General features: G+C 41.1%; 11 protein-coding genes and 1 pseudogene across 17 annotated transcripts; 3 read left to right on the top strand and 9 right to left on the bottom strand.

Annotated features, from left to right (window-relative positions):
• Positions 1–4,670: 4,670 nt before the first annotated feature.
• Positions 4,671–8,919, bottom strand: LOC115015024 (uncharacterized). The gene is made up of 8 exons (XM_029442189.1): positions 8,889–8,919; positions 8,579–8,739; positions 7,470–8,214; positions 6,593–6,723; positions 6,456–6,509; positions 6,194–6,354; positions 6,041–6,106; positions 4,671–5,834 (listed from the first exon to the last, which is right to left on the bottom strand). Exons 1-6 carry the CDS (start codon positions 8,917–8,919, stop codon positions 6,229–6,231), a joined length of 1,248 nt encoding a protein of 415 aa, XP_029298049.1. The 3' UTR covers positions 4,671–5,834; positions 6,041–6,106; positions 6,194–6,228.
• Positions 8,648–12,799, bottom strand: LOC115014403 (cingulin-like). 2 transcript variants are annotated; one of them, XM_029441219.1, is made up of 9 exons: positions 12,209–12,799; positions 11,980–12,066; positions 11,428–11,574; positions 11,074–11,190; positions 10,727–10,849; positions 10,533–10,589; positions 9,622–9,958; positions 9,394–9,521; positions 8,648–8,755 (listed from the first exon to the last, which is right to left on the bottom strand). In XM_029441219.1, coding segments are annotated over exons 1-8 (1,428 nt in total). In that variant the 5' UTR covers positions 12,767–12,799; the 3' UTR covers positions 8,648–8,755; positions 9,394–9,519. The 2 variants fall into 2 exon arrangements, with proteins under 2 accessions (XP_029297079.1, XP_029297078.1); XM_029441218.1 differs by having other exon boundaries at positions 9,394–9,958.
• A 293-nt stretch (positions 12,800–13,092) lies between these two features.
• LOC115014402 (centromere-associated protein E-like) lies at positions 13,093–18,589 on the bottom strand. The gene is made up of 6 exons (XM_029441216.1): positions 18,284–18,589; positions 17,038–17,257; positions 16,569–16,704; positions 14,868–15,689; positions 13,717–14,190; positions 13,093–13,622 (listed from the first exon to the last, which is right to left on the bottom strand). The coding sequence occupies exons 2-6, from the start codon at positions 17,172–17,174 to the stop codon at positions 13,131–13,133; spliced, it is 2,061 nt and encodes a 686-aa protein (XP_029297076.1). The 5' UTR covers positions 17,175–17,257; positions 18,284–18,589; the 3' UTR covers positions 13,093–13,130.
• A 222-nt stretch (positions 18,590–18,811) lies between these two features.
• jakmip1 (janus kinase and microtubule interacting protein 1) lies at positions 18,812–45,595 on the bottom strand. Its single transcript, XM_029441220.1, has 23 exons — positions 45,096–45,595; positions 37,410–37,728; positions 35,418–35,750; positions 34,583–34,744; positions 32,278–32,490; positions 31,357–31,470; positions 30,985–31,131; positions 29,792–29,962; positions 28,899–28,958; positions 27,470–27,598; positions 26,722–26,850; positions 26,430–26,513; positions 25,135–25,197; positions 24,719–24,817; positions 23,762–23,863; positions 23,086–23,139; positions 22,929–22,994; positions 22,649–22,717; positions 22,432–22,509; positions 21,196–21,405; positions 19,281–19,346; positions 18,960–19,036; positions 18,812–18,858 (listed from the first exon to the last, which is right to left on the bottom strand). The coding sequence occupies exons 2-22, from the start codon at positions 37,563–37,565 to the stop codon at positions 18,986–18,988; spliced, it is 2,556 nt and encodes an 851-aa protein (XP_029297080.1). The 5' UTR covers positions 37,566–37,728; positions 45,096–45,595; the 3' UTR covers positions 18,812–18,858; positions 18,960–18,985.
• Positions 45,596–51,881: 6,286 nt separating this feature from the next.
• Positions 51,882–60,901, top strand: wfs1b (Wolfram syndrome 1b (wolframin)). Of its 2 annotated transcripts, XM_029442036.1 has the most exons (10): positions 51,882–52,048; positions 53,032–53,418; positions 55,019–55,095; positions 55,330–55,474; positions 55,599–55,772; positions 55,948–56,028; positions 56,215–56,369; positions 57,081–57,317; positions 57,505–57,623; positions 58,440–60,901. In XM_029442036.1, the coding sequence occupies exons 2-10, from the start codon at positions 53,034–53,036 to the stop codon at positions 59,989–59,991; spliced, it is 2,925 nt and encodes a 974-aa protein (XP_029297896.1). In that variant the 5' UTR covers positions 51,882–52,048; positions 53,032–53,033; the 3' UTR covers positions 59,992–60,901. The 2 variants fall into 2 exon arrangements, with proteins under 2 accessions (XP_029297896.1, XP_029297897.1); XM_029442037.1 differs by lacking the exon at positions 51,882–52,048 and having other exon boundaries at positions 53,282–53,418; positions 55,002–55,095.
• A 1,741-nt stretch (positions 60,902–62,642) lies between these two features.
• On the bottom strand, positions 62,643–87,500 carry LOC115014510 (serine/threonine-protein phosphatase 2A 55 kDa regulatory subunit B gamma isoform). 3 transcript variants are annotated; one of them, XM_029441431.1, is made up of 12 exons: positions 87,442–87,499; positions 84,245–84,632; positions 83,534–83,847; positions 80,244–80,400; positions 73,928–74,025; positions 72,960–73,125; positions 72,096–72,208; positions 70,995–71,172; positions 70,037–70,201; positions 68,189–68,358; positions 65,578–65,669; positions 62,643–64,657 (listed from the first exon to the last, which is right to left on the bottom strand). In XM_029441431.1, exons 4-12 carry the CDS (start codon positions 80,323–80,325, stop codon positions 64,363–64,365), a joined length of 1,359 nt encoding a protein of 452 aa, XP_029297291.1. In that variant the 5' UTR covers positions 80,326–80,400; positions 83,534–83,847; positions 84,245–84,632; positions 87,442–87,499; the 3' UTR covers positions 62,643–64,362. The 3 variants fall into 3 exon arrangements, with proteins under 3 accessions (XP_029297291.1, XP_029297293.1, XP_029297292.1); XM_029441433.1 differs by lacking the exon at positions 80,244–80,400 and having other exon boundaries at positions 87,442–87,500; XM_029441432.1 differs by lacking the exons at positions 83,534–83,847; positions 84,245–84,632; positions 87,442–87,499 and adding an exon at positions 81,124–81,258.
• Positions 87,501–92,670: 5,170 nt separating this feature from the next.
• Positions 92,671–96,465, bottom strand: LOC115014203 (zinc finger protein 648-like). Its single transcript, XM_029440885.1, has 4 exons — positions 95,493–96,465; positions 94,987–95,105; positions 94,706–94,823; positions 92,671–94,399 (listed from the first exon to the last, which is right to left on the bottom strand). The coding sequence occupies exons 1-4, from the start codon at positions 95,911–95,913 to the stop codon at positions 93,405–93,407; spliced, it is 1,653 nt and encodes a 550-aa protein (XP_029296745.1). The 5' UTR covers positions 95,914–96,465; the 3' UTR covers positions 92,671–93,404.
• Positions 96,466–96,799: 334 nt separating this feature from the next.
• LOC115014982 (zinc finger protein 62 homolog) lies at positions 96,800–102,348 on the bottom strand. 3 transcript variants are annotated; one of them, XM_029442147.1, is made up of 5 exons: positions 102,160–102,348; positions 100,999–101,385; positions 100,632–100,756; positions 99,760–99,820; positions 96,800–98,805 (listed from the first exon to the last, which is right to left on the bottom strand). In XM_029442147.1, the coding sequence occupies exons 2-5, from the start codon at positions 101,300–101,302 to the stop codon at positions 97,523–97,525; spliced, it is 1,773 nt and encodes a 590-aa protein (XP_029298007.1). In that variant the 5' UTR covers positions 101,303–101,385; positions 102,160–102,348; the 3' UTR covers positions 96,800–97,522. The 3 variants fall into 3 exon arrangements, with proteins under 3 accessions (XP_029298007.1, XP_029298008.1, XP_029298010.1); XM_029442148.1 differs by having other exon boundaries at positions 102,207–102,346; XM_029442150.1 differs by having other exon boundaries at positions 102,233–102,306.
• A 2,421-nt stretch (positions 102,349–104,769) lies between these two features.
• On the bottom strand, positions 104,770–106,672 carry mif (macrophage migration inhibitory factor). Its single transcript, XM_029442153.1, has 3 exons — positions 106,343–106,672; positions 105,674–105,846; positions 104,770–105,053 (listed from the first exon to the last, which is right to left on the bottom strand). Exons 1-3 carry the CDS (start codon positions 106,448–106,450, stop codon positions 104,987–104,989), a joined length of 348 nt encoding a protein of 115 aa, XP_029298013.1. The 5' UTR covers positions 106,451–106,672; the 3' UTR covers positions 104,770–104,986.
• Positions 106,673–106,756: 84 nt separating this feature from the next.
• LOC115014983 (zinc finger protein 483-like) lies at positions 106,757–112,113 on the top strand (annotated as a pseudogene).
• A 111-nt stretch (positions 112,114–112,224) lies between these two features.
• Positions 112,225–116,449, bottom strand: LOC115014985 (endonuclease domain-containing 1 protein-like). Its single transcript, XM_029442152.1, has 2 exons — positions 115,879–116,449; positions 112,225–114,843 (listed from the first exon to the last, which is right to left on the bottom strand). The coding sequence occupies exons 1-2, from the start codon at positions 116,182–116,184 to the stop codon at positions 114,232–114,234; spliced, it is 918 nt and encodes a 305-aa protein (XP_029298012.1). The 5' UTR covers positions 116,185–116,449; the 3' UTR covers positions 112,225–114,231.
• Positions 116,450–118,827: 2,378 nt separating this feature from the next.
• LOC115014984 (zinc-binding protein A33-like) lies at positions 118,828–126,256 on the top strand. The gene is made up of 6 exons (XM_029442151.1): positions 118,828–119,499; positions 120,193–120,288; positions 121,807–122,040; positions 122,266–122,288; positions 122,859–122,974; positions 123,689–126,256. Exons 1-6 carry the CDS (start codon positions 119,224–119,226, stop codon positions 124,252–124,254), a joined length of 1,311 nt encoding a protein of 436 aa, XP_029298011.1. The 5' UTR covers positions 118,828–119,223; the 3' UTR covers positions 124,255–126,256.
• The last annotated feature ends 93 nt before the right edge of the window (positions 126,257–126,349 follow it).

The following is a 126,349-nucleotide window of genomic DNA, read 5'->3' as shown; positions in this document are numbered from 1 at the left end:
AATAACCAGGAATAGTAAGGAATAAGTACTCATGTGTTTAATACCTCAATGTACAATTGTGTTACAAGTAAAAGTCTTCAATTCAAACTTTTACATTTAAAGTAAAAGTTTGTAAAAGCAGGCATACATATACATTCAATGAAATAGCTACAAACATAAAAAAAAACCTTTACATGTGCATAGACTGTATTAGTCTTTTGTGTGCATGAATAGGATTAACAACCTAGAACAGTTCTATAATAATATTGTGTGTAATTAAGACTAAGGATTTTTACATTTCTAATAGGAGCATGTATTTTTATACTTTGGACTTATCATTTTGGCATTGTAATAGACTTATAGCTGAGTTTGTGGGGAAAAAAAGGAGTCCATGCATGTGTGGTAAGGCGATAACAATTCATCTTATTTTATAGCTCAACACATATTTTGTGGTCGTAAAAGTACAGGTACCCCAGTACTTGAGTAAATGTACTTAGTTCTTCTCTGTCACTGAAGTACTGCTAAAACAAAACCACACTAAATGTTATTAATGAGACTAAAAGAGGCTGAAAGATGTAAAGAAAGAGGAGCACAGGAGAGAGAAGGAAGGAGAAAGAGGATGCAGAGACATAATCGTATAATGTCCTTCTGGGCTATATTTAGTCCTGCATCACATACTGGACTGAGGGCTCACTCGTAAAATACGGGAGGAAAAAGGAGAGCAATAACGGCAAAGTTAAGAGGAGAAATGAAGAAATAGACGTAAACAGACACTATGGGGGAAGAGAGAGGCAAGCAATGAAACAATAAAAATGCAAATGAAAGGCAAAACAACTGAAGAAATGGATAGCTGTGGGGTCTGCAGAGAAGAGGGGGGTGTAAAAGTCCCACAGCCTACAATATCGGGGTTATTTGCTATCAAGCTGTTGGGCAGGAACTGGGATCAATACTTTTCCACAGTCTCTGAATGTTCACGCTTCCTGAAAGCAAATGATTGTGGGGTAAAGAAAACAACATGAAAGAACAGTGGAAGAAAAACATAAAAGAAAGAAAGAGGAGAGGTGGGGGAAAAACAGAAATAAGTCAAACGGTTGAGAGGAGGGAAATAAGGGGGAGGATTGTTTTCTAAGGCATCACCGCTGTTTTGGCTATTAAGCACGAGGAAGATTACTGTGTGGGGGAATTTGCATAAACATGCTTCTCTATTACCGCCCCCATTGTTTATGATTAATGAGATTAGGGTTGCCTTTGTGCACAGATTCAAGGATGTAATAGCAACTAATTCCTTGTCTCTTCCCAATTTAGAAGTTGCGCTGTTTGATGTTTGTTTCAACATGAATTTGCTCAAAGTGATGAAGCTCTCGGTTTCTCTGCCTGGTAGGAGGTGGAGCGTACCTGATGAGCACTGTGGATGATAAAGATATGGAGAAAATTGAAAGGAAACTTAAGTGGAGGAGAGGAGAAACAAGATGAGCTGGAAGAGAGATATAGTTTCATGACACGCAACAGCAATAAAGCACTTCAAATTGAACAGAAAAGGGGGGCAAAGCATAGAGAAAAAAGGCAGTAACATAAACGAGTTGAGAGAGAGAACTGAGACTGGCTTTAAGTATGAAGGTGAAAGTAATATACAAAGGAGGATTAAAAAAAGAAACGGAGGGGAGAGAAAGATAGTGAGAGAAAAAGGGGAGAGGGGGTGGAGTAAAATGAGCGAGACAAAAAGAGAGGAGATTGCTTTCAACACAGTAGATCTGTCAGAAGTGAATCACAGACGGCCAGCTGTAAGCTCTGATAGTGCTTTGCCTCTAAATATAACAGGCACTGAGATGGACTGATACGGGCACAACAACAGACATGGTGAGAATAAAGGAGGCATCTCAACAAGGAGAGAAAGACGGGATACAAAATCTGTACACGTACAAAAAACATAAGCGCTCAGCAGTTGGTAATTTTCTTGTGATGACATTTTTAGAGTCACAATGTGTTTGCATAATATGACAATATCCATACAAGCTCCAGCACTTACTACACACAAGTAGTATCACAACCACAACATTGATGTATGACAACTCAATAAGACCCATCTGCCCAGACACAGCAGTGACAGAAACCCACTTTTAGAGCTAATCTCTGGGCGTGAGAAGCAAACGTTGCCCTGGAGATCTGGAAGTCGACTCCAGACCACCACGATACTCAGGACGCTCAGGGTGTCAGTGGCAGAGATAGAGTGACAACATCCCCTCTGGGTGAAAATAAAACCTCAACACACCATCGCTCCCTTTTCTCTCTTCTTCTTCTGCAGCTGCACCCCCTCCTCCCCACAAGACCTCCTGCTGATGACAACTGTCTGTCTCACACACACACACACACACACACACACACACACACACACACACACACACACACACACACACACACACACACACACACTCCTGCAAGAAGGATATATTCCCTGCAGTGCGGATACAGTCTCGGCAACATATGCAGAGCACACATACACAGAGAGCTCCCGAAGTGTCTTAAACGTCACAGCAGAAGATTCTCGCAGGAAGCTTGAGCCCAGCTGTCATTGACTCCCCCTTGATAAGTCATGCATGCACCACACTTCCTTTGAACTCCTGTTTTCCTCCTCAATCACTCTCTGCTGTAACTCTTATGTTGCCCTATTTGGGAAGAGTCAGAGCTGAGCTTGGCATCATTAACATTCTGCACAAAAAATCAATTACCAGAGGTCATTAACTCATGTAAACAAGACCTTAAGCACACACTACTGTACTGAGGCATCGTACATGTTGGAGTATGTGTAGAAAAAATAAAGGTGACGCAAATGAGAGTCCTGTGGGTCCAGCTGAGCTTTTTTTTCAGGCTGATTCTGGAGCCAGTTGCAGCAAGAAACTGCACTGCAGTTTTTATTGCAGCTTGTTAAGTTGGTGCAGTGCAGGACTTCATCTAAAACTTGAGTCCAACCCAACAGGTGTTAAAGATCCAACATTTTGTAGGGTTTGGACTATTGTTAGTTGAGGAGAAAATATATACAAAACTACATATTAGATAACATTTTATATACTGTATTATAAGCAATATAATCAATAGGATAAAATCCTGGAGTAGATACACTATCAAGGTTATTCAAGGTTCAAGGTTATCTTTACTGTTCCACTATGGACAGTTGTTTTGCAGCCAGGGTTCACATGAAAACAGAAAATAAAAAGACATCGTACACAAGAAATCCCAGAGCTGTAACATGGAAACGGAAATTCATACCAAGTACACATTTATAATAGTGCAAATAAAGTGCAAGGAGTGCAGCCAGAGTGCAATATGCTATTAAGCATATTGATTGAACTTGGTTGGATTCAAGGTGCGTTTATATCTCTAACCTTTCCTTCTGAGATTGTTTTTGTTGTGTTTCTGTGTTATTCATACATACATTCAAGAAATGGAACAAGTTACGTACTTATTTAAGTTAAAGTAGCAATACTGCCATATAAAAATACTCCATTAAAAGTATAACTCCTGCAATGAAAATGTCACTTAAGTTAAAGTAGTTAATAATACTTAAAAGTATTATTAGCAAAATGTACTTTTACCTGAGCCTGAGTATACCTATGAGTACTCATAATAAAGAAACATGGCCCTGTGTGTATTATATACTATATTATTATTAATGAGGCGTCCGAAGCATTTTAGTGTTGTAGTTGGTCAAGGTGAAGATCATTTTAATATTTAATTAATTAATTAATACACTGCTGGGCAGTTACATCTATAACGATGCCTCATATTTTCTAAGATCATAACATCTTGTATGTAAAATTCTTATCTGTAAAGTGGTGAAGATACTACATGAGCTTGGATGTCTAACTTTTATTTTAGTATTTTTGGTTCATTTGTGGTATGAGAAGTGTTTGGTGTGTGTGTGTGTGTGTGTGTGGTGTGTGTGTGTTTTTCATACAAAGTGAGTCAAAGAAAACGTGAAAATGAGCAGAAAAAAAGAGGAATGTTTTCTCACACTACTTACTGCTGAACTCCTGCACCTAAAGGCTCCACACACAAACACACTCCCTCCTCCACCTTCAGTAGTAGCTACTCTTTCTGCTGAGCATGAGCGATGACATTCTCAGAGGAGTTCCCAAATCTGCTGAGAACAGCAGGTGATTATTAAACTTCTGCTTAAGCTGCCGATTCTTTATCATCTTCGCTCACTTCAGTGTTAGGGTCGTGTCTGTTTTGTATTGAATAGGAGAGCAGACACTAAGATGTTTTAGGCTGTGCACTAAGTCTCTGGTGTCTCTCACACACACACACGCACATGCACACACACGCACACACCATCTAGTGTTCATGGGAAGTGTTCAGGTTAAATACACGGGAGTAAAAGCTAAGAGGAGTTTCATAATTCATCATCTACACAGCAGGTTTAATTTGACACATTTAATGTCATTGTCATAAGCAAACCATGTATCTCTAAAACATCAACTTTTGCTGAGCTAAGAAACATTTTTAGCTTTGTGACAATGCATTATATGGAGCTTAAGAAGCTTACAAGAAAATTCTAAATCCAATTTGGTTTTTTTCTGGGCCGCAACATATTCTCTGAATCAATTTTAACAAGAAATGAACAGAAAAGTGTTTTATGTTTTCGCCTCTTACATCAGTTCACATACACACACAGACGCTGGAATAACATCATATATCATATAAACATTTATTCTCTGTACAGTCTCAAGGAATCAATATGTTCTATTACTGATAGAAAAATATCTTTGCTGCACCATGATCAATCCGCACCCGTACATACAGTAAGTAGCAAAAGAACATCATATGTGTGTGTGTTGTGAACACTGTAGAAAACAATATGAGCGTGCACACATGACATCTGTTATATATGAAGAACAAAGTGTCACTCATACAAAAAGACCTAGTTTGTGGTACATTGGCATATTTGTTCATAGTTTCTCTACAAAAAAATATGTGATAATCTCTTTTTTATTTCATCTTCTAGATATTAACAATGACTGTGTGCAAATGTCAGAACTGAAATAACTTCTGTGTTTGTAGTAATCCTGTAGACCTGTGAGGAGAATGAAACAGATAAGTCTTTGGAGTGAATCATTTTTTTTCCCATATTTGGCTTCATGTGGGTACAATGTTTCGTCTGTACACTTTACAGTATACGTTGATTTAAACTTTTGATACAGTACGTGTCCCTTTAGCCGGCGCTTCATGTCACAGAGTCCAGAGAGGCAGCAGCGGGGATCTCCGATGAAGCAATGACGACACATGATCTCTCGGTGTTAGCACAGTGTTACAATGTGCAGCAGATGCAGACGTCCCTCCAACATCGTCTGTCTAACAATGTTGGTAAATGTTGGTGTCAGAGGCAGCTTTTGACAAACTGATTGATCTTGGCTTCATATAGTTTGCAGTAAAGTATCATTGTTTTATTTTTAAATAGTTTGTCAGGATTTATTTGATTGCCTGCTCTGGCCTTTCACCTGGCAGTCACTGCGTCCATTCAAGAGGTGAAGCTGGCGCGTGGGAGTCTGAAACAGGAAGTTCTTCCAACAAGGATGAAGCCATTATTCACCTGCTTTTACATGCAGGCGAACTCTCCGTGCAGAGGCAGGAGTCCTATTATATATGACATCTTCAGTTAACTGTTTTAAGGGTTCAGCGGACGGCCACAGGTCACTATTTTGATCAAAGGCTGATAAAGTGGGAAAACGTGAGATTCTTCTGATTGGCTGACCTGAGCCTGAGCGTGTCCCAGCAGCGTGACGGAGTCTCCCCGTCTGTCTGCTGAGGTGGAGGTTGGGACTGTCCCACAGAGGACTGCAGCTATAGATGGATGTGCACTGAAGGGTGGACACACAGGACGAAGGGACAAATAGATTGTCACACAGAGGAGAAAGAAAAGTATCTTATGGACTTTTTAAATATCAGTTGATGCTCTAATGTCATATGTATCTGTTATTAGTTTTACACACATAACAAGACAATACAAACATTACAAAATAAAAAGAGCAATACAAATAAACAAGGATACAAAGACATAAATTACCATTCAAACTTTGGCCACTGGCAGTGAAGGTCTCCACTGAGAAGTTGCAGTTGTCCTAGAGAGACACTGACCAATTAATGAAACACTGATAAATGTGACCCGGTAACAATGAACCATGTTGGAAACAGGGGTGTCTTATATTTCTATACTTACTTGTTGACCTTTGCCACCATTTAGTTTGCTGTGAGTCAGTGTTGGTCTGTTCTGACTGTCCTGTACATTGTGTGGACAAATTGTGAACTGAGCGCATTAGAGCCCAGCGTTTGGACACTGATGTGGACTGGGACACTCAGGTCGACATTCTCCAGAATACTCTAGAAAAATAAACAAAGTTTGCAGCACAATGCTGTTATGAAGTTTCATTTTTAGAGTGATAACAGGATACAATGCTGCACAGCTTTTAAGAGACTGATACCTTGGTGCATGCTGAGCTCATGACAGATTTGTGAAAGTCCCCATCTATAAACACCTGAGAGGGGACAAGAAATAATAAGTACAAGAACAAACTAATATCAAAGCCCATGTGTAGTCCATGTAGTTTGTTCTGCCTACCCTGTACCCGTACACAAATGTGCCGTTGCTGCAGCCCAGCTCGTCAAGTGGCGGCCTCTCCCAGCCAATCATGAGGCTGCTCTGTCCGACTGTTTTGATGACCTCAACAGAGCGAACCTCGGCTGGAGCTTCTGCAGGAGATCGGACAAAGAATAATCAAGTTCAGTGCCTTGTCTTCCTTGCACAATGCTTGTACTGTTGTAAACACAAGGTACTTCTCCATTTCTCCCTTTTGTTACTTTTACAGCTCATCTTTTAACTTTAAATTTCATATAACATTGATATAACAAGACTTACTGCATACTGAAGTTAGTGATCAATCCAAGCGATTTAGTAAAGGTTTATGGTTATGTTTTGCAATGTGTTACTGCATATGAGCAATAAACGCACATAGGAGAAGTTAACAATCAGGGCTTTTTGCAAGAAATCTCCTTCGGCTTAGGCAACAAAAGTACTTGGTTACGTCATGGTCAAGATTATGGTTTGGGTTAAAATAAACCCTTTCTGGTAGAAAGCCCTGTAGGTTAAATTCTCCCATGTGTGCAATAAACAGGACAACATCAAACTGCAATTTCATTCAACATTATTTCCAATACAAGAGACAGAAACAGAGAAAGGTCCATATTTAGGCTCGGTATAATCACATTGCAGCAATAAACAAGCAACAAGTAATATTCTACAATTGTAAACAGCAATATTACGCACAGAAGCTACAACACGTGTTTGTGCAAAGTTTCAGCAAATGCTGTTTTATTGTCAAATCATTAAAGGCATTAAAAAGAAAAAATTTAAACAAGAATTTCTTCTAGCAGGAAATTAAGAAGTGGTGTGTTCTGCCTTTGTGGAAATAATCTCAAATATTAAATGTGTGCAATACCTGGTTTGGGTCTTGCTTGCTTCTCTAGAGCAGCGGTGGACTTTCTGGCAGACTTGTTGCTTCTCTCAGGAAGGCGATGAGCAGGTGGTGAGCAGGATGCAGCAAATATAAGTCCATGATATGCAGGAGTAGCACCATCCGTTTTACAAGGCATGTTAGAACGATAAGCCTCGAGGGCAGTTGATATGCTCGGGACAGTTGTGTCTGAGGCAGTGGTTTTAGGATTAGTGTCAGAACGTATTAAGACATCAGAGTCAAAGGTAGAGGTCCTCAGAGTTAGAGGAGTAGAAGCTGAATGTTTAGCATCCGATTTGTCAGGGATAGCAGACATTTTCTTTGCCAGTTTTGGGGGTGTTGTTATATTAGTGGCACTGCTTGAGGTGGATATGGCTTTGCAAGGTGCCAGAGTGGCAAGTGGAGAGCAAGAAGAGCTAGAAAGAGCAGACGTTGTAGTTTTAGATGTGTCTGCATTAAAGTGATGGTTAGTAATAATGTTAGGTCTGAATGTAACGTGGGCAGATCTGGAGGCGACGGCATTAAAAAGTGTTGTTGACCGATTTGTGGTCGTCACTGGTGGAGGGTGCTTAGCTTGGCTCACAGCAGCAGTGACTGGGAGAGAGTTGGTATTTGGTGTATCGGAACTGAAGCTCTGCTTCTTTGTCTGAGAGGCTGGTCTCAGGTCTGCAGGAGCTGAAAATGAGAGACATTTCCTGGGCTGATGTCCTCTTCCTCTGCTCACTGGAGCCTTGAAATGAAGAGAAAAGCATTTATTATACATATATACAACATATCAGAATCAGTTTTTTGCCTAGTAGGTTTTCACATTCAAGGAATTTGCTTTGGTGTATTGGTGTATTAAACATTAATTAACATAGTAAGAGAAATGAAGTGTTAGAAGTATGAGAAGTGTTGCAACAATCAAGAACATACATATAGAATAGAAGACACATTACAATAAAATGTGGGGGAAATACTATTAAAAAAGATGTACAATATACAAGATGTATTCTTTTGTTGAGTTTTGTATAATGTCCGAACGTGCACAATAACACGAGAAGAGCACGACCTGCATCTTTGTAATGCTGAATGTTTTAAAAGCTACAATAAACCTGATAGCTGCTCATGAGAGTCTTCTGCAGTTGCTCATGTAGGTTGATGATCTTCTCAGGACTGCTCAGTCTCCGGCTCGGACTCAGTGAGGATCCAGGCGAACTGGTCAGATCTGGAGAGGATTTCCCTTTCGTGACTGGGGGATGAAATCCACATTTCTCTGGTGAGGGAGAGAGCTGTGGTGGGATTGAGAAAAATCTCAATTAAATTTATAATTTAAAGTACAAACTGTTGTTATCTACAGTTTTAAACACTGATATGTTTAAAGTTACAATTCCAAGATCTCTTTTTCATTATCTTTGACGCCACCTATGGTGACAAGTTGTAATTGCAGGTTCATTTTTGCTTATGAACAAGGGTAATGATTACAAGCATCACCCGTCTTTCAATGTTTCTATGGGCATCTGATCACTGTCTTAAGACACACTTTTTAACACCTCGTTGCAAACAGGATCTTTGTTACTGTCAAAAGTTTTGCTCCATTGAAAAATAATTAAGATGTTGGAAGGTTTTTCCCAATCTGCCATTGTGAAAACATAAAAGAACAAACCATAAAATAATATGTTGTTTGCTATATAATAGTTGTAATTAATTCAGGCAGGGTATCACAAAAAGAAAACATTCTATAAAAGCCAGGAACTGCTGCCTTTTCTGTTTCTGTTACTGAGAACGATTTAAAGAAATGAATGCAGTAACAGTTAATTGCTGTTAAAGTGCTACATCTACACAACCTTTAAGTCTGAGCCATATAAGAAAAAAGACTTTTAAAATGTAAACATATTTGAACAGAAATGTATCATTTGTATTATCCCACCTGTGCTGTATTGGAGATGAAGCTCTCTTTCAGAGCTGGAACAACAGGTGATGGCGTCGCTTGGACACGGGCATGCTCTTGCACTGGTGAGGTTGGCACAGGTGAGTTGGCATTTGTCCTCAGTGTTCCTGTTGGTGCAGGTGTGACTTCACTATTGCAGTCTTGCACAATTTGTTGTGGCTTCAGCTGGGACTAAAAATGTGTGTTTTTCACTTTTTAGTTCTCTACATTTTACTCCACATTCAGGTGCGAGTCCATTTTGGTAGTGCAGATTTACAAGTGGGGATGCAGTAGAGCAGGTCTGATCACGTGTGAATCCACTGGTGGCGTCTTGGAATTTGGAAATAAATCCTGGTATATACCCAGTGCTGTAATTTCGGGTGTTAACGTTGCCCCCCGGTGTGAATGCTGCAGTGTAGTCCTGCAGAGCAGCGTCACTGAGCAGCTGCTCCACCTGCTGTGTGAGGGTGGAGTCCACACAGCCTCGTCTATGCATGGCCTTCATCATCTGAACCAACAAGCTGTTTCTCTCCTGACACTTCACCGCCAGGCAAGACAGCTTGGCCTGTTATTGGACGAAACACCGGTCAGTCAAAATCAACTGCTACGAAATATCATCATAACTACATCTCCAGAGATAATTTATAGAAACAAAGTAGTCTTCTGAGGGTCAACTGTTATTGTGTTATGTAGATTGTGTTTATCCAGTCAGTAAGTGAAGTAGCCAATATGTTACGATTGTGGTTTTTTTGTATTGTTTTTCCTCAAAAGATGTGATATTGATGTACAGAGCTATTAACATTTATGTATTTGTAATTAAATGGGGTGAGATGCTTATGAATCACTTTAGATCTCTAAGAGGTGATACAATTATGTGAAATTATTTAGAGCTATCTGTTTTACTAGACTTGATTGTTCTTGTGTGTATTGTTGAGTCTTGTATGGATGTTGTGCGTCAAGTGTTTTTGTTTGTTTTCTTTCATTAAAGTAGTGCAAATACATTATGTGGACCCCAGGAAGAGTAGCTACTGTTGTTACAGCAGCTAATGGGGATCTAAATAAAATGAAACAAACTGCTCAGAGCAGTCCAACAGAGGTATCGTAATATGACAATAGGAATGAAAAGCTATATTCCTCACCTTTAAAGGAGCTATTTTCAGATCATTCTGGCTCCTCTTTTTCAGGAGTGCATCATACTACAGTACAGACAAAATAAATTTAAAAAACACACGTGAATTTGAAACTGTTTATAAGACCCAGATAGAAACTTATCAGTACATAACATACAACTAACTGTCCACTTCCATGGACTACAAAGCCAAAGCTGACCCACCTTCGCTCTGATGTCGTTGTAACGTGTCCTGAGTGAGACGAGAACAGTGCTCGGATCATCTTTGCTGCCCTGCTTTCGTTTCAGAGCGATATACTCCGAGTTTAGCTCCTCTAGAGCCACCGTCTGCAAGGTTTAACACACACATCAACACGCGTACACACACACACCAAAACTCTGAAGAACAGTGATATGTTATAAAATAATTCTTGGGGCAGAAGTTGGTATTATCTGGTTAAAACATGCGAGGAGTCAGAAGAAATACTGTTAGCAAGTGTGAGCCTGCTCTTGTTGTGAGTTCCCTGAAAGCAATGTGCCACAGAAATGAAAACGAAAGATATTCTGTTTACCTTAGCTTTGAGCTGAGCTGTAAGGATGTTGTTTTGCTCTTCTATCTGTGCCTTCAGTGACAGAGCATCAGTCTTCTCCCTGAGCAGGCCTCTCAGTTTGCTCTGCAGCTCCTTCACCTGCGGCAAACACAAACACTAGTTAGGTCTAACAAATAAATAAGAGACGGACACAGAAAACAAATAAACAATGTATTTATTTTGGTGTGCACGAGGAGGGAACGTTAGGGAAAAGCAAAAACAACAGGGAGTCCAAACAACAGGACATATTTATGTCTTTATGTGCGTTTGTGATGTGTGCATGTTGAGTTTTTCTAAAGGTTTTTTGCTAATAGCATTTTTGTAATGTCTATATACCTGCGTCATGAGGCTGTCATTTTCCTTTATGGTTTCTTCCATCTGATTGGTAGCAACTGTCTGCCTCACCACCTCGTCAGCTGCCTTTCTCTCGGCCTCCTCCTTCCTGGATTCTGAGTTACACATTTCACTGTGCAGCCTCTTGGTCTGAACATGCCACAAACATAAACATTAAGTTAGTGAAATCTCCAATGATGCACCACTGCCCTGTACATTTAAAACAGACAGCCAAAGATGTAAAATAAATTATGTTCCTAAGTGACTCTGTACCTTCATTTTTAAATAGGTCAAAAAGGCCAACTTTTCCCAAAAATTAAAATTCCAAGTCAGTAGGATGCTGTCAACTGCTCTTTCAGAATAAAATTAAGATATTATATACAGTAAAATTATAATTAAAAACCCAACTCAGGTTCTACTGAGTTCTCTATCTCCTAAAACTAGTATGTGTATCTGTTTAGTTTAATCAACAGAATGTCTAAAGTGAAAATGAGCTTTTATCACACAGATGTGTACAAAGGGTTAATGAAGGTTAATGTTCATTTATAAACTCACATCTTTACGGCTCTTGTCCAGTTCGTCCCGTGACCTTTTTAATTCTGCTCCCAAAGCTTCAATTTCCCTCCTCAGATCACTTTGCTCCTGTTCTCCATCAAAAACATTTTTACATAAGTGCACAGTAATCTAACATAATGATACACAATGAGACATAAAGTCTAAGGATATTAAATTGACACTAACTTAATGCACAAAAGGTAATAATCACACCACTAAACACACATACCTGTACAGAGTTTCCTCTGAGGTCGTGAGTCGGACATCTTGGTGTAGCTGCTGTTCCAACAAGAGTCTCAGGCGTCTTTGTTGTAACGACGCTGTTTGTATTCAGCAGATGCTGCTTCTGATTCCTCTCCTCTGTTGGCGTTTGGCTGGGCAGAGCAACTTGAAGGTGGTTTCTTTCCTCTCTTAGGCCCTGAAGTAAAAGCGGTATCTGCTTTTCTTCCTGTTTAAAACAATTGATTGAATGTTCAATTCTCTCTTTATCTTCTCTCAAACTGCTGACGGATTTGATTAACTTATCGCGCTCTTCTTGTGAACCGTAAGATGATTGTTCCTCATCGCTCTGTTGCTTCAGACACTTAAGGGAATCAGCTAGTTTGTCTCGCTCTTGTTTCAAACAAAGCACCGCCTGGCTTAACTGGTCACTCTCTGTCTGTAAACTTTGTAGTGACTGGATGATTTGATCTCTCTCATCTTTTCCACTTGAGAGAGATTTCAACAGTTTCTCTTTTTCTCCTTCGAGGCCAGATAAAGACTCTTTCTCCTCTTTCAGTCCACTCATAGACTTTATAAGCTGGTCTCTCTCATCCCTCAGCCCACAGACTGTCCTCGTAAACTGCTCTCTCTCTTGTTTGAGACCAGCCAGGGATTTAGAGATGCTGTCTTTTTCCTCCTTCAGTCCCCAAACTGTCCGAGTTAACTGCTGTTTCACTTCCGTCTGTGATTGGACTGACAGAGCTACTTCTCTCTGCTGCTCCCCGAGAGCATTTATGCAGCCCGACAGTTCCTCTTTTTCTGTTTTGAGACTCTGTACTGATTTGGTCAGCTGGCCCACTTGATCAGTCAGTGGACTAACAGGCAGAATGCTTTGCAACGGATTATCGGGATTATTATGTCGCAAACCAGGTGCTGAAACTGCAGTCAAATCATCTGGTTGTTGACTGGACACAAACTGTGGTTCTTCCCCTTTTAGCACGCTTTCCTACCAAAGTGTCCACACATTCTTCTAGGTTGTTCTGTTGAAGATTTGATATTGCCGCTGTAAATTCACTTTGCAGGTCCTTGCCAACCTGTGATCCCTCCATACGCTGTTCGCTCTCCACTAACCGTTGCTGCAGGTCCATGATGGTGTTGAGATCATCCTCAGTCTTCTTGGTGAGTTCTGTAATCAAACACTCATGTTCCTGGTTCTCCTGCTTCAGACTGACTAAGTCCATGTTTAGCTTGGACATATGCTTCTTTAGCAGCGTTTGCTCGCTCTTGATCTCATCTTCTCTTAGCTCGATGTGAGCCAGAAGCTCTTGGATCCGGTCCGCTAAGGCCCGGTTCTCCCGATTCAGGGCGTGTACAAGATCATCCTGGGCGAGAGCGAGAATGGTGTTATCTTCACCTCCATCACTGGTGGGTAGTGCGCTAACCTGAGAATACAAAGAGGTAGAATTTGTGATACACTGGAAAAGCTAGTAATTAAAAGTTAGTACATTTAGGAAAGCTTTAACCCCTGTGACATACCTTTTGTCTTGAAGACCCCTGCCCGGCCTCTGCTTCTTGTTCCTCTGCATCTTTCCTGAGTTGTACTTTCAGTCGATTATTCTCTTGAGGCATTATCTGCAGTTGCTCCTGTGTGTGCTCCTCCTCCAGGTGGTCACGTTGTTTTTGAAATGCTTGGAGATCCTCCCCTAACTCCAAGCTCCTGTAGGCTTCCAGCAGGGCATCAGATTCCTCGCTGGGGCTTTCCTCCAGGTTTGCGATCCTTCTGGAGCACCAGGTCCCCCGTTTAAACTCATCCATTGTCTCTTTAGCCAAGGAGAGGGACTGGAGGCTGTGGTTGGTTTTTTGAAAAATTTTAGGTGGAGTTTCAGATTTGGCAGACGAGGAGTGATCCTCAGTGTTGTTCTGCATGCTCTCTGCTGCCACCAGGTGCTGAACAGGTGGAACTGCAGATGATTGAGCCTGGCCTGTTCCCTCCTCCGACATTAGACGTACCTACACAGGGATCACAGGTGGTGGACAAAAGGTTGAGAGTCATTTATGTAAAAATTAAAATGACAAAACACTAAATATTCTAACATTTAGTCAAATGCATGTAACATATTGATATTTAGATACATCTATGAGCATTTACAATAGGGGATGTGGTTATGTAACACCCTAAATCCTTGCAACAGAGCTTTCACTCTTGAGGAGCGTTCATCCTCTTTATGCTGTAATACCTTCTCATGAAATATCAAGAGGGAATTAACAACATTAAGCCAATAATACCGGATTTAATATTTATGGACCCTTTAAATATGTTTACCAACCGTATTCGGTCTGTCTACTGAGAAACACTGGGTTAAAATTATTCACAGAAAAAACTACATTCAAAATAATAAGAGATCAGTTGATCGTAACATTTATTTGATCAAATAATAATTTTGAGTCGTACAGGCCCTCAACAAATGCTTCTTGATTAAAGCATTTAATTCTCAAGAAGACATATTTCTGTCATCCATACACATAATGGCACCGAAAATTAAGTTGTTCAGTATTTTAAATATCTGAGAATTTGGTTAGATACGGTAGCAGATTAGCTGTGTTTTGTTGTTTGTCTATTCCGCCAGTCTTGATCTCAATGAACCATAATAATGATATAAGGTTAAAATAATAATATAATTTCGTACCTCTCCAAAACTCCCTATAGAGGAATTTCCCATGGCAGTGGTACATGAGAGGGTGTTGGACCCAGGACTCGGGCATGTGGACTGAGGGCCTGTGGATGACTGACTGGCTGCTTGGTTAGCTGGATCTGAAAGACTCTGCCGGTTCTCCTCTTTCAGCTCTTCAACTTCCTCCATCAAGGAGTTTTCAGACAGCTTCAGCTGGTGCACCTCTGCCTTCATCTCCTCCACCTTGCATCCCAGAAAGTGGCTGTTCTCCTGGGCCGTCTGGAGCTGCTCCATCAGTCTCCTCCTCTCTGTCATCCCATGTTCCTCTCTCTCCAGCAGCACCCTGAGATCCTCCTGCAGGCTCAGGATGAAACCTTGCAGTCTGGCTTCATTTGAGTTCTGTTTGGTGTCTTTGACTCTTCCCCCTTGTATCTCTTTCTCACCTTCTCTCTCATTTCCCACACTTGGCTGCCATTGCCTCCTCCTCTCCTCCTTTATCGCCTCCTCTCCTTCACCCTCTCCTCTCATGGGAGGCAGCCTCTCTTTTTCGTCCCAGTGTGTTACCGTCCCAACGGTAATTCTGGCTGCGCAGATCGTTGTCATGCCGGTGGCGGCACTCACCGTCATGTCCAGTAGCTGCTTCTCTAAAGTGTAGATCCGGTTCTGTAGGCTCTGCTCTCTGTCCCGGGCCAGGCTGAGCTTGTGATGGAGTTGGGTTTTAAAGTTTTGGAAGTACTGGGACTGGAGACTCATCTCCTCCTCTTTGGCCTTCAGCTGCCTCTGACAGCGCTGCAGTCGGTCCCTCCAAACCCGCTCCCCACGTTCCTTGTCCCGACTCTGGGCAGGGGCGAGAGAGAAGGACGGAGACAGAGAGAACATATTAAAGAGTCTACACGGGAGTATTCCCAACACAGTTATTCAACATTCAACACATATTTACCAAATGATTTAACTTAGGTGGTCTGAACACTATTGTCCTCATAGAATATGGATTAGTTTGCGCATTAAAGTTAGTAATGCTTTTATCCATAGTGAAATTCTGTCTCTTCTTTTTTACTGTGCTTGAGTAAACAAACCCCCCTGAAATAAAAAAAGTTATCCATCTATAGAACCATCAGTGTAATTAATTATAAGCAGATAAACAATGAAAAGGTTTCCCCCAAATTAACTTATATCTCAAAGATTGATATTGAAAAAAACAAATATGACTTGGGAACGGAAAATGTTATTTCCATGTTTACTTAAAAACTGTCAGTTTTTGCACATTTTAAAGGCAAACAGTAAAAAACTTAAAATACTTTATGAATAAAATTATATTAAAAAACTGCATATTATACAGTATATCTTATTTCTCTGTCACTGACATATTATACTGTATATACATTTTACCATATGATGAAGATAGCCTCACACTGTTTGCTTTAAGCTTGCATATAAAAGTGCTGATTGGCAGGTGAGTCCGAGTGCTGCCAGTTTAATATAACTCGACCTTCTTAGCCTCGCTTGTCATTTTAAATAAGTAACTCCTTGACTCCTCCTTATCCATTATTGTTTTCTATCCCTTGTACATTGAACAGGCACTTTAGTCCAGACCTATGGTAGGTACAAGCTGTGTGACTGAAGTCATCCTGCAACTCACACATCCGTTGCAGTCTTTATGTTTTACAGATTGTACATATATGCCCATTGACGCCTTCAGAGATCCTGAGCACTTACCATCGTCCTGACCTCTTCCCTGAGCATGTGGAGTCTCTGGTCCAGTCTCTGGGAGTGTTGCATGCTGGGGAGCTGGGAGGCAGAAGCTAGCTGATAGAGTTGTAGCAGCAGACTCCTCTCTGACCTCTCTAACTCCCTGATTGCCACAAAACAGACGAGCTCACATTACATCTCTTTAACTTCACACAAATGTGCACATTGACATAAAGCTGGAGAGTTGAAAAAGAAGATCTCAGTTTTACCTCCCAATGAGAGAAAAGATGAAAACATGCAAATACAATCTCCTACAGCGATTTATTCCAGGGGAGACGTTAGCAGCAGCATGCTCGCATGCAAGTGTGCAGTGCAGTCAGGTGTGTGAGAAATGTGATATCACCTTGGCCAAAAGTGAGTATAGTAGCAGGTGTGTGTGAGTGTGCGTGCGCGTGTGTGGGTGTGTCACTGGATCCCCTCTCATCCAGTCCCTCACCTGTTCCTCAGGTAACCGTCACATTGGAGGGTTGAACTTGCACTCTGCTCCAGCTCAGTTCCTATCGAGTCTGCTACCATGGTTACAACACTACTTCCGGTACCCGTCGTGTCCGATGAGGTCATGTGATCCTCCATTGGTTAGCATGCGCCCACTAAGCAGGAGCTGATGGTGTCAGTCTCAAGGAAAACTTCTCTGATGCTCGTTTGTTTCTTCTTATCTAAACATCCGTCATAAACACAGAGCCGTTGGCAAAGACAAATACAGACAGAAAAAGATACACAAGCAGAAAATATAATCATCTATTATTCACCATGTTAACAGCTTGGTAGCAAGTTGTTGAGCAGAGGTATCTCTCAGGTTACCCCGCCTCCTAATCCTCCTGTCTCTCACAAATCCTGACTTAAACTTAAAGGACAGTTTCACATTTTTACTCACATGTCCGTACGCACATTGAAACCGCTTTTGGTCGCTGTGATCGTCACACTTTTTTCTATCTTGTTATAAAGTATCTTAAATGTAAATGGCCTTCTTTAGCCTCTTGCAGTTTTTGAGTTTTCCCGTCACTTTTCTATTGGATTATTGTGATTGATTTGAGTTGTGATATTAAGAACGGCTCACCTGTTGAGCCTACTGTTATCTTTACATGTTTAATGAAATACTGTTAATATAATATGCTTCGTCAGTTTTTTGCCTTTTAAAATCAGTTTTAAACAAACACAAAATTAGGAAAAGTGGGATATTGTTGTCGTCAGGACCACAGCCAACATTTTAAATGCACTATACCCAAAGAGTTTGTCAATGTCCTACTACTTTTCTATGGCACATGTAAATGCACATTTACATTTGTATTCTGTATACTTGGGATATGTTGTGATTTTTTTTTAGTAATGTCAAAAGGATTTTGAATGTGTATCAACCTATGGATGTTGTATGATCTCATAGTTGAGTGGAAACGTCTTTTTAAATAAATCAAAGCACAAAGTGTGTGAGGGAATTCACTTTTTTTCTTAGCTATTGTTACCTAATAAGTAAGCTAGCAGGCAAGTTTGGCTAATACATAACTACAGGCAAGAATACATGAGTCAATGGATAACCATTTCACATTTTAAAATGAGAAAATCATGAATTTCCAGATTTTGTAATCTAAAAACAGTAAAACTCACAATATGACCTAAAATATTAGCTGTTGTAGTAATAAATGTACAAATGAGTAAAGTCTCAAAAGGTAAACTTAAATATTAACCTGTTTTTGCACTGATTGTAGTTTCTTCTTCTCAAAGCAGCAGCGAGCTTCCAGTAACGTCAGCCTCTGCACTGTGAACTTAGTTGCGCTGTTGTTTCCTTAGAAACACCTCAGACGTTGGACTTTGCCAGAATCCTCCATATCCAGTTGGCACTCAGCTTGTTCACCCCCTCACTGGGCTCCGTGCTTTCACTCTTCGTGTCCTCCCTCCATCTCTACTTTTCTTTTGTCCGACTGGGCATTCTTTCACCAGACGCTGTTTTTCTTCTCCGTTTAATAAATCCTCTGATTCAGAGTTTTCTCTCAGTAAATCCATGTGTTTGCTTCTCACAGAGGAGTTTCTATGTTCCAGGTCCAAGAACCCTTATAGTAAATATTATTTATAAATAAATCTCACTTTAATCTCATGTATATCTGGTTACCTATTACACTTTCAAATATGTTTGCATTCCAGGTACGGGTCAAAAGTGCACATTTATCAAAAAGGCCATGGGGTTTTTGTGAGCGGTCTACAAATGCATAAAAAACAGTTAGGTTTTGTTTCGTCCTCGCTTGCCTCCACAGCCCCTTAACACCTAAGAGAAAGAAAACATTTTTTAATTATTTCCTCATCATTATTGCCGTTACTATCAACACTATAACTGTATTGTTATGACACAGCAAATGAAGGGGCTACCTGATGTGGGTCCACGGTCACTTTCATTAAGGCCAAAGAATAAATGCTAAAGAGAAAAACAAAAAGAGGAACAAAAACTAAAAAAGGAAAAACAAAAAGGGTTTAATCACAAGTGAAAAGAGGGAGAGAAGAAGAAAAAAAAAGTGTTGAGAAGTTAATGAAATAAAACAAATCCTCAGTTCAGTACATCAACTCTGTCACGTTCTCTCACTCTCTCTCTCTCGCTAATCTTTGTCCAGTCACAGTACAGCTCACACGTACTCTACAAGCCTCAACAGAAATCTTAGTCTTAGAAAGAAACAATAGAATGTGAATTTATACCTTTTCCTCTATTTCCTTTATTTGTCTCTTTTGCAAGTCAAGCCTGTTCTCCAGGTCTCTAATTCTCTGCAAAGCAAAGACAGACACGGTTAGATCTCATGCAAATCACATTTGTGCAAAAAGAAACAGTTGTTTAATAGTTAATGAGACCAGGATCCAACTTTTCCTCTTTCCCAGCATGCCTTCTGTCTCCATGGTAGCTGTGTTGGGTAAGAATCTGCTGCCATGGCAACTGAAGTGCAGATTTAACAGTGGGAGTGACGCCATCTTTGAGACTTAAAACCCGAGCAGCGTATTTCACTGACTGCAGAATAACATATTAGTGTTAAATCTTTTATCTAGCTACAGCATCTTTACGGGAGTTTAGGGTTTTAAAAAGAAAGATACACATTTATGAGGAGAAACATGGAATAATAAAAGTGAAACACCAGCTTTTTAATTTAATCTGTTCCAAATTAATCTTTGGTGGAGCTGATGCCAAATTCAAGCAAGCACAGCATACTCATTCATTAAGGTAATAAAAACAAGCTCTTAAAGTCTTCCAGTCAGCCAGGAGACTCATGAGTAGTGTAATTGAAATGTGTTTAAAGTGTTTAGTGGTTAGATATTAGGTAAACAATGTTAGTAAGTACAGTACAACTGATTCAAATGAAGTTTAAAGGTTCAATGTGTAATTCCGAGCCACCTGCTACAAACAAATAGGGGGGCAGTATTTCACCTCTAAACTGCTTCCATATTGTAGTTGTAGTAGTTTGGTATATTTATTGTATATTAATTTAATTAACTAATGTAATTTAATTGATTTATATTGTGTATTGCATTTACTCCTGTGTAATGTTTGTGAGTCAGTCAGTGGGCAAGAATACCAAACTGCTAAAACTGTGAGAGCCGGACACAAAACACTTCTGTGTGATAATCTTCACGTGGAGCTGATCCATCGGTGTTTACTGGGCACTAATGTTAACCTGGGCTGTAGTCCGTGTAACGTGACGCTAGTTTATTTATCGGACTAAATCCAAAGGGGAAGAAACTAGAAAACGACCCGCATGTTAGTCTCATCTTCCCAGTGGCGGCGTAGCCAGGAGAGCAGCCTGCCGGGGGAGGAGAGATTCGGCAGAGCCGGCACTCTGCAGCCGCCTCCGTCAGACAGAGTCTCAGTCAACGGCCGGAGAGACTTGAACTCAGCCAGAACAAGCCCCAGTGCCGGCAGTCACAGCGGGCTGCTGGACCTGTGTAACGGCAGCAACAGGGAGTCTGAACCGTGCTGTGTCTGAACTTGAGCTAACTGCTAACTGAAGCTACGCCGTGTCCCGGGGCTGCAGACTGCTGCTCAGCGAAACAGCCTCTTGGCAGCTGTGAGGACGAAGCGAGGTGGTGCGGGTGGTGTTCTTGTTTCTGCCACGGCGCGGAAATGGTCAGTTAGACTGCTACTTTCAGCAGATATTTCTGCAACACAACACAGACGTCTTTGACTTAACGTTCACATTCTGCTGATAATGTTAGGTCATTGTTTTAATGTTTTAAGTTTAAATTCTGGCATATCTTACACATTGAACCTTTAAGTGGTTGTTGATGTACTCAATGAATCACATATACTTTACGAGCCATGAGTGTAAAACTAATGTGAGGGCTGCGGAGTGGAAGGATACTGAAGAAGTGGGGTGGGGGTGGGAATATTCAGATCACAATGATACACAAACACTCTCACACACAAAGTCCTTCTGTCTCATCTTTTCACTCTTGCACTTCTACATATGCACTTTCAGATAGGGTTACAGGCTGCAAACACAGGGATACTGCATCTTTCTTATCGCACCAGAGGTCTGGTGGGGTCAGACGTTTCAGACAGGTACCAGGGGTCAGATTGAGGGAGGGCAGGACTTAGTAACCTGACTCGATTTGTTTTAAGCCTTACCTGCTGGGCCTGCTGTAGGAGCTCCATGCGCTCCTTTAAGATCTGACTGTCAAACTGCCGGCTCTGCCGGAGAATCTGACGCCGCAGCTTGTCCACGGCTAGCCTCAGCTCCTCCCTCTGCCTGTCTGTCAGCGACTCGGACACCGCCTGGCATGCCGGCTGCTCCTGCTGCAGAGCGCTATACAGCGTGGCCTCCAACTCCTCGATCCTCTGCACAGCCAGCCACACACACATACAGGTACACAAACACACACACACACACACACACACGTGGACGGGCACATGCACATGCAGAAACACACACACACACACACACACAGGCATGCACAAGCACACACATGGAAGCACGCACACAAACGGATACACATATGCACACAAACACACACACACACGCACACCACTGTGACCATGGCAGATATGAGGAACACTGTTCCACTTTATAGTGGGGGTTATTTAGGCTCGACCTTCACATGGTAACTTTAACAACACAAATCATCTTTTCATTCTCAGTCTCCTACAGATGACTGTTCCTGCAAAGTTACCATGTAAAAAGCAAGCTTCACCAACACAATATAAAGTGGGACCATAAACACAAACTAACATCAAAACTGACCAAATCAAATGGTTAGAATTATGGAGAGTGACCTGAGAGTTAACCTAAGTGTTCTGGGTACGACCTAATTAAGTTAGTGGGAGGGGAGAATATTTTAAGATCTTTGATGTAAATAAAATCTAACATTGAAATCTTATTCAACCCATTCTGTCTAGATGTTTTCTTCAACTTCACAACTTTAACACAGGATATTCCTAAAAGGCATTATATCTTCACATTTTCTACAATTTAAGAGATCAGTGCTTGCAGAGAAGGATCTCATAAGACAAAAGAGCATAAGGCCAATAAACAAGAAGCCAAATGATAATTCAGTGGATTATATTGTTGATAGAATTTAGACTTCAGTGGTAAAAGATGCAGTATCCCGACACAACGCAACAAATGTTACCTTTATAGAGGATGTTTGCCCTCATGATGTTTAATGGGCTTCCAAATGTTTATGTGTCATGCTGGAATGGAAATGTTGCACCCTGTATTCCTCAATCACTTTATCACCATGACAGCTTGTACACAACCTTGGTTAACGGTGTAATTAATAGAAATAAGTGCACTTTGTCTATTTGAGAGGCTTTGGCCAACATTAGTATAAAAGGGACAAGGTCATACTGCTCCAGGCTCCGTACCATGTAGGCCTGATCCAAGGCCTGCTTCCTGTAGTCCAACTCTTCCTCGAGGAAACCCTTCTGCTTACTGAACAACTCCTGTGACAAGATGTGATAATATATAATACAGGACAGGGTATATAATAGTGACAAGTCCTGTATATTTGCAACCTTAAACGTAACCAGAGAGTCAAAACATTAGAAGATTGTGTACTTTAATGGTAAATTGATTTTTCACCTTCTCATTTTCTAGGTCGATCATCTTCTGTGTAAGGGCCACCTCTGTGTTATCTATCTGCTTCAACCACTGCACAGGGAGGATGGGGACGTAAGAGGAAAGACGAGGGATTAATGCTTCCACAGAAGCTAAGATATCTGTATTATTATCATCCATATTTAACTTAAAGATGACTCAAATTTAGTGGCCGTTTTCAGAATGAATTGTAAAAGTGTTACGACGATGTGTGTCCACTGTGTGTCAGTAAAAACACAACATGTCTGTGAGGCCTTTCACTCACCTTTTCACACAATGAGATCACCGTCCCTGCTTGGATCACCGCCACCTGCTCCTCATTTCTGAGATTCTACAGAAAACACAATCGGAGTTAACAGAAATGATAAGAATACCAGAGATTTAAAATAAGATCCAACATCCAACAGTGTGTCTGAACTCACCCCATTATCCCCCAGGATATCCAGTTTCTTCATCAGCTCCGGAATGATTACGTCCTGCACACAGGTCAAAAAAGACATCATATTGACGCCATGCAGTCTTAAAGGAATACTTCACCCCCAAAATGAATATCAATTACTCACCCCATGTTACCTTGAACTCCACAGTGAACGAAGAATCCAAAAGCTGAGAAAATGCTTGATGAATTGAAGTAGTCGTAGCGCATGTGAGAGTTTATGCAGACCCTATGATTTATACTGCACGAGTTCTGTAAGAGATTGTTATGGGATGCTTTGATATAGTTGTGTAGTTGTTAAACACGGCCCCCCCATTTACTTTAATTCATCAAGAATTTTCTCCATTTTTGGATTCATCATGCAGTTTGCACACAAATTGGGACATACTACTTCGTCATAATATTGCACCTTGAACTTTGACCCTCTTGATCATATATCCCCCCGCGCAAAGGATTGTGAGCCAAACAAGTGTGTGTCTCCGGGTGTGTGTTTACCTTTCGGAGGAACACCGCCGTCAACAAACATTGGTTCCTACTTATAGCAGGAGTGCTAATTGGCTCCTACAGTATGTATTGTGCCACACTAAATCTTTTTCTGGCTACTCAATAGTATGGTAGTATGGGTATTGGAAAGCAGTGTGCTTGTGTACGCGTGTTATCACCTTGACTCCCTCCTGGTGGCAGTAGATCTGCAGGGCACTGCTGCTGTTCTCAGGGAACGCAGACATGTGGAAATTGAGGGCAGGTGATCTGCGCTCCCTCTCCTGAAGAAAGTACACACCATGTTAATAATCATATACACACACGCGCATAAAAACATCATGACATAGGCTAAACTAACGTTTCTACAAGTCCTGCAGTCATGTAATAGTGCATTATAACATTGGTGGTGGTGGATTGTGAATGACTGAATGTAAATGAGGGAGAAAAGGGAGTGAATGAGGGATTTACTTACATGACACTGAAAACATGGTCAGGATCTGCCAAAATGAGGAAGGTGGAAACCCATAGATTCAAATGGGAAACCAAACCAATAGGGAGTTTGAAAACACATGCTGAAACTCAAACAGATGCTACTCGGCCTACATTCAGAAACACCTACTACATAAACAGATGCAATATCAATAGATATGAGATTTGCTACACGTTTTTCAACCTCCAGGTCAGTAATCTAACATTTTTCGGTACATCTCCAATTCTAACTTTAATATTAATTTAGAAGAATAAAAAAATAAAAAGTTAATCTGTCCATGGACATAAGCTTTTATCTTATGGAAAATGTAAACTAAGTGTAGGACACACATGCAAAAATGAGAGACAAAATGAACGATGGGATTGAATATTGAACTTAAATATGTTTTTATTCAATTAAAAATGATATTCATCTTAACACAACATTCTTTCATTAAAAAAATATTCCAGTTTAGTGGAGGGGTGTGCACACAGCTGCCATGCAAAACAATGCGAAACACAGATGCATACAGAGGAGGACTCAAGTGTGTATAAGTGAACAGTGCGTCTGTCTGTCTGGTTAGTCACTGTATGTAGGTCTTGCGTCTGGAACTGAGATTGTTGTTGTCGCCTTCTGATGACAGTTTGACGTTGGTACAGTCTCTTACTTCAAGTTCAAGCACTCTGAATTCCAGCAGCTCATTCTGATCCCGAGCGTCCTGAACCTCGGCATGCAGCCGCGACTCCCCCTGCTGCAGCGCACACATCTGCAGGCACACACAAAGTATTAAGAATACTCTGAATAATGAATGTCCTGTAGTTACAGTATCATAGTTTAAAAATAAAATGTTTTTCAGATAGCTAAGATGCAGGCCAAATGAACAATCTGCTTCGTTTGTTTTTTTAAGGAAAACCATGGTCTGATACTAATTATACTAATGATACTATGGTATCATACCAGAAATAGCCCTGAACATTTTTAAACAACACCAAGCTCTAGTAGAAATTAAGTCTGTAAGGATGCGGTAATGCACACAGTATACATGTTGCCATAATAAAGTGAGAACAGGCTAATGCAATCTACCTTCTCGTGAAGTTCCTGGTTGGTCCTGAGCAAGTACTGCTTCTCCTCCACCCACTTTGAGTCCTGCCATGACAACCAAACACAACTTCAGCAAGAAATGACACTGGCAAGAACAGGAAAGGAAGAACAGCATCCCCAATGACAGTGCGTGGTGAACAAAGCTGCCGTAAAACACAATCAGCCAACTCAAAACCCACAAGGTGACCATGTATTGCATTTCCAAATGACGCATGCAAATGTACCATAGACACAAACGGACAGGAACAGGGTGGCAGTGGCACAAGTTTATTGATCCAGTGAAATAAAAGACTTGTCCTGGGATAACAGGCAAAAGAGCTGCGTTCACAGTCATCCCGAGAAACAGTGACAGGAGGACCAGAAGGTGAAAAACAGCATAGCAGCAAATCAAATTAACAGCTGGATCGAGTCCCAGTGGAACAGGCAACATGCAGGAAATGTGCAGAGACAAAGGAGGAGGAGGAAAATGGTGATATGAATTCATAATATTTTCACTGTTCCTCATGATATTCAGTATAGGTTATAATTAAGGTGCCTAATGTCAGAAGTCATTTTAATCTACAAGGCTTTTCTCCTTTTGGCCTAGTTCTCAAACCAAGATGTTTTTTTTTAAAAATCAATAAATGAAATCAATGTAAACTATGGATTCACCGATCCAACTCTTTCAGTCCGGATACAGATAACATTTATTTCCTAACTTTGTAAAACAAAAAATATAAACGTAGTGATTTAATATTTATTGTTAAAATAATGATTCCAAAGCTGGTAAATAATCTTCAAAACAGGAATTACAATTCAAGTGTTAACCTTTATAATGCAGCAACAAATTAGTTCAAACCTAAACAGGAAATAAAAGTATATAAACATAGGCTTGAATAGATTCGGCCCCATTATCACCCGATTCAGCTATTTGAGTAAGTTTCGGCCCCTTTATCTAATATCGGCATCAGTGCATCCCTAATGTAAACTGTATTTTCATATTCAGAAAAGGTGAGACAATACTGGATTAAAATATCAATCTATTCATAATTGAAAAGAATCAAAGTAGTTCAAGTCTCCTCTCCAGGCTTGACTTCACAGAAAGGCTCAATAAGAAACAAACCCAACAAGGAGGGATAGAGGATGCGGGAGAGCATGCGGAAGTGACATCACAGGATTCTGCGGCAGACCTGGTCAGCAAAGTGCCAGCCCAGGAGCAGAGCAGCCAGAAAGACATGCAGGAGGGCCAGTGAGAGCAGAACCTGTGAGCTCCTGTCACCATCCCTCGTCTTTGTTACCTGCCCCCTCTCGACTAGGGCCTTCTCCAGGTCCCCCATCTTGGACTGGCAGCTGCTGAGCTCAATCTGCAGCTGCTCACGTGTCTGCAGGAGGGAAGATCAGTCATCAGGGACCATATGAACAGACACAGAAAACGTTATAAGGTATTACTGAAAAACATAAATTCAATCATTTACTAGACTTGGAAGTTACGGTAGACTGACTTCTTCATATGTATATTTCTTTGCAAAGACGTAAAGAAAAATATTTGTTGGATTGTTAAACGGGACAGAGAGGTTAAATAGTACAAACCCTGGCCTCCCTCTCAGCATCCAGAGAGCCCCCCGTCTGCTCCTGGAGAAGGGCGTAGGCCCGCTGGAGAGCCTGGTACTCTCTGGTCAACTGACGGAAGCGAAGCTCTGACTCTTCACGGCAAAAACTCTTCATTTAGGAAAAATTTACATTAAAAGATAAATGAGTAAAGTTTCTAAAAACAATGTAAAGACTCATACATAAATAATCCCTCTCGGTCATCACGTGTGTGGAGGTGTCTGGATCTGCAAACACCCTGCAGGCCTCTGTTTGCATTTTCTCTTTTCTTTTAATTTGTCTGCGTTCGGGACGTTTCTGGGCGTTAACCTCTATAAAGACGTAGTGACCAGATGCCAGATAGTAAGCACGGATCCAAGAGGAAACTACGAAAATGACCGGCAGTGCTGCAAATCCCAAAACGAGTGTGAATCTGAGGTTGTATTTCACGCTCTGGCAAGCAAAATAATGCTTGTTGACCCAGGGAGGAGGGGCCAACTTTGAATGATGTGTTTACAGATTGCAACCGACAAATCTTGTTAAAAAGAGACAGGGTCAAACGCACAAATAAACCTTTACCGAAACATATTTGTAAACCCGTCTCTTATTCTGAATATATATATATTTAATGTTCTGTCTTGTTTCTGTCCTGTCAGTTTTCTCAATATTTCTGAAACACATATTTCAGCTGTTATAACTATAGAATATAGTTTACAATATTTCCTTCAACGTACACAGAGGATTTTCTTACCTCTTCAAAATCCTCCTCTGGAGTTGCAGGTGTGCGGTCAGTGAGGTCTGTGTTGTAGGAGGTCAGAGAGGAGGTTTCAGAGTCTATCGACTCCTCATCAAATCCAAAATATGTCTCCACAACATGCCTCTGCAGAGAGGAAGAGAACAGAGGATATGCACATTGTTAAGAAACCTTAACCATCTATAGAAAGCAGTTATCCTACCTCATATGGATTATATCAGAACTGATTTTAGAATAAATCATTTCTATTAGAAATTCAATAAAGCTCTTAAATCCACCAAACATGTCTGCTACATTTTTGTTATGCTTTACTTTATACAGTAACAGTGTATTCTCCGACTTCTTGTCTAAAACTTGTCAAAACTAGGTACTGTCATTCTGCTGTTGATCTCAGGAAAAGTAAATCCAAACATATCAGATCACATCTCTGCGTGTTTCTTTACTTCTTTCTTGCTATTAACTTTTCCAAACCCCACAGCGTCCTTACCATCATGTTTATAAGTCATCTCCTGGCAACCAGAGAAGTAGAGGCAGACTAGGGCACAGAGGCAAATGAAGGACGAGAAGTAGAGAATGAGGAGGATGTACTCCGTCATGTTGCTACTACACCAAAAACACCAACACACAACTATAAAGAATCTCCGCAAAATATGTCTATCCTATTTTGACTACACAGAGCTGTGCAGGCCTTTAGGAACGTCCAAAAAGCACAATTGCTTTCCGTTGCACTCCCACACAAAATGAAAAAGCATCCGGTTACGTCAAATCACTCCTACTCCAAGCTCATGTATTCAGCTTCTGCTGAATTACTAAAAAAAAAAGGAGAGACAAATTTCCAGGTGCAAGTCCAAGAGCCAAGCCGCTGTGCCCAACCCTGTATCCACCTCGCCAAGGTGACAAACTGGTTACAGCCGGAGAGGTGGGAGAAAGTATCTGACATACAAACTCTTCCACCTAGCAACATCATCTCTGGTGTATTAGCCCAAACACACGTATCACAGCAATTATTTACCTCACCCACTTAGATATCGTTATCCCTTTCCCCTCACCCCTCACTCATTCACACACGAGGAAGCACAGATAAAAAAAAAAAAACACAAACTGATTTGCAAAAAGGAAGGATTTGCAATTTTTTGCAATAAATTAAAACATGATCGTACAATATTACTAAATACTCAAAATATAATAAAGCAACAATGGAAATAAATAAGTTTCCACTAGCTGTGGGTTCATGCAGCAGCTGCGTGAGCACCCAGCTGTGAGGGATCCTGTCATTATTGTCTCCTGAGCCCAATTTAAACGCAAACGTGCACAGCGAGACGCACACACACTCAATTAAAAGCAGCACTTAAGGTTCAGTCATCCACAGATCAGGTAGTCGCTTAGTTACGCACCTCTGGATTGCAAAACACTCATGGACACTTACTTTAGACAGTTTGAGAGGTTTCCTCCTGTTCTTTTTACCCATCACCAATCGATCACGTTCCTAAAAACAAAGAAAAAGTAGATCAAGACCAGCCTCAGATCTGATGTTTAAACGAGACTCGTGAGCTGCAAAGGCTTCACACAGTTCAATCAAAGCTGTGCTGATAATTGAGTTGAAGCGGTAATGGTGGACAAAAGAATATATCAGGGTTCAAGGTTAATGTTCTTTTAATTGGCCGGTCGGGCGGGTCAAAAGTTTACTTGAAGTAAATTATTACTACAATTGTTATTTTTAATCTAAAGTTAATTGTCTTGATACATTTTTATCTAAGGAAATGTCATTTTCTCGCCAGTGCCTGATTAGAACTGCACATGTGCAACTCTCAACAGAGATGAGAAGAAAGTGAGATGCCTCGTTAGCTACTTCCATCATCAGCTCCATGTTGCTAGATTTACTAGCCCAGCGTGGCATTTTACTTGCACCATGCAATCGGGCATTCCTTGTTGTTGAGCCTTGAATATAATCACAGGAATAAAGCAAGAGGGACTTTGTGATGAGTCATGCTGTGGTGGGAAGGTAAAGAAAACAGTACGGCAGAGGAAAGATGGGTAAATATGAATAAATGAGACATTCTCTTCTGAATTAGAGATTGTGTAGCATTCCACCAAACACAACCACAGAAAATGTATAAATTATTCCCTTAATCCAAAAGGGATTCACAAGGCAGAGAGGGCGGGCCAATGTTTCACATTGTGATGGCAAAATGCCCGAGAAGGGGAGAAGAAATCGTATTATCTGACAGCAGATGTCATAACACCGCCCCGCCTTATCCCACTTTAGAGCTTGAATGAATTGTTTCTTCACAAAATATATGGTTTGAGTGAAATCCTGACCTGCGTGAGCTCGTCAATGATGCCACGTTGCTCAGAAATCTGCAGCTTGAGGAACTCAACTTCCTGTTCCTCGTGGGCATGGCTCAGGTCCGTCAGGGAGCTTGGACGCTTCAGCTGGGACTGAATGGATTGTGGCTGTGAGGGGGGCCGAGAGGAGGCGGCTTTTTCCTTCTGATGAAGGGAGACAGATAGGGGCCAAGTTATAGTTGTACAGAGAGTTCTTCATGCTTATTACGAGGCTTAGTTGAATACTCGATTCTGATTGGTCAATTTTTGCTAAGGACGCTCTGATCATAGGGCCGTGTCCAATCATATCAATTCTCAGATAGTAGTCAGGTCAATTTAACAATGTCAGCTGTGGCCAAAAAAGTTTACCGTTAATTCATCAGAAAAGGGAAGGAAATGCTATTTATATAAATTCATTTTTAACATAGTGGAGAGCAGGAAACTTTGGATTCATGATGGCTGAACTGTCCCGGTAAAGAAAAGAGAACAAGAAAACAGCGCAGAGAGGTTAAAAGACACAAAGAGCTGGACGACAGACATGAAGTAAACACTAAAGAACACGGTATGAGCTATGGCAGTGATTAAAGACTAATGAAAACAGGCCGACAGTTACGGGGCTGTGCTCATTGTATGCATCTGTTCAAATTCCCTACTTAGGGAAGAACTTTATTTCCTAGTCATCTCGACTGCTCACAGCGACAGAGGCAGGGATATGTCCACTGCTCAAAGTTTGACATGTGAATTGCTAATCTTAAGAGGGCGACAGAGTTACGTTGCTTTCGCCGCACTTCCAACCGTTGCTACGCAGTAGAAATACAATAATTATTCAAATCAATTTTTAAAAAGTATTAATGTTTTGTGTCACATTATTGATTAATTCAGTAAGTAGCTGTGTAATAAGCAGGATAATGTGCCGCGAGCCTGTCATTATGAGAAATGAACCCCGACAGGGTGAGCAGGACCCCGACGTGAAGCTGCACATTATCTCTTACTTATCCTCAAATAGGTCCCGCTTCCTGTTTGAATATATTCTCAGGGACACTCAAAGTGCAGTAACACAATCCCTCTTTATCTACAGATTTAAACTAAAATATCTGCTTTTTTTCTAGGAGTATTTGAACTTTGGATTTATAGAGAGAAGAAGAAAACAACAGAGAAGTTGTAGTAAAATACAGGATGCATCTCACCATCTCAGCGCTCTCTCGGCTCAGGTTCTTCAGTTTCTCCTCCATGCGTTGCAGCGTTTGCAGGAGGTCGTCATTCTTCTTGGACAGCCGCTTGTTCTTCTCAAACATGGGCTTCATCTGGCTCTCGGCCTCTCGCACCCGCTTCAACTGGACAAAGGAAGGAAACAGGGAGAGGAAACCATTTAATCTTAAGTCTTCTGGAGACACCAAAATTCCAGTTTGAGCAGGAGAGGCCAGATCAAGGCTGCAGAGCTTAGAAAATCAAATGTTTCATAGGCATGTATGAATATCTGTACTTGTTACTTTAACAATATGTATTGGTGTATTTGCATGCCTATAATCACTGCATGTATGTGCGTGTGTGTTTCTCACTAGTTCATTCCTCTCGTCGGCCAGTAGTGCATTTCTGTCCTCCAGTTTCCTGATGACCGAGTGCAGCTCCGCAATCTTCAGCTGGAACCTCCTCATGTCACGCTCCTCCACCTCCTGGGAAGCAGAGGGGAGAGGGGAGGAGGAGGAGGAAGATAAAAACTAAAAAAGGGAGTACATGCAGGCAGCGGACAGGTAATTGAGGTGGATGGAAGGAGGAGGTGACGGGATGAAGGATGAGATACCATTTCACTGTGAAACTGTGAGCCTCTATGTGCAGTATAAACACCATATTGACATACTTCTCATGAATGTATGAGCTGTATGAGTAGGTGTGACTAAATTTACAGATATACAATATTACGATAATAAATGAATGATGCCTGAAGGTAACCCTGAGTTTTGCTTAAAATTTAAATGTTGGGGGTTCGTCAACCTGCCATAGAGACCTGCTAAAACAACAAACAACACATGCAGTACATTTTCATTATTTATTTCATTTTCAATGTTTTTTGAGTCCAATAAAACGTTTAAAATCAGGGATTGATCAATTACACTTTTTCTCTATGATACCTAAAGCCAGGGTAACGGCAGCTAATGCCATAAACTGATCTAAAGCTGTTGTTCTTTCTTTGTCTTCAATGCTACTTTAGAGGCTTTGTCACCCTTCAAACATCAGTTTTGGCACCTACAATGCAATGTTTTGCATTTTTTGTATACAAATCAACAATTTAAAAAAATGCTACAGTCTCTACATCACCAGTGAAAGTATAAAACAATCAGCCATCAAAAATTGATGTTCGTCAAATCCTGTGACGTAACTTTAATGTCTGTATTTAGGTCTAATGCATGTAGAGCATTTGCAGCTTTGCAGTGCCCGTAATATTAATGCTTTCACGCACATGTACAGATGAATGTGTTTACCTGGTTGTTGATCAGGTCTGGGTTGTCCCCCAGCCCAGGCATCAGCTCTCTCTTGGGGCTGCCATGGTTGTATCTCTCAGCCTCTCGTACGTGACCCAGCTGCTCATCCAGAGCTTCCTTCTGTAGCTGAAGCTTCTGGGCGTAGCCGGCCTGCACCCCCAACTCCCTCTCCAGAGCGCACATCACCCGGTCCTTCGACTTCAACTCATCCATCTAAAAGAGAGATGGATAGGAACATGGTGATGTTTTCAATTAAACCCCCATTACAGCCCACATTAATACTAAAAATGTCCACAAAACATGAATGAAATATAGTGCATTGTTTTTCTGTTTTATTTTTGTGCAAACAATTACATTTAGTGTGAAGTAACTTTTAACCATACTGTAAGTCCCACATTGTCTACACTGTTCAGTGTTCAGTCTAACAAGCCGTATGCTCTAATGCAGTGGTTCCCAAATGGTGAGCCGTGAGACAAATCCCGGTGTGCCGTGGGATTTTGAAACAATTAGACCTATTGTATTTAATTGTACACAAGGTTATGAACTATTCTTAATTTACTTCAGTGTTTCCTCTAGGTTTACTGCTCCTGTGGGGTGCTGCCTGGGCGGGATCAGGTCTGTGTGTGGCGCAGATTTTTGAAGTTCTCTCCTTACCTTTCCTCCGCTCTGTCTCTGACTAAGTGTGTGGGCTTTTGTGTGTGTGTGTGTGTGTGTGTGCGCGCGTTTGGAAGCGGAGCTCCGCCCTTCATGAAGCAGAGGAGAGAATGTAAATACGCAAAGCAACTGCAACGTGCACATAAATGAGATAAATGACATAAGCGTTTAGTTTATTTAATAAAAGAGCACCTGTTCAATGTGAAAAGTCAGTTGTGAATATATATATTTATTTATTTTTAAACGTCTTGAATTTCAGGGGGGGAGGGGCGCAGCGCAGGGAAACACTGTACTCTATCGGTACTTTGTCCTACACACTTATTTCACAATATAGAAACAATAGGTCTTATATGTTTTGGCCTAAATATATATAAAACAGTCATTAAAAAAAAAAAGAAATCTGTCAAAGCGAACCCGTTTTAGCCATTTGCGCATGGTGGGAAATATTAGAGTGTGACACATCAAAGGCTCTTTGCTAGTGTGAAGGAGAATAGCTTCTTACAAGGACTGAATAAATGTTCACAGAGTGATAACAGTGATACTCTGTGTTATAGAGGGGATTTTGTCCAGATATGAACACAGGTGTGCCTTGAGATTTTGGCTTGGTCTTTGGTGTGCCTTGGCCACAGAAAGTTTGGGAACCGCTGCTCTAATGGCACGAGAACAGAATAAGGGAGAGACCGTGTTTTAAGTTTTAAAATATAGTGCTTACGCTGTGATTAATTCATGAAGCTTTGTTCTAGCTCTGCGTTCACACAACTTCTTCTTCTTCAATTCTACTTCCCTCCATATTTAGTTCTTTAACGCTGGTATTTCCTGCACTGCCTGCTCTCCATCAATGAGCAGTTTTACTCTTTTACTGCTCTCATTCCAAATATTATGAAGTGTCCTTGCTCAAACATTCCTGTACTAACAATAATGCCTCACTGTGAATAAAAGGGTTAATGAGTAACAGCGGCAGGTACACAGACTTTCATTTTTACAGATAAGCACCACATGGAACGATAGGCTAAGACAATACAACAATTAGCCTTTAACCTTCATGCAATTACAGATAAACTTCAGAAGCAGGGAAACAGATGCGGTGTGTGATGAACTGTTGGTCATATTCAAATGTGGTTGAGACAGACGAGGGCTATAACACTTTTAATGCTAACCTATCACAGGAATAATAACAGATGGTTTATAGGGCAGTGTAAGATCTGTCTTTTTGTTATTCATTGCTCCACATTTAGTAATTGAATTAAGGTTGTTGTGATGGACATAACAGGACACTCGCCAACAAAAGGCATGATGGGTAGGTCATCATGTGGTATCGAAATTTCTTAAATCAGCTTCTTGCTTACTGAGCATTAGTTAGAACAGTGTTGGTTTCAGAGACTTCTGTCACAATGATTTAACTACATACATTACATCATTTATTTAAAGACAGTTGGGGGAATGTTTGTTGGGTTTGCTTATTTATAATAATTGAGAAATGATATATTGTGTAAAATAAAAGTCAGCTGCACATATACCATCAACAGTGTCTTTAGGCAATATTTGAATTCATTAGCCTTTATATAAAGACTAAAGACTGACATGGCCACTGGCTAAAGTGGCCATATGTAGTGTTTCTAGTGTGAGTCTTCCTAGCAGCGAGGGGTCTCACCAGTCTGCGGATGTCTCTCTCACAGTCCCGTTTGATGCGGTGCACCTCATCCTGGTGATGTTGGTAGGCCGTGCGGAGATCTGCTGCTTTGGCTTTATCGGCCTGCAGAGCATTTGCATGTGCCTCCTCAGACTGCTTCCTGGCTGTCTTCTGCTCCTGGATCTAAAAAAAAACATACACATACACACTAAAATATAAATACACACAACACCAAAACAACAAAGAGAGTGACACTCGCACGTTTATAAACACACGTCCTATCCCATTAGACAGTTGTAATGATAGATGCCCTGTTTGTATGGAAAGGCTACAACGAAACAATAGCTTGGCAACAGGCTTTTCCACCCTGCTTCCTGTTTTTCAGCAGCACATTCTCACACACGCACACGCACACACAGATGTGTAAGTGCATTGAATATGGTGCGGTGCATCAAATTACATTTCTGCATTGACAAGATGTAGAAGTTTTAGGCACATCCAGCTGAGCTCTACTTTTTGAGACGCAGAGTATATTAGACTTGGTTTGAAAGCAACATTAGGATTAATTAGGGCTGAGTATCATTTAAAAAAGAATCATGATACCAGTACCACTACTGTACCCTTAAAGTGATACTGATACTATTAGAGTACTTCATTTAATATCTGCTTCAATCTATACCCATCATGTGACATCATACACCACACAATTATTTCTGCCAAATAACTTTCTGAAAGTGTCAAATTATTAAAATATTTTATACCAAGTACATTTTGGTGGCATCTTGGCACGCTGCACTGCTAATGAAAACATACTTAATTTGGCTTTACTGTCACCTAAATACATGCTACAACCTACCTCCTGCTGTAGCTTTATCCTCTCGCCATCAAAAGCTCTCCTGGCCTCCTCCCGAGCCTCTGCAAGAAGGGCATTTTTTAGCTTGTCAGCGGCTCCATCTCTCAGAGCGTTCACGAGCCCCTGGAGTCTCTGCACCTCTGCCTCCCGGATCTTGATGGCCCGAGCCAGCTCAAATTCATGCTGCCGCACCAGGGTCTCACGGGCAGCCGTGTTCTCACGTAGCTTTTCTTCATGGAGTTTGGCGCGCAGGTCAGTGAGCGCCACAGCATGTTTGTGCTGCTCAAGCTCCCGAGCCTGCCGCTGCTCCTGGAGTCGCTCACGGAGCTTACAGACCTGTGAGTGTGACACATTTTACCATTAGCATCCAATCAACAAGTAATTACCATTAAAAAAAAATTGTAGGGCGCCGCTGTGTTTATCCATTTGTCCCCAGAATGTGTGCAGCACTGTGATAACTTCATTTGCACGTTTGTGCTTTAAGTCCTGGCAGTCGAAAAGAAAAAAGGGATGAGCAGCATCGATGATGATTTATTCCCCAACAGGAAGCAATAAACATTCAAATTAGGAACAGTTATGGTTTGTGTGCTATATAAAGAAGTGTTGCTTGCATGCACCTCCTTAGTCAGATTCATTTTATCATGATACATTATTCCATTTGATGAATCTGTATACTTGTCCCATCGTAACTGTCAATGGTATACTTTATGCACTGCGGTTGACATTCTTACATCTATCGCTCCACATGCCATCCTTGCATCTATATAAATATATATATATATATATATATAATATATATATACTATAATAATATATAATAATAAATATATATAATAATATATATATATATTATTATATAAATAAATATATATATATTATATATATATTATATTATATATATATTTTTATATATATTATTTATTTATATATATATATATATATATCTATATATCTATATAATCTATATTCTATCTAATATCTCCTATATCTTTATCTCTCCTTTTCTTATCACTTCTTTTTCTCTCTCTCTCTCTCTCTATCTCTTTCTTTCTCCCTACTTCTTTTTTTCTTCTTCTTTTCTCGCGTCGCTCGCTCGCTCGCTATGCTCGGAGGGAGGGGGGAGATAGAGATGAGAATAGAGGATAAGTGAGAGATGAGAGAGAGAAGGGAATAAAGCTAGATTTAGAAAAGAGGGAGGAGTAGGATGGTTTTTATTTCTCTATATCTCTGAGAATATTCTTTTTTCTTTATATAATATCTTCTTTCTTCTCTTTCTAGAAGGATATATATATCTAATAGATATATATATAGATATAGATAATATATATATATATATCTATATATCTCGATATACATATTCATCATTATCACCTACAATACATACATTACATACATACTACATACATACATACATACTACACATATATATATAAATAAAGCACTTTAGGCTTACATGTAATGAAGTGTGGCTATATAAATAAAATTGCATTTCCCATTCTCCGAGTACAACCATTACGGATGCAGAGAAAGGGCGGCGAGAGAGTACTGGGAGGTAGTTTATGTGAAGATAAAAGGAGAGGCAAACCACTCTAAGTGCTTTTCCAAGCATGGATAAACTGGTTGGCCATGTTGTGTAAACTGATGACAATGTCTGCAGCATTAACACCGTGTAAATGAGACACTGGAAAAAACTAGTAAAATCTAGTAAAATCTAGTAAACTTGTGGAACTAGCTCTCTGTATAAGTTCATACTGAGTGTCACTATTATTACAACTCTTCTTATACATATTCATTCTTAATAAGTGTGCTTTTATTGAATATTAGCTGCTGTGAAAAAGCATTTTCAACTTTGTGACTGAGCTCGCATAAATAAGTAAGTAATTTACCCTCTCCTTCTTTTGTGATTATTTAAAGGGGACTACCTCACTGTCACTGGTGTCCTGTTTCTACACAAGGCCTGCACTTCTTCATCTCCTTCTTCTTTCTCCGCCTCACCTTGCCCCGCTCCTGCTGCAGCTCAATCTGGCTGTCCATGAGTTTGCTCTTTAGTTCCTCGTTGGTGGTCGGCACCGAGTCAGTCATCACCTCCGATTTCTCCAGCTTCCTTCCCTTCTTAAGGGGTGGGGCCGCAGAGGGTGTGGTTGAGGACATAGCACTCTGGCTGCCCAATCAGGACGGACATAGAGTGCCAGGCGTGGCGAAAAGGAGGAGAGTCAGTCACTGCTCTGCCTCCGTGCGAGGCCCTGCATCAGGATCATCATCAACATCATATCGTTGTCAAGTCTACATCATTGCTGGAGGTTGCTGAGAGCTTCTATTTGAGACAGACAGACAAACAGAAAGAAAAAGTCAGACTTACACCAAACTACTCTGCACGATGCACTGGACCCAAGCCACATGATGCACTACAGCCTGGGGAAAACAGACTATTTTTGGGACTAACATTTACACTCTCCTCTGTCACCCTCTTCTCTCCAACATATACACGTGGGCCATTTATCATCATCCTATTCCAATCCCTGGACTGTAGTTAGAAGCCCCATAGTGCATGAAAATGTGTCTGACCACCAGAGTTATGGTCCCCGGGCCTCTTACATTTCTCTGACACTTCTCTCTTTCAGTAGACTGAGAAATGAATCCTTTATTAATGTAATCATCAACTGTGCAGAATAAAGAGCTGTCCAAGTATTACTATGGTCAACTTAACCCCCTGCAGATCAGACTAATCATCACACATCACATCAGCACTCTGAACACTGACAGTCTTTACTAAATGGAATTCAAGAGAGGTTTTCTTGGAAACTTTGATCTAGAAACCTTCGCTTCATTTATCTTATTTTTGTCTTCACACCTTCTAAACAAATTACTGTTTCAAATAGATATCTGATTGATTTTGTCTGGACTCTTTGGACCAGGTGCATGGAGATGGCAGCTAACTCGATGACTGCTATTCACTCCTTACACTTTATCCAATAAAGCAATATAATTGCGAAACCAATGAGGATATCTTCCACACAAACCAACACTTTCCCACTGAAGGCAGACGACAGTTGTGTTAGCAGGTGTGTGTTTGGCAAATGGATTTGTTGCTACAATGACACACATTCACTGAGCTGAAGTGGACTCCTTTAATCTCTTCCAGGAATGAATTGTAACCCAGTAAACTTACAGTTCTTTATACTGACTATTGAATAAATAATGCAACAATGAGGGACCTAAAGCATTAAGACCAAAGGCAGGCGACTCCATCTTTTTCTACACACACATTACCAAACATTCATTCAGCATACACAGATGGCAGCAATAGTAACCAAGGCAACTCTTGCTCTCAAAAACTCTCTTCCTCTCGTAGCAAAGGAGGATGGGAAGGAGGAGTCTCGCAGTGGATTTGAAACACACAAACACACACACACAACATCATCGTATATAGGCTGCACATTTGAAAAAACACACGTACACACACATGATTTTGTTATCTGGTTCAATCTTGGAACCGAGGTTGACTGAGAGTCAGAAATGCATTTATGCTCGAGGGCAAGGAAGCTTTCTTCCACATGGATTCTTACACAGCACACACAGTCAAACGTTGGGAACCAGTGGGGATGTGAGAGAAAAAGAATGAGAGACAGGATGGAAGAAGATTAGGCCTATAAGAGAGAGACAGAGTAGAGCAAAGAGCAATCACCCTCCCCCCCCACCTCTTACATCCCTCCTCCCCCACTTGCTGGCATGGTGATGTTACCGAGCTGAGGCAATCAGTGATCTCCCTCTTATTCACAGAGACAGAAAGAAAGAGACGGAGAGAGACAGAGAGAGACAGAGAGAGACAGACACAGAGACAGAGAGAGAGAACACTTTCCCGAGTCTCTTACACGGAGCAACTCGGGACAGATCCAGCTGACATCTGTTCACACAAACTCACTAGACTTTTTCACAATACTAACAAAAACGAGCTCAATAGACTTGACTCACAACTATGTGTACTGGAATGAGCACACTTTATTTACAAGAACAAAGAAATATTCTCTGTACAGTTTCCACCCTGACACTGCTTCAAGCATGTGTATGCATGCCTGTGCCGTTATCAGAGACCAGTTGTACCCAAGCTTAAATGGCTGAGAGGCATGGCGCACAGTTTTACTGATTTTTCTTGATAGGGGAAGGATGGATGCAACGCTCTTCCCCAGCAGAAATAGGAAATCATACCTTAAGTGGTCTGATGGATGTGAATAATTTTAATGCATATTTGTCTTTACATATTTTGGTTCAGAGCTACTAATAACCTGTATATATATATATATATATATATATATATATATATATATATATATATATATATATATATATATATATATATATATATATATATATACATATACACACACAGTATATCTCAAAAGTGAGTACACCCTTTGGATTTTTGCAAATATTCTGTTATATCCTTTCAGGGGATAACATTATCCTACTGAAACTTTGATATAACTTAAAGTAGTCAGTGTGCTGCTTGAATAACAGTATAGATTTATTGTCCTTTGAAAATTACTCAGTACACAGCTGTTAATGTCTAAACAGCTGGCAACAAAAGTGAGTACACCCCATAGTGAACATGTCTAAATTGTGCCCAAAGTGTCAATATTTTGTGTGACCACCATTGTTATCTAGCACTGCTTTAACCCTCCTGGGCATGGAATTCACCAGAGCTGCACAGGTTGCTTCTGGAATCTTCTTCCACTCCTCCACGACGACATCACGGAGCGCACGGATGTTGGACACCTTGCACTCCTCCACCTTCCTCTTGAGGATGCCCCACATGTGCTCAATTGGGTTTAGGTCTGGAGACATACTTGGCCAGTCCATCACCTTAACCTTCAGCTTCTTCAGCAAGGCCGTTGTCATCTTGGAGGTGTGTTTAGGGTCATTATCATGTTGGAAAACTGCCCTACGGCCCAGTTTCCGAAGAGAGGGGATCATGCTCTGCTGCAGGATGTCACAGTATATATTGGAATTCATGTGTCCCTCAATGAAATGCAGCTCCCCAGTGCCGGCAGCACTCATGCAGCCCCAGACCATGATGCTGCCACCACCATGCTTGACTGTAGGCAAAACACATTTGTCTTGGTACTCCTCACCAGGGTGCCGCCACACACGCTGGACACCATCTGACCCAAACAGGTTTATTTTGGTCTCATCAGACCACAGGACATGGTTCCAGTAACTCATGTTCTTGGATTCATTGTCTTCAGCAAACTGTTTGCGGGCTTTCTTATGCATCGGTTTCAGAAGGGGCTTCTGTCTGGGGCGACGGCCATACAAACCGATTTGATGCAGTGTGCGGCGTATGGTCTGGGCACTGACAGGCTGACATCCCACTTCTGCAACCTCTGCAGCAATGCTGGAAGCACTCGCACGTCTATTTTTGGAAACCAACCTCTGGATATGACGCTGAGCACGTGGACTCAACTTCTTTGGTCGACCCTGGCGAGGCCTGTTCCGAGTGGAACCTGTCCTGGAAAACCGCTGTATGATCTTAGCCACTGTGCTGCAACTCATTTTCATGGTGTTGGCAATCTTCTTATAGCCAAGGCCATCTTTGTGAAGCGCAATAATCCTTTTTTTCAGCCGCTCAGAGAGTTCCTTGCCATGAGGTGCCATGTTGTCCAGCATTCAGAGAGAATTGTGCCCAAAACACCAAATTTAACAGCCCTGCTTATCATTTACACCTGAATCCTTGTAACACTAACGAGTCACATGACACCAGGGCGGGAAAACAACATCATTGGGCACAATTAGGACATGTTCACTATGGGGTGTACTCACTTTTGTTGCCAGCTGTTTAGACATTAACAGCTGTGTACTGAGTAATTTTCAAAGGACAATAAATCTATACTGTTATTCAAGCAGCACACTGACTACTTTAAGTTAGACCTTAAATAACCTTATCCACATCGACAAATAAACATTTACCCAGCTTACATTGTACTAGAAAGCCCAAAAGTTTAAAAAATAAAATCATTTCATTCATTTTCAAAATCATCGACCATTGCTGATATATTCCAATGTTCAAAACTGAAGAAAAGTACTATGAGTCATCAATTCAATCCAACGTCATATTTTGCAAAGAGTAAAAGCAACAGAAAAGGCTCCTTCAAGGCATATTTAAATGCAGGGAACGTAGCACTGAGACAATCAGCTTAAACAAACAATGGCGCTACATCACTCGAAGTTGACTACAAGAAAGAAGTGGTGAAGAAATCCTCACTCAAAGACAATTAATCTAATGTCCTGCTTGAGAATGAGACTGTAAAAAAAGGTCAGCAACAAAATGTGTCTCTCCACATCAGCTTAAGAATAAGTTTAATTATCTGGTACCTGGCTACGACTGGCTGATGTTGAAATCTTGATCCTTTCCAAACGGGCTGAACAAAGTGTGACTAACACACAGGTAGTTTCATAACGGGCTCAGGAAATCCCTGCTCTCTCTGTCAAATACATGGCCTGCATTTACAACAAGTGCTCTGGTTGGTGTGTTTTCCTGGGCTTTGCCTTTTAGTTGGAAGATTTACATGAAGGATGTTTCTTTTTTTTCTTTGTAATAAGATTTTTTATAATAAACATCAGTAGTGGACAGTGGTCAGGCAGTACATTCCTACAACAGGAGCCTAGAGTAACTTACTTTAACAGCTGGAGACTGTTTTGATCGTTTGAGACAGGTACATGTAGTGGCACCGTTACTGAAATCTACATTATTTATTTATTTGATGATCAGTGTCTTGATTAATTGATTATTTGTTTGCTCTATAAATTATCATATCTTCTCAAAATTCCTATTAAGTATATAACAAATAAAGTAATCTATTTAAAACAAGTCAGGTATTGTGAAATATGTATTGGCATTTGTGCAATAAATGTGTACTTGATAGACATCAGAAGAATTAAGCCTGCAGAGAGATGTGAATTTGTATAAAATTACTGATTGCTAAGGGATGTGACTATCATCTGCAACATACACATTGTGATTTAGACTTCACAAAACAGTCATGTATGAGACAATTGTCCTTAACTGGCTAAAAAAATGTATTGTAGCATTTTAGCGTGTAGATATCTAGCATTACATTTAACTTTTAGAATTTGATTACATGTCTGTGATATAAACTATGTAATAATTTGCATATTATAGGTTTTATTACATAGTACAGAAGAAAGACAGGTGAGCTACCAGGGCCCTGAGGGTTTTTTAAATGTTGTGTAGACAAACGTCTTTGTAATAGTCACAAGCTTATTGCACACAGATGGACCTCCTCGAAGCTAGACAGACCACACATACACTCGCATAGTGTCAAACATTAACTAGACTTCAGTGAGACATGGAGGCCCAATAAAGACATAAAAGAGCTGCAAATGGGAGCTGAAACAAAGACTCATTGCTTCTCCGTGAAGGTTAGAAATCTACAGAGAGGGTGTGTACTGACAGAGATATGCTCCTGTTTTTATCCTGCACATTCTTTACAATGCCTCATAGGTTTACATACGGACACAACACACATACATTGTTATTGTAGTCATATCAGCATCAGCAGTATCAGAGTGTAGACTGTCAGAACAGGTCTGGCCACACTCCACACACACACACACACACACACACACACACACACACACACACACACACACACACACACACACACACACACACACACACACACACACACACACACACCTAGTACACACACACACACACACACACACACACACACACACACACCTAGTGATACTCTAAAGACACTGTAAAGATCCTACTAGGAAGCAGAGTAACTCAGCCAAGTGCAACACTAGTGGAGCATATGACCTATAAACGACTATCCCAGCAGAATGACTACAAGTTACTGACCCCAATGACTAGTCAACCCAAACAGATAGACAAGAGGTCTCTTTCTGTCTCGCTCGGTGTCTCTGTCACATACATGCATGCCACCGACTCAGTTATGCTATTTTTAGTTTTATTGCTCAGGGTTTAGATCATGCTCATCCTGGTCATTCATTGCTGGAGGTGTGTGTTTGGCCTGTGCATGTACATCTATGTGCATTGTATGCTTTTGTATGCATGGGTGCATCAGTGTGTATGTTAGAAGTGGTGATAGCCTCTCCCCGCTCAGAAAGACATGATCAGTGCAGTCAGTAATGTGATTAACCCTGCCTCTCCCTCTCTCTGACTACAGAGCACATTAATCAGTACGGGCTGGTTACTATTTACCTCGTAAACAGGAATACACAGTACAGACATCTGTCCCACTCTTTGCATTACGAATATAGGATGAACTACCCAATGTATTCAAGGAAGGGCGAGCAATGAGAGAGGTATGCACATGTGGGTATATTCCATAAGGATTATCCTTGTAGAAGCCAGTTACTCAAAGTGTTATACTCAGGAAAGCAGGGGTATGGAGGGAGAGATAGGATTACAAATGAAGAATGAGTGGGATGAATTAAATTAGAGAGAAGTGTGGATAAAGGCATGGGATGAGGATAAATATAGGGGATGTAAACACGAGTCCGGGTGAATGTCAGCATTTATTAAGGTTATACCTAACCTAGAGTAGACTGACAGGTTGAGGTCAGGGTGAAAACATAACCTTAAATATTCATGAATAAGAGTAGACAGTGATCCTATCTTGCTGTCACAATAATAATTAGAGTTGTCACAGAGCCTGCATGAAGATCAGTTAAAACAACACATACATACACATATGAGCACAGCATGCATCATAGTTTTTACAGCATGGCCTGAGCAGGCTGATCAAACAGAAGTGAGTGTGCAACACATGTCGGCTGTCCACTGGGGCAGATTTACGAGCCTCTGGAGCAGCCTGCAACAGCAGCAGAGCTGTTATGACAGTCTGACCCCGCCGGTAAACATAGCCTGATGGGCAGAGTACATGCATGGCAGTGGACTGGTGTGGTAAAAGGGATATGGTGGATATGTTGGGGATGGGTAATTGCGATGTGGCCAGCTATCTAATGAGCTGTCAAATTGGAGATTATAGGGTAGAGTGCTGCTGGAGGGAGCGCTTTTACACTGCTGCCGACTGTCCGGCGTGCCAACCACACCCCACGGCGACATGCATGCATGCATGGGGGAGCTGCTGCAGCATCCTCCAGCCACAGAGGTCGGACGTCCTTGCACTCTCAGGCTGTTAATTTATCGATGTTTCTGTGTGAAGCACTGCCATGTAACATTTCCACCGTGCTGCTCTAATATGGTCCATATTCCACCAGGGGCCTCCCTTATACCGGGCAGAACACGGTGAGAAACGTCAGTAGTGTAACGGCTGAGATAACGTATCAGGAGGACAGTAAAATAAGTTGTACATTAATCACTCGTGTCGGGAAACGTTATCATCACGCTTCATACTTCCTCTTTGGCTAGCTGGCAGAGTCGGCCAGAGACCAGGGACGTCACACAATGCAGACACAATTCACATCCCTGTCTGGGTCGATATGAGGCTTGGCAGTTACTGTTGGTAGCCCAAAACTCACGTCGAGACCCAGATATGATGAAGCCAGTCCGGTGGTCGTTTCTGCTCCGTTAGCAGATGAAACACGGATGTTGGACATATGTCTCAGCAGCTAACCGCCAGTCAGAGTCTACAATGAGTTGTTTTAACATAACAGACCGAGCAAACTTACCTGAAATGGAGGTCCGGTGGTCACAAGATGTTGAAACGTTACTGCCTAATTTGCTTCACATCCAGGAAGGGAGGCTGAGCTTCGGCGTGTGTGTGGGGAGCTGAACTAAAACACCTCCAGCTCTTAAAAGATGCCGAGACCAGATAACTGCACCCGGCGACGGTTTACAACTTTATTCCTCAGATATATCACACACATTTCCCAGCGCTGAAGTTGTATTTCCACCACTGACACTATCCTCTAGCTACAGACTGGATTCAGCTCAAAGCTTCTCCTCCTCTCGCGCCGCACGTTGACATTTTCCTCCACGCCCACATACACACACACAAACACTTGAGTGCACGCGCGACGTCATCCGTTCACATTTCATACACATGAGTAAAATAAATATATATATATATATATAAAACTGTTTCGTTGCCTGTGTGGGGAGGGAAGAAACGCCGGGGCGGGCGTCGCCGGTAGCGTGATAGAAGCGCGACACCTGACTGCGTGTTCAATAATGACACCGCGCGCGGTTAATGCGTGGACACGCCGCCGGTGCGGGAGAAACGTACGTCGTCAGGGCGTACGGTGGTACAGACAAACCAACACAAAAAGAGGAAAATATATATTAAAGACATACTGCTGTTATTGTCTGTAAGAGCAAGATAATTAAGAAGTAGATTCAACTCAATTAACAAAGGATGGAAAGAAGACTGGGGAACAAAACATTTCTTATGGTGAATAAAGATCTTAAGAACTTAACAATATAGGCTATTCTAGAGATTGGTTAGAAACATATTGTCTTTATAAGGCTAAAAGTGTGACATGCATAATCTTTATTTGTATTTCCTTTTTAGCTGCAAGTTTTATGTATTTATTCCCTTGTTAATATTTAACTGCCTATCATTTCGCTGTCATTACTTTATCTTATAAATGTTATGTTATTTTATAAATAGCTATTATGTTGAATATCTTAGCACTCTTGTATCTTGTATTGTGTTGTTTTGTACCGAATGCGTTTTTTACACTTTGATGATGATGAAGATTATCAATATATTTTATGATAGCCACTGTGCCTCTTGCCAGGCATGATTATATAAAGATTCAGTTCTTTATAAGGAAAGGTTATTAAAGGTTAATCATCATCTTTATACTGTCCGTGTCTTCTTCTATAACAAAGATGCATTGTAACTCAAAAGATTTAATTACAGGTATATTTATCTAGGACAATATGACTCGTCAAATCATAAAACTGGGTGAAAAAATCCGACAGTATGAAAGTGGAGAGAGGGTGACCCAGATTCTGCAGGATGCATTACTTACGCACAGCTGCTTGTGTCTGCCTCTCCACACTGCGCCTGCCTGTCTACCATTCACAAGCAGCACCACCACACACAACATCCCAGCTTTCTGTGGCTGCAGCATATGCAGCTCATTGCTGCAGGGCAACGAAGGCAAACAGTCAGGGTTGAGTTTCAATTTCCTACATCATGTCCTCTCCTGCAGTGGTCACTCACTCATCCAGAATTAGTGGCCATTTTTACAGGTTGTATAGGCTTGTGCTTTTAATATGTATGGAACATTTTTGAGTGTGGTAAAGAAGACACACCAAGGGGGCGAGTTTGGAGCATTAAACTGCACTCCATTCAGGTTTCTGCTGAGGCCAGCAAACAGACACCCAGATGGAGAGATAAAGTGAAAAAAAACATTGTGGTTGCAGACCCAGAGCGTGGAGGAGAGGGAGGGATGTGTGTCCTGTTTTGTTTGGTGAAGGATTGATTCAGAGAGCAAATGTGTGTCAGAGAGCGGTAATGAGTGTTTCTGTTAATGGTTTTGCCTGAGGGATTTTTACTGTTTTCCGCAGCATGGAATTTTGTGGGTTTGTTTTTGTTCGTACCGTTTTCTCCTTGAACAGGATATTTCAGAGGAAAAAGCACAAGGGAAACTTTATCGTATTTGACGTCACAATAACCTTGTGATTAGTGCTTGTGATATTTTATCCGCTGATAAAAGAACAACCCGAGGTGTTATTAGATTCAGGTGATAATATTGGTAATAGTTAAAGTGTAAAAGTAATGGTAGGTGTAAGTGAAAAGCATACTGAGCCTGTGATATGCTTATAAAAGAAAGGTTGTACTGACTAGGCTGAATGGTCCAGTTATACAAGCATCTTATTCACAGATTTCTCTTCAAGGAAAGAAAGAAACAGTCAGACTATTTCCATCTCGTCAGCCCAGTTATGAGTAACACAGTAATGTGAGGAGTCACTGTTTTTATTAACTTAACATAATCATCTTAGGTTTTCTGCATATCCATGAGAGCTGTCCATAATAAGCTTAACATATTCATGACTGCTCGCAGATAAAATGTATTAAAGCTTTGAGAGATGGCCTTTGGTATTCAGAGGGGACCAGAGGATCAAATGAGGAATATATCTAGCTAACCTTCCGTCTATACAGTATTATTTTAAGCACAAGCAAAAAATTAGACACGTTTGCATCCATTTCTGAAGCCAAGGACAAAACTGACCTATTTTCTACAATGTAACCCCAAGCCCCCAGTCTGCAGTGCTCTTGGTGACGTAAAACATACATATGAAGGTAATTAGGCTTCCTGTGTATGAGTCACAGCCGTTAGTCACACAAATATCTGAGCCTGATGTTCCATGGAGCATCCCCGACTTAATTCATGACACGAACCTAACAAAATGACAACCTTGTGTGTAAAGTGAAGTTTCTTTCATTTGTGAAAGTGTTTTAAACTTTTTCTCTGTTTCTGACCTTCTGTAGGTGTTTAATGGAAAAGCTGCTGTTAAATGTTACATTAAACAGTCCGGAAATTTGCTCTCCAAATACACTATTACTGCCAACACCCAGAATCATAATCACAATACAGCTTGTTTAATGTAGCTACAGGTTATACAGCTGTATTAGCATTACAGTGCTGCTCCAGTGGCCCCAAATGCAAATAAAGAATGCATAATCTTCTATTAGTCATAACCATACCACAACCATAAAGTCAACATAATGATATTGTAGACTGTGATTATGTGACACATGTTGCACATAAAACTTAAGGATTTCTATCCCTGCTGTGCCTGTTTGACATTAACTGAAAACATTGTTTTCCTTTGTTTTAAAATCTTATTGAAGTGCCACGACATCAATTTAGAACTTTAGTTTACTCGCTTGTGTTCAGTGTGAGTCAGTCTGCTGTCAAATGTATTGTGCGGCTCTGCAGTGAATTTATGAGGCAGGGAAATTAGACACTGTTGAGCTGCATAATGAGAGAGGTAATATCCAGCATTCCTGGAGCTTGAACCAAACTAGAGTCTAAAAGTCAGGATATCTTGGCCTCTGCTCCTGTAGTTTTGATCGTTAAAAAAAAACTTTATGTAAGTGCAATATTAAATTGCTGGAGAACCTGAGCACAGGCAGAGCTAAAGGGTTGTGACTAAAGGCCCTTATGCATACAATCATTCCTATTCCCCATCTTTTTATTTATTTATTTAATTTATTTTTCTCTGCTTCGTTTTTCCACACAGGCCTCAAAATAGCTACAGATCGATACATTGAGGGCTGGCAGCTGAAGAAGGGACACAAGCCACAGAAGGAGTTGAGTTTCCCCCACTTGAAGTGTGTAGGAAGTACCAATGATTTAAACATTTTATAAAAGTCTTTAATAACAGGCTCATATAAAAGATGGCTCATGTTGTAAGACGATTCGTCCGTGGCACCAACCTTACATGAGTCGCTGTTGGAGAATTTCCACAGAATGAAATCTGTAGCTGATTGTAAGACAACATGCTGTTCATTCTTATAATTGTTTCATAACATAAACAAGCTGTTATGATATTTACAAAGTACATAGTATGCAATTAACAGCTGGCTAACGTCCATCCTGCATTACATCACATTTCCCTGCAGAGAGAAACTTCAAAGGCCAGAGTAGCTCCGGGGCTGTGTTTGTGATGGAAATACTCGTCTTCACTGCAGTCAATGTCCGTTCTCACATAACCCTTCTGGTTGCTATGGTTACTGACCATACCTCCTCTCCTCCTCCTCCTCCTCCTCCTCAGGTCTTTCTTCCTGTGAGAGTCATCAGTGATGCCGGGGGAGACCGTGGGTGATGTCTGCACCACATACACAGGGACCTGTTACCTACAGAAGGAGACGAAGAGGTTGTTGAGTGAATTTTGGACTAATAGTCTGTATTCTGTTTTAATAAGAGCAATGAAGGCTTGTCAGATGTGAGGTTAGAAAAGATGGGGAAGTTTCCATCGCTTGAGCTCCAGAATAAATCATGACTACCTTAAGTGGATACAGAGAAACAAAACAAGCGCTGAAGTAAAAAGATCAGCTTGTTTCAATTTTCAAGTAACGACCACTACAGTAAAAACCGGCAAGTGTTGAAGTGCCCGAACAAAATCTACTTGGAGATTTACATAATCAAAAGGATTTTGACTCATAACAAGCTCATTATTACAAACATCTTGTCTGAGCTGCTTTGCCTAATTTAAATGTGAATTGCGTCTGAGTGCATGCCGTTTAAAAGACAGATTGCCTAAAATAGATTGAAGGTGTGCATGTGAAAGACCAAAACCAGTATAAGGTCATACTTATCCTCTCAACTGGATTGCGACAATCTACTAATCGAGGGCCATTTACATAACTGCTTCAATGCAGCTGCAGTTAGGCAATTACTGCCCCCATTTCCTTATTTTCCCACCATGTTGTATCTACTCTCATTCCCAGACTAGAACTCTAATCTCACTCCCCTGAGTTGCATATTTTCTTTGTAAGTCCTTTAATTGTCTGCTCTCCTTTGTTTTTTCCTCCATGACAGCCAAAGTCAGTCTTGGAGTCCCGCAAGGTTCTGTACTTGGACCGATTCTATTCACCTTATATATGCTTCCTTTGGGCAATATTATAAGGAACCACTCTATAAACTTTCATTGTTATGTGGATGATACCCAATTATATCTATAAATTAAACCAGACGAAACCAATCAATTGGTTAAACTTCAAGCATGCCTTAAGGACATAAAAACTTGGATGTCTAGCAACTTTTTGATGTTAAACAGACAAAACTGAATTTATTATACTTGGCCCTACACGCCTACGAAACACATTTTCTAATGACATAGAAGCTCTGGATGGCATTAATTTGGCCTCCAGCACCACCGTAAGGAATCTTGGCATTGATCAGGATCTGTCTTTTAACTCCCACATAAAACAAATCTCAAGGACTGCCTTCTTTCATCTACGTAACATTGCAAAAATAAGACACATCCTGTCTCAAAATGATGCAGAAAAACTAGTCCATGCATTTGTTACTTCAAAGCTGGATTACTGCAACTCATTGTTATCAGGTTGTCCCAAAAAGTTGCTTAAGACTCTTCAGTTGATCCAAAATGCAGCGGCACGTGTATTGACAAGAACTAGGAGACGGGATCATATTACTCCTGTATTAGCTGCTCTGCACTGGCTCCCGGTAAAATACAGAATAGAATTCAAAATCCTTCTCCTGACTTACAAAGCAATTAATGGTCAGGCTCCAGCATATCCTAAAGATCTCATAGTACCTTATAAACCAAATAAAGCATTGCGCTCCCAGACTGCAGGGTTACTTGTAGTTCCTAGAGTCTCTAAGAGTACAATGGGAGCCAGAGCCTTCAGCTATCAAGCTCCTCTCCAGTGGAACCAGCTTCCAGTTTGTGTTCGGGAGGCAGACACACTCTCCACATTTAAGAGTAGGCTAAATACTTTCCTTTTTGATAAAGCTTATAGTTAGGGCTGGCTCAGGTTTGCCCTGGATCAGCCCCTAGTTATGCTGCTATAGGCTAAGACTGCCGGGGGACACCTCCCTGCTCTCTTCCTTCTCTTCCTCTCTCCTCCCCTCCCGCTCTCTTCTTCTTCCTCTCTATCTATATGCATTTATGTAAATGTTAATGCACGTCTGTCTGTCCTGGGAGAGGGATCCCTCCTCAGTTGCTCTCCCTGAGGTTTCTTCCATGATGTAAAGTAATGTAAAATGATATATATATTTTTTATTTAACTTTAAAGTTAGTAAAATATAGTATTGAAATCATAGGTTCTTTTTTTATATACACATTTTTTTAATTTAACATGTCTGCACTGCCACCTTCTGGTAGAAAATAGTAATTACTTAATAAAACAAAGCAGATGTTAAAAAAAAAAACTCAAGCTCAATTATGGAAACATATTTAAATGTAAATCATTTAAACGGAATTGGTGTTATGATCAAATAAACTATCCCCGTTTTTTTAAGAGTGAAGAACATTAGCCTAAACGTTTTACATTCATAAATGTGAATTTACTAAATTAAAATCACACTTTCGTGTTTTCATGAAAGAGATTGAGGTATATATCGAAACAATGAATTCAGCAAAAACAAAAAATATTATTAAAACTGTGATCCTAATTACATTTTCTCACTTATTTTGTGTGTTTTTCTATATTAAATAACTACGTATCTGTTTAAATTCAATTATTAGTTATTAGTTTTATTAAATTATTAGTTATTCGTTTTATTGAATTATTAGTTATTATTTGTATCATTGTATTGTTAACTGATATAAAATAAAGTAATTAAATAAATTCTGCAATAATAAAATCTTCGACAGTCGATTGCTCTTGGCTGAGAGAAATTATATAAACTTCCTACCTAAACAGCCAATCAAATGACGTTTAAAAAAGCGAGTTCACAGTTTCGTCCAATCACAACACGCAGAATGTGAAGTGGGCGTGGACTTTAAGTGTAACAGCTGACAGAATTGTTTTGTACGTTGTGTGTGTTTTGAGTTTGACCACAGAGAGCCAGCGGGCAGGCTGATTTTTACAAAAGCGAAAGGGAATAATGACTTGGGACACTGAATAGCAAATAGATATTTCTCGAGGCCTTTTCACTTGGAGGATTTAAAACAAACTGGTGTGCTCGTGGTAAAGGTGAGCAGACATGTTAGCATTAGCAATAAAACCACTGGTTATTTTAGCTACCTGCCACATATATCAGCTGTATATATATATATATGTGTCAGCTATATGTCGGTTACATAAAGACTGCTGTATATACACTGCATTGGTGGAAAACGTTAAAACGGTAGTTGAATTAGAATTGGTGCATGCCCACACCACCGTTTAACTTAGTTTCATTGGAGCCTCTTCTTGCTGGCCAAGGGGGGGGGGTCCCCTAATATTCAACAGGACACATCACGTTTCCAGTTAGGGCTCTTCAAGGATGTCACCTTCTCAATATAGCTGCTCAGGGCTCACTTGATAATGTCTAAAATAGACTGCTGACCACATGGCAAAATGTTTTACACAGCTTCACCAAACTAAAGTCAAAGATAACATGGATAATGATATTACCGGTTATTACAGGAGTTGGGTTGTTTCCTCAGAACAGGTCAATACTTTCTATGTGGAGATAAGTCTGCAGGCCAATAACCAAACATTGCTCCGTCCTAATGACTTATCTGCTGTCAGTTGTTTGAGAGCCACAGGTGCCTGTTAGTACCATGTTTAAGCTGAAGCTGGAAGTTTATTATCCTAAGAGTAATACATGTTTCCATCAGAAAACATTGTAGCTTATGCTAACATAAACTACTCGACACGAAAAACATTCATAACATTTCCTAATCATATTCTTTTTTGTATGCAATTTTGTTACATCACAACAAGCATTGGTGTATCAATACAAGTGAGAGTGGAGGGGGCATTTTGAAATGAAGAGACCCTTCCTTCTCCTTCATACCCTCTTCCCATTTAACATGTGCTTCCTTACTTTGCTCCTACACACACACACACACACACACACACACACACACACACACACACTACCCTATCACTTAAATATGGCTGTTTTCAGATACTCTCGAACAGCACTGAGTTTTCTTTTTGTCTGATTTGTTGTCTGGTACGTTTTTCAGCCATGGAACCATCGCTGACCGGCAACCCAGCCACCCCAAAACCCAGCCCCTCATCTCCCTCCACCCTGAGGCCAGGCCTTTCCTCCTCCAGCTCACCTTCAACCACGACCGCACCAACCTCAGACGGATCTAAGCCTAAACTCACCATGCCAACACCTCACACTACACCCTCATCTTCTCCCTCCACCGCCTCCCCTCGGACTTCTCCTGGTCTTTCCTCCCGTTCTTCCTCCCTGTCCACACCGCCTGCCTCCCCTCTCCGCCAGCCCATCAGGAGCCCCTCTCAGGTGGGCAGATCTCAGCTTAATGCAGCCTCTCCAGGATATCCCCCGACCAGATCCACCGCTGCCGCCGTGGCTCCACAGCCTCCTCCCACAGCTGAACCAGGTGGGGATCAAACTCTGAGCTTTGACCTTTTACACTTTTAACAACAAAGTCTTTACTTCTCTGTCGCGCTTTCCTTGTCCACTAATCAGTGCAGCCAACACTCCCAGTTTACTGTGTGTACTGCAGTGTCTCCATGACAACCATAGACATTTACCGCCACATGTAAAGCAGCCTCTCCCACTCTGCTGACTTGAGGAAAAAAAAACCTGTCTCGCCCTTTCTTCTCAGACCATTTCATTCCCTAGTCATTCGTTCCTACCAACTAAATCCTGCATGGAAACTTCACATAGTAGCTGATGTGTTAACTGCACTGGGAATATCACATTTTGAAATTGTTGCATGGCTCTGCAGTGACGTCTAGATATGTAAATATGGAGTATTACTGGAAGATGTGAAATCTAACACCTCAGATATTTAATTTGGACTCGGTCCTGTCCCCTGAAATATACACACCATTCTAGCCATTTAGATAATCATAATGTACCAAATTAAAGTCAAAATAGGAGACATATTGCATGACTGTGTAAGCGTGTGCGTTACATCAGGGAAGCTAGCAGCTGCTGTTATTTTAGGGCTGTGGTGGAGGATCGGGCATATGAGCAAATGTTCCAGCAGCATTGACGGGTGTCTGATAGAAGTTAAATTGCATTTATTTTGCTACAAGAGACAGGCAGGCACAGGCAGGCCACCGTATCCGTATCACTTGCAGCCTGTGGGCGCTTTGAATCTTGGAACATGTTTCCACATTTGTTGCCACCTACATCTTTTTTGCTCATATACATGACACAACAAATGTGACACCATACTTTAAAGGAAGTAGACGCATTTGTCATGCATCCTCTAGCTCACGAGTGAGGCACTGGGATTTGAGATTAGCAGAACTCATTAGCCAAAAGAAGATAATAATTAAAGCAACAGGGCTCAGAGGGACATTCTCATCAGGACAGACACTGTTTCTGGAAAGATCTGACTAATGCTGACGTTTTGACACATCAAAATGGACTGTTTCCATATACAGAGTATTTTAAAAATAAATAAAACAGAAATTATACTTTAAATACAAGAAAACTTAAATTTTATAGTTGAAATCTCCGTTTTTCTCAAGCTATAGGCATTAAAATGAAATGGTTCTGTTTAAGGTAAAGCGTTTCCACATTCTTATATTTTTTGTCAATTGTAGACATGGACTTGAAGTGGAAACAGCTTGCGCAGCAGTTACAGTAACTTGGAAGCTCCGCTTTCACTGCACTGTGTTGTGATTGGACAGCTGGGTTAGGAAGATTTGTTTGTGTGTGTGTGTGCGTGTGTGTGTGTGTGTGTGTACATGCTTGGTGTGTCTTTTTTTGCTATACAAACACTTGTCTTGTTGAGAACATTTGCAACAGCGACCAATGACATCAAGTTGATATCATCTATCTGTCTGTCTATCTATCTATCTATCTGTCTGTCTGTCTATCTATCTACAGATGAGGTACTAAATTATTAACAGCCACATATTTTAATGCAATAATGCATAATGACACTGTTTTTTAAAACGTGTAGTATATTGTGTACTTATTGTTAAAGACCCATGAAATCTACAGAATGTTGTTTCTTTCAGAAGAGCCAGATGAGGAAGTCAGTCTTGAGGTTTTGGAGGAGAGAGCAAAGTCGGGAGATGCAAAAGCACAGACCAAGGTCAGTGACAAAGATCATATCGCAAATACTATTGACTTTAATGACCATATGGTGGCAGAACAGATCAGCTAAGTAATGATAAATTATATTTTGGAGTGACATATTGATGGGAAGGACAGGTCATGAGTGGACTAAGTCACAGTAATGTGTGTGTGTGTGTGTGTGTGTGTGTGTGTGTGTGTGTGTGTGTGTGTGTGTGTGTGTGTGTGTGTGTGTGTGTGTGTGTGTGTCCAGATGGGCCGCTACTTCCTGGCTGTGGCAGAAGAAAGAGATGAGGAGCTGAACAACTGCACAGCGGTCACGTGGCTAGTCCAGGCTGCTAAACAAGGACGCAAGGACGCCGTCAAACTGCTGCAGCAGTGCTTAGCATCCAGGAAAGGTACCAAAATATCCCACTGCATAGAAGCACCATTGGTTTGAAGATATGAGTCGGTTGGACTACTTGTCTTCCGCTGGTTGCTGAGCATGTCCATCATCGGTGTGCACATTTGTGGTTTTTCCAGGCATCACTCTGGAGAACTTTGAGGAGGTGAAGAAGTTGTGTACAGAGACACTCTTTGAGAGAGGAGTCAGGAAAGCAGCTCTGCTAATGTACTGGAAGTTGAACCCGGAGAGGAAGAAGTCGGTGGCTGTTTCTGAGATGTTAGAGAACGTTGAACACGTCCACACAGAGCCGGGTACGGGAGGAGATGTATTGTAATTTAACACACTGACATTGTACAGTTTGATGTTGCTTATTAAAACAATAGTAGTCGATGGTAGTATACATGCTGCAGAGGCAAAGACATACAGATTAGTTGCATGTTAAGGAGATTTCTTTACCCTCTTGAATTACCTCTCCCCCATTGACAGGCAAACCCGTGTCTCCGGGCCCACTAAACAGCTCTGCCAAGAAACAGAGGAGAGTCCTGGAGACGATGGTCAGCAGTGACGGTATGTGAGGTTTGAAACGACGCCAACTCGTTAAAGTGTTTACTGACACAATTGTCTTTGTGCAGTTTGTAATGTATCCATCTTGCCGAGGAGGATCCAAGAGGAGTAAATACATCATTGTTATTTATTCAAAGTAACTTTCAGATTTAAATGTGCTTGTAAGTTAACATGCGTATGTCTTCGTAGCCAGGTGCCATGTGGATCTTGATGACTTTGTTGAGATGACTAAGAAGTACGCTCAGGGTGTTACACCTTCACCCGTCATGGATGCAACAGGAGGTGACGATGATGATGATGATGTAGTAGTGAAGAATCCAGATGAACTGCCCTTACACCTAAAGGTAGGAAGCTCTCAGACCTTTTAAGGATGTGACTGGTGTCCATTAGACTCCATGCTCTCCTCCTTTTTCTTTTTTACGCTGCGTTTGTTTAAACTCACATTCTGCTCAAAAATGTGTTTTTGCTTATTGTGACTACGTGGTTTCTTTACTATCTTAAATGACAAAGACAAACATCAAATTCTCACATTGCAAATGACTGAAATTTTGGCATTTTGATGATGATAATAATAATAATAATAATAATTTCTTGATGTTGACAATAGTTTCTGATTGTTTTTGTTTCAGCTCTTTCCTCAAAATCTTTTGATGAATAACATTTAAACACTTCTAATATAAAATATCCAAAATGTAGTGAATATCAATGAATTTGATGTAACACAACATTGCGTTATTTTGATTGAATCAAAGCTTCAACACAGTTATAAAACAAAACATTATATCCCTAATAAAGTGTGGTGTGACCGTAAATGAAAACATAGCAGCATAACTTTTACTGTTCATTTGGTTTAGGCTCCTTTTAAAAATAAATAAATAAATAAATAAATGCTTAGAAATAATCTGTATTTTACAGTTTATTCCAGTTTTATTATCAAATTCCACGATTCGAAAGGACTTGAGCGCTCTAAACTCTCAAGGTCTTTGTAGAAGTAGTGATCAGATTGTGGGATGTTGTTGATGTCCTGATTCTACTCCCTTCTTGTGGTTCTCCAGCTGCTGAAGTTCCCTCTGTTCGCTTTGCTGGAGATCAAGGAGCACCTCATCGACTGGGCGTCACGGGCCGGCATGCAGTGGCTCAGCACTCTGATACCCACGCACCACGTCAACGCACTCATCTTCTTCTTTATTATCTCCAACCTCACCATCGAGTTCTTCATCTTCATCATCCCTCTGCTGATTTTCTACCTCTCATTGTTCTCCATGGTCATCTGCACGCTGCGGGTATTTCAGGTTAGTGATTGCTCCTATTAAAGATGTACACAGTTGTGGTGTTTTCTTATTGAACCTGCGTATCTGTAAATGGAAGCTTTTGTTTGTTTTACCAGAAGAATCTCTTTAGATTGGTGTACTAGATTATAGATGTACTTATTTTAGGAAGTAAAAGTAAACAGAAATGAATGACAATATTTTTCTACAGAATTCTAAAGCATGGGAAAACTTTCGGGCCCTGACCGACCTGCTGAGTCACTTTGAGCCCGGTCTGGATCTGGAGCAGGCTGAGACCAACTTTGGATGGACTCACTTGGAGCCTTATCTGTAAGAACATCACTATTTACATGAAATTATGTGGACAACATATTAAATCCATATTCATTCTTTTCCTAGCTATTGTTTTGTTTGCAAATGTAAAGTTTAGATTTGTTCAGTTTGTTGTTTTACTACTTTGACTCCAAACGTTCCTTTTCAGCCTTGTCTTGTAGATACAATCAGGCAGTTTCTGTTTCTGCTGAGATTGTTTTAAGAAGCGAACTGTACGTTTTTATTTAACTCCTTTTAACTTGACTATTAATACAACTAAGTAGAAAGTGTGTAAAGGGGAAGTATTATACTCCATAATCATAATAGTAGTAATAGTATAAATAATAAAATAAAAAAATCAGCATGTTACCGACCAATACCAAGTACCGATCGGATTCCAGTGCTGTATATTACGGACCCTGTATGGATGTGATATAATTGCCATCAAGGCCTGACTCAGGTTAAACCCTTTGTAAAACATGAACAAATACAGCTTGAAGAAATAAATCTAGGAAGAAATTAATAAATTGTTAAAGTGCAGCCACTGTTACAGAGCTGAGGATGTACCTGTGACACGTGGTGTAGCCTGTGACACGTGGTGTAGCCTGTGACACGTGGTGTAGCCTGTGTAGCGTAAATGTGCTGATACATGATATGATAACGTGGATCTGTGCATACGCTTGCATACTCGCCAATACCCAATCCTTTATTTGAGGCTGCATCAGATGCATTTCAAATCTGTATCGGAACTCTTCTAACAAATACAAATACTGTGCAAAATGAACTAAATGTGCTTCTGCAGCTAAATGAAAGCATCCTGTCCATGTGTTCCAGGTACTTCCTGCTCTCCGTGATCTTCGTGGTTTTCTCTTTCCCTGTTGCTGATAAATCCTGGATCCCCTGCTCAGAGTTGGCTGCTGTCGCTCTCTTCTTCACCTTCACCGCCTTCCTCAGCCTTCACGCCTCTGCTCAGCTCTTCGCTCGCAAAGCCCTCTTCACAGAGGTCCTCTCCGGAGCATGCTCCCTCACTCACTTCCTGCCAGACTCACTCCCATGGTTCCTCAGGGTCTTTGGGATGACGTTCGTCACTGTGCCTCTAGGGGACATAGTGGTGTTGAACCTGGGGCTGCCATGTCTGCTATATGGACACCTTTTCTATCTGCTATTCCGTATGGCCCAGATGAGAGGCTTCAAGGGCACCTACCTGTGCCTGGTGCCCTACCTGGTTTGCTTCACCTGGTGTGAGCTCAGCTTAGTGTTCCTTAATAACGCCACTGCAATAGGACTCATCCGCACCTGCGTTGGCTACTTCCTCTTCCTGTTCGCCCTTCCTATTCTCTCACTGGGCATGGCTGCGATGCTCATCATCCAGTTACTGCAGTGGTTTCTCGCCCTCGAGGTGACCAAGATGGTGGTCACCTTGACAATTTGCTTCGTGCCAGTAGTGTTGAGGCTTTGGACTCGCTTTAGCCTTAACCCCATTGTGGTTTTTCGGTCTTTATCGCGGAGCAGCGTCGTGAAGCTCATCCTGGTGTGGCTCAGTGCGGTGGTGCTCTTCTGCTGGATGTACGTCTACAGGTCTGAAGGCATGAAGGTGTATAACTCCACACTGACGTGGCCTGAGTACAGCAGCCTCTGCGGCCCTATGGCCTGGAAAGAGGCCAACATGGCCCAGACTCAGATCCTGTGCTCTCATCTCGAAGGACACCGCGTGACCTGGACTGGACGCTTCAAATACGTCCGTGTGACCGACATTGAGAATGGGCCGCAGTCAGTTGTCAACTTCCTGCCTGTAGTTGTGGGGAACTGGATGCGTTGCCTGTATGGCGACCCATATCCTTTGTGTGAGGAGGTGAAAAACGTCACCGCTGAGCCCCAGCCTCTGCCTGCCCCAGCTCCTCCTCCAGAAGATCCCCTCTGTAAACTTAAAAAACTGGCAAAGCACGAATGTCACATCAAGCGCTTTGATCGATACAAATTTGAAGTTACAATGGGCATGCCTCTGGAGAGGAAGACCAAGAATGGGACGATCATAGAGGACGAAGATGCGACTAAGGACATAGTTCTGCGGGCTAGTAATGAGTTCCAATCTATGCTTTTGTTCTTAAACACAGGAAGCCTGGTGGAGTTCAGCACCATTCTTGAGGGTCGTTTAGGCTCCAAATGGCCCGTGTTTGAACTGAAAGCAATTCACTGCATGTCGTGCAGCAATGCCCACCTGCCCAGTCGCAGGCAGTACAAGATTGAACATGACTGGAGGCGCACGGCTCAGAATGCCCTGCAGTTTGGTTTTGACTTCTTTTTCAACCCCTTCCTGACCGCTACGCTCGAGCAACACTTGGAAACAGAGACTGAGACAACGATTGCGACACAGGAGGGGGGGTAGAGATCTGGCAACAGCACCTCTGGGGGAAATAAAATGTATGATAATGATAATACATTGTTGAAGAACATTAATAATTGCTCAACACTCTTAACATGTAATCAGACATGTGTGGTATCAGTCCTGTTGTAAATCTGATCTTGAGCGAGTGTATGTTTGCATTCTTATAGCTTTTGAGCCAAAATATGTGAGAACACATAATATAATGAAATTAAATATATAACGGGGAGAATAAGTAATTTACTGCTTAAGACTTAAGTTAGAAAACAAAATCTAAACCTCGTCAGTTGTGAAAATCTTTGTTGTGAAAATTTAATTGGATGAAATATCCAATTAATTTTCTGTGAATTAAGTCATTTAGATTTCTGTTGTACAAAACACTACGTGTGTGCAACCGTTTTTATGTATGGATTATCAAAAATGTGTTGCCAAAATCATCAGTATTTACAGCTTCCTTGTTGAACTGTACTCTCATTGTTGTGTCTGTAGCGTACACGTTGTAGAAGAAAACATACATTTTTCTACACAACAGTTGTAATGCTGGTGATAACTTGTAAGGGTTTCCTTTGCTGTCAAGCTTTAACTATATTAGACCGTATATGTGCAGTATGTTATTGTATTGGGAAATTATTTTTAAGTGCCTTATAGGACATAGTCTCAATTCAAAAAATAATTTGGAAGAGAATAGACTGAGTCATGTCTTTAATCCTTTAGAACAACTCGGCTGCATCTGCGCTTGTATTTATTACAGAGCAGTTATCTCTGCCTTCTTCTTCTTCTCCTCCCTTGTTTGTCTTCATCTCTGCTGTGCAGAGATTTAATATGTAGAACATTTGCAATCCCTGAGTGATGTGTTTTAAGTTAGGAAGTCACTACTGTTTTCTTCACTGTGACCATAAACACAATGAAAACATTTGCTTGTTGTCGTTTTAATTCAACAATAACTGCAATATATTACATTTAAATACAAAAAAGAAGGTATGAAGCATGGTCTTAGTCCTGCTTTTTTTTTTTTTTCTGCTCATACCGTTTAAGATCACTGTTATTGCATTAGGACTTTTTTCCATGCAAGAGATTTTGACATGAACACAGTAGGAAAAGAATAGGTGGAAATAATAAATACTGATGGCTGCTTCAGGATCCTGGGTCCTGGTATAGCTCTCACCAAGAAGGTCACTTCCTGTGCAGCCTAAAGAAGGTGAACATCCCCCCCCACCCATTCTACAGAGGCAACGTCGAGAACATCTTGACAAACTATCACTGCTTCTGCAAAGTCAGACCGCAGGTCCCTGCAGAGAAGAGTGGAAACTGCTGAAAGGATCATAGGTGTCTCTTCCTGCCATAGCTGACATGACGTCTGCCCGGTCCTTCCGAATGGCTTCCAACATAGCAGCTGACTCCACACCATCTCATTGCACTGACTGACATCTGGAAGGAGGTTCCAGAGCATCCGGGCCAGGACCGCAAGACTATGCAACAGCTTCTTCTCCCAAGCCATCAGGATTTACAGAATCCTGCTCCTAATTCGGTCTTCTCTTTTAAACTTAAAGCTATTATTTATTACTATGATGATCCAGATGATGCCACTCTAGTTTATCTGGTTAATTTTATTCTCAATTCTTTTCTTTTTTTTCAAATCACTTCCTAAGTTTTCACTTTTTCTCCTAGAACTGCATCATCTACTTAAATTAGTCAAAACAAAAAGCTTTTAAGAAAATGGACTGTTTTTCATTGAAACCTCTGACTGAATATGTTTTTCTTTATGCAATGGTCTTAGTATTCATGTTATGTATCATGTATAGGCTAACTGTATGTGCTGATATTGTTTACCAGATTAATTTGTAAATATTCTTTTGGCATTTAAAAGAAAACTAAAAACGGACACATTTAGCAGCTAAGCTAACAGCTGGTGAACATAGTGGAGCATTTAGCAGCTACAGAGCCAGATATTTCCCTTAAGACTTGGTAGAGAACAAAAACAGAGCTGAAAAAGAGTGAATATTGGACGTACATTCATCAAGTAGCCAGAAACAGGACTACAAAAGAATGATACTTTTGCTCCGTGACTGCAGGAAAACAAGTCATTGCCAATATGTCAATGTTCAACTGTTCGGTTTCCGCTGCCCCCCCCCCAGCTGGGCAAGAAATCAATTACCGCAGGTCTAATTTGATTGATTGCACCTGTGCTTTTCCTGCTATGACAAGTCAAAAATATCTGCTGTGGAAAAGACTGATTGTCATTCATTTGGGAGCAACAAGAGTGCTCAAGATACTAGCATATTTCTGATAAAGATGTATTCAGAGAGCAATATGGCATGTAGAGTACACGATGGAAAGACTTTACACATGGAGTTAAAGAAGAAAATCATTAGTGATATCCAAAAAAAGAAACAGCATAATTCACTGTCAGTATAACAGGAGATGCATTTTGTGTGAAGAAAGAAACTAATTGACAGTAAGTGCAGTAAGTGTGTGATGACAGTAGGTGGCGCTTCAGACTACATGACTTCACTCGCGTCACAGGCTGTAATTATGACCCCTAATAGGCCAATATAAATTGAAGCTATAAAGTGTGCACATTTCCATAATGGCACTGGCAATTACTATCGGTCTCATTACATTGTAATAAAAATCACAGATGTGCGCTCATTGGATGCAATTTCGTTGAAATCTTTATTCAGAAAAAAACATATTAACATTATTTATAACTGTCCATTTGACAATTTTGTCATCAACATACAATAACACAAAAATATGTGATTCAACATTAGTTTTGGTCAGGACGTGGTGGAGAAAGATTGACACAAAAGAAGTTAAATAAAAGAATAAACTGTTCTCTAAAAATAAAAGCGTCTGCACATCAGCAAAGTAATCAGTGAGGAAGGCTGAGGAGATTTCAGTACCATCTCTATGCTGTAGCTTTGGAGGCTATCATCGATACAGATGATCGAGTCCGCAGTCCGATTTAAGGATGTTAAAAAAACAAATACATGTCAAAAACAGAGTTGATATATACAGACACAATTTAGGCCCTTTGATTTTTTTTTCTTTTTCTTTTAGAGAACAACATTAATGAAAACATTCCCCATTTTTCTTGGTTCTCAGTCGTGTAGAAACTGATTCTTGGACGGCTTCATTCAGAATGTACATGTAAGTGTATGAACCGAACACTGGTAAACATGCTTCAGTGTCCAAAGACACAAATAAAGGTAGGAGAGCTCGGTCATCTATGGTTACTAGTGCTGCATGGGGCCCCGGGGCCCCTGAAGCCTTTGTACAGCTGGGTCTAAATGGTTAAGAAGGCAGCCAAGTCAGTCAGTCAATTTATAAACACCTAGGCTAAATTGGTTTTACATGCAGCATGTTTTTGCTTGATTGTTGAAATTATTTAGTTCATTTTTAATTCTTTTTTTTTTTGCTTGATTTGAGTTGTATTTTACGGCAAAGTAGCACACGACATATTCCGATACCAGAAGCAGAATCCACAGTCAGAGGAGTTGAAGGGGCTCGTTCCAGCAGAGACAACATTAATGACTGAAACACTGTGTGGAGAAGATATGAGTGTCTGTCCTCATATTAGGCCATGGTGTAACTTCTGCTTCTACCTGCAGGACTGTAAATCTTCTACCTCACTGAACACGGTCCAGTTGAGCTCAGAGGCGTCTAGGTGCACTTGGGTTAAAAGGGGAGGGTCCCGAATTCATTCTTGCACATCACACGTATCATTTTAAATCATCATTGTCATCATAATAACCATCATTAACATCATATAACAAGAAGTTACAAAAACAGAAGTGGGGGTAGCTGATCTGAAATCAAACAAACAGCCAGTTACATAAATGCCCCATTTTTCGTCAGTGCCGCTGGTTGACAACCACGGAGGGTTTTCGTTACACAAAACAGTGGGCAAGGGATAAGAATAGGCTTTGCTCGAGCACACAAATACAGAAAGGAGAGGAGGAGGAGGAGGAGGTGGAGAAAGTAAAAGAGCCTGAAGAAAAGAAAAAGACAAATATGTAAACGTCTCTCTAGTCTGGGAGGGTTTATCCCCCTCAGAAACTGTAGCAATCAACACACCATCAAGCTCAATCCAGAGGTTAACAATCAAGAAATCCACAGTTTGGACAATTTTGCAATCCATAATCCAATGCGTAATCCAGCCTGTTCCCTTTCTAGCCCTTTCTAGGTCCTTTCAGTTCTGGGAGGCTGAGGAGGAGGTGAGGGAGTGCGTTGAAGAGTAGACCTACATGAGTGTGTGTTTTCTGATCGTGTATGGGTGTGCTAGGCATATTCCCGTGTGTGTATGTCCGTAAATGTGTACATTCTGGCATAGCAGGTGTGAACTCATTTGTATCCACCGCTGGCATGCCTTCATTAATGCATCTCAGAGTTGAGTTTGTCCTGGAAGATGTACAGATTGTTGGTGGCGGCGATGGCGATGATGTTCTCAGTCGGGTGCCAGGCTGTGTGGAGGATCTTCTTGGTGAAGTCCAGGCTGTCCACGCTGATGTCGTCCTTCCGCCGCTTTCCCCCGGCGGCACAGACCCTCCGCGGCTTCAGGACAGCTCGGGGTTTGCTGCTCTCCCTCGACGCCTCCAAGGTCACGTCGCGTTTGGTGTTGCGGTCGAACATGCGGAAGAAGTTGTTGTAGGCTCCGGTCATGATCACGCTAAGAAGAGTAAGAGGCGAGAATGGATCAGTTACTACAGTCTGGACTGTACGGATTAACTTCACAGACTAACCTCCTTCATATGCCCTAAACGTAAAGGGTCACATCATCCTAATGATAGAAAGACCACTTAGCCATTGTGGAATCTGGACATGCAGATGATCAAATGTTTTATTTTGCAAAGTTTTAAGACATTTACGATTAATTTGTGGTGCTCACAGCAATCGTGAGGATGTATTCAGATCCTTTAGTTTAGTAAAAGTAGCAATAATGCACTATAAAAAGTGTTGCATTTAAAATTATACTTACATTTTAAGTAAAAGTAATATATATAATAAAAATGTATATTATTATTTCTAACTAGTATGGCTGTTAAATAAATGTAGCGCAGTAAAAAGTAGTACATTTTAGTGGAGTACAAGTATAAAGTAGCTTAAAGGTAAAGAAACAATACCTCAAAATTGTACACAGGTACAGTATTTGAGTACATGTTGTTACATTCCACCACTGACTCGCAGCTTTGGATGTTTGTTTGTTTTAAACTCAAAAGTAAAGTGTCTTTAATCCAGAATAAATAATCAAATGTTTTTACTGGAATTTCTATGAAAAGTCTGCAGATTATCCAGATTCTGATATTACTTCTGCATTTTCAAATGTAATATTTTTCATCGAGGGATATCTCAAAACCTCAGCACATCAAACAGCAACTATCTGCATGGTAAGATACGGCACATTTATTGGTAAGCAGGAAAATATGTTTTGTTTTTTTATCATTTAGTTCAACTAAACGTTTAACTGCAAAACCATGTAATAACTTTAAAAACACTCCACAAAATATATAACAGCACCAGTTTTACAAGTTCTCATATTGGGACGTTTAGGTGTCATAAGTAAAAAACACATCCAGACACTTCAGGTACCTGTCCGAGCCGTTCCAGGCACACTCAAACTTGTCAAAGATGCAGTCGTTTTCGTAAAGGGAGCACAACTTGCTGCGGAGGTAATCGTGGACCTGGAGGGAAGAAACACACACACACACACACACACACACACACACACACACACACACACACACACACATTAGAAGCTCAGCGCAGACAAAACACATTAAAGTTGTAACACAAACCTCCCTGAAGGCAACTCTAATGAGACACAACACCAGCCCTGAGCAATACGAGGGCCAGGAGTACATTTTAATCTAAACTCCTTTTCCATATCAGTAAACCCATTAAAATCCAAACCCTCCAAGGGCATATTAACAGAGACACACATGTGAACACACACACACACACACACACACATATCCACTGACTAATAACTCTTTTCCCTCGTGCTTTCATTGTGTGTCAGCACCGTGATGCAAGGGGTTGAAATATACGCTTTCCTTCCCCCCCGTGCTCTGCATTAGGACCCTATTTTCACATTCTGCATAAAGTCAGCAGTCAACAGTCGCCTCGAGATCAATAAATGGTCAAATGGTTTTACATCAAACCAGGTGACAGTTTTGTTTCCCCCTATGGGTCTTTCTGCTCGGGGTGAATTGGTACAGTGTCAGCTGCAGTTGAATATATGGTCTTTTTTTCCAGAGTACAGTGCCTCATCCCTCATGGATGTGTGCATATTATTCATGTTCCAGAAGGAATAAGAGTGTAAATTTACCAAAATAAGAGCAGCTTTGCCCTGAAATCCCTTTTCTCCCCTTGGTTTACTCCATTCAACCTCTGCCATCCCTCTTTCTCATCCTCTTATTTACAAACTCTCCCCTCATTATTCTCTTCTCCTCTCATCACACCATCCACACACACTCCCTCCCAAACCCTCACCCCTCTTCTCCCTCCCTCCCTCCCTCTTCCTCCCTCTCCGTGCTGCATTGCAGATCTAGGTGTCGGCCGCTGTGTAAGGTATCCCTCCTTCCCGTTTCACTTTATGAGTGGAGGCTCTGGCGGACTATAAATAGCTCCAGTGCGTCCCGGCCTCCCACTCCAGGCTGCCTCATAGGCCCTCACACGTCAGGAAGAAACGCACACACATGTTCACCCACATGCCCGCGGCAGGAATACTAAACACACACTGAAAAAAGAAGTTGATAGATACTTCTATTGCACATAAATGCATAACAGAAAGCTGCTGTGGCCTCTAGTCTTAAAAGTGACATGTGAGATAAATTGAGTGAAAAGTAAAATACTATTTTTATAGGCTTAGTAATGAGTTTTGTTTGTTTACATTTTTAACAGCATGTCAAGTCCACTTCATCTATATCCCACGTGTACGGCATACTAATAATTTACTGTTCTCACACATGTATTATTAATCTGCCAAACACACACAATCTGAGGCATCTACAGATTAAAGTCCAAAGTTAAAAGCGTAGGCCACAGCGAGGGTTTCTGTTGATTCTGCACTGAGCGCAGACGTGAATTCTCTGGCTCGTAATCAATCCAATTATCCTTAAAAGGATTTGGAAAAATCTAATTATCTGCAAGCACTGTGATGCTGAGAGACAACCGTCTTCCCATGATTCATTTCTGTGACAAATTATTTACATTTCCAGGATGACATTTCCTTCTTTCAGTAAAGGGACAGTTGCAGCAATCTGAGCAGCAACACTGGACTGGACTGTGCAGGAACAATAAATCCCCAACTTAACAAACATTTGCACTATGTTGTGTGGGAATCACAGAAGGCAATGTGTGACATGGAAAGAAACAACATAGTGTCCTAGAAAGGTGTTCGTAGTAGATGATGTCATGACACCAGGAATCCAAAAGATCGTTCCTCACTGCCATTACAACATGTTATGTTCACAGTCATCAAACCATTCAGTGATATAGAAGTTATGTTTCTCCACTCATTTCTTTCAGCTTTTTCTTTGAATTTGCCACCAAAATGTAACTTTATGGGGAAACATTGCTCAACTATATGGAAGAGGGTCAGGTTATTTGTAAAGTATCACAGGTTAAGTTTATTGTGGGATTTTTCTAATGTGCCGAACTGAATCAAAGTCCTGTGTTAAAGATTAGGCTAGTCGTTAGAAAATTAAGGCAACACATTTAATTTAATAATTCTGTGTGCGTGTGTGTGTGTGTGTGTGTGTTTGTATCATTGGTTTGTTCGTATTCACGTGGGTGGTAATTTATGTAACTGAGATTTGTGATCTTGGTTTATGTATTTAAATGATTTAAAGACAATAAAAATGCACATGAGCAGACCTTTGTGGCAGCAGCATGTGGTGTTGGCCGGAGGGTGTCAGCAGAGTAATGATGAGAAGTGCCGGGTTATAAAGGCTGATTGAATTTGATCAGTCAGCTGATGAAGCAAGAATAAAACAGTGCAGTGACTCAACAGATGAGTGGATTCAAAAGAAACATGTGTTAATGCTTCTTCAACTACTGATCAGTTCACCTTGCCCAGAGTCAATTTGCTACTTGCCAGATGGAATCTCATTATAGCAGCTGAGCCTGGGAGAAAATATTAATTCTCATGTTTATTGTATTTTAACCTCATGATTTTCACATGTGGTCGGTCACACACCTGGTATGTCTCCAGGGGCTTGCTCTCCATGTTGAGGTCCCAGACTTTGGCAGTCAGGTAGTCTCTGGTGAGCAGGTAGCGACCGCTGTGGCTAAACTTGACATCGGACACAGAGGAGACGATCTCAGAGAAGAAGGAGCGGGCGCTGGGATCCTCGGGCTCCTCGAACACTGGAGATGGTGGGAGAGGAGGGAGAGGAAGATGAGTGCTGTTAAGCCCGATGCCAGGCAGAAACACAGTGCGTCACATAAAGATGGCATGTTAGATAAATAAATATCCCGGATGAGTCTATATGTAGACTGTAGCAGACTGTCTGAATGCTTCAGCACATTTCAAAGAGAACAATCAGATGTCTTAAGTACAGGCATTTCTCATTGAATATAACAAACACATTAAATCCCTTGCAGGCTTGTTGAGGAGCTCCACTGAACACACTTTGCAGTGTTCACTGCTATAGTGATTCATGGTGTTCAGAGGTGTAACACACAGGGGGAACTGGCCATTGCAACTTGGAAGTACACAAAAAGAAAAAGATAAGAAAGTTGGGAAACCATAAATCTGAAGTATGAGAGAAATGTACCATGCATTGATTTGTTGTCCCTTAAGGACAGCAGATCTGTGTGTTCACTCACCCTGTTCTATATTAATAGTCCTGCATTGGAAGGAATTATTAAACGCTGAAATATTTTTCCAAACAGACATATTGTGCTTATAAACGGTAAGAAAATGTAACTTCTTACACCTTGTGTACGAACTACTTTCCAATAAATGAACATACCTGAGGTTTTGCAGGTTTCAGTTCAATAACATTACAAATTAAATACACAGTGTTTCATGTCAAATCACCAGCACGGAAGATCGTCCCTGCTCCTAACTGCATAAACATGCATAAATAAAGCTAACTGATAATGATAATCCGCTATGATGGATTAAGCATCTTAAGTAAGTCTCTGCAAGTTGATTTTTATAAACTAAAAGAAAAGTCAGGGGATCCCAACAGTGATTACAATTTGTCCTGCAGGGGCCATGAATGTGTGTTTAACCCAGTAGTCCAAGAGTGGAGATATTTCACTTAAAACCCACAAATGTGAACCTCATAGTGGCGCTAGAGGAAAATACAGAGGATCACCAAAGTTATTAGGATTCATCAACTGGTAACCATGAATCTCTGTACAAAATGTAATGGAAATCCATTCGATAGCTGTCGAGTTATTTCAGTTTTTGTAAAAGTGGTGGACCGACATCATGGAGCCATAACGCTAGCATAGCTAAAACCATTGACTGTATATTTAGAAACTTATGGATCCCTGAAATGTAGGAGATTAATCAAAAAACTTGTTCACATATTTAACTACCAGTATCATACCGTTGGCCTTTTAAAAGGGACAGTTTGCCTCAAAATCAAATATACATATTTGTCCTCTTACCTGTAGTGCTATTTATCAATCTAGATTGTTTTTGTGTGAGTTGCCGAGTGTTGAAGATATATGCCGTAGAAATATCTGTCATCTCTCGAATATAATGGAAGTAGATGGCGCTCAGCTTGTGGTGACTTATGACTTACTCAAGATAATCCATAGACTTTGTTGTGAGCAATTTCATGTAGGAACTATTTTCTTTCTACCAAACTGCACCCACCAACCGTATCAGTGCGCAAAAGGAAGCGTGCATGTACTCGTGGACTCATTCACTCGTTGGTGGGTGTAGTTTGGTAGAAAGAAAATCGGTATCTAGATTGATCATAGCTACAGGTAAAAGGGAAAAGCGTGTTTTGTTTTGTCTGGAGTGAATTGTCACTTAAATACAAAAACATAATGTCAATGTCTCCATGTCAGCAGGTTTACTCACATTTGGAGTGTTTGTCGCACAGCGCTGCTTCTCTCATGTCACAGAGGCGCAGGGTGCCTTTGCTGCTGCTATAGACAAACAGGTTACAGTGGTGGGGGTGAAACTCCGCCGCTGTGATCACCTCTGTCAGATCCTCCATGTTGGTTGGCTTGATGTCCACAATGTCTGAGAAAAAAGCGTCGCTCAGAAAGAAATAACAAAGAGCGTCAACTTCCCAGAGCCTGCAGTTAGTTTTAGCCTGAACAGTTTTTACCTGCTGAAGTCAAGCACACTGTATGTACATCATTCATTTATCCTTTTATCAATTTCATAAACTTCTCATCAAATGAGAAACTACTTGATCGTGTTCATTCATGTGGACACCCACACAGGTCCATAATCTACATAACAAAATAAAAACACAAGTGTATGTAAATATAAACCTAACCGAATCACAATGTAAATCATTTACAGAGGAAATAAAGCAAACCAATTTAAATATATCTTGGGGGGGATTGTTGGGAGAAAAGTAATTCCATATTCAGATAAATTTATAATATCATAAATCCTGTCGGGGTCATGAATGTGACTGTACTGTGTCCTATTGAGCTGGATTAGAACTCAGAAAGGGTCTGAAATATTTATGCAGCCTTTGAATAATTCATTAAGCTACATTTTCACTCCTCAAGAATAATATTCCCCTCCCCCAACGGCTTTGTGCATTTCTTTATACAACAAAGTGGGATTTGCAATGTGGGAGTTTGTTGTGTGTGTGTGTGTGTGTGTGTGTGTGTGTGTGTGTGTGTGTGTGTGTGTGTGTGGGGAGCAAGGATTGATTATTGAGCTTGTATAATTATATGTATGTGTGTACTTTAATAAATCTATTCCTGCTTCTATATGCGTCTGTGCACGTGTGATGATGTATGCTTGTCGTCTCTTCTCCTCCCCACGAATGCATATTAAAACCAACAAAGGATACTGAAGCTGCGGTCGGTGATGTCCAGATGCCAGAGGTTGATCCTCAGGTCGTCAGCTGACATGTAGGTCTGATAGTCGGAGTTGACGGAGATGGAGTTGACGTGGTAGGTGTGGGCGTTGGCGAACACTCGCCGCGGGCTCACCTCTACCATCAGGTCCATCGGCATCAACACCGGCACCTTTAAAGACAAAGAGAGAGAGAGAGAGCAGTTTAACATCTCATGTTACTGATTAAGAGAAGAAAGATGTTCAGTCAGAACATTTAAATAATTTCATTGTATCATGAATTAATATTTAATGCATTACTTGCTTTGACATCAATAGTACATTATTGCTGGAACCCCAACTTGCTCGCTTGATAGCAAGATCAAGAGCCAGCATAGTGCATAAGTTATAGCTCATTTGGCTGCATTTTAATATCTTGGGATTTGCATTAAAACACAATTTCTTTGCCGATACATGATTTACATTTTTATACACAGCTTAAATTGTGTGTCCTTATTTGCATACAGCACAGTGGGAGCACCATCATCGTACACGTACATGTAATTAGAACTCTACAAAGAAGGAAATACTATACGTGCATTACGCACACACATAAGCACACTGCGTACATATTAGCAAAACATTTTTTATATCTTATTAAACTGAATATCTGGGTTTTGGGCTGATATGACAAGACATCTAAAGACATCATCGAGAAACTATGAGTGACATTTTTATTTTCAGAAATTATATAGACCGATCGATTCTAGGAAATAAATGGCAGATTGATCGATAATGAAAATAATCGTTAGTTGCAGCCCTAGAACTCATTTTGTGTTGCTGTCCTGAACAGCTGGAAAAATAGGACTTCTCCTCCCTCACACACTCCCGCATACACACATGTACCATTGTGCCAGTGACCCATTTTTGCACATGCAAACACATCTGTACCCACTGACCCAGTTACGTTTGCACAACCTACTGCATTTATTAATGTTTAAGTGTCTGCAGATACAGACAGGCACAAAGACAGACACAAAGACAGACACACAGACAGACACACAGACAGACACACAGACAGACAGACACAAAGACAGACACACAGATAGATAGTTACCTGTAGGGAGGTGACGGTGGAGAGGTCCTTGATGCGACCCTCCTCATCCTTCAGGTTGTAACCCTCCGGCCGTTTGTCTCTTTCACTCACCTTCCACAACTTAATGGTCTTATCTGGGAATAAGAAAGATAACAACAGATTTAAGTGTAACAAATGAATAAATCTAATAAAACTATCTGGAGATCTTAGATTAGATGGGATTCAACACTTAATCAGAGTAATAAAGAGCTGTTTTAGGATTTTAGCATCAAGACACAATCCCCTCGTGCCCATAAGAAATAACTTACAGTCCAAACTGTCAGATCTGAAAGTCAGCTTTAGACTCTGAATCTCTAAACGAACAAACAGCAAGTTTTTGTTTTATCAACACTGACGGACATAGAAAGTCTCAGTATTATATTGAATACACAGCAGCATTACCCCACTAACTGCTGAGGCAAGTCTTACATTTTTCATACCCTCAATCATAAATAATATAGTACTTAAATAAATCAATAACTGGGCGCTCAGGCTCTATAGATCTTCCAGCATAAACTAAGAATGTACACTGATGATGGGACCTCATATCTAAGGCAGACATACTCCTAATGCACTACACAAATGTAATGCAACACAAGCAGCAACTCTTCTCCCTTTAGGCAAAGGGAACATCTGCTATCTGAGTGAACAAACTCAAATGACTGTCTTAATTTCAACTGCTCTTCACTCAGTCAAACACTTGTTAAGGGAATAGAAATCGTAACTCAGACGTGACATAAACATTCAAAATGGCTCAGGTGAAGTGTTTTCCAAAAGAATATCAACCAAGACTTCTTCCCACATCTTCCTGGTTCCCTGAAGATGCATGTGTGTTGGGTCTCTCACCATTGGTGGAGAGGAGGAAGTGTGCGGCGTTCTGCTGAGGCAGCCATCGGATCTTATTGATCTTCTCCTCGATCTCCAGACTCTTAAGGTAGTCGAACTCAGGCTCATGGCTCTGGAAGGTGCTGTAGACATTGTACTCTCCCTGGGAGAATGGTTCAATCTTGCACTGTGGAAAGAAAAGCAGGTATTTGGAAATGTGTGGAGATAAATGTGTACATGCTGACATTTTAGAGATGTACTGATTGCAATTTTATCGGACGATTTTTCCAAAGTCTGACCTGCTGATTTAGAATTTTGCCGATTCTGATATTTTCTTTCTTAGAACTATAATTGACAGCATAGACAAACATATTTTTCATTTTTCTTTCATTTAAAATTTTAATTTGATTATATGTTCATAATAAAACATCGACTATTAAGTAACTTACACTATCTCCAAAACTGCACCAAGTTACAGGACAGTTCTGTCAAACCTTGTTTTTAAGTTTGCGCCTACAATATGATGTGTGCGTGTACCACTGTACACACGCTAGTGTCTTTGTTGCTGTTTGCGACTCAAACCGTCACGTGGCATACATGTATGTGTGTAAATCTGACCAGCAAACAAAAATCAGATTTATGAGAATGATCAGCCAATCAGCTGACAACCGGCTGGTTTCGACCGGTGGCCGGTCGATCAGTGCATCTCTATTACATTTATAATCACAGTGCAATGTAACACCCCGGGCCGAAGCCTTGATCATATGAAGAAATAGCGTGGCACGGACTCTGCACAGCTATAATCATAAACTCTCTGACACAGCAGGAGTATCAACTATTTATCAATCATCTAGACTGTAGCTGGAGGGCAAAGGTGTACGTCCATCACTACTCTCATAGATGGAATGAAAAATTGTATATTTGTGTGTATGTGTGTGTGTGTGTGTGTGTGTGTGTGTGTGTGTGTGTTTGTATGTTTGTGTGTCTACCTCAGGTTCCCTCTGAAAGATGACCACTCGGCCCCCCTTGTCCCCGGTGGCCAGGAGCTCTCCAGTGTGGTTGAACTCAACAGTGGAGATGATATCAGCTGGGGAGAGACAGACATAGAGACAAAGATGAAGGGAGAGAAAGAGAGATGTAGCATGAGAGGAAAGAACGGTACGGAGAGAGAGAGAGAGAGCAGGAGTAGCCATTAGCTAATTGACCACACATCATCATTCATCTATACAATCTGTTTATATGGCTCTAAATTGTTAAATCAACTCAATGCATTAACATGTAAGTGGATTAAAATATGCAAATAAATGTGTAGAATAAAACAATATTTGATCACTAACACAAATATTCTGCAATTGTTTGTAAGCTTTCAGAGAACATTCAGATCAACATCAAAACACACACACACACACACACACACACACACACACACACAGCTGTTTTACATTAGGCACAGGTGTTATCTGTGTTCCAGTGTGACAGGTAATGATGCACACTATGACACTTCCATTACACAAGATAAAAGTGTCACTTGAGTTCATCGTGTGTGATGAATAAGATTGATAATGTACTCGATCATCTCTGAAGTGTCTTAAAGTGTAAACACAACTTTGAGTGTGTTAGCATTCGTGACTAAATATCATTTGTAATGCTATTGATTTGATTATTTGCAACAATATCCCCATCACCAGCTCGGTGTTGCGAAACACCAACACAGTCTGACTCAGTGACAACACTGTAACATTATGATGAGTAAGCTTGTTATTAACCACTTAGCATTGACTGGCTCCATGCTTTGAGTGGACCTTCCTGCATCACACAGTACACAGAATGTGAAATAGAAAGTATGTTGTTGTGTCGTCCAATGAAGGGCATGCCGGTATGATATGTGAAGCTTGAATCTCTCTTGTCTTCTTATCCACCTTTCACTTCCCCTTTCTGCAGCTCTTTTAAGTTTTATTTAGAAATATATATTTACAGACAGAGCTGATCTGGAGGGAGAAGAAATGTTAGCGGGTAAATCTCTTTTAAAGTAATCATAAGCGGAGGTTTAATGAAAAAAAGCTGGTATAGTATGAGATGATGTAGCTAACCTGGTATGAAGCCATGTAACTAAACTACAAAGTTCAAACACATAAAGTAAGCTAGTTCGCTCGTCTGCCAAACCTTTAAAATCAAGAATGCCATCGTCAACTTCCTACATTGATGCTTCTCAGTCACCCTAAATCAAATGTATTCTAACAAGACAATTAAGCAAGTCTGTTTAGCAGCAGAAGTGAACTGAATGTGAAGTTTAACATTTTTACATTGCATTGTAGAGAGACTTGGGGTTAAGTGTGTTGCTCAGGGACACAATGGTGGCCGCCCCTGGCAATGAACTCACAACCTTCCAGTGTTCTATTTGGAAGCCGTACCACTCGACCAATTGACCGCCACATCTGTGGTCAGACTTCACACTTGTGAATACAAAGGCTGTGTTAATGACAGATTGATTCCAGTTGATTCTGGTGTTGCTGATGACGGCGATGACTTTAGTGCTGACTGGATAATATTCAAAATGGCCATGATCAACCACAGTCACAACAAACCAATTTTAAAGCTTTCTTTATAAAGATACATCCATATATTGTTGTCCTCACAAGACACCCGCCAACAGGTTCAGTGTTCACACTGATTCTTTCAATGATGCTATTTTAAAGCAGTAGTTCTTGGCTTTCCACACAGTTACTGCACATGGGTAAGAAATAGTTCAAGCATGTAACCTTGCCTTAAAACCATAACTTGTCATTTTTACATTTTGTACAGAATAAGCAAATGAGATGTCCATGTTCATTTGTGAGCTTTAGAGGTGCTTCGAAGGATCCGTCTCTGCATATAATAACATAAACATAATCTGCAATACTCCACATTTCAAGTCTTAACAAGATTGCATTAGCACAACATCCAGTTCCACTTTATGCGCATCAATATATTACATTTTCTATAAAACAAAAAGGTCTGATGTCTTAGCGGTTGGTACAATGTAGGTCTGAAAACTACTCATTGCAAACCATAAAATCTATAAACCTATGTCACCTAAAAAACATCACCTACAGTTGTTTACAAATTATGTTCAAGTTAATCAAGACCAACACTGCACCACCCACAGGATTATCAACAAGGTGCATTTTGACTCAAAACTGTTCCACCAGATTGTTATACAGCAAAGGCTTACTACTACTACACTACAAATAATCAAATACTATCTTTTCATAGATTAGATTTCAAAATCATTTCATGTCACGGTGCTGTATCCCACTAAGCCTCCAACGGAGTCTACTGAGCTTAGTTTTTCATAGAAAAGGAACATGGTACTCAATAAGCATGGACTGTAATAAAAGAAATAGAGCGTGGAGAGCGTATTTATTGAGAGTCTGAGTGTAGTCTTGCCTATTTTGTGGTGGCCTTGAGAGAGAGAGATTTTATGATGAGGGGAGGCAGGGACTGCTCCTCAATCTCTACACTAACACAGATTGATACCCTCTGTTCGCCTCACACTTCATGTATTACTGGTTCTATCATTTTCCACTAGTCATTGCACAGCTTCTTGATCTCTCACTGCAGCACCTTCTTTATTCTTCAGTTGCAATTTCTTTCATCTATTTCAGGGTTTCTCTCAATCCCTCTAACCCCACATGTTCTTTTGTCATCTCTCATCTCCTGCTCACCAGTTTCTCTCTTTTGCCCTCTCTCTCTCTCTCTCTCTCTCTCTCTCTCTCTCTCTCTCTCTCTCTCTCTCTCTCTCTCTCTCTCCTCTCTCTCTCTCTCTCTCTTCCCCCCCCCCCCCCCCCTCCGGCACTCTTGCTGCCTGGCTGTGTGTGTGAGTTAGCTTGTACGTAGTGGTGCTGCTGCTGGTGGTGGAAGAATGGATGGAGAGGATGGAAAACGAAGGTGGAGGGAAGAGGTGCTGGGCGGAGGCGGTGAAGGGGGCCTTCAGTGAGCAGGGGTTACCATGGTAACAGGCTGAGCCAACCAGTAGCAGGGGTACTCGGAACGGTTAGCCGTATATGGCAGTCTGGTAAAGCAGGAAGTGAGATTCATCAATCCAATTCTCGCAGGAAGAAGGAGCACGGTAAAATAATCATGGCGTCGCAGTTTTGTCCACTAACAAACATTGCTAAATTATTACCAGAAGGTGGAGCACACACTATGGTCCAAATTGAGGATATGCAGATAATTATTGCACATGATGGCACTCGTTCATAAACAGACCCCAACACATGCAGTGAAATTCACAAATACACATATGCACACAGGCATCTTTGGATGCACACAGTCAAGTAATGATGCACAGCAAATGTGTGTGCACACCCAACACATTTACAGATAACTGTGTCTCCACTCAAGACGCACAGAGAAAGAGCTAAGCTAAGCAAAACCCACAGGAGCAAAGCAGCACACACTATAGCTGAATAAAATATGGAGCACACACTCTCCTCTCTCATCTTGTCTGTTCTCAAAATGAACCCTTTCTGTGTTTCTCTCTTTCACTCTCTCTCACACACACACACACACACACACACACACACACACACACACACACCCACTTGTCTCTCTGATGCTCTTCAGTAGAAGAGTACTATAGAAAAACAAACCTCTTAGAAATCAACAAACTACTGCAGAAACAAGCATCATCATGAGTGCGCTGTGGCTCTCCTCCATGAGGCACCACTGGCCAGTGTACTGATGTAATGTGTGTCTGCGTGTGTGCGTGTGTGTGTGTGTGTGACTGTCTGTAAGGCTGTCAAGCTGTAAATCAATATAGTGCAGATGTGTGTGCGCTACAGTATAGCAAGCTAGCTGTGTCAGTCTCCCACAAACAGTCCATTAGCATCAGCAGGCCTGTCTGACTCATCGCCACACTGCAGGAGCTGGGGGGAACACACTGTGACTACAGTGCATGCACCCACACATACAGTACACATCAACAAAAAACAACACACAAACATGAATGAATCCAATGACACAAAGAAGCATACAAACACATACAAGGGATGAACACCAAACACTCACAAACACTCAAATGCACTGAGAGGTGTTTACAAGGACAGCAGCTCTTCAACGATCAAAACATGTTGTAGGCAGAACTGGACGAATAGGTAACAGATAATAAATCAACAACAATTTTGGAAATGTATTAATGGTTGAACTGACAGACGGAGCTGAATAGATGTCAAGTCATCTATTTGTCACTCAAGAGAAAATGTATCTGCAATATTTGAAAAATGATTTGATAATAATCATTTGTTTCAATCAAAAATTATGAACACGCCCTAATTCCAGTTTATCAAATAGCGAGTATTTGCTGCTTTTCTTTGTCTTAATTGATAGCAAACCCGAAGATCTCACCTGGGCCTTCATGAACATGTGATCAGCATTTCTTACTATTTTCTGCCATGGCAATCGATTCATCGAGAAAATAACAGGCATAGAAATAAACGTTAGTTTGAACCATAGTCTGTATTATACACATTAAGATTAGTGCTCATCTGTGGCACATCTGAGAGGAGGAGAGGAGATTTATGGGATAGATGAGGGTGGTGGCGCAGGGAGAGGGGAGGTGGATTTCCTGCCTTTTTGTTAAGGCCTGTACAGGGACAGAGAGGGGAGCAGACGCCCTACAGTCCCAATTATAGATATCTTAGGACTGGGTAAACACGGACCATTAAAGCTGAGCCAAAAACGCACACTCCTTAAAAGCGAGGACAAGCCACAGCTCAGCAGGAGATGTGTGTATGTGTGTGTATGTGTGTGTGTTGGCAAGTATGTGTGCATGCTGAAGCTCAAGCACCCTGCATTTCCTGTGTATGTGTGCACAAGTGTGTGTACTCAATTACACTGTAGAGAAATAAACTGGTTGGAGGGAGAGGAGGGAGAGAAGGAGATGAAGGGGGAGACTGCCGGAGGGAGATGTTAAATTGATCCCTGTCCTGCAGTTTTGGTGTTATCTGGAAAGAAAACTGGTGCATGTGTTTGTGTTAGGAGGTGCACATGTGTGGTGAGGAGTGATTTAAGCCCAGCACAGCAGGGAATCTGCTATTTCTCCAAACACACATCGGCACAATGGAGCAGAGCTGGTGTGAGCCTAATGGTTATATAGACACAAACAATTAGAATCACAAACCAAGCCAGCTTCAGCGTGTGTGAAATACACCTGTAATCCTTCTTTGCCTCGCTGCAAATACATTTTATAGCTGTGTGATTCCATTTTTGATAAAAATCAATTTGTTTTTCCAACAGATTTGCGAGACCGCAACATAAAAAAAAGATTAAGAGCTTAGCTGGTTTACACCCAATATAACCCCGGCCATACTGAAGACTGGGAATCTGTGTCAACGCCTCAGAAATACTTAAATGTAATCCCATATTCAGAAGACTCTTGCCCTTTTTTTATGCTGCCACTCTTATCTTTCTGTGATGAGATGTGTAGAGCTGAAATGATTAGTCGATGGACAGAAAATTATTCTGGAATGATTTGGATATTTGATGAACTGTTTTAGGGCAACTTTTACAGTTTTCCTTAAATTCACTGGTGTTGCCTTCTCAGACGTTATTTTTTTATTGCTTTCTTTAGTCTTTTATAATAGCAAACTAAATAACTCTGAACTGCTTGTCGGACAAAACAATCAGTTTAAATGTAAAGGTTTAAAGGTAATGAGAGATTGCGACAGGCTTTTTCCACAATTTGCAACATTTTATAGACCACACAATTAATCACGCTTACAAAAATGATCAGCAGATGAGTTAACAATGAAAAAATCATGAGCTCTAGCCCTACGTGTGTGTGTGTGTGTTTGTGTGTGTGTGTGTGTGTGTGTGTGTGTGTGTGTGTGTGTGTGTGTGTGTGTGTGTGTGTGTGTGTGTGTGTGTGTGTGTGTCTGTGCTGGGATGTGAGAGTCTTTGTGTGTCTTATTCTGTAAGATGCTTTGAAGGAGACGGGGTGTCGTCTGGTCAAACTATTTAAAGAAATCAAAATCACACACTCACACATAATCCACACTAAAGCAGGCAGACTGAGACAAAAATAAAGAGGCAGGTACAAAAATAGAGACACACAAAAAAGATGAGGCTGACATAGACAAAGTGATGTTTAGGGTATTTATACCACTCAGACTCAAGTGACTCAAACTACACACACACTCTCACATTCACCCACCCACACACATACAGGCGCACACACACAAACTCTCATATCTCACACCGGGGTCATGTGGCGCAACTGTGCGACACAGATATGACCTTCGGGATAGAAGAGGATAGAGCACACACCTTCAGTGTAAGAGGCAAACGGCTCGGGCTCCAGAGAAAGGGTAGTGATGTCGGAGCACAGGACCTGGATGGGGCTCAACATCCTGGGGGAGGACTCCAGGGTGGAGAGGGGTGGACAGGATGGGCGGAGCTCTTCAGGCTATAGCCAGGAGCAGCCCTGCAAGAGGAGCAAGGATGGAGGGAAGGGGAGGGAGGAGGGCAACAGGGAGGAGCAGAGGGTAAGGAGGGAAGGACCAGGGAGGGTGGATGGGATTAAGGGTAGGGACTAAGTTACTGCATCACCACATCGGGCCATGAGCACTCACCAGAGAAAGAATATACTGATAGTGTTTTATGATCATTCTGTATCTATACAACATGATGTATTCACATGTTGGGTTTGGCAGGGAGGCTTGCAAGACATACAGATGGAGATAGACACCTTGTGGGACAGAGTCTTAATATGTTTTAGTAGGTCTCTTTCTGTAATCATGTTTTGCAGGTGAGCGTAAAAAGAAGCCTAGATAGCTCTCACATTTCCCCAGAGGTGATTGACAATGATTGACACGTAGAAAAGAGCACTGATAGCTGGTAAAAGCCCACTTACTTACTTACTTACTTACTAACAATTACTTTCCTTATTGATTGATCTGTCAACAGTCAAAAAACCCAAAGAAATACAGTTTGAAATTATATTATATTAAGACATGCAAGTGAATATTAATGTCGGATATGCTGCGATCAGTTTGGTAGTTTTACTTTCAAAATGGCATTTTCTATTTTTATTTATAAATATTAGTTTTTTTACAATGTAAAATGTACCATTTTGTGGTTTTGACTTCACAGCATCGATACTTTTGTATATGATATAATATGTAACTACGGGGGTAAGTGTGCTTACATTATTTAGGAAATGGAATCCTTCAGAAAAACAAAAAATTCTGAATTGTGATGCAATATATAGTTGTTGTTCTTATTTCCTCATCCATCCTTGAACCCATTGCCGCTCCAGTCAGGGTGAGGGTTTAGCAAAGGGAGATATTGAGGAGGGCAAAAGAAGTGAGAGGAAGGGAGTAAGAGATGAAGGGAAGAAGGGAGGGGAGGGTGGTTAAGGTTTGGGGAAGGTTAAGTATCCCAACCCCTGTAGGAATTAAAGGGCAGGGGAATCCCCACGGGAAGATCTACAGACACACTGTATGTATGCGCACACACACACACATATATAAACACATATAAAACCCTTGCAGACAGACACATACATACACAAACCTGAGCAAACAAAAGAAACACAGTTTGCACTCATGGACACAGACATGAATATGAATGCAACACAGGAAAAAAAAGAAAGAAAGAAAGATGGAGACACACAGGAGCTGACAAAATACACCCAAGCATAAAATCACATGCACCATCTCTTTCTGTCTTTCTCTTTAACACACACACACATAAAGAGGCACATTGTGTTTGAGCAGCCTTTAGAGCACTGTTGGATAATTGTTTGGCAGACGCGCTACTTCAGCACAGGGCAATGCTGCAAGTTGCATTAGAGGAGCGATGGGGAAAGGGAGAGAGAAGGAGGCAGTGGGGGATGGAAATGGGGAGGAGGACGGGGGGATGGGGTGAACATTGAGGAAAGGTGGAGGGGGTTGGAGTGGCTGTAGAAGAAGAGGCAGGTAATGATTCATTTTGTTTATTTGTGAGGGAAAATTATTATATTTGGTCATTCTGGGAATTGTTGTGAGATGGATTTTTAGAGCACAATTTGTACTTATTCTTCTGCAACTATGTATTTTCAAACTGTCCATGTGTTGCACAGTTCTTTAAGGCCAATAGTGTTCAGTGGTGTGTCCACATTGCTGTGAGCTCATCAGCAATTCACGCTGAATAATGTCCGTCTGCCCGAGATGTGTGGAATAATTAATACTGCCATTATTGGTGGGTGGACACGACCTGTCAATCATATTGGCCAAGCATGAAAAGCGGCATGTTTATCATCACGGACTGTTGCTATAGCAATAATGGATGGTTGGTGATGGATGTTAAGACTGATTTGCTACCACTAATTCATCAGAATCCTTTTCTGAAATGGACAAAAGACACATTTCTCATGGAAACACTGTATGTATAAGAATAGACCGTCACACACACACAAACACACACACACACACACACACACACACACACACACACACACACACACACACACACACACACACACACACACACACACACACACACACACACACACACACACACACACACACACACACACACAGACAAACAAAGACATACATTCTTCAATCTTCTCAGCACAACAATATGTTGAATGCACACACACAAGCATTTACACAATCAACAGGCAGCCCTACAGGTCTCCCCTGACTACAGTATGTGCTGCTGTGTGAGGAGTATTATATTACAGCACAGACACAGGACGCATAATTCCCCTTCTGCAGTGATACGAGGATCACAAATGAGCTCGCAACACTTTCATGACCCCCAAATGATAATCCTGTTCAGGTCTAAGAGGCGTGGCGAACAATGAGCTGAGTGTAGGAAACAGATTGGGGACAGGAAGGCAGACAGGAAAGCTAGTGTGCAGGTGAGATTAGTGGTGTAATTGAGATTAGCAGAAGAGGGTTATCCAAGGTTATAATCCAGTTTTATGAAACAAACCAAAATAATTAATTGGTTTGCACAGCGTGTGTGCTGTTGAACATTTTAATATTCCTCTGCCTGAGAGGTATACTCCATATATTCAATTTGACACCCTGCATGTGTGTGACTTTATCATGGAGTGAGAGAGGACATGCAGTGAAATGAGTATGGTAGAAATTTCTGGCTTGTTTTTTCTGGAAATGTCGGCTATTACAGAAGAGAGAAAAACTATTCTCCCACACAAACAGAGTCATACACACATTCGGACACAGGCCAGATCAATTCTCCCCTGTGGTGTGACAAAATAGCTGTTGCACAAGGTAAGAAAGTAGTCACAAAAGCATAAATAAACAAAAACACAGAAATGAAAGGTGCAGGACACAAACAAAACGGAGAAGAAAAGAAGAGGAATGTAGGAGAAAGGAAATTGCCAAAGTGGCTTAATTTTGCAGAGAGGTGAATGTTTTGCTCCCTAGTTCGTGTTGCTCTGTCTGCAACTCTGTCTGATCAACACAGAGCTTACAGAAGATTAGAAAGCCGTCCTGAGCTTGTTTTTGCACACCTACACTTTGTCACACACACACCCGTTCCAGAGTTCACACACACACTTTGTTACATATAGACACATGCAGCTTCCTCTGTCATGTTCTTACCTTCAGTCACATAGTTGTGGTCGGGGAGGAAGCCGCGGTGGTTGAGCGTCGGGGTGGCATCAGTGTCTTCGCCCATCAGCGGGGCTGGGGGAAGCGCCCGTCTTGGTGGGGCAGCGTGATGATGGCAGATCGGTGGTGGAGGGGGTGGTGGGGATGCCGGTCAGCACAGCGCCCATACTGTTGCACGCAGACGCCTCCTCAGCACAAGGGCGCAGAGCCGGGCATCCTATCCTTAAATGAGGAGGGAGTGGGCCGGTCCCGAAGGAGGTATGGGTGCGTGTAGGAGTCCACACTTCTGAGAGCCAGATGCAAACCTGCATGAGGAGGATTATTTGAAAACAGTTTAAAAATGACCAGGGGTGAGCTTGATTTGTGTCTCACAAGAGCACACATCACTTGTGAGGCAAGAAAAATCCAGCGCACCCTGTGTCCACTCTGCAGCTGCTGAGTCCAGGTGTGGCCAGACCAATTCTACTCTCGCAAACACACAAAACATACACCGCCCTGTGCTTTAAAAAAGGGTGAAGTCCCTACTTGTTAATGCTACAAAAAGAAGAGAAGAGAGGAGATGAATATGAGGAGGAGGAGGAGAGTGGGGGGAGGGGAGAGAGGGATGAGCAGAGCCCCTGGTCGCCGGTATCTGCAGTGCTGCTTCTGCAGTGAACTCACACTCATAAACACACACATACAGTGGGACAACCACGCACTCACCTACACACTCGGTAGCTCGTGGGTCAGGTACTCCTCAGTGGATCCTCCATTAATAACATCTCTCTCCTCATCAGTGGGTAACTGTCTCTCTGGTTTCTCGGCTGTTCCAGTATGAGGAGGAAAATCCCAATGGCCCTGCGTTCTGCTGCAGTCTGTGCTCTGGCGTATATATGAAAGGCAGAGTGAGAGGTAGAGAGAGGGGGAGGGAGAGTGAGAGAGTGAGAGAGAGAGGAAGAGAGAGAGGATCTGTCCTGCTACGCTGGTACGTGTGTGATGCATCGGAGCGGGTCCCGCCCACTCCTTGGCGCAGCCAATCGTCACAGAGATGAGATCTGCCTGACCACTGAGTGCAGGTGATTAAATATTATGAAGAAACAGAGAGTTGTGACTAATGGGAGAGAAAGCAGAGGGAAGCGGAGAGAGGATTTCACTTGACTGAGTGCTGAATATGAATCACAGTACAGTGACTACTAGTGGATTCACCTGGAGACATAATTCAATTAGCTAGAGACGACTAACACTCCACCGCACGCACACAGATTTGAATACACAGCAGAATCTCTTACATGAAGTCTGTATAGAAGTTAGGGCTAAGTGGGAATTAAATGATCCACTTATCATATCACGATACGATCTTATCAATTTATCATTCTATGCACTTTTGTTGTTTAACCTTTGGGAAATTTGGAAAATATGCTTTTTCCAGTTTCTCGTGAGAGTTCGAGGATAAATACCACTCTCGTGTTTGTCTGTTAAATATGATGACACTGCCAACAGTCGGTTAGCTTAGCTCAGCATTAAACCACAACTTTAGTTTTCTCACTGATTAAAGAAACAAGATATAATGTGTTATTTGCAATGTTTTAGAAGTTCTGTTAGGCGACCTAACCCTCTGTATGAATCAAACTACTCCTTTAATGATTGCAAACAAACTATAATTAAGAAAACAAAAATATATACTTAAGTAATTAAAGTCCTTGTTTTACACGTATGAGTTTGGTATAATGTAACGCATAATAGTGGAGAACATTTCAAATAGCACGAAAAAGTAATACCAGCGCCAGAATCTCCAATATTGATACTGATACTTTTTTACTATAAAAGGCAGCTAATGTACTATTATGTATAGGGAAGAGAGAAATTCATGAGGTGATCAAAAATGGGCTACTTCTGAATGTATTTGTTATCACCAAATCATTTGCCACTGAAGAACATGAAGACAGAACTGTTTTTTTGTATCGAATTATTGATAGTAGGGCTGAAACTAAGGATTATTTTCATCACCAATTTAGTTGACGATTCTTCATTCAATCTAAGAGATCTCCAAAATATCACAATTTCACAGTGCGTCTTCAAATTGCAAATTTCAGAAATTGAAATCTGTCAAATTTGCTGACAATCTGTATAATTTGGTGACAATTAATACATTATCAAAAGATTTCAACCAATTTATCAATCTGTCTATCATTTCTGCTAATATCCATACTCAAAATAAGACTTATCAGCAGAATGAGGACTTTAGGTATCGATTCAACCATCCGTTCGTTGCACATCTGTTTGATTGTTTTATATGTGATCTTGCTTTAATTTGCCATATTGCAATGATATATAAAAATTTGAAAAATAGCCTATCCCTATTAATATTAGAACAAATAGTTTAACCACATAGACAAGAGATCAGAAACAACTACTGACTGTAAGAGCTGGTACTTAAATTCACACACCGACACACACACACAGAGGCTTCAGTCAGCGTGGCAGCAGAGAGTGAGGGGCTGCCAGTGACAGTTGGTGCCATCACTGGTGCTGGCTGTCTGCCACCAGGCTTTAAACCCCCCCACAGCAGGGAACAAGAAGAGCTGTTTATCTGACTTACTCCAAGACTGCCAAGCATCACCCTCCCCCACCAACTACTTACCAATGATGGGCAATGCTCCACTGCCATATCTGCCCTTCTAACTGCCCCCCGCCAGCCTAACATCCACCACAAAGCCCCCCTAAACCCACCCACTGTTTCCCATATATAGCTACTGTTCTACCTGCACATCTATTTACCTATTCACCCCAACCATATGCTACCAAAATCCCCCTGTGGTTAAATCCATAAAACCATAAGGTTTGGAGTTTGCCTCTGACTGAAGGTCCCACCAGTGTAAAATCTGACCCATTTGCCAAACCCAAAGCAGAGAGGGAGAGGTGAGAGACAATACTAATGTTTTGGTATTGTTTTCAGTTTGACGTGCTTTCATGTTCATATCGATTGGTATAACTATAAATATTGGCTAAAGCTATAAAGGCACATTTGAATATTGGACATTGCAATCATCAAGGCCTGTTATAGTACTGCGTAAAGTACCTAAAGTTGTTACTTTTCCTATTTTCCATGTTCAATTTGTTGTTCACCCAATTTAGAATAGAGATTTATAATGGTGAAGAGGTAAGTCGATTATCCAAAAAATGTATTGTCAATAACTTTGGTAATTTGTTTATGTAATTTATCAAGCACAAATGCCGAACCTTAGCTGGTTCCACCTTCTAAGGTATTATGATTTGCTTCACTTTTTTTTTTTCACTTTATATTGATTTCAATGTATTTACATGTACTGTTGTTCAGACAAAACAAGTAGTTTGAAGACATTGAACAAAAAGTAGTGCCTGGATTAATCAATAACAAAAACATATCTTAGACTGTAGCCCTAGAATTTGGAGATTTCACAAAAACTACTTAAATAATTAGGAACTAAATAGGTACATAACGTTACAGTATAGACAAACAAGAAATACACAATATCATTAAATGTAAAAGGTCGAGGTAGTTTCTTACAGTGTATTTGACGTTGATGAAAACACCTGCTGCGACATCACTGATTAGCATTTAAAGTTAAGCTAGCCAGAAGTACGACCTAATATATTGGAAATATTCAACCCATAGAGAGCTATACAGCAGTTTGTACACGTGTGTATACTTACACTAACATAAATAGGTTAACTAATAGGTAAACGTGAATCTGCATTCAACCAGTTTGTGCAAGAACAACTCTGAAACACGCTCCTAGACAGCCCTTCACACATCTCAGTCGTATAACATTGCTATAGCTATTGGCTAATGTGCTAGCAAACAGTTGCCTATTTACTTGGCTAGCGTTAAACGTCAGGTAACTGCGCTTCTGGATAATATAAGGACAATATTCACTGACCTTTTAACTCTGGCTTGTCCTCCACCAACCCACAAGAAGACAACTATCTGCTTTAGCTTGCTAAATGTTCAACTTTATTCACCGGCTGTTAGCTATGTCTCTGCGTTTGGTGTTGGCAGGTAAGGTAAACTAGTCGTGTACAGCACCTCCAGCTTGCTGGAAAAAATGGGTTCATGGAAAGTGAGACTGAACCAAAGAGTACATTTTCGGTGTAAACAAAATGTACCCTATTGTATTTGGGTAACTTCCCATCTTTTTTTTTTTTTTTGTAAAAGAAATACACAGTTTGCACAACAGAACACATCTAACAAATACATTAAATGATCAATAGCTGTTCAGAGATTGCACCAACTTTAAAAATCCATCCATATTTCAATGTACTAAAATCCATTTTCAAAGTAGTCATAGACAGTTACAGTAGCTCACACAAACTCATCATCTGGCAGATTTACCTAACTGTATTAACTCTCGCACTGTAAACTGTAAAAACCTCATCATCATATTAATCACTTTAACACAGTAATCACCATCATCACCGCTGCATGTGGCGGGTTTTTCCAGGTACAGTTAATCCCCTTCATCTTGTCCTTGTTAACCTGACAGCAGTCTCCTCCGTCTGCCATTCAGCCGTGAAGGCTTGGCCTCTGGACTGCCTGTTACCTTGGTGACAGTGGAGCATGACCATCCACCATCCCCAACATCACTTGCACCCATTGCTGTAGATGTGCATGGAGAAGAAGATGTGTGGGGAGCAATTGTTGTAGGGAAGCAGCTGTGGAGTAAGTTTAGGCAAAAAAGTATTTGAGATATAATGATATTTGTGGCAGCAGTAATATTAGAAACAAACAAAAGGACTGTTAGTAGAAAGAAATGATGAATGAGTAAATAACTAAATAGAAATAAATGAGGAGAGAAAGACATTTCAATAAATCATTATGCAACAATATTAATAATAATAGTTTCCACTCTGTGTGTGTGTGTGTGTGTGTGTGTGTGTGTGTGTGTGTGTGTGTGTGTGTGTGTGTGTGTGTGTGTGTGTGTGTGTGTTTGTTAATAGTGATAAATATAAGCAGGTCATCTCAGGCAGGTATCAAATCAGTTCGATTCATTTGGTCTCAAGATTATACACAAGAGGTACGCAGGATTGCCCCATTTAGACTGATTGTTTAAGTTTTAAAATGAATTTTTCAAAATGTATGACAGAAATATATTCTTGTGACCTGTCCTTGGAAACAAGGTGTCTTCCGGTATTTGAGAATCAGATTTTCTTTGGCTAGTACCGTTCCTGCCATTACAGCTGATTGAATATGAGAGGTAAGTGATAGATGGAGAATAGTATAATTATTTTCTATCCATTGTAAAAAATTTGATTCCAAAATCCCCCATCTCTCTTTTAACGGATAAAAAGTAAAATCTGTGGCACAGCTTCAGATACGAATAAATGGACTTCTGTAGAGGGAGGGAGAGGACTGAGACACAATTCAGACCTACAGCCGGTCAACATGATAATGATCAGCATCATTCATCAGGGGCACCGATGTGTCCAATCAAACGCAGCAATGCTTGTGAGTGTCTGTCTCTGTTGACCTGTGGTGCTTCTCTCTCTTCCCACCCCCACTCTAACGTGCAGACACAGGGTTGCTTAGCAACCCTAGAGCAGCCTATGGAGAACAGATAATCATTTGTGCAGACACACATACACACACACACACACACGGAAAACCCGGGAACTCTGAAGGAGGAAGATAATGTACTACCACTCCACCCCTCCATCATGCTCTGTGACCCCCAAAATGTGAAATAACAGCCGACCCTGCTGCCTGCTGGAGGAGATTCAACCCAGTAACTGTGGCCCAGTGACTTCTCCTCAGTGCCTTGGATACACACTAGGGATGGAATAATTCAGTAATTATCATGTAAGAAATAACAGACTCACACAATGTTGCAATTTTCTATTTATTTATACTCTATTTATGCCGGGGGGGCTCATCTTTTATTATTACCTTATTAAAGATTGTTTGTTTGTTTTTCACTAAAAAGGATGCTCACTTGAAAAAAAGTTGTATGTCCTATGTGTGATGCAATAAAACTATAAAACTCTGATCTAAATTTAAGGTAAAGCGTCTCCAGTATGTTTTAGTGCCATTTTAAGAATTTGAAGCATTTATTTTGGCCTGAATAATCGTCCCATGCCTAATACGCACACGCACACACAAACACACACACACACACACACTCACACACACACACATAAAGTCCATTGTCTGTCAAGCTGTCCTTGAACATTCGGCACATACATGCAACATACTAGTGAAACAATCACATCAGCGTCTTTGACAAAAGGCCCTTGTTATCACGTCATATCTACACCCAGAACCTCAGTTAATATTTTGTGATTGTGACTGAACACCAATGGATTTAAGCCGAAAGCCATGAAATCAGAATTTCCAACGGACAAAGAGCTTGAGAAGATGAAAGTTAAAAGCTCAGCAGCGTCTCCCCTGTCTAACACTATTAGCACATTAAGCAAGTGCTTAAATACAGTCAGCAGACGATGGATCAACGCAGTGCCTTGAGCGGGAGACAGCACTGTAATCCCGTAAAGGGGGGTTTCACTCCAGTAATGGCAACCAGTATGAAACCACAGCCTCTAGGGAGGGGTGGGACTGGGAAGATTATGAGCAGCCTTGGGGCGACGCTAAACCCCTTATACCCCCGACGCGCACACACAGGCACATACACACACTCGCACAGAAAGAAGCAGGTAAAAGTACACGTGTAAATTCAACCATAAAATGCATGAAAACACACACTTACGCATGCTGGAAAATGGAAACGATAAAGACAGAGAGGTACACACATACACACAATATCCATGAGTGTACTTTGACTGATTGCTCATACATAGGGGTAAATATTTCCTCTCTTTTTACGTCTGTATGACATGTTTGGCGAGGAGGGTGCAGTAACCTGGGTGTCAGGAGGGTAATTTTACTCCTGGAGGATTATGGGATGGTGATGGAATGACTCTTTGGGCCAAGGGCAAGAAGGTGGCAGGAGGTTGAAAGTGTGTTTTTTTTGTGGGAAATTAAAGCAGCAGCCTCAGGGGCAAGAGAAATAAACTAAAACATGGAGGCATAAAAGGCAAAGAGCACATTATAGCCTGATCCCTGCTGGGAAACAGACTGATAACACTGTGGCCTGGTGATGATAAAACACTGACTAGGACGTGGTTACCTGACAGTTATTACATGCCGACTGTAAAAACAAACAGAAAAGTTGAATTTATACCAAATCAAAATCACTGTGGAGCCTTTATACTTCATATACTCTAATGATTTCATCTGGTTTTACCCAGTGCCAAAAGAAAAACCGCGGGTAAATCACCAATCATCGATTACCAAAATAGTTGGCAAATCATTTAATGATTCACAACTAAATAAATATAATTAATCTTTGCAGCTCTAGTTTTGAGAATGTGTATTTCTAACATATATTCATACAACATACCTTTTATTACATAAATGCAAAGCAAACCCTAGTGTGTAGTCCTTCCAGCATGTGGTCAACTGTTCATTTGTTGCCGCCCCCCCCCCCCCCCGGGAGAAAAGCTGCTTAGAGCAGAAAGGAGATTACAAATAACCAGATATACAAACAGAAAACACTGCAAAGCCTATGTGACCCCTGCCTATGAAAATACACACACACACACACACACACACACCTATTTTGAGACCCAAATCTGAAAATATAGATTTAGGTTTCTATCTGACCCGACGCTTTCATCCGCACATAAATACAGTACTTACTTACACAGTATATTCACTTAAATGGTCTGTAAGCGCCTGCAGCTTTACTTAGTGGGGATTCAATCCTCTCACATTAACAGCAGTTCACTCACTCACAAACACACACACACACACACACACACACACACACACACACACACACACACATTGCCCTGATCTGACCCATAAATCCATAAATATAAAATATATATATAAACAAGACATGCACCCATTTCTAGAGAACAACGTAGGGTTGGCCTTCAGTTCTTATAACTGTTTAATTTTTATAACCGTGTTCGTAAAACCCAGGAGAGAGAGACTGACACAGGTGACCTTTGAGGGACGGGAGGTCACAGGAGGGGGTCACTGAATGGAATCTTTCAATGAGCAAACCAAGGACTCAGCAGCCTGGGGAATACATGGCCACAGCTCAGCCAAGCCTCGCTCAGCAGAGTGTGTGTGTGTGTGTGTGTGTGTGTGTGTGTGTGTGTGTGTGTGTGTGTGTGTGTGTGTGTGTGTGTGTGTGTGTGTGTGTGAAAGGGAGAGTGAGTGAGAGACGGGCACAAATGTCTCATCAACCTCCAAACATCCCCCATGCTCAAGGCATTTATATGTAGGCCTTTTTTGAAGTTCAGCTGAAGCTATACGAGGCTTCAGCCGTCTGACACAATGAATCAAGTGGATATCTACCATAGTTACAGTGCATTGAGTGTCAAACTTAATTTATTGTTCGTGTTACTATCCCTCCACTGCAGTTACGAAAGGTAATATTCTCTATATATGGTGAAAACACAGAGCTTGTTTTTATTAATAAACCCATTGTAACTTTGGTAGATACCCACTTGATTTGAGTCAGGCTGCTGAAGCCTCACATAAGCTTCAGCTTCAGCTAAAGCATAACAAGAAGTGGATTTTGTACCCCATCACTTAAATTAAATCCCATTACGGAGGAATGTTTTCAGGATTTGGTGTAAGAGAGGGGGAACAATAATTGCAGGGATGTCCTGGTACTCTCAAGGTGATTTACAAAAAAAAGAAGGGATATAACTGCAAAACTGCAAAACTACTTTTACATGCACTTAAATAAAAGCCAAATTGTAGGAGAGAAAAGGTTTTGTGCAAGTTAACACAGTAACCAAAGGACTCACGTTTTGATTTTGCATCATAAGCACATGCTTACAGACCATGACCATGAGAGAGAGGCCATGGTGACACAAGTGCATACATCAGGGGAAAAAATCTGCAAATATAGGGCACATGGTAAAACATGCTGACTGCAAAACTTTTATCAAAAATCTATTTGCAATGATGTCCAAAGCCTTTTCTATAAATCGTTTGTATGTTTATACAGCCCCCTGGTGTCTGGCAAAGAATGGTGCAATAATAGTAGGTTGTACTGAACAATGCATTAATGTTTCTGTCTGGAAGAACAAACACTTCGTACACGAGTATATTATTTAATTTCACTTCAGATACGGATGTAAAATAAAAGCACACTTTTTCTTTTAACACATGTACTTGTTGCAATAACACGTTTTCATTTTACAAATACAAATTTACATGTCAAAATAAAAGGTTTGAGGAGATGGCCAGTACATAAGCACAATTTTGAAGGAAGAGACGTGCTATCCTACCTCTGCATGCCACATGTCTAAATCTAATACCAACTAGACTTTCTTTATTGGCTTTATGAAAGACATTATTTTGTAGTTCTTTCACTTCAAGTAATGAAAAGGTGCTCATATCTCTTTAGTAACTTCACTGATAGCGAAGAAAATAATTGGAAGATAGTGTCACCCTGTATTCTTTTTTGTATGTATTTTCTATACATCAATAGATAATATTTCTTATTTATGGATGATTATATCCAACCATTTACAATACAGTTAATATAAAGCTCTTCCTTTAAGTGCAAACCATAATTCTGACATTGAGTCGTAATAACAAATAAAATTGTTACTTTGATCATGTTTTAAATACACGTAACATTTGATAGTGGTTATTTTTATGGATACCCCCACTTCAAATATGGAAAATATAAATGTTATACTTTAGAACTGTTTGAAGTGTTCAGAAAGAAATGTAGGTGGGACCAAATAGGCAATTCTGAAATAAATTCCTACGGCTTATTTTAACAAAATTAAAGTGCAGAGCCATCATTTTATTTGATATTTTTCAAATGGGATTAGGGCCGATGTCAGGCTCCGGCTGATCATCCATGTAGTAGGGATCTCCTTGGTGGACTCTGTGATTGTGCACCCTCAGGTTCCCTCTGTGGGCAAATCTCTTCCCACACTCTGTGCAAGCAAAGGGCCTCTTCCCCATGTGAACGTCCCGTTGGTGGGCTCTTAAGTTCCCGCTGCGGGCAAAACGTTTACCACACTGAGCACAGCCAAAAGGCCGCTCACCTGTATGTGTGCGAGTGTGCACAGTAAGCTCAGAGGGTGTGAGGAAGCTCTTGTCACAAAACTGACAGGGATGCAGTCTGACTCCTGTGTGTCGTAAAAGGTGTCTGCGCTGGTGGGAGGGGTAGGTGAAACACTTGGTGCAGTATGGGCAGGTGTAAGGTCGTCCACTCCCTCCGCCAGGAGCTGGGGGGTGGCTGAGAGTGTTTGTGTGTCGCAGCGTGAGAGACTGTGAATTGGACTGTGGTCGGAGAGGGTCTCTATTGCCAAATGTTGTGACCCGCCGTGTGTGATTGATGGGGCCTCTCCCACTCCTGTCATCTCTAGGTCTCCATTGAGATTCGCCAGAGGGGGCTTGGGATTGGGATTGACCTTGCCGAGCCCCCCTCTGCCCAACGTCTTGGCCCTGCACTGAATTCTGATTGGAGTTGTGGTTCTCAGGCTCCTGGTCCAGGAAAGGGAAAGAGCTATCGTCATCTTCGTTGCTGGTCTCGTCAGAGACAAAGCTCGGTCGGAAGCAGGGGGTGTCTGTGCCAGTGCTGCTGCTAGCTGGACCAGAGCAGCTGGTGCCATCCGCCTGCAGGTTCTCCATACTGGACACCCCGCCTCGGGTGCCGTCCAGCCCAGGTAACCACTCACCTGGTTGAGCTAGGCTTGGGTCAGGCCTGGGGGAGCAACGTCCACTCTGGGAGATGGAGAGAAAAGGGGTGGAGGCTTGATCCCGGAGAGATCTGTGGTCTGCACTGCCCTGATCCCAATGAGACACTGCAGAGAAATTAGGGGGAAAGGAAACATTTATTATATTTATAGTGTACATTTCACTAGCATATTTACATTGTTGTTATATATATATTGAAGAATACATATGTTTATTTATTTTTTCCATATATATATTACGGTTATATTTTGTAACATAATGCACATATCTTTACATACTTATTTCTATTGTTTTCTTATAAATTCTCTGTGTATACTGTATGTATATATTTATATTCTAGAATGGGAGGAGCCGTAGCGTAACCTAATTTCCCACATAGGGATCAATAACGTATTTGTGATTCTGATTCTTACATTTGGTCTTGGCTTGTGTTGCAGACAGGGTATGTATCGGTCTCTGGTCCCCAGCAGCAAGGCTTCCCTCTGGGACTTGGACTGCGACTGAACCCAGGGTAGGTCGTGATCCAGCACGCTACGGAAAACAAGTTAAACCGGTCTGTGAGATGCAAAACGCCACCAGCAAGGCATGGTTCAAATAGTACGTTGTGTTGGCTGTTGAAATAATTGAATTACTTGTTTCATTACTTCAGTTTTTAGGACAGCCAACTTTTGAAAAATGGAGGACAGGGTCTTACCTCATGTTTCACTGAAGCTCCATCCTGGCCTGTGACCTCTTCTTTCAGCCCACTGAGGCTCTGACTGAGTCCTTCTACTCGGTCTGAACGAGGGGACAAATCCTTTCCCACATTCAGTCCTGTGCAAGAAAAGTGTAGGTGCCTCAGTAAAGCCTTTGGTGCAATTTCAGTAGTGAAAGTGATGACGAGAAAGGTTGATCCTAATACAAAATGGGGCTGGTCCCCCTACAACAATTCAAGGGTTTAGCAGAGGTGCAAGAATTACTCAAATCTTGCACTTCAGTAAAATGTGTTACACTACAGTGTACAAATAACTTGTTAAAGTCCTCAATTGAAATGCAACTTAAGTATAAGTACAAAAGTATTAGAGTACCTAAAGTAAAGGTAGGCTACTAACTATGCATAATTCCCCATTTCACAATCATAGACATTATGTTATTGAATTATAATTATTGAGTGAGTGAAATGAACTCCTGCCTTGATTAAGACCATATGAGCTCCATTACCTGATCCTGTCAGGGTCTGCTGCCTCAAGCCTCCCTCTCTGTCTCCTGATGGCATCTCCCCTTCCTCGCTCCCTCCACCCTTTGCCTTCTGCCTCCTCTCCACTTTCTCCAGCTTGCCTCGGAGGATGGAGATCTCCTCTGTTTTCTGCGCTAGCCCCACCTGCTGTTCACACAGGCTGCTCTCAAAGATCTTGGCGATCTCGCAGACAGCGGCTGCCAGCAGAGAGTCCATGACGGTGGCCAGCTGAGCGTGGAAAGCACTCCTCACGGACTCCATTGTCCTTTGTTTCAGTGGTGATGTTTTAATGTCAACGATTGATTGGCACCGCTGTTTTATTCTATGGTTGGCTTCCAGTGACAATTGAGGGACGATGTGGCTACCACTGTACACTCCTCTCCCCTGACACCTATGTACTGCCATGAGATGTTGCCATACTAAAGAAGTTACGCCATTTCAAATAGTCACCTATCGCAGCAACTTGCTTTTACAGCCCTGTCTGTTTGTGATTAAATACTTCCTGTGCAGTGTTGAATAGATAACTTATCTCAATAAAGATGATACTATTGTCCAGGCTCTATCTTGTAAGCTAACGCTAGTTATAACGTTATACAGTGATGACAAGCAATGTGGTGCAATGCAAAGAGCCAGTTTACATAGTATAAGAACATAGTCAACTTCTAGCTAGCTACAAGAAAACAGGTTGTTGTAACAGGCAATGCAGTCAGTGACGATATGTTAACAAGCTAACGTGTAAACAAGGGAGCCAACGAAGCGTAGCCAGTGCTAGCCCGATCTAGCTAGCAGCCAAGCTAACTGTGTACATGCAATGGAAACAGCCAAAGACGCAGGTCGACTCGGCAATGGCTCTCGATAGTCAGCAGCCAAATATCTTCATTGGCTAACATAAAATCCACGAAAAAACACAAGTCACATTAAAAGATGCGGCCACTCGTCCTCCAGCTAGCAGGTTGATATCTGTGATGTGAGTTGTTGCAAGTCTCGCGATAACAAAACTGAAGGATTCAGGTACTGCAGAAATAAAAGATCCAAAATAAATGTCCAATGTTGTATAGATATTCTGATTAATCACTTAAAATGTGCAATGACGAGGTGGAACTAAGACTACCTCATTCATATTACTCAAAAAATATGCAAGTCTAGCAAATCTATTATAACACATTTATTAAAGAAAATAAAGAGCACCAGGCTTGTAAGTAAGATCAACAATCGCAGTATGTCCATGTGGATCAATCAATACAACCCATACATACAAACAAACACCCAATAAAAATAAAACAAACTCTGATACAGTTAAAGCCATAAATATGTTCACTTTTATTCAGACTTGTTTCAGGACTCAAGCATCAGATGAATGAAATAACAACATAACTTTGAATGTAAGAAGTCTTTGCCAGTGTAATGTTTTCAGATGTGTCAAGTAACAAGACAGAATTTTACAGGATTAGGACAGAACCATTTAGCTTTTGTCCAGTAAATACAGTCAACATCGCAAAACTGAGTCCAAAGGTTTGACTACGCAACTAAAAATATCACCAGACTCTCTGACGCAATCTGCAAGATTGTTTGAATGATGCAGTTTCAAAATACCAATCAAGATACCTTTCACCTTTCATAAAAGAATTACAGCCCATAGGGCTTCACAGCAAATACATACAAATTAGTACAAAACTAGAAAATATTCCTAATATTAAGAAGTGTTTGGCTAAACAAACAAAATGATTGGCACAATGACAATAGAACAAGGTTACATGTGGAAGACCGGACCTCTCTTTACATGGACAGACTGATGTTTTTCATCTGGGCTCTTACTTTAGTTTGAAATGACACAATAAGTGTGATGAACTACACAATAGTTTTAATATTTCATAGAGATGGGGGATACAGATATGATTTATATAATGATCAAATAATTACATCTTAAAATAAAAAAGCAACTTAACTGAAAAAAGGTTAAATACAGGGAATCAGAAACAAGCATGTCGACAAACATGTGATGCCAACCTCTATGTTAATTATGGAAACGCTCCATATGCTTCCCGAGTCGTCCTTTAGTGAAGAAGCCTTTTCCACAAACCTTGCAAGAATGATCTCTGTTACAATTCAACACATGCCTATTGTACTTATTTTGTGAGTAGTATTTCTTCTTACACTTCGCACACTGGCTCTGTTTCGGATTGCAACACCCTTTCTTGTGCTTGCTTAGCTGTCCATGAGAACGAAACTTTGCAGAACATTGGTCACATTTGAGGGGCTTCTCTCCTGTGTGGGTGCGAAAGTGTTCAATCAACCGGGACATGTTTTTCGAGAGCTTCTGACACAATAAACAGATGAAACCATTAGGGCAGCGTTTGCCCATTGTTTGCCATTTTGAACTTGGGCTTATGTCTGGACTGCGATCTCTCTGAACATCGTTATGGTGGATTGCTCGACTTCTGTCTTTCCTTGGAGAGTTTAAATCTTCACGATTATCTTCAGTCTTCTCTAAAGGCTTGGTCCGAGCATGATTTTTATTTGTCCCACTGGATTTCATTTGGTCTTTGTGAATTCTCATTTTGTGCTTTTTGAGTGACTGATTGATGCGAAATTTCTTTGGGCACATGCTGCAAGTGTATGGCGTCTCCCCAGTATGAATACGCTCATGCTCTTTCAGCTTCCAACGATTATGGAAGATTTTGTTGCAGTGTACACAGTACTGGTTTTTGGGGCGGCCATCTTTCTGGATAGATGATTCACTGTGGTTGCCCGAGGAAGGTGTGCCTTTCTTCTCAGCGATCACCTGTTTTCGGCTTGATGCAGTCGGGTTCTTTTCATCACAGGACTCAGGATTTGGATGGTTAGTGGACTGAGCTTTTTTTGCCAGCAATTGTTTGAGTTCTTTGCAAGATGTTTTGTGCACCTTAAGAAAACTTGGATAAGGGAACTCTCTTTTGCAACCTTGGCACTTCCTGTGTGATCGTACATGCACACTTCGTCCAAACATTGTATCAAATAACTTCTTACAAAACTTGCAGCAATACTTTTTTTCACCATCCCTTTTCACCGTCACCTTTTCATCAGACTCAGTTGCTGCGATTTTTCTTTCCTCACTTTTGCTCTTCTTTGTATTTTCTTGCTCTTTTCCCGTTAAATTTCGCCCTCTGCTTCTAAGAACTGTACTGCTCGTTATGTCCGTATATTCCTGTTTGGTGCCTTGGAGCAATTCCTTCATGTCATTTCTCACTCGAGTTTCTTGCCCACGCGTTGGTAAGGTTTTGTCCTGCGTGGGTTTGTGCCTCTCATTTAATGAGGAATCTGTTAAAAAAAACATAGCAAATAACATTAAACTGTGACCCAGTGAGAACAGAGGTGACATGAATATAACAAACCAGTCTATTATGTAACAAACTGACCAATACTGTGGAAGAAAATAGAACTTGTAATGGTCACAGCATTGAAAGATGACATATACATTTTACGGCAACACATCTTATTAGAATCAGTGTCCAAGTGAGAGCGCTGATAGTCTTTAAACGACTTGTGCACATGATGGCTACCCCACATATCCTTCATTCCTTCTGAGCATTGGTTGTATGCATCTTCACCAATAAGCGCTGTGCTTCTGCAAGATGTTGTTCAGCACATGAATTGTGTTGGTGTAACTCGGGAAGTGATGCAAAGCCAGCTACAGACAATGAACAAAAGACAACAATGGTGGAATGCTGAAATTAAACTAATAGAGCTTGTTGTCACGGCCATTTTACCTGAAGTGTCATAAATGTTTAGCTAGTTTTGACTAAATTACATTTCTGGGGAGATAGTCCCTATATAAACTCTTTACAGTGTGTAATTCTGTGGATTATCCAGAGTGATGGGGACACTTCTGGAATGAGATGATGCTGAATTTGTGTAACCTAATTGTTCACACCTGTGAGCACCACACACTAAATCTGATCAATTAAGGGTGGAGGCAAAAATCCTAGAGATGGACATCTTAAAAGCTGGGCGACTACAACCTGACCTATCTCAATGGACAGACAAACACTATAGGCAAGTGTTTTTATTATTAATTAATAAAGTACATTCAATTTTGGATTGTACCTGGCATGTTGACAAAGACAGTCTTCTTATTTAGAAAGAGTCTTGGAAATCATAAAATAGCTATTTGTCAATGCAAATGTGTGACTATAGAAGGCAATTACAATACTCAGTATTACAATATTAAATATCATTTACAGCAGAAAACAATGAATTAAACATGAAACTTACTTCTCCTGGTTCTCCTGAGAACGTTTGCTCGCTGTTCGGGGTCAATGTCACGCTGAACCACCTAAAATACAGATAAGTAGCATGTTATTGGTTATATTTCCAGTGATTAACAATGCAACGTACAAAGAAAATAAGTACATACAGAGCTGTGTCTGCATAGACAGCAATTAATAAGATGGACTTTGAATGTTTAAAGACTTTGTCATTTTGCCTAAATGTGAATAATTGGATATTTCAGCTCTTTATACCACTGTACATCATATCTCGCCCCTACTGCATACACTGGATAATAATAAATAACCAATAATATATTGGACATATCCACTTTATACCAGAGGAGCCTTTTTTTTTTTAAAAGCACAATCCCCTAAAAAAAACAAAAAAATGTTGTGTTGCCTCATTGACTGGCTGTGTTGATCTGTTAGGAATCATGTTAACAACTATCTGATCCAGATGAAGTGTTGGATTCAATTGAGATCAAAACATGGACACAGGTAACATTTTCACTCCATCGCATCTGCTCGCAGGATATCACAAAACATATCGTGTTCTTCATACAACTGACTGTGGTGACATCTTCAGAGTGCCATGTAATGTTTCCAGTGTATCAATCATTCATAAAAACTCTGGACTTCATGTATTCTGTTGTATTATTACTGTGCCGTTAACGCTGAACAACAACGACACAACAGTGTGTGCAGCCTGTCTCTTCGCACAACATAAATGATCAGATTGTCATCAGCAGTTTTCTCTACTGGTTCACAATTGTAAAGTGAAATGCCACCCCATCAGACTTTAGATTCAACTTTATTGTCACTGTACTCTGCACAATGACAATAAAGTTTTATCTAATTTTCACTTGAAATGCACACCTGCTGCTTGATGAGGGAAATGGGCCACAGAGGAATGGACAGCCGACGCAGTCTTACGCTGGGACATAAATCTCCTTGCTTGGTCGCGGTCTCGCAGCCCAGGGGAGCACACCAGTCATCAGGTACTGCACATGCAAAGACACAAACATGGTCAAGCTACAATAAGCCATGTAATGTTGTTGTAGAACAAAATGTCCATGCACATCGTTAAAAAGGCTTTCTCTTTGCTACCCTCACATAAACTTGCGGCAAAATACTAGTTACTGTACTTTAGGCGATATCTAATGCCAAACAATACATAAATGTCTCTTCTACAGGAGAAATCAGCATATTTTGTCAAGTTATTCACCTCATTTGAACACTATACCTTCAAAATCAATCTCAGGAACATCAGCAGTTTGTTCAGGTGCGCTCAGAACATCTTCCGTCCTTCCTTTTTTAAACTCCATTCCTCTGTCACCTCCAAGCTCAATTTCACTCAGTCTGATCTCTGCTCTATGCAACTTCATTTTAAGTTGAGCAACTTCCTCTCCTTTCTGCCCCAGTTCTATTTGATGGTCATGTAGACTGTTCTCGAAGATCCCCATTATTTCAAACACAGCTCTACTCAGGACTGTGTCCATGCTTGTGCTCAGCTGGGCACTGAACTCTCTCATCAGATAGTCAGACATCTTTGAAGATGGCTGGGATCAGCTCACAGATGTCCTAGATCCTTAGGTCTTGTGTGATTATGTACTAGTTCTTTCACTTCCCCCTAAACAGAGAGATAAGAGATCAGATTACGTCTTATTTGAAGAATAGAACAGAAAATACTTTATTACATACTTATTGCGTGCAAAGGTAGAAATAAGTGTTTGGTTTGCGTGTGAAAAATCTGCTATTGAAAAAGGTACATTAAAAAAACAGGACAGGACATGGGTGAACATTAATACTAATGTTTAGCTCTAAACCCAGGGAAAGGGATTCTCTTTTAACATTAATCCACATAAATGCCTCGTATCCTTGGAGCATGCAGTACCCGACTATAGATGGTATTGTTTCAACCATATGACGTTTGACCACAGTGGGACATTCACCAGCCACAATACAAAACGTAACGGTTTGGATGTAAACAATCCCATGCTAGCATTAGGGAACACCATCAGGAATTAGCGCCAAGTGGTGCCTTTTAATGACCATATAGTGAGCTAACGCAATAATAGGGATGGCAACAAACGGTAAAGTTGGCTAGCTGGTTAAGAATGAAAGCAATAACATGAATGGTATCTCTCTGAATCACACTGCAGTTAGCCATGTTCATGAATGAGTAGCTACATATATTTTGCTTTCGACGAAAGAACAGACTATAGTTCGGTTCCTGCAACGTACACGTGCATTTATTTTTAAACGCCTCGAGGCGTTGTGTTAACTGCTAAAGTGCGTTACAAGCTAGCTAAACATGTGTTGAAAATCCACATAGCGGGCAAATGACCGTCTATGCGAAACACTGGCCGTTCGGCACGAGGAGAACTGCTGCACGATGACTTACTTATTCTGGACAACAGACACTTGACTACACGATAAGTTAACACCCACTTATTCACTGACATGTACATTCGTACTCAGCTGCATTTGTTTCTTGTTGGTTAGTCAACGTGTAGCAAGTAGCAACAACAAGGTTACATGCACATCCGCCATTTTCACTCAACATCCCCAAAAGGTGGGGAAAGGGTACGTCATGTCTACGTCACTATGGCTATACAAAAAGGGCAACATTTTTGCTATCCCGCGTATATTTGTTGTATATCGTTAAATATTTAAAAATAATAAAATTGTACAAATAAAATATGGTTGTCCAAATAGTTGGAATAGCTATTTCCTTAACGCATGCGCTCTGCATCTGTCTGATACGCCGGGCGGTTAGGGTTAGGGACCAATCTGGTACGAAAACAGGCTACACAAGTTATTGGTATAACAATATGTAGATAATAAATAAAAAGTTATAATAGTCTTTAGTCAAACGTCATAATGAACATGGACATTGATGCCATTTAAATATGTTATCAACCATGTAGCAAGGGGTGTGGCCACTTTATTAGGTACACCTGTACAATCTAATGCAATTCAATGCAACAGCTGTCATAAATTCTACTTTGACAATTGCAAATCTATTTGACATTATGTTTTGCTCATTTTGTGGCAATTAAAAAAATGTTTTCACCCCTGAAGCAAACAGTAAATTGATAATGACATTTTTACAGGTTGTGTCCTCAATATTATTATTAATATATTGACACTTATTATCAGCTTATTAAATATGACCAAAAAGTATAAAGAAGTTACAATTTGTTCTACCTAACTAGCTAAATGAAAAATGCTTCTCTCCCAGTAGTGCAATAATCATTGTAATCTTAAAATATAATTATGTCGGTGGCAACATTTGGTACACTTTTACAATTTATTTCAATTCAATTTAATTCAATAGCTCTGCCATTAATTTTTCCTTGATAATGGTTAGTTTTTGTTGACTGTGGGAATGTGTAGATTTATTGACATGTTTATCATCAAGGTTATAGTTTGCAGTGCTGTTGTAACGGACTACATTATATTGAGAGGTGTTTCTAATTTGTTGTCCTCCTTATTTATATACACAGGGGGGCGGGGTAGAATATTAGAAACATCTCTCTATATAATGCAGGCCAGTAGAACACCACCACTAACCATGACCTCAGAGCTAAACACATAATACGCAGCTTTGAGTGTATAGAACAGTATAGGCATCATAAAAGTAAACTTTATGGCAGAAAACAGTTGTATTAGATTGTACACTGAGTTAGTGTCAGGCCACTTTTTTTTTCAATTAAGTATAGCCTAGTTCACAGTTTGACTTTCAAAATCAAAAGTTCAGAACTTGTGTTACTACCTTATAATATAACGAGCATCGCCTCTTCTATTCCTATGGTTACCACTCGTGTCAATGATTGATGGACACGGGGCTCTACTTTATGTCCAAATATAATTATTTACTAATCAGAGGTCAGTGATTCACTCTGTATTCTTCCATTGAAGCAATTAGAATAAAAAGTGTGTCTTTGTGTTGACATAACAGTAATGGGAAGGTTACTTTTGAAATATAGGTTCAGATTACTAGTTACCTTGTTAAAATGTTATAAGTAATGTAACTTCATTAATTAATTAATCAAAGAAATGTAAGTTATTTCATTTGATCACTCTTCGAACAAATGTTTTAAACTGGGCAATAAAGCTGAAAAGTCCTAAAAACAAACTTCAACCAGGCAGTGTGAAACAGTACAATCAGTGCTCCACGTTATTAACGTTGAATTTAAAGTTCTTCAATATGACATGAATTAAAATTGGAACAGAGCAACAGAAGGAATGTTATATTCTACAAACAAGCTTTTTACCGAAAATAAAATATCCGGATGTAACCCCTTTGTAATCACCGACATTTTGTTTAGTAACTTGTAAATTTCCCCGTTGTGGTACTAATAAAGGATTTCTGATTCTGAACTGTAATTAAATTACATATTGTTTCTCTTTAACTAACTGATTACAATTATGTAACTCGGTCACATGTAACTATTTACTCCTAACACAGAAAACATAAGGATAGTTATGTGTACTTTTTTTACTGTATTCATGCAATGTCACTGAAAAGTAATCAGATAGAACGAAACCACTAATGCAAATAAATTTGAGTATTTAAATAAACATCTCCCACTATGTCAACCATCAGCATGACCCATTGTTGTCGTGAAAATGTTGATTCAGTTGGGACAGACAGATAAATAATTGACACTTTTTCACAAAACTAGGCTATTCTGTATTTTTCACATCGTTCAGAAGCTCAGAGGTGGCAAGTCATGACCGGTACCACACATATCCGTCAGGATAAATAGGCCTTTTTCATGGAAGACATTTTGAAATCACATAATAATGTAAATAATAAAATGAATGATTCATGAATGAATTCCATTTAGCTGCTTCAGTTTCGGAGGACTGGTGTTGTCTTCATTGAAAAAGGGTTTATTATTGTTCACTGGGTGTTTTACTGCGCTGAATCTAATAAAAAAATATGTAGCTTGTTAAATGTAGTGCGTCTTGGTCCAGCTAGACAATCAAGGAAAACAGAGATTCATTTATGGTCTGCAGGGTTTGCTTTATTGCATTTTAATGGAAAAGGATCAGTGCAACTCTAAAAAGGGTCCGTCTAAGTGCTTTAAAGATAGCCATACAGTATATTGGCCATTTAATTACCATGCGTCTTTGCCTCTTCATTTTGCCAGATGTAACTATGCTCGTACATATAGGAAAATACTAGAATGATCTCCTATTTCAGTGTGTTGACCACCATCTCAGGCAAAGGTAGTGTTGTTCCAGGCCACATTGGCTGCATCCATGTCAATAAAATTAATGTAAATCCTGAAATAGACACAAAAAGAAACAGGTTAATAAGATTAGACATTAACGGTACGCAAGCTTTGTGAAATACAGGGGTATTTGAGTCGGTCCCCTCTTCCCTTTTCTCAATTTGTACATACTCTATTCCTTTTTCTTGCATCTTAGTTCCTCCCAACTGACATGCAAGAGGATCAGGCGAGAAAGAGAGAAGAGAGGAGGCAACAAGCATTCACAAAATGAGAAACCGTGCTTCAGAGCTGTCAATTTAAAGCTACGTCAATTAAATATGACGTGAGGCACAGCTGCATCATCTCTCCATTGCTTTGGTATACTGCTGTATACTGCCATATGTGTGTATGTGTGTGTGTGTATATATATATTTTCTTTCTTCTTTTTATTGTGTGAAACTTTTCATTTCAGATATTTGGATGAAAAGTACTATAAAGAGGGACAATATAAATGATTGATCTTTTTTTACTTCACGGATTCCAAAAATACTGATCGGTTTCTCACAGGCAGGAGGACGGAGGAGAGAGGAGACACAAAATAGAGAAATGAGAAGAGTCTTATGTGTTTCTGTCATCCTGTTTATTCTCACATCATGTGCGGTAAATGTACTGGTTGCTGTGTGTGTTTGCTACCTGTCAGGAGAGATGCCCAGGTGTTTGTTGAGCAGTCCACACAAGAGTTTAGAGTATTGCTTGTTGTGAGCACCGCTTATCTTTCCAATACTATGAAGGGAGCAGAGCGCGCAGGGGTCTCCCTTTCCTCCAAACATCATCATTTGGTCAGGGTTGACATGCACAGCAATGTACTGGTATATGCAAGACAGAGACACAAATCTGAGGTCAGCCCACACTGGGTGGTAGAACAATGTAATGTAGGAAAATAAGAGATAAGACAAAAACACAGCACAAGATACACCACCTAAGGAAGTTATTTATAGTTTTTATTTTATTTTTATATCTTCAGCATACGTTTGATTGACATGATATAATATGTAAATGTGTGGGTAGGCTACTGACAAAGCGGATCAATCATCTACCCATGCTAACTCTACAAATAACAGTCAAGACTATGTTTACATAGTCTACTTTGACAAGAAGCTATTCATTCAGCAGATAGGCATATCATCTCTACTTTCAGATGCAGTTCATTAGAAATCAGGCTTCAGATTTTGGTCGTATTGCACTCAGCAGAGAAGTTAAATCCACCAAGATGATCCAAAGAGTAAAGCATGATGGCAGATGACCCGTTAGTTTTATGCTGCACCATGTGATTCTGCAGGATTTAGCGCGCCCCTGGCCTACCTGTGCAGGTTTGCCCATAGCTTTGGCCAGCTCCTCGGTCGCCTCAGACAGCAGAGCCGCCGGTACATCACTTTTGGCCACGTTGGTGTTCACTGCGAACATCGGCATGATTACTCCTTTTTGTATTTTCCCCTTCACTGGCTGCGGATGCTGCGACTCTGGTCTCTGCTCTGCAGGCTGAAGAAAAAAAAGACTGCTCTTCCTCTGTTGTAGATTGAGCAATGTTGTGACAAAATGACCACAGCGCCTCCTTCCACCCTGGAAGACACTTCTGTTTACACACGCTAAACAAAACGCCAACCAAGTGGACGCTAAATAGTAGTTTCTTAACGCCTAACACACTGTTGAGACCACATTAAGTACAAAGTAATATATCAAATCCTCAGTGTATGTATGTTTTCGAGGGTGCGGCTGTTCTTGAGTGTAGGATAATTACGGTACTGGGCATGCGCAGAGTTCTCAATCATCATTAAGCAGAGCCGAAGGAGGCGAGAGGGAAAACAGTGGCACGGAGAGAGAGGGCAGAAGTTGGTTGGTGCTTTCCTTTGTCACCGTGTCTCTGTGCTTATGAACATCGACCAAGCTTATCCGTGATCCGTGAAACCATAACGTCTGTCGCCGTTTCACGTCTAAGTTACTACTCCTCCGGATTTCATCCAAGAAACGGTGCGTATACAAAGCTAAATTAGCCAGGCTGCTAGCACGATCACTTTCCGGACGGAGAGGCTGCTGCGGCTCTTCCACTTTAACATTACTGTGTGTCGATTACATTACAAGTTTACTTACAAGCTAACCCGACGCAGGTATTTGGTATTAAACTGCTTAAATAAAGCGGCAGTAATAGTATTTGATTAAATGACAACAGAGGTGGAATAAACATAATATTACTGTGACATATCAACTGATCGATATTATAAATAGTGTGTAGCTGCTAGCTAACTAATGCATTTAATGTGTGCAACTGACATTGGAGATATAGATAATACTGGATATATACAGTGGCTATAGCTATGTATTAGATTAGACTACGTGTAACTTTTATGATACTGGCGTGATAACACACTGTTATTAAACTGTCCTCAGGTCCGAACCTGTGGCCACAATGATGGAGGAATCGGTATCCACATTTGAGACTCATCTGACTGCTGTCATGGACAGTCTGATCCGTGCCTCGGTGTGTGAGATCACCAAACTCTTTCAGGATATGGTGAACGACTACCTGGTGGAGCTGTCTCTCAACAGGAAAGAGAACGACGCTCTCAAACAGCGGCTGAGGCTCACAGACAACAAACTGAGAACCGAGCGCAAGTACGGTATGGGCTGGGCCGCGAACCGCCGCAACGCCGGACTGGCGGCGCCGGGGGAAAGAGCTGGTGGGCGGCAGAAACGAAAAGTTGATGTGGCCCGTGAGTATTTCTTGAGGATGGCTTTTTCTCCCCAAAACAAGGAGGCTTTTTCTCCCCAAAACAAGGAGGCTTATGTCACCTTTAGTTTGTGTCATACATTACATTTAAATGATACTTTACATATTTCAGTATGATTGTGTCTCTTAACATGAGAAACAGGGTTCTTGCTATGCAGGGGCTTATGTGAAGACGCACTTGTTTTGTTGGAAACCATCTGGCAAGAGCTGATCTCTCCCTCCTCCCTTCCTCCTCCGCCTCCTCTTCATGTTCGCTCCCTCTGTCCTTCACCTCCCCCTCTCCTCTCTCTCTCTGCTGCATTCTGTCCCTCCCACTCCACTGTGCTTTTGCACTCTCCCTCCCTTCCTGCCTTGCTCCTCTCCCTCCCCCCACCTCCTCTCCAACTCCTCCTCCCTGTACCGCTCCTCTCCTTCACGCCTCCTTCCTCTCTCCCTGCCCCCACCTCCTCCTGCTCTGTTCTCTCCTTCATCACGTTGCACACACACACACTCCCCCTCCTTCCCTCCCCCGCCGCCTCCACTCCTCTCCCGCTCCTCTCCACCGCCACCATAATTACACACTCCCTCTCCACTTCCACTTCTCCTCTCTCTGCTCCTGTCTCTCTCTCTCTCTCCTCTTTTCATTCTCACCCCTCCTCTTTCTCTCCTTCAACATGTCCTCCCTCTCCTCCTCTTCCTCTCCCACGTGGCCCCTGTCAACTCCTCGTCGTCTCTGCCTCTCTCACTTTTCTCCTCCCTATCACGTGTTTTTCTCTCCTTCCCGCTCTCTTGTCTGTCCTTCTACGCCCACTCTCTCTCCTCACTCGTTCATCATGCTCACTCCTCCTGCTCCTTTTCCTCTCTCCCTTCCCCCCAACTTCCTCTCTATTCCTGTTCCCCTCTGCCTCTCCAATCCCCTCCTCCTCTTCATCTCCCACTTCTCCAACCTCTTCTCTCCTCCATCTCTCTCCCCGGCCTTCCAATAATCTCCTCCCACCTATCTATCTGCCCCCCTCATAATTCATTCTCTCTCCTTCCTGTCTCCCTGTGCCCTCCCTCTCTCCTGCCCCCCTGCTCACTTTCTCCTTTCTCTCTCACCTCCCTCACACCCTTCCCTTGTCTTCCTCTCTTCTCCACAGGAGGCAAGTCAAAGAAGGGCCCAGCAGCAGCCTATGGCAAACGTTGGCCTGGAGGTGTGTGGGAGGAAGGAGGAGGAGGAGGAAGTGCAGGAGCTGTGGGGATGGTAGCAGGAGCAGGAGGAAGAGGGGGAAAGGATGCCAGAGAGATGTACCTCATCCAGTACCCCGGGGATGAAGAGGATGAGGGAGGGATGGTGGAGGACGAGGAAGGGGAGGACAGCCTCAGCGGTGAGGGGGAGGAGACGGCCAACATCAAAGAGGAGGTGAGGGAGACAGGCTTTCTCAGAGGAGGAGGAGGAGGAGGAGGAGGAGGAGGAGAAGAAAGTGGCACAGCATCTCTGCACTGCTCAGCAGCTTCATATAGAATTAAAAATAACACTGACTGAAAAAGAGCGATAATACAGAGAGTTGTGCTTGTGTTTTTCAGCCATCAAATCACTGCAGAGATGTACTTGATGACGGGAAGGCTATTGATTTGATATTTAGCTTCCATGGGAGCACATTGAGGAGGGCTCTCCACATCTCAAGTGCGGCAGGCTTTTAGGTAGAAAGACTACTAGTAGAGGTGAAAAGCTGTTTGATATACCACCACATGACCAAGTGGCAGGGCACAGACCCACTCTTTATTTGACTTCTGTATTTGAATATTCAAAGCATGCAGAATGTGTTATTAGCCTCCCTATGAAGTCATTACAAGGTGTTTTTGATGGCTGACAACATGGCTTTAAATAAATGTGACGAATTGTATAGCTTTATTCCCTGGCGCATTGTAAACTTATGACTTTGTTAGAACGCATGGCTATGATAAGTGTTGCATGTAAGTTAAAGGTTTGGTTTGTTACTTTTTATAAAAATTACTTTTTTTTGTCATATTTGCTGAAGCTGTCACTATATCATCACAGTGCATGAGACAGATCGTCTGTGAAAAAAATCATGTTTCTCTGACTCCTCCTGTGCTCCTGTTGGCATGTGCAAGAATCCAACGTGCCCGAAGGAAAACAGCCAATCAGAGCCGAGGAGTCTTTTACACAGTGTCAATCTCCTGCTTGTGAAGTCCGGTCAAACTAGGCAGCGCTGATTTAAAGTCTGTTACTGTATTGCCTATTTCTCGCCTCAAATGTTTTTAGAAAGATATTTTAGAGTACAGTTTTGCTGTAAAATTAGAAATTCTGTGACCCTGGCCGCCATGTTGTAAACAGTCAAACTAAAACCAGGCACCACCCACTGGCCAGAAACAGAGGAACTGCAATTGTTAGTTTTTTGTAGATTATCTTTTGTCAGCAGAGACAGTTTTAGCAAATATTAAGATTTACCAACCTAACCTTTTAACAAGCCATTTAAAAAAATGTGTTTACAAATGTAACAATCCATTTCCTATTCTACCTGATTTGAATTACTTACTCGTGTAACTATATTCTCTGTGCTTCTCAATGCAGTTTTCACAAACAGAGGGCTATCAACCCGCCTCTCTCAAACTAATCCAGGAGGCATTGAAGATGAACACGCCCAGCCAGAACCTCCACACTGGCTCCAGAGCCCAAAGTGAAGGTAATGAGCCCAGGACGCACTGATTGAGGGAAGGGAAGTTAGTGAAATTTTCAGAGACCAATAGTTTGAAGAAAGTGAAAATAATTGCAACTCCTCCCTCTCTCTCTCTCTCTCTCTCTCTCTCTCTCTCTCTCTCTCTCTCTCTCTCTCTCTCTCTCTCTCTCTCTCCACCTCCCTTTGTCTCAACTCAGGAGAACTGTCGGATTGTTCCCCAACCCTTCATTCAGGAAAGAGAGAGGAGGAGGACTGGGAGGTGGACTCTGCAGAGCCGTCGGAGGGGGGCATGACCATGGATGAGCTGAGGGGTCTGGAGTCCGCACTGAGGGCTGAGAGAGGCCGCGAACAGGCTGCCATGACGAGTTCCCAGCCTGTCAGCCCCGAGTCAGAGGTAGTGCAAGGCAGCGAGAACAGCCTGGCCCCCAAGTACATTGGTCTTGATGGAATGGAGCACGACGAAGAGCTTGAGCCGCCCACCCTGCAGAGAGAGGAGCAGATAGGGCAAGGGAGGTTGAAGAACGCTGAAAAGGCCGGAGTGGAGCTGAGGTTAGGCTGGTCGAAGAAGTTGAGAGAAGGTGACCCTGCTGAAGTCATGACTGGGGAGGATATGATGGAGCAGGAGGAGTCGGGGCACCTGCCCCCCCTGTCTGCTCCAGGGAGTGTCGGGGAGAGCGGAGGGGAAGAGGAAGGTGGCGTGGACCTGCTCCACTTCTGCACACAGTGTGGAGGAGGCTTCACCTCAGAGGCTGAGCTGGACGAGCACCCGTGTCCACTCGGAGCCTCTCATTTACACAGCGGAAAGGAAGTTTTCCCCTGTGCCCACTGCGGCAACGCTTTCAGCCACGCCTGGGCTCTCAAAAACCACGAGTGCGCCTGTGCCGCCGAGCGGCCGCACTGCTGCGAGATCTGCGGGAAACGCTTCACACACTCGCGCTCACTGGAACGGCATCAACTGGTGCACACGGGCGAGAGGCCGCACCGGTGCCCTCAATGTGGACGCAGCTTCAGTCGTTTAGGCAACTTGGAACGCCACCAACGGATTCACACAGGTGAACGTCCATACGGGTGTGAAGCGTGCGGGAAGCGGTTCAGTCGCGTGGAGTACTTAAAAAGACACCAACTCATACATACCAGTGAAAAGGCGGCACTGCAGTGCTCCAACTGTGCAAGTGGGTTTAGTGACGTGGAGCAACTGAAGAACCACCAGTGTTTTTAGAGGCTCTCGCTCAAATCGCTGATAGAACTGGAGAGAAGAAGAAGCAGGTTTTTTAAATGAATGTAGATATTCAGGTGATGAATGGTGGATGCTAATTTTATTCTCAGTGATTTTGGAGTTGCCTTCCGTACACGACAGGATGAAGAAGTTAAATTAACTTTAAGATAAAGAAGCAGATACATGTGTGGATGATATTTGTTGAGTAAATAAAATGAAAGTCAGAAAGTCAGTTGACATGTTTCTATAGGACGAGAAATAAAAAAAGTCTCAGACATTATCCAGCCATTTTGAGGTGTTCTTATTTGTATGTACAAAGCTTGTACTTATTTATGATTATCAATAAATTGTACATTTCTTTTCTGTTTATCAATAGGGCACTAATGTTGCCGCCGCTTGGTATTTTGTATGTTTGTGTTGTCATATCATTAAGAAATAAATATTTCTATTCATCAGAAGGCTCTTCACCCTTTCCAGTGTTGTTTTATTGGAAAGTCCTGAAATTAATAAAAATGTAACGAGATGACATTGATAAGGAACATCTTAATTTCAGTAAGGTCATTTCATTCATTTCCAGTCATGAGACGAGACAACATTTTAATCAAACACGTATTCAGTAAATAGTAAGACTTTGAATCTTAACCAGGCACTAGGGTGCCAGTCATTAAGGGTGCTGTACTTAATGCCTACTGCATACCAACGTTATGATAGTTGTGAATTTTCAAATAGTTTTTATTTTAGTTTTAAACTCTTTATTTAATTTAGGTAGTTTTCAGATTGTTTGCTAGTTTTAGTTTAAATGTGTTTATATTTACAATGGTTTGTTTGTTTTTGTTAGGGCCAGGTGCAATGTCTTGGAAATGTGTAGCTACATATACATACAAAAGACATAGATAACTGTAGGAATGGCCATTATCTTAAAATCTTCTGATTTGGGAATCAACTTGAGTCCTCTTTCACTACCACACTTGTCACCTGTAATGTTCCATCATGATCCTGATTCAGAGTCAGGAAGGTCAGATCTGTAGGATGGACAGCAGTAGGCAGACCACATGAACAGACACCCTGTTAGTGCTACTGTATGCTCCAGACTTATGAGGCATGGTCGCAGGGATTACATACATCGATCCCTTGCAGAAATCCTTGAATCTATTTAATACCTCCCTTTCCAGTGGCTCCAAAGTGTCTTTGCTGCAGTCTTTCCGCTGAGGGACAATGTGTGTCAGGGGGAAGGTGGCCTCACAGTCTTCTCTTGACTTCTGGTGCATGCTTGGATTGAGATGGCCCTCGGTGTACCAGAGTATGTGTAGTCCTTACACACCGGCTGGCTCTTCCTAACATCAGAGTAGACTGGATTTGCGATTGGGAAAGACTGCATATCTGGGCTGACTTTCTGAGACACCGAGAGACGGAGATACCACTTTCTAGAAGATACATAAGAGCGTGTGTGTGTGTGTGTGTGTGTGTGCGTGTTTTCCTGTACTTCTGTTGTGTCCAGGTGGCTGACCGATTCAGTCATCTAGTAATAAATTAAATTTGAAAAGAATGGATAAAATGCTATTTTACTTACTCTTAGATAAGATAACATGTGTGACAGCATTTGCACAAGTCTCACACTGACCACAATGGCACTTTGAGTATTTACACAAGGGCTCTCTCACATTTACCATCACCATCACAACCCAAGAACTATTTCCCATTACATCTACATGCAAATGCAGCATTTTCATGGATCTGTGAGATTTAAGGGTAAACATTTATTCATAATTCCGTATTTTTTATATGGACCCCAAGAAGCAGGGCTGAATTCCAGCAAAAGCTGCAGGCTTATTGTGTATCCACTGATTTAATTGAAAATTACTTTGGGGGACGACCACTAAAACACAACATCAACTGACATAATAAAGGACGTAAACTTGGTCCTGGCTGAGGCCCTGCCCGTCCATATTATATTTGCTTTTATTTTAATTGCCACACAGAGACCCAGGAGCCATGTTGTTTTCCATTTCACAGGGAGTTGGATGCAAAGCTAATTTTGCACCCCTAGCAGGTACATTTGGCCATACAAGGAAAGTTAGTTGTTTCTAAGGTAACAGCTCATTTAAAACAATCTGACAAAGTCTCACTCAAGACAGTTGGCCCTTAGAGGTAATGACCTCTTGCATGCCACACAGTATCTTTGTGGTTCATACATCCTGTTTGCATTGGGTGGGCCGTTTGCCTTCTGCAAGATTATGTATGTGAGCAGAGTACAAAATGTTAAATGTGCGACCATTTTATTTTATTTACATTTGTGTGAACAAAGATAGTATTTAACATAAAATGAACATGAATTGTTCCATTGAACGGCTCATCCATTTCAATCGTAGTAGTAAAATCATGGGGTTAGTTGTTGAACGTGTTACAAGAAACTGGTTATTTTTCAAAACCCTAATCATTGGAAAAATCCATTTCAAACCATCATGAAATAATAATCATGTCCTGATTAATCAAATACTCATTCAGTAATTAAAGCTGAAGAGATGTACTATACATGGTGACTACTGCAGTGCACACCCACAGCAGTAAACAACAAGGGACTCAAGCTTTGCTACTGACACTGCCCGTGAAACAGACTGATGGGCATGGCCAGCCTTTGTGTCAAGATGCCCTCCAAAGTCTCTACTGACATACGCCTCACATCATAGCCCCTCTTCGAGGCTCTCGCCTTGACATTAACTGGCACAATCTCATCTCCACTGTTGCGGTCATTTCTTCCCACTGCAGCATATGTGGGGAAACAGACCTTCACGGCCTTAGGAAGGTCCGATCTGTAGGATGGGCAGCAGTAGGCGGACCACATGTACTCAGGAACAGACACCCTGTTATTGATCCTGACGAGGTCAGACTCATAAGGCATGGCTCCAGTGATCACATGCATTGACCCGTTGCAGAAGGCCTTGAATTTACTTAACACCTCATTCTCCAGACCGTTCCATGGGCCAGAGTTGGAGCCCGCTTGCTGAGGGACAATGTTTGTTAGAGTGAAGGTGGCCTCACGGTCTTCCTTTGTCTTCTGGTGCATGCTGGGATTGAGATGACCCTTGGTGAAGTTGGAGTTCCTGTAGTCCTCAAACACCGCCTGGCTGTCAATCACATTCTGGTCCACGAGGGTTTGAAACTGGAAGGATTTCATCTCTGGGTTGGCACGGGAAAACGCCAACTTAATGATGGAGAGAGAATAACATGTGACTGTATTGAAGCTACATTTTGTTGCTGTTTGAGCGGAATAGTATAACTCGGTGTACTTGGGTGTGTAGTTCATGTAGTTCGAAAAAATTAAACAGACCGTGTGTGACAGCATTTTCATTTTCACAGTTTGAGACAGTCTGCTTCTGCTTTAAGTTAATGGTACAAACATAACTGTGCCAATCACACATTGACCACAACGACACTTCGATTACACAGAAACTTCGTCACATTTCTCTAAAAAAGTAAATTCCAAATAGGTCTCCTTCAAGAAGGGCCTAAAAACCTTTCTTTAAAAAAAAAAGAAGCCTTTTAGCCATGAAAGGTGCTTTACAAATAAAATTTATTATTATTATTATTATTATTATTATTATTATTATTATTATTATTAGGTTACACAGGCATTTGTGAAATCCGAGTTATTTAGACACACTTAACTTACCTTGATAGAAAAAACACCTGTACGTTTACTAAACCAAAGGAAGTGATGCTCTGTTGTAGAATAATAATAACCAAGGAAGAACTTTGCTTTACTCTGCCTTTGTCAGGATTGTATTTTGTATTTTTTCCCTTACTAATCTATATAATCACAGTGCACATTCAGTTTCCAGTTTGTGAGGTATAGCTATCTAAAACTAATGAAGCACAACACAGCAATCCTGCAATTAATTGTAGCTTCATGAAGATTATAATAATCAAGCTGAATCTATTTTTAGAGAGGCGTTGATAACACTTTTAGAAGATGCAGTTTGTGATGCTGTTTAACTGTGTTATATATATATTATACAGAGATATGTTTCTGTTATTTAGCCTACCCTCATTGATAAAAATGGGGTGGACAAAAAATGTAATGATTGAATAACATAATAAATATAAAACTAATAAACTGGGTGTATAATCTCAGCATATCCAAACACATCGTACTGAACAAAGTAACGCTCAACAGAGTGCGGTAAGTCTTTAAAGAAAGTGGCTGCTCTTGAACATTACACACTGTTTTTATGCTCACCTGAGGTTCATACTTCCAAGTAGAATTGGGCCGTTTGCCGTCTGCAGGACTGAGTATGTACGCAGAGTACAATGGTGCACGACGCTGGCGGTGATACAGGCTGGCAAAGTGGTGCTGGTTTTTGTAGCGCTGGCATATTGGCTGGTACCCTGATGCATCGATACCCTTTGGTGGAGTTTTATTATAGAAGAAATCAAGGCACTGGGAGAAGTCGCTGCTGATCTCTCCGAGGACCAGGCCACCAAACCAGGGGAGGAGAAGAAGCAGAGCTCCCGTGCAGAACTGCAGCATCTTCTTTTGAGACATCCTGCACAACACTAGCACTAGGTCGGCTGTATTTACGACTTCTGGAAAGAGATGCCAGCGAACGCAGACTTTGTTGACAGGCTTCCTCTTAGACAAAAGCTCCTGACTTCAATAAAACCTATATTTCCTTTGTGTCCATTCAGCGTCTGGAGTAAAGACGTTTGAGGGCTGTCACTGAGGTTTCCTCTTATATATATACTGACCGTAGGAACCCTGTGGTTGAAAGTAACCCATCCTCTACTCATATCAAACTTCCCCTGTCAACCAGTAGTCAGAATGCCTTCTCGGAAACAATGGCTCTGCAAATCTTTTTTTCAATTGGTCAGCTGAGGTGGACACCCTCTTGTTTCAGTCTTTAACCATTTGGTAATTGTGGCAAGGTGAGGAAAAAGAAGATGCAAAACATAAACTGAGCATCAAAACGTGTTATTATTAATTAGAATACAGTATATCTTAGTTAGATAACTTCCAGGTCTGATGCTAGAGATAAAAAACAACTGTGTTAAACGTTACTTGAACTGACAGTGCAGTTTCTGGTTGCTGACTGGTGTAGACGTTGTTGTTATCTTGTCTACATCCCCTCCAGGTTTTTATAGCTCGAGGGACTACAGACCTCTTGAGGTGTTGGAGCATTTTCCTGCAGAGCATCTGTCCCCAGTTCTCTCACACTTTGTATAAAGAGATGAAGCATCGTGGAAGACTTCGATGTGTGTGAAACCCAAGAGTACCTTGCATGATGCAGAGCTCTTTATGGATTGCAGTGAGATGCTTGTGATGCTCGAGGTGCAAACACTCGATTCTTGCATGTACAGTATATGGTTCATCTGTCGTAAACGGTCTCTTGGAGTTATTTAAAGCATTCCTCAGTTTACTGGCAATGCTTTGTTAATTGATACGTGATGTGATCATGACACAAACACACTCCTGTGGGCAATTCAGCAAGTTTCATTTTTTGTCTCCAGTTTCTGGTTTATTTCTTCTCTCATCAAAACTTCCCTTACTGTGGGAAGCAAAAATATTTTCCGGAAGATCCCAAAAGCTTCTTTATTTCGTTATGTGCTTGATCTGTTAGTGGGGGAATTCATCCTGCTTTCATTTACCAACAATTCTGTTTTTTACTGTGTTCAGAAATAGTTACAGTAGATTGTAAAGAGGATGTAAATATGGGGGAAACTTGACTGAAGTACAAAACAAATAAAGACCGTTTATTATGGTCATCTAGTGAGAAATCAGAAATAAGACTTCGCAGCAGGCTGGCTATCCTGGACACAAAAGCTAATAATGGTCAGATCAGTCACTGGTGATGAGTCGTAACCTGCGGATGACCTGGACTTAGTTTCGGTTTCCACACAGAGGAAAACTGCAGAGCCTAACAGTACGGAAATATGTAGAGATAAATCTTATATTCATGTTGTATGAGATCAGATGTCTGACTGTCTGTAATAAAACAGACATTAGCAACCTGTTTGATAGTGATGAGAAACATAAAGCCCTGATACATAGACCGGACTGATCTTCTGCATGTAAATATTCACCTTTATGACCCCTGATGCACATGAAAACCCTGTTTTAGAAGTAACTATCTCCTTTTTTTTTTTTTTACATAATCCTGCATGGAAGACTGAAATAAAATACATAAGAAATACATTTTAAAAAAAAGAAGAAGACACTCCCCTGCAGCAAAACAAAAGTTACAATATTTCCCTTCTACCTTTTTAAATCCACCTCCATAATTATCGTACTGATTTAAGCTGTGTCAGCTAGTTTCCCTTCTTCTTCTTTGTTTTGTGTTACTGACTCAGAGGCTGACTCAGGGTGTGTTTTGGAACTTATATTTACTCCCTTACCAGTTGAAATGAGTTTGTACTTACATTTCCACACTAAAGCACAATTAATGAGCACGTCATGCTTACTTATATACTTTTCTAATATTACATGACAGTTATGGTAATGAATACAGCAGGAGCTAATATAGAGACCAACTTCAATGTTAGCCGGTATGCTTTAAGTATACTCTAACTCAGAATTGTACCTGCTATAAGTAAAACGTTTGTGTGCATGTTGATAATACGTTTTAACTACTGACTTTGTCAGTGTTTCACATTAAAAACAAGGCAACAAACATAATAATAGAGCGTTTCCAAAAATATTCTAGGGGAAGAGTGTTATAAACTTACTGCCTGGATTTGCCTTTCATTTACTAAACTCTTGACCCCATGATTCGTGACATTTATGCTATTTATTAATGATTGTTAATGACTTAACTTCATTAATGACTTACATTTTTTAATTGTTCTCTAAATCATTAGTAAACAACTTTATCAAATCCATTATGAAGTCTTTATAAACAAAGGGTGATTTATGAAGAAAGTGGTTGCCTATCGTAAATAATAAAATATGAGATAATATCATTTCATTAGTGAAGTTATAACAAAAAAAACACTAAAATGTTACCTAACTAAGGAAATTATATTATGTAATATTGTATTATTTACGATAGGCTACCACTTAATCGTAAATCTAGCTTTATTTCTAATGACTTTATAGTGTATTTGAGAGTGGTTGTTCGTTGTGGTTCCCACTCTCTAATAGAAGTTGTTTGTCGCCCTGCCAGAGCAGCTCCAGCGGCCGCACTGAGCCTGTTGCTGCACGTCTCTTCCGTGAAAACATTTGCTCTGCTGTCAGCTTCAGACCACTCCCTCTCTCAGACTGAACGGAAGAGCAGTCTAGTCTTTTACCCTGTTGCCATCAGACGTTTCCTTTTTGTAAGACAATGTCCGCTGACCAGAATGGCGGACTGCCAACGCGATTGAGGAGCTACAGTGTGAGCTCACCTGCCCGGTGTGCTTGGAGCTGTTCCATGACCCGGTGATCCTCGAGTGCGGACATCATTTCTGCCAGGTGTGCATCATCCAGTGCTGGGAAGTCAAGGCGGACGAGTTGTCGAGTTGCCCAAAGTGTAGAAAGTCGAGCAACGGCAAACTTCGACCCAACTCGCTTCTGTGCAACGTCGTGGACAGTGTGCGGAGAGCCCGGACCATGGACACAGCCGCGGGGATAACCGGGTGGCTCTCGGGACATTCGCTGGAGGAGCCGGAGGAACGGGAGCCTGGGTCCAGCATGAGCAGCGTGACCTCATACTCGTCCAGCGGGCACTGGCCGCGCCTGGGTATGGATATGTGCGAGGAGCATGAGGAGAAGTTGAAGCTTTACTGTGAGGACGACCAGCTCCCCATCTGTCTGGTGTGCGGTATGTCCAGGGACCACAAGACCCACAATGTCATCCCCATTACCGAGGCCTTTGAAAACTACAAGGTAGGCCTACTGTCTCATTGGCTGAGTTTACTCACGTTTCTTTCTGATGAATCTCAGTCTGCCTAGGCCCAAGGTAGGGCAAACTATCATCTTAAAACCATGTGTACAGACCTCTCTCTGAGATGCATTACTTTGTGATCATTATTTGCTCAATGTCATAATCGATCACTAAACTTAAAGTCCAAGTTTTAGGGAGTGTCCTTGTTCTTGGAAAGAAATGTTTCTCAAGTTTAACAAACAATCTTTCATTTGATTGCATTTATAAAATAACCACATTTTGCTCTGGCATTAGCAAGTATGTCTTTCACAGACTAGATACTGTGCTTATTTTTCAAAGCAGACTCCCCATTTGCCTTGGTAGCCTCAGGGTATTTTGCTTTTTTACAGGAATTCAGCAGAACAGTGTGAGCTCCTTTGCCTCCCCCTATACTTTTAACCCTGTAGCTGACCATCATCAGTTTGTTTGAAGACTCTCTGAGAGGCCTCTCATGTTTCACTAACGCTGAATCTTCCATTTTGTTTGAATTTGTGGCTCAGGGAAGTCAGTTGAGGCTAGGGTGGGAATCATATGACTCCCATTAAAGATGTTGTTCAGAGCAGAGGCACCAATTAAATGAACTTTTAAGTATAATCTGGTTTAGCGACACCGCTTCTTAATGATGTTTAGCATGTGATTCTCTATTTCTGCTGCAGGATAAGCTGTCTATCGCTCTGCAGAGGGTTGAGCTACAGACAGAGGAGGCCACGCTCTTTCAAGGCCAGACCAATGAGAAGATCCTCCTCATTAAGGTATTGAGATACGTGTGTGTGTGTTTGTTTGTGAAGCATTGTGAAAGACAGGAAATACACTGAGCCTAATCCTATCAAAGAGTCCTGTGTGTGTGTGGGTCCTGTGATTTCAACCAGAATTTCTGGTCGCTAAGAAACATTCACCTGCATTCCTCCACGTTTACCTGTCTGAAAGACTGGACTGACTGATGACTCGCCCTAATTATGACAGGCGGTGACACAGCAGGTTGTTACTCAGCGTTGTTAGTTCTCATGTTTCACAAATGTAAATGTAGTTCCTGAAATTAGACAAGTGGTAAATAAACATTAATGCACGTCATGTCATGTTTGTCTTTCTCACAATGTTTTCTTTCACAGGTGGCACCAGTGTCGGAATAAGTACTCAGATGTCTTGCATAACTTAAAGTAGCAACACCACAGAGTAAAAGTTAAATGTATTATTTGATTAATATGTATTAATAATCTAAATCTGCAAAGTAAACAGTGAAGTAAAAGTATAATAGTATAACTTTCCACCACTCTCTCACACACACACACACACACACACACACACACACACACACACACACACACACACACACACACACCTATTTGAGGTGAGAGCTGTTGTGCTAGAAAAAGTGACCCAGCCTAAATTCAGCCAGCTGTTATCTCTTTCTGAGGGTGTGTGACATAGTTCTTGTACTGTGTGTTTCTGTGTGCTTCTATGTACAGTATGCTAAACAAAGATATGAGTGTAGCATGTTTGCTGTGCTGGAGCGTTCCTGCTACAGCAGATAACTACACATAACTCTGTTCTAGGTCACTATGAACAGTCTTCCTCCAGCCTGTCTGTCTGCATGTCTCGGCACGTATATTTTCCTGTTCGTCTGCCTGTCTCGCTGTCTGTCTGTTTGAACCAATTTACTTGCACATGCACAGATTTTCACTTCTGTTTCTCTGTTGGCATGACAGGATGTGGGTCAAGTTTGAGAGGAAGTTTACCAATTTGTCTTTTCCTGCAAATGTGTCTTTGTATGTAGTGTGTTTGTGTCTGTAAGTTTCTTATAATTGTATCTGTCTACCGGTCTTTGGAATGAATTATTTCTCTCCTTTACTTAAATAAAAGCACCAATTTCACAATTTAAATTTAAATAAAATAAAAAAAACTCTGTTATGAGTAAAAGTCCTGCATTGATTATATTACTTAAAGGGGAAACTCCACCAACATATTAAAGTCTGTTTTCAGGTCTTATATTACGGCATGTGTGAAAAAAGTTCAAAGCTCCAGAAGAAGCTCTGATAAATGTCCTCAAGAAGACTACAAGTTTGAAAGTGAAATGCTTAACAGACCTCTGTAGCCCACTTCCTCATCTCTACCGGAGGCTAGTGACTAATGGCAGCTACTTGCATAACGCAAGCAATTCATTTTTTTGTTTAATTTACATGTTTATAAAGTAAGATTACTTTGGCCTAGAGTTGAAACATCACAACATCTCTTCCATGTTCTTGCTGATGGGAGTCCTCACTGTGTTTCAGGAGCGAGCAGGAGATCTGGAGGAGATGGTCACTGCAGAGTTCGGCCGTCTGAGGGAGTTCCTTCTCGAGGAGGAGGAGCGCATAAAGGGGAAACTGCAGATGCAGAAAGAGGAGAAGCTCAACCAGCTGGAGGATGCGCTCACTGATACCACGGAGCAAATCAGCCAAATGGAAAGTATTGCCGACGAACTTCGCCTCAAACTTACAGAAGAAGAAAACCCGGAGCAACTGAAGGTATGAGAGAATGGGGAGAAGAACAATGTGATATATGATGCTCATGATGCTTGTATAGCACATTTCTTTCAACCCAGATAGATAAAAAAAAAGGAGTATCAGTTGCATGGAAAAAAACACAGCCGGAAAATACACAAGAGTATTGTCAGAGATATTATCTGCATGTTACAGCAGAAACGGAAGTATTTTGAAATCATAGGCTTGATTTGATCTGCTCTATTTCAGGGAATCAAAGATTTCATCGGAGGGTGAGTATCAACAGAATCATTCAACAGCTCTAATGTCTTATTGACTTACTCATTCATTTCTAGGTAATCTCCCACTTTGTCTCTACGTGACTTGTCCTAAATCAAATGACTATAGTCATATTGTTTTGTAATCAACCAAGTGTTGTTGAAACAGGATGTGGGGTCATGACTGGTTTGGCACGTCATCTTTGCCAAACATTGTCACGCCAACTAGGAAGCAGAAAGTCCATTCAAAACAATTTAGTATTTGTCTTGTTTACATTTGTTCTTAAACAGGTGGCGTAGCTAAGAAGAATGTAGATATGACTCATAGGTCATGCTGTACATGGCTTACGTTACACTTTTTCCAAGAGAAAAGTGCTATAATATATATTCTTTAACAAGTTCTTGATATTGTATAAGAAACCTCAATACTTGACACGTGTGGAAGGACTATGGGAAAAAATAAATATTACATTTGTCATAAGGTGTGTACACTAAAGCAGCCACAAAAGAACGTTGATCTTCAGTGAAGAGAAGTGTTTGTGTGTTTATCTCTCATCATCGTCTCTCTTTCTTTCTCTCTGTCAGGGCTGAGAGCTTGTTTGAGCGCCCCCCAGAGGTGGGTGTGGATCTGCAGTCAGGGGATTTCCTGGGACCTCTGCAATACAGGATCTGGAGGAAAATGAGCTCCATTCTTCAGCCAGGTATATAAACACACACCATGTGAACACACTTATAAAAAGCAATGGCAATTGATGCACCAGAGGCTGACTTATATCAGTCCAGCTCCAAAAATACTTGATGCCACTGCAACACTATTTCTGTCAAACATTTGTAGTCTCTAAGCCCGAGTCTAGATCCCACTTGGGGTCTCTTGAATCATTTTCTCAGACTTCAAAGCTCCTCCAGAGGCACAGATGCCTTTTATAGAGCGGGTTCAACAGAAGATATGTATATCTGAGTAGTAGTTCTCCACATGAATAGCACATTCTCATGTGAATTTGTGGTGCCTTTTAAAAATAAATAAATAATAATGTTCAATGTTTTATGACGGAATTGGACAACATGAGTTTAAAACACGACTGTATCTGCTTTCCAAACTTCTGTCTGTCAATGGGTCAGTCCGAGTGTATTTAGGGCCATTTGCCAATGACATGTAATCATGCTTTATTGTTGATTGTGTAACAATAGACTGCAATAAAGGATGGAGTTACATCTTGACGCATATCATTTATATTTCATTTGCATCCATGTAGCTGATGCTCTTATCTAGCTCGTCTTACACTAATTGGGAAGGTAGGCATTCAGTATCTTGTTGAAGGTCACACCCAAGGAGTCTTTCTCAGGTCATTTGCTGTAAACACATGTTTGTTGTTGCATTGGTCCATTTCTAACCTTTTTTCCCCACTCCTTCTTAGCGGTCACAGCGGTGACCCTCGACCCGTACACAGCCTACCCCTGCCTGTGGGTGTCCCCGTGTCGCACCAGTGTCCAGGTGGGAAAGATCCAGCCCAACCTGCCCAACAACCCAGAGCGCTTCACTCTCTACAACATCGTCCTGGGCGACGAAGCCTTCTCCTCTGGAAGACACTACTGGGAGGTGGAGGTGGGCTCCAAGACAGCATGGGGTCTGGGTGTGGCCACAGCCTCCGTCAACAGGAAGGAGGAGATCAGCCTCTGCCCTGAGGATGGTTTCTGGACCCTGGTGATGAGGGATAACTCTGACGGCACCAGCGAGTATGAGGCATGCACCGACTCAGAGGACAGCTTGATATATCCCTCCAAACCCCCCAGCAGGGTGGGAGTCTATTTAGACCACGGTTGTGGTGACGTGGGGTTTTATGATGCAGAAAATATGAGCCACCTCTTCACCTTCTATAATGCAAAATTCAAAGAGCCTGTGTTCCCGTACTTTAATCCCTGGCCAATTATCAACGGACGCAACCGGGAGCCACTCACCATAGTTACACCACACTGGGGATAGATGTCCTCTTTATCAGAGGACAGATTCAGAATAAAACTGTAGAAGAAGATTCTGCAGCTATTGAACTTAGATGGACTCATCCCATGAGCACGCACACATCTGCCTTGTCATAAAGACTTTGCTGTATTAATGATGTGGTGATGGTGAACACACAGGGAACCCTGAAACATTCTTGTAAGACTTGAAATAAGAAGATAAAACTACTAAAGGACGAGACAAACGACACTCTAAAAGGAGACGGTTGATGATTGTCTACAATTGTTTTCATTGTCAACAAAGCCCATGAAAAGGCCAAAACAACAATAAATGATCAAACTTACAAGTAGGGATGCCAAGGTGAGGAAATTTCCCACTGGTGAAATAAACTTGTGTCAACACCTGTGTTTTACAAGAAAAGATATATGATGGACAATATATGTTGAGCACGTACTTTGATGTGTTAATGTTGGATGTCTGTGTGTCTGGTCCCCCGCAGGTTTTCACCTGGCACCACCAATTCACAGATTACCTCATTGACGTTATCAGGTTCCCTATTAGCATTCAGTTTAAATCCAAAGAAATTGCTAAATAGGCACTTATGCTTTGACACCAAATCGTCCTCCGTCTTGTCTGTCAACTTTCCGTGAAATCTGACACCTGCTGCGACTCTGCTGCTCCTGTACGGAGCAGACGCTTTCAGTTTATAATTAGCGTTTGTCAACCAACCAAGTATTGAAAACACACTTTACAAATTAGAGGGTTTTTTTAATCTAATGAATGTGTGCGCTGATACGCAAAAATTAACTAAATGGGTTTTATTTATTTAAATTTAAAAATTGGGCGTTGATCAATTAATGTAATCGGTGTTTGCCCGAACATCGCATGACACCGACGACCGCAGCAAGCCTACTAACACATACTGTCTGTGTATCCAAAGTCTGATATTACATAGTATTTCATAAAAGAAGGTGCATTTAGGCAGTTCATTCGACCTCATGGTTTGGTTTCTGCCCTCATTCATGGTCAGCTGTGAGGTCTTACATAGACGGGTGCAGACCTTTCAGAACCTCGTCCAATCAATTAAATTGACCACAGGTGCGCTCCAGTTAAGTTGTAGAAACATCTTAAAGATGATCATAGTATCATAGCAAAGGCTTTTCAAATGTCAATGCGATATTTACATTTTTTTTTCTTTTTAATACATTTGCAAAAACGTCTTAAACCCTGTTTTGCAATTTGTCATTACAGAGTATTGAGTTTAGATTAGTGAAAAATTAGTTTAATGACTTTTTCCGTTAACTAGACATGATAGGATTGGGGATGCGAGCCAAATAAGAGACTGAGACTGATTATTGCATTGTTGGTTTTGTTCTAGTTGACGAAAAGAAAAACCAAGAATATCCACTTTCTATAAGATTTTGTATTTGTTTTTAATTCATTAGAATGAATGCAGCCAAAGACTTCCCTGTCCATTTGTTGACCTCTAGAAGCCTATGAATTATCACTTGACTGATAGCTAATAAACATGGATGTAAAAATGCATGAATAAAAATAATCAGCTTTGTAAATGTTTTATGAGGAAGAAAATGAACACTTTTTGTTAGAGCTCAGATACACACAATGCAATTTGGACACTGAATGTACAATCACTTGTTTGTTTGAAAGAATAATCCACAGCAACTTTAACTGGCCTCTTTAAAATTGTATTAACTGATTTTGCTGCAATATTTTACTCTGTGTTCTAACAATATAACATATTTTTTTTTACTGTTTCATAGCTGTTCTGTATCTAATCCTGGTATTCTAATAACATCCAGTTCATCTAGGAAATATTGTGTACAGTAGATTCAACACAAGTAATAATGACTTCTATATGCCTTTACTTTACTAGTTACTTACCTTATGAATGTGCCACCACAAGAACAGAAAATGTATTTTTAAAATGCTCACTGTATGTCATTGAACATTGTGACTAGAGAAAACCTTTGGATTTTAATATATGATTAAATTTCCTACTGACGTTGTTGTTGTTACGTTTGATTCCACCAGAGGGCACTCAAAGCTAACGTTGAATGCAGCATCACTCTGCTCCTCAGTGGTCTTCATGACACAACTT

This window comes from Cottoperca gobio, chromosome 10 (genome assembly GCF_900634415.1).
Source record: "Cottoperca gobio chromosome 10, fCotGob3.1, whole genome shotgun sequence".
In the NCBI taxonomy this organism is placed as follows: Eukaryota; Metazoa; Chordata; class Actinopteri; order Perciformes; family Bovichtidae; genus Cottoperca; species Cottoperca gobio.
This window is presented reverse-complemented; position numbering and strand designations above follow the sequence as displayed.

Excerpts from the sequence above, each read along its gene's own strand:
- LOC115015024 (XM_029442189.1), bottom strand. The coding sequence starts at position 8,919 with ATGAACCTGCAATTACAACTTGTCACCATAG. Across the intron at positions 6,724-7,469 it reads GCAAGCAAGACCCAAACCAG|AAGCTCCAGCCGAGGTTCGC; the intron begins GTATTGCACACA and ends GATCTCCTGCAG. Across the intron at positions 6,510-6,592 it reads CATTTGTGTACGGGTACAGG|GTGTTTATAGATGGGGACTT; the intron begins GTAGGCAGAACA and ends GTCCCCTCTCAG.
- LOC115014403 (XM_029441218.1), bottom strand. The coding sequence starts at position 12,766 with ATGAGTGGACTGAAAGAGGAGAAAGAGTCTTTATCTGGCCTCGAAGGA. Across the intron at positions 12,067-12,208 it reads TCAGAGGAAACTCTGTACAG|GAGCAAAGTGATCTGAGGAG; the intron begins GTATGTGTGTTT and ends GATGGAGAACAG. Across the intron at positions 10,590-10,726 it reads ACAACGACATCAGAGCGAAG|TATGATGCACTCCTGAAAAA; the intron begins GTGGGTCAGCTT and ends TCTGTACTGTAG.
- LOC115014402 (XM_029441216.1), bottom strand. The coding sequence starts at position 17,174 with ATGGAGGATCACATGACCTCATCGGACACGACGGGTACCGGAAGTAGT. Across the intron at positions 16,705-17,037 it reads GACGGTTACCTGAGGAACAG|GGAGTTAGAGAGGTCAGAGA; the intron begins GTGAGGGACTGG and ends TGTGGCAATCAG. Across the intron at positions 15,690-16,568 it reads GGGAAGAGGTCAGGACGATG|AGTCGGGACAAGGAACGTGG; the intron begins GTAAGTGCTCAG and ends GCCCCTGCCCAG.
- jakmip1 (XM_029441220.1), bottom strand. The coding sequence starts at position 37,565 with ATGTCCTCAACCACACCCTCTGCGGCCCCACCCCTTAAGAAGGGAAGG. Across the intron at positions 34,745-35,417 it reads GGATAAAGCTACAGCAGGAG|ATCCAGGAGCAGAAGACAGC; the intron begins GTAGGTTGTAGC and ends GTTTTTTTTTAG. Across the intron at positions 26,514-26,721 it reads ATGCTGAGAGGGAGGCCAGG|ACACGTGAGCAGCTGCAGAT; the intron begins GTTTGTACTATT and ends TCCCTCCTGCAG.
- wfs1b (XM_029442036.1), top strand. The coding sequence starts at position 53,034 with ATGGAACCATCGCTGACCGGCAACCCAGCCACCCCAAAACCCAGCCCC. Across the intron at positions 55,475-55,598 it reads GTGCTTAGCATCCAGGAAAG|GCATCACTCTGGAGAACTTT; the intron begins GTACCAAAATAT and ends TGGTTTTTCCAG. Across the intron at positions 55,773-55,947 it reads ACACGTCCACACAGAGCCGG|GCAAACCCGTGTCTCCGGGC; the intron begins GTACGGGAGGAG and ends CCCCATTGACAG.
- LOC115014510 (XM_029441431.1), bottom strand. The coding sequence starts at position 80,325 with ATGTTGAGCCCCATCCAGGTCCTGTGCTCCGACATCACTACCCTTTCT. Across the intron at positions 74,026-80,243 it reads GTTTGCCTCTTACACTGAAG|CTGATATCATCTCCACTGTT; the intron begins GTGTGTGCTCTA and ends GTCTCTCCCCAG. Across the intron at positions 70,202-70,994 it reads CATCACCGACCGCAGCTTCA|ACATTGTGGACATCAAGCCA; the intron begins GTATCCTTTGTT and ends CTTTTTTCTCAG.
- LOC115014203 (XM_029440885.1), bottom strand. The coding sequence starts at position 95,913 with ATGGCAGTACATAGGTGTCAGGGGAGAGGAGTGTACAGTGGTAGCCAC. Across the intron at positions 95,106-95,492 it reads GCAGACCCTGACAGGATCAG|GACTGAATGTGGGAAAGGAT; the intron begins GTAATGGAGCTC and ends TTTCTTGCACAG. Across the intron at positions 94,400-94,705 it reads AACACAAGCCAAGACCAAAT|TGTCTCATTGGGATCAGGGC; the intron begins GTAAGAATCAGA and ends ATTTCTCTGCAG.
- LOC115014982 (XM_029442147.1), bottom strand. The coding sequence starts at position 101,302 with ATGTCTGACTATCTGATGAGAGAGTTCAGTGCCCAGCTGAGCACAAGC. Across the intron at positions 99,821-100,631 it reads TTTCCCTCATCAAGCAGCAG|GTGGTTCAGCGTGACATTGA; the intron begins GTGTGCATTTCA and ends TCTGTATTTTAG. Across the intron at positions 98,806-99,759 it reads TCTCAGGAGAACCAGGAGAA|ATTCCTCATTAAATGAGAGG; the intron begins GTAAGTTTCATG and ends TTTTTTTAACAG.
- mif (XM_029442153.1), bottom strand. The coding sequence starts at position 106,450 with ATGCCGATGTTCGCAGTGAACACCAACGTGGCCAAAAGTGATGTACCG. Across the intron at positions 105,847-106,342 it reads CTATGGGCAAACCTGCACAG|TACATTGCTGTGCATGTCAA; the intron begins GTAGGCCAGGGG and ends TGCATATACCAG. Across the intron at positions 105,054-105,673 it reads CTGGGCATCTCTCCTGACAG|GATTTACATTAATTTTATTG; the intron begins GTAGCAAACACA and ends TGTCTATTTCAG.
- LOC115014985 (XM_029442152.1), bottom strand. The coding sequence starts at position 116,184 with ATGTCTCAAAAGAAGATGCTGCAGTTCTGCACGGGAGCTCTGCTTCTT. Across the intron at positions 114,844-115,878 it reads CTTGGAAGTATGAACCTCAG|TTGGCGTTTTCCCGTGCCAA; the intron begins GTGAGCATAAAA and ends TCCATCATTAAG.
- LOC115014984 (XM_029442151.1), top strand. The coding sequence starts at position 119,224 with ATGGACACAGCCGCGGGGATAACCGGGTGGCTCTCGGGACATTCGCTG. Across the intron at positions 122,289-122,858 it reads ATCAAAGATTTCATCGGAGG|GGCTGAGAGCTTGTTTGAGC; the intron begins GTGAGTATCAAC and ends TCTCTCTGTCAG. Across the intron at positions 122,975-123,688 it reads GAGCTCCATTCTTCAGCCAG|CGGTCACAGCGGTGACCCTC; the intron begins GTATATAAACAC and ends ACTCCTTCTTAG.